The sequence below is a fragment of the Natator depressus genome, chromosome 20 (assembly GCF_965152275.1).
Source record: "Natator depressus isolate rNatDep1 chromosome 20, rNatDep2.hap1, whole genome shotgun sequence".
Classification (NCBI taxonomy): Eukaryota; Metazoa; Chordata; order Testudines; family Cheloniidae; genus Natator; species Natator depressus.
In genome coordinates this window covers 23,646,511-23,770,322 of record NC_134253.1, presented here as the reverse complement: position 1 = coordinate 23,770,322, position 123,812 = coordinate 23,646,511, and the positions used below count along the sequence as shown (strand labels likewise).

Below are 123,812 nucleotides of genomic sequence, written 5' to 3'. Positions count from 1 at the left end.
TCCTCCATTGCATGAAGGGAATGCAGAGGCTAACCCGCCCCCATGCCGCCTACAGCTGCCCCATGGAGGAGAGAATACCTGGGAAATTCCCTGACCCCCAGCACTGCTCAGAGGGATCTACAGCCCTACAGAGGCTAAGCAACTCCCCTCTCTCTCCCTACAGCAGGTCCAAGCTGGCAGGGGAAGCTCCTAGCCACAGACTGGACTGGCCCTAGTGGGACCCCCAACTCGGAGGGAAATGGAAGCTCCTTGTCCATGGCTTCTTGGCCTGAGCATGCTTGCAAGTGCAGCAGAGTGGCCTTGGGCCTAAGGCACTGGGCCAGGATGCCTGGGTCCCATTCCCAACTTTGCCACAGACTGCCTAGGTGACCGTGGGCAAGTCACTTCCTCTCTCTGGGTCTCCGTTTCCCCATCTGTACAATGAGGCTCATGATCCCTGCTGTGTCTCCTTTGAGTGTGAGCTCCTTGGAGCTGTGCGCAGCACCTGGCTTAGGGGGGCCCTGATCTCAGCCTGGGGGCAGGGACTGTCTCTCATTGTGTGTCTGTGCAACGCTCGGCGAAACGGGGCCCTGATCTCAGCAGGGGCAGGAACTGGCACAACGGGGCCTTGATCTCAGCTGGGGCCTCTAATATAAAAATACGAATTAGCAAGACGCTAGTTTGGATCTCGGAACGCATCACAAAAGGGAAGCGTGAGAAGCAATAAACCCCCCCCGAGAGGGTAAAGCCCCAGCCAGGAGTCAGTAGAGCAGAAAATGCCCCAGTGAAGCAGCTGTAACATCTCAAATGTCAAAAATATACCCAGGATCGTTTCGGGAGGCAGATTCCGGTCAATAACTCCTGGGGGGTGATGGGAGGAGAGTCATCGCAGGACACGGGACGGAAATGGAGGACTGGGGAGATGAGCGATGGCTATCAAATAACCAGGGACTAGCCAAGAGGATTGCAAGGCAGCATGGCGAAATCTGTCCGCAGCTGGGGCTGGGAATGGGTCACACACTGGGGTGGAAGCCGTCCAGCACCACTGGGAAATACAGAGACCTCTCGTTCCGGGAGCCGGGCAGGCTTTGAACACGGATGGGGTCGTTGCACTTGGAAGCAATTGGGCCCTCAGGCGAGCCAGTTCCTGGGAAGCTGCGCCCGGTTCTGGGGTGCGGGCTTCCAAAAAGGCCACTGAGCCGGCTCCAGACAGGAGCTACGAGAACGAGTCGCCCCCTTAGAGGGACTCAAGAAACGGAGCTAAGAGAAGATTAATCGGTGACTCAATCCCGGCTCCAGGGAGCTGCATGGGGAGGAGATTTCTGAGCCTTAGGGGCCCTGGGATCCAGCAGAAAAGGGTCCAGCGAGATCCAGCAGCTGGGAGCCAGAGCGAGACACATTCAGACTACAAATAAGATGCCTGGTTTTAGAGAGGGTGGGGAAGGAACCATCGGAGCAACTGACCCAGGGTGGTGGTGGATTCTCACAACTCGGAGTCTTTACCTCTAGATCAGCTGAACTTTCTAAAAGACACTTCAACTCGGAGCTGGCTCCAGGAACCGGTGGGCACAATTCTCCGGCCTGGGATCCACAGGGCAGGGCAGGGGTGCAGGTGAGAGGGGCTGGAATGGGCATGGTAGGAACCCCCAGGACCCTCCTTCCCAGCCTGGAGCTGGCTTGACCCCCACCCCCACGTCTCACCGCCTCCCCTCACTCCCCCTCCTATCCTCCCAGCCCTGTATTTGCAGGGTGTCCGTTCCCCCACCCAGGAGGTCAGACAAGATCTGATGGACCCGTCTCGCCTTCAGCTCTGTTAATTCACTGCAGAAGGGCATCCCCGTCCGTGAAGGTGCCCAGTACCAGCTGCTGTAGGAGAAGGTGCAAGAAACCTCGCTGTCAGTGCTGGTCCCATTGCCCCAGGGTGGCACTAGGGGGCGCTGTGTTGCAGGGAGTGGGGTGGAGGCCCAGTAGGGGGCACTGTACCCTCACAGTCAGTGCTGGCCCCTAGTGGCTACCAGGAGACCCCGCAGGGCTGGGAGAGGCATCGGATGCAGTGGCTTTCACACCCTCCTTTCTCCCAGCGCGGCTCCAACCCTCACATCTGAATCCTTTGGTCAGGAAACGGCAGCTGCTGAGAGCCACAAACTCTCCACACCCAGTTCATGGCGCTGGATGCTCCTTCCGGACGGGGGTGGCGTGGGGGGAGGGGTTTCTTCACACAGAGCAAACTGCTCGGCCAGGATGCCTCTCTGGGTTCTCTCCCATGGGTTCTCTCCCTGGCTCTGGCAGGGGTCTAGTAGTTAGAGCAGGGCCCTGAGAGCCAGGACACCTGGGCTCTCTCCCTGGCTCCAGCAGGGAAGTGGGGTCTGGTGATTAGAGCAGGAAGGCCTGGGAACAACGACTCCTGTGTTCCCAGCTCCCTGAGAGGAGTGGAGTCTAGTGGTTAGAGCAGGCGGGGCTGGGAGCCAGGACCCTGGGTTCTGCCCCCAGGGCTGCTAGAGAACCGGAGGGCATTCCACCTCCACAGGGCATCACACAGGGAGGTCATGAATGGTCCACGCTAGGGACAGGGGATCCATTTTCTGGCCAGGCAACCCTCCCCGCTGGGTTGGGCCCCTGAGTTCCTCCGATCTGGCCTTAAGGAGCCTGGCCCCACGGAAGGCCCCCAGGCCCAGTCACTCCTAAGCAGCTGTTTAATTCGGTCTCATCCATAGGCCAGGCCGCTGGCAGGTCCCTGGCACTCTCTGCTTTCAGCCTGGGGGACAGAGAGGAGGGCAAATTAGCACGCTGGCCCTTTAACTGTCAGGGCACAACTGTCCCTCAGCTGCAGAGACCCAGGGGAGGGGGCATCAGCCTTGGAAGGGGCTGGCCGGACGCCTGGGTTCTCAGCTTTCCCCCACAGCGGGGGAGGGTCTGCAGAGATTGGGATTGGGTGGCCGGACGCCTGGGTTCTCAGCCATGGTGTGCTGCCCAGGGCCTCATCCCATGGGGGGTTTCAGGCACAAGTCCCCAAGTAGGCGCGTTTCCGGGAGGGGTTTGCCCCGGCTGGCCCAGCAGAGCCCAGGACCTGCAGCAGGGCCAGGGAGGGTGGGGGGGGAGGGGTCTTACCGGCACGGCCCCCTGAGGGGCAGGGGCCCTCGCAGGAGCTGTGGTCTGAACTGCTTTCCTCCTGGCAGAGGCACAGGGCTGGCTCTGCGGCAGGGGCCGGCGGGCTGGCCGAGATGGCCACGCGGTGCCGACGGGTCCGACGGCCTGGCAGGGCAAGAGGGGCAAGGGCTGCTCAGTCGGGGGTGGGGGGGGCACTCTGCCCAAGGGAGCTTTAACACAGAGGGGCCAGATCCCCAGCTGCTGAGAACTGACCCCACTCGACTCCAGTGGAGCCATGCGGATTTGCCCCAGCCCCCCCCACATCCACCCCCTGAAGCCCCCTACTGACACCCACAGCCCCCCACAGCTCACACCCAGCCCCCCACCCATCCCCCATTTCACCCATGCCCTCAAACCCAGCCCCTTCCACCTCCCTGCCCCTGATCCCACACCCAGCCCCCCTGGCTCCCACCTCACACCCAGCCCTGTTCTCAGCCCTCCCGCCCCGCTTACCTGTGACCCTCACCGCTGCCTGGCCGTCGCCCTGGAGGCTGCAGCTGGCCATGGAGTTCCGCAGGGTGTTGACGGCCGACCTGCACGGAGAGACCCCATTAACAGATCCCCCCACTAGGCAGGGGGTGCTGAGGTGATGGTGCAGACCAACTGCAGGGCTGGGGATACCCCAGTTACGCAGGGACCCCTGAGCCAAGACGATCCTGGGTTTCTCTTCAGCTCCTTCTTGTGACTGATGTGTGTAAGAACATAACAACCTACTACTGCTGCCCGCTCACAGAGTTGCTCCTTTAGCTCTGGCCTATAGCCCTGCAGGGCCCAGGGCTCAAATCTGGACACAGGCAGGGTGGTGGCACATTCGCTCCCAAGCACGTGTCACTGAGGAGCGTGGTTTGCTGCCCTTGCACTGGGGGAAGGCGTTAATGGGAGAGTCGGAAGCAACTGGCAGAAGGGGGTCAGCCCTGGACAAAGGGAGGTGATGCAGAGAGCACTAGGGGGTGCTGTGGGGCAGGGGCTCAGTAGGGGGCGCTCTCCCCTTGCACTCAGTGCTGACCGCAGAGCCCCAGCGTGGCACTAGGGGGAGCTGTGCTGCAGGAAGCGGGGCAGGAGCTCAGTAGGGGGCACTCTCCCGTGGCAATTAGTGCTGCCCCCTAGTGGCTGCAATGACAGCCCAGAGAGGTGGGGTGGGGGGCCCACAGGACAGATGGGGGGCTCCAGTACAGCTCAGCATGGAGAGGGGCTGGGGGACGGGAGCTGGGCGGCCCCTTCCCCAGCAGCAAGCTCCAGCCTGGTCATCCTACCATATATCATTCAGCTCCTCTTTGACCGGCCTGCTATCTCTGCCTCTGCCCACGGACTCCAGGGCCGCCTCTGCGCCCGGCCCTTTGCCCTTCAGCTGCGACAGGATCTGGGGAGAGAGGGGGGCTGTTCTAGCAAACTGGGGGTCCACCCGACGAGCTGTTGGGGTGCAGAGATCTGCTATTCGGCATGGGGGGCTCAGCAGTAGGCGCTCTCCCCTCACAGTTAGTGCTGACCCCAATGCCCCAGTGCGGCGCTAGGGGGCGCTGTCCTGCAGGGAGTGCGGCAGGGGCTCAGTAGGGGGCGCTGTCCCCTGGCAGCCAGTGCTAGCCTTAGTGCGGCGCTAGGGGGCGCTGTCCTGCAGGGAGTGCGGCAGGGGCTCAGTAGGGGGCGCTGTCCCCTGGCAGCCAGTGCTAGCCTTAGTGCGGCGCTAGGGGGCGCTGTTCTGCAGGGAGTGCGGCAGGGGCTCAGTAGGGGGCGCCGTCCCCTGGCAACAGTGTGTGCCTGGGTGGAGAGAAGGATGTGATGCAAAGTGCCTGATTTGTGAATGGACTGCAAAGGGGGAGGAGCATCATGTAGCCCCACCCCCTTTCCTCTTCCTCTCCTCCCCCACATCTCACCTTCCTGCATTTCACTTGATTCTCGTGCATTTTCTTTATGCTGACGAGGTTCTTGCTTATATCATCCTCCTGATCCTCTGCGGAAGAGAAAAACCAGAGCCCCCAGTTCAGGGTTCCCCGCACCCCACCCAGACCCTCCCAGAACGGGCTCCACAGCCAACCAAATGCCCCTAGTGGCACATCTGGCCCTGCCACCTGGAATCGCTGGCTGGAGCCCAGCGCTGCTCCTGCCCCTCGACTTGCAGTGGGGCCCTCAGTAGAGCGCTTGGTGCCTCTAGGCCTCAGTTTTCCCACTTGGAAAATGGGGCTGATGATGCAGACCTGCCTCCCAGCAGGGCTGCAAGGCAGAGAGGACAGGTGACCCCGTGGGTGAGGCATTGGGCCTGAGAGGCAGAGGTCTGGGTTTTGATTCCTTGGGAGAGTGTGGTGTAATAGTTAGATTAAGGGCGTGGGGGGTTGGACAAGAAGCCAGGACTCCTGGGTTCTATCCCCAGCTCTGTCACAGGCTCATGGCCTGAACTTTGTGCAGTCCCGTCCCTGCTCTCCATGCCTCAGTTTCCCCACCGGACAAAAAGGCCAACACTGACCCAGCTGGGAGATCCAGGGCTGGAGGGTGCTATCGAGGGTGTATTGTGCCATGCACCCACCGGGGGGATTTTTACCCATAGACACCTGAGGGCTGGGGGCAAAGAAAGGGATATTCTGCTGGGTACCTACTCAATTTCTGATGGATCCTCCTCATCTCACCTTGCACTGACTCCAGCTCCTCCCAGAGGAATTTCTTGCTAAAGGAAGAGGAAAGTCGACTGAAAGCCACAGACTCCCGGCACCATTGCCCCAGCTCGGGCTGGGGAAACCTGCAGAGCGGGGGGCTCCCACCAGCACGGGGGCTTGGAGAAGCTGCATGGTCTGGGTACCTCGTTGGGTGATATCCTGGGCCCAGGGCAGTCAACCCGGGGGAGGAGCTACTGAGGAGGGAGGGGCTACCTGGGGGAGGAGCTATTGAAGAAGGGGGGGCTACCGTTGAAAATGGTCTTGGGGGAGATTTTTAAAGGCCACACAGGAATTAGGTGCCTCGTGGGGCCCAGATTTCACCCCTTTCTGCTCTGAAACCACCACCACTGTTTGCGGCTGGAAGCTCCGTGACGCTCAAGGTGGTAACATCACAGGGGGCAAGCGGGCTCCAGCGACTTGGGACCCAGCCTGAGACTCTGGATACCTGGGTTCTATTCCCAGCCTTGCAGCTGGGACCCCTCTGTGCCTCACTTTCCCCTCCCAGCTTTTGTCTAGTTAGTTTTGGGGCAATGACTGTCTCTCACCAGGTGTCTGTGCCACACCTGGCCCAACAGGGGCTATTACCGTGCGAGCAGCACTCCTGTCCCATGCACAGGCGATGGGTCCACGGGGCTGCTGGGGGAGGGGGCGGGTGCTGGCAGTTCAGGCCCTGGACTAGGACTCGGGGGATCCAGGTTCAACTCCCAGCTCTGCCACTGACTCCCTGTGTGACCTGGGGCGAGTCGCTGTCCCACCCCATGCCTCAGTTTCCCCATCTCTCCAATGGGGATAACGATCTTTCCTTTGTCTGTCTAGAGGGTAAAATCTTCAGCGCAGGGCCTGTCTCTTGCTCTATGACTGTGCAGGGCCCTGATCCAGCCAGGGAGGGGTATGGGGCTAGTGGGATCCTGGGGGAAGCAGATCTGGGAGCCCCCCTTGCTGTGGAATCAGCCCCCCATGCCGGGTCTAACCTCTCCAGGATCTCCAAGGACAGGTTCTCCAGCGAGTCCCCCCTCTGGATCATGCGGTGGTCGGGGCGCTCCAGCAGAGACTCCTGCAGCCCTTCCACCTCCTTGGCCATGGCAGCCCAGACCTCCAGGATCTTCCCATCCACCAGTCGCTCGAACATCTCCCCCTGGGCCGGGCCGCAGGCTCGGCTCAACTCCTCTGTGCAGAGCAGGGGGCAGGCAGAGGGGGGCGCTTTACACCCACTCAAACATTGCCATGTAGATTAGAGGGGAGGACCTACTGATGGGGGAGGAGCTATTGAGGAAGGAGGGCTCTTCTTGGGGGAGGGGCTATTTGGGGGAGGGGCTACAGAGAAGGGAGGGGCCATTTGAGCAGGCGCTAAAGAGGGGGAGAGGCTACTGGGGAGGCGCTGGAGAGGAGGGAGGAGCTAGAGGGGCTACTTGGAGAGGAGCTAAAGAGGAGGGAGGGGCTACTGGGGAGGAGCTACTGAAAATGTTCTAGTTGGAAGTTTTAAAGGGGAATCAGGAGCCCAGCGGCCCTTGGTGCCTTTGACAATCCCAGCCCTTTGGGGGAAGTGATGGAGGCTGGGCTGGTGGTTCAGGCCCCAGGCTGGGACTCAGGAGATCCAGGTTCAACTCCCAGCTCTGCCACTGACTCCCTGGGTGACCTTGGGTGAGTCACTGGCCCTCCCTGTGCCTCAGTTTCCCCATTTCTACTATGGGGATAACGATCTTTCCTTTCTCTCTGTCGATGGTGAAATGTTCAGGGCAGGACCTGTCGCTTGCTCTATGATTGGGCAGGGCTCTCTTCTCGGCCGGAGAGATGGGGGGGCAGGGAATTGTGTAGCACCAGGCACAACAGAGGCCCCGATCTCGATCCGGGGGGGGTGTCTATGCAGCGCCCAGCACAACGGGGGTGCCATAATCCAATTACTGGAGATAATCCCCTGGTCTGCAGAGCCCTCTGCTGGGAGAGCCGGCCCCGACGGGGACTGAACGGCATCTCACCTTCCAGCTGCTGGATCTTTCGCTGCTGCAGGCTGCTCTCCTGCTCCAGCAGGGAGACCGAGTGGCTCAGGGCTTCGAAGGCCTGTCACAGAGACACGCAACACAGGGGGTTCATGGACCGAGCCCTGACACCCAGCCCTGCTGCCTCTGGTTATTTCCCAGGGCCTCTGAGTGTACAGGGAAAAGGAGAGTGGGGTTTAGCACATGGGGCAGCAGGCTGGGTGACAGGACACCACGGTTCTAGTCCCAGCTCTGGACTGAACTTTCTGGGTGGCCTTGGGCAAATCACTTTGCTGCTACGTGCCTCAGTTTCCCTTCCCACCTTTTGTGTGTTTACATTGTAAGCTGGATCAGGGACTGGCTCTCATTAGGGGTCTGCGCAGCACTCGGCCCAATGGCGCCCTGATCCTGGTTGGGGTCTGTGCAGTGCTTAGCCCAATGGGGAACCCTAGGCACTGCCGTAATGTACATAACAAATCCCCTCTCCCTGCTGTGGTTACCTTTGCCTGGGCATGGAGTTGGCTTTTGATGATCTCCAGCTCATTTGTCAGGATCTTCTGGGAATCTGGGAGCATCGCCTGGATCATCCCTGCTACAGAGGAAAGGCGGCTGGGGGTGAGTGGGGAGCCGGAGCCGGCATGGGGATGGAACCCGAGGAAGGACTTAAAAACATGCTGAGCCTGCTTCTCTGTGCCACCCTGGCTCTGCACTGGCATAGGGGGCAGATTGGGCCGTGGCTGGGGTACACTGCACAGTAGTTGTTCTCTGCTCCCCAGGGGCCCATGGATGGGGCCAAGCATGAGTTAGAGCAGCCCCAAGGCTGTTCTCCCTAACACCAGTGTCTTGACAAGGTCCCCCCTCAATCCCACAGCATGCCCTCCTCCCCACCCGGCTTTGGACACTGCCCCTCAGCCTGACCCCAGGCGGGGACCAACCCAAAGCCAGCTCATCTGCCCCCTAATGGGGTCCACCCTGGCTCCTCCCACCCCCCCACTCCCCAGTCAGGGCCAGGGAGCCAGACTCCCTCCCCAGAGGGCATCCCACCCCACTGCCTGCTGAGGAGGGTGTGTGTCTTGGCTGGCCACGCCCACTCGCTACCCTCCAGGTCTAGTGACCCCTGTCCCCACAAAGGATCAGGCAGGTCTGCCCCCCCGCCCCCATCACGGAAATGGGATGGTCTCTCACCATTTGTCTCGAAGGCCTCCGTCTCCAGCTGGGTCTGCAGGGAGGGGATCAGAGGGGGCCGTCAGCCTGTACCCACAGCACCGCTCTCCCTGTTAGCCCCTGTAAGCTCTGGGGGCGGGGATGATTGTCTAGGGGTCTGAGTGATGGACTCAGCCCATGGGGAGGAGGCTGGGAGTGGGGAGGGTGAATCTTGTGCCCTTTGTGGGGGGACAGGAACCCCATTGTTATTGATGCCCAAGCCCCCTTATAGCGACTCTGGGAACACAAAGGGAGTGGGAAGAGCCCCCCCCCGGACTATCTCTCTGGGCAAGGGGCCTCCCGGATGGTGTGAAAGCAGAATAAGGGGGGCAGGATTGGGGGCACGCCCAGAGCTTGGCCATTTCCCTGCTTCCTGGGCAGGGCATGAATTAGAGCAGCCTCGAGGCTGCTCTCGATGTCACTGGAGACAGGAAGAAGAGCAGCGCAAAGAGGGTTTAGAGCCATCACCCCCTGTCTGAGCCCCAAACAAGGGAGTGGGGTGATGGGGAGCCAGGCAGACTCAGAGCCCCAGCACGATGGGGGCTTTCCAGCAGCAAGGACCAGGATTCTCTTTCCATCCCCAGCAGTGTGGAGTCACTTACCAGCCCTGCATTGCTGCTGGCCCTGGATAAGTAGCCACTAGGTGCATTACCCCTGTTCTTGTCCTCCTTGGAGACTGTGATCAAAGTGGTCTCCTGGAAACAAAGGGGGAGAATTCAGCTACCCACATACCCCCGTCTGTCCCTCCCCCGGGAAAGGGGGGCTATCGGCTCAGTTTGGCAGCGGAAAGGGGATGCTGCATTGCAAAATCGACACACCATTATATACAAGGAAGCTCAATTCACCTGCAAAGGTCCTAGACTGGAATAGCAGGGGGCTGTGGGTCAGGAATGAGGGGTCCCGGCAGAGCTGGTGGGCAGAATACCAAGGTCGATGTGCCCCTCGTGGGCAGGATACCAGGGTCGATGGGCCACCAATGGGTGGGATACCAGGGTCGATGCGCCCCGGTGGGTGGGATACCAGGGTCGACGGGCCACCGGTAGGTGGAATACCAGCGTCAATGGGTCCCTGGTCTGACCTGGGATTAGGAGGCGGGATACCAGGGTCGATGGGCCCCCAGGGAGTGGGATATCAGGGTCAATGGGCCCCTGGTGGGGAGGATACCAGGATCGATGAGCCCCTGCTCCGCACCAGTGCAGTGATCCCTGTTCCCCCGGATCTGGGCAGGGGTGGGACACCCAGGGCGCCCGAACCCCGGGTCTGTGCGAGGGCAGGCGGTGCCCGCCTGGGGCCGGGGTGATGAGCTGGGCCAGGGCTCAGCCCAGCTGCCCTGGTACCTTGGTGGTCAGGACCTGCCCCTTGAGCGCATCCATCGCCCCCGGGTCTCTGCCCCGCTGCCAGGGGCCCACGTGGACCCCAAAACGCGGGGGGGAGGGGAACAAGGGGGGGCGGGGTTTCACCCATCCAGGCCGCTACACACCCCATGTAACAAAAAGAATCACAAAGGCGGAGGGGCGTGGCTTTCTAGCCCCACCCCCCTGCATGATCTCATGGTGCCCCTCAGTCCCTATTGGCCCGGAGCTCCCCTTGCGAGCTGATTGGGCAGGACCCAGGAACGGGGGGTGGAGCCTTGAGGGCCAGGGGGCGTGACCAGAGCGACCCTCCAGCTGAGCCCGGGCCGCAGCAGCCTGCGGGAGGGGCAGGTAGGGACCCGACTCCTCCGCCCCGATCTGTGCACGGGCCGCGGTGGGGCCTGGAGGGCGTGTGGGGCCCGGAGCGTGGGGGCAGGAGCACGTGTGGGGCCGGGGGAGCAGCCACGCAGAGGGGGCTCCCGTAGGTCCCCGCGTTGGTTCTTGTGTTTTCTGGGGCCCTGAGGCTGGGCAGGGACTTTGGGCCCCCCTCCCCGGCGATCATGGGCAAGGCTGGGGACCTCCCGGTGCTCAACCCCACGCTCCCGGGCGCTGCTCCCAGCCCTGGACGGGGGCCAGGACTCCTGGGTTCCCCGCCCAGCTGTGTGACCTTCGCCCTGGAGTCAGTGGCAGAGGCAGGAAGAGAACCCAGGCGTCCTGAGGGCCCCCCCCCCCCCGACGGGTCTCCCTAGATTTGTCTGTCCTGCTTCCCCCACCCACCCCCCGACGATTCTAAGAGGCAGGGCGGGGCAGCGTTTCTCTGTCTGGGCCGTTGGCTGTGGGAGCCCTGATCCTACCCCATGCTTCTGCCCATCCCCCTACAGCCCTCCCCGCCCCCCTTATCTCCTCTTGCCACTTGCCAGCCCCGGTGCTCTCCTGTACCAGTGCTGACTGAGCCCGGCCTCCCTGCTGTTCTAGCCCCCGGCTGCTCGGCCATCTTCACCACGTCTCGGGTTGGTTTTGTAAGTTGCTTAATTGCTCTGTGCCTCAGTTTCCCCACCTTTAAATTGGGTGTGATGACCTTGCTGGGAGGGGAGTGTGGTCTAGCAGCGAGTGCCTGCCACTGGGACTCGGAGGACCTGGGTTCTGTTCTCCCAGCAGACCAGTGGCAGAGCTGGGAACTTGGTGAGTCGCTTCCCTGCTCTGTGCCTCGGTTTCTCCATGTGGGATATGGGGATAATAATGACCTCCTTCATAAAGTGCTTTGAGATCTCTGACTGGGAAGAACTCAGGATTGTTTTATTATTTGTCTATTTAGACTGAGCTCTCAGGGGCAGGGACCATCTCTCGCTGTGTCTGTGCAGCGTCTGGCACAACGGGGCCCTGATCTCAGCCAGGATCAGCCCCTGGGGCCTTGATCTCGGCCTGGGGCCTGCCCAGGGTACCTCACCGATACATGGTCTCGTTACTCCGCAGTGACCCAGCGAGCACTGGGAGCGGACGTCCCTGCTCCCCAGAACTCACCATGGGTTCTCTCCCACCTCTCTGCCTCCAGGTCTGTAAACGCAGCCGAGATGCCGATGGAAGGGGAGCCCAGCAGCCTGGCCAAAGTCGCCCAGCTCTTCATCCTGTCTCTGGCCTGGGGGATGCAGATATGGGTCACCTTCATCTCAGGTGGGGTGCGCTGCCTGGGTCTCTGGGAAGGGATCCCCTTGGCTCTCAGAGCTGGGAATAGAACCCAGGAGTCTGACCCCCAGCCCCTCCCCTCCCGTAACCATTAGACCATACTCCCTTCTTAGAACCAGGAGTTCTGGCTCCCCGCTCTAACCGCTAGACCCCACTCCCCTCCCAGAGCCGGGGTAGAACCCAGGAGTCCTGGCTCCCAGCCCCATGGCCTTAATGCTGTCTGCGTGCCTTGATTTCCTCCTCTCTCCTTGGCTCAGGGTTTGTGCTTATCCGGAGCGTGAGCCGACACACCTTTGGCCTGGTCCAGAGCAAGCTCTTCCCCTTCTACTTCTATGCCCTGGTGGCCTGCGCCTTCCTCAACCTCTCCATCTTTGCCTACTACCACCCCCGAGAGCTGCTGAGCACCGTGGAGACCCTGCAGGTACCATCGAGGGGCCAGGCACAGCCTCGGCCCCTCGCGAGCCGGCCACCCCGGGGCGGGTGGGTCACGCCCCTTCACGTCAGCTCTCTGCCATTGGTGACTTCCTGAGAATGGGGAAAGCGGTTAAAGTGCAGGACGCCTGGGTTCTAGGAGGGGACTAGGGTCTAGTAGGATACAGTAGAATGTCTGGATTCCGTTCCCCCCTCTGGGAGGGGAGTGGGGTCTAGTGGGTTGGTGTGGGAGGGTGTTGGGAGCCAGGACTCTTTGCATCTATCCCCATTTGGAGGGGAGTGGGGTCTAGTGGCTAGAGCAACAGGGGTTGGTGTCAGGATGCCTGGGTTCTAACCAGGTGTAACCAGCTTTGCCCGTTACTTTGGGGTATGCTCATTTATTAGGGTTACTCTTCGCGGGGGCGGGGTGTGTGTTCTGCACTTCTGACTGCTTGTGTGACTTGTGTTCTCATACGGAGCTCTGCTTCTCCCTGCTGCAAGTCCCCTCCCAGTGGAGCTATCCTGCAGGACCTCGGTTACCCTGGGCTGGGTTCCTCCAGCCCCAGAATCTCTCTCTCTCACACACACACACAGTTAATCAGCACTCCCAAGCTGCCACCCTCATATGCCCCGGGTTCAGCGCGTCCCTATCCCCACGTTCCCGTTATAATTGTTCTGGTCGTAACCCACTTGATGAGCAAACCCCACAGGATTGTTGGGCGCTGCAGGGATCTCTATCTTCGGTACGAGGAGCATTGCTGCAGAGCGAATGAGGAAACCCAAAAACACCCATGGGGGGGGAGAGAGAGAGAGAGAGAAGCAACCAGCTTAATCATGAAAGTTGGTTATTGCCCGTTAACCATAGGGAAGCCAAACGAACAAAGCAGTGATAATATTAAATCTAACTTAAATGTGACTGTAAAAGTCACAAACTAGAACTGATCACACAAGCCAGGGTCAGAAGGCTACACCTAGAGCCAGAGAGAGAGCTGGATTCTCACCACTCCATGAAGCTTGAATTGATCGGGGGCCCCAGGTGGTGGTGGTAGCTGAGGGTCCGGAGTGCTGGAGACAGGCAGAGCCCCCAGCACGATCAGTCAGGAGAAGATGAAGTCCTAGTGGAACTGATGCAGATTTTGGATCCAGGCATCAGAACACGGAGGCATCCAGAGCATGGGTCGGGGTTTTTGTAGAGAAACAGCAATGGTCCACGGGAGAACACTGGTATTCCCCCTTATTTACGCATGAATAAATCTAAAGTAGTTTTCTTCAGGCTAGACTATGGGAGCTGATTATGCCTGGCTTTGCGCCGTGTTCCTTGGAGGGAGCTCACAATGCAATTAGGGAGCTTCACTATTTTGGATACCAATCAAGGATTTATCACTAGAATTGGTCTGATCACTACTGAGCTGGGGGTGTGCAGGGGTGGGTTCATTAACATCTGGAGCAGAGATCCCCCATCATGCCGTGCTTCCCTGCTTTTCTGGTCCCAGAGTTCGCTGCGGTTCTTGCCTTGGAAGCTCCGTTCTCCATTCTGGATGCTCATGGAGATGCCTCCTTGTCCCATCCTCGATGCAAGTGAGGCCAAGGGAGTTTCCTTAATCCCAACCCCTTATCCCAGGGATTTAGGGGTGTCTCCCATGGCCTTGTCATTGCTTTTTGTAAGTCTTTCTTCTGATTGGTTTTGGCTCAAGCAGAGGCTCGGGGGGGGGGGGAGGTCTTTCATGAGTCAGACAGGCTGAGTCCTGCACCCTAGTTCCCCAAGAACACAGAGCTGCTAGGTAACACTGGCTCTGGGAGAGGAGTGGGGTCTAGTGGTTAGAGCAGTGGGGGCTGGGTGTCAGGACGCCTGGGTTCTATCTCCAGCTTCATCCGTTCAGTCCACCGGAGCCTCTTCTCCTCCCAGAGCTGGGGACAGGACCCAGGCGTCCTGACACCACCCAGTGTCCCATGCCACCATCCCAACCATCTCTCTCTTTCCCTGCCCCAGGGCTCTCTCTACTTCGTCTGCCTCCTCCTGGCCAGCGTTAACGCCCTGGGCTTGTCCCCGGCCACCACGGCGGCCATGTTCCGGTTGCAGGCCATCGAGCGGGAACACGGCCTGGGCGGGGAGGTGGGGCTGGCGGCCCGGCGCGAGACGTACCAGCAGCTGCGGGAGAGGGACCCCAAGTACCAGGCCGCGCGGCAGACGTTCTTCAAGCGCCACGGGCTGTCGTCCCTCTGCAACCTCGCCTGCCTCGCCTGCAACGGAGTCAACCTGCTGTGCATGGCGCTGCACCTCAGCAGCTTGTAGGCGGGGGCCCCGTGCGCGGGGAGGGGGCGGCAGCATTGTCCTTGGGGGGTCCAATCCACTGGGTGGGGCTTGATTGAGCGAGGGGCTTGGAAGTCCATGCCCCTACTGGGGTCTGACTGGTGACTCTTTCTAAGTCTGTATCCCACGCCTGGCACCAGCTGGAAGTTCATGTGTTGGGCGGGGGGCAGGGAACGCAACCGACTTGGTGACTCAGCAGTGTTTCTCCCTGGGTTCTATCCCCTGCTCTGGGAGGGGAGTGGGGTCTAGTGGTTAGAGTGGGGGGAGGGGGTGCTAGGGAGCAGGACTCCTGGGCTTTCTCCCCAGCTGTGGGATGGGAGTGGGGTCTACTGGGTTAAAGCAGGGGGGCAGAAAGTCAGGACTGCTTGTGTTTTCTCCCCAGCTGTGGGAGTGGGGTGGGGCCTAGTACCCCAGAGCAGGGGGATCAACTAGATCTCTTTATTTTTTGTAAATTAAAATCAAAATCTAAGAGCCAGCTAACAAGCTGCCTCGGCTAACATGTGATACCGAACTAGCTGGGGCTGAAATTTGCCCTGTGCAATGCGATCCCCAGGCCTCATTCACGGAGGGCCCTTTCAAAGGGCCCTGTGGGAGACGGATGCCCGTTTCCCTTTGGAAACGGCCCCGCTGCCTCTTAGAGATCATTGTTATTAGCTCTATGGTGGCGACGGCAGCAGCTGAGTTGGGGCCCTGTGGCAGTGCACCTAGGCAAGAGCTTAGCTGAAACAGGCAAAATATGGGAGGGGAAACTGAGGCACAGAGAGGCCGTGTGACATGCCCAAGGTCACCCAGCTGGCAGTGGCAGAGCCGGGAATAGAACCCAGGTTTTCTGAGTCACGGTCGACTAGGCAACACTGCCTCTTACCAGAACCTCTGTGGGATTTACTGGCAATGCTTAGGCTGGCTCTGTGGAGTGCTCAACTCTGGGGTCTTCTTGTCCATTTCGTGCTGCCCTCCGTGTCCTTGCTGAGCTTCGGCTGGCAGAGAGTGAGAAGCACGTTCCACAGGCTCTTTGCCCTGCTTTTTATTCCAGTTTGTACTGATCAAAGGGGAAAAACTCCAAATGAAAGTCATCTTCCAGTGGGGTTCTTCGCGGGGAAATAAATTGCTCTTTTGTGTCTGCACAGCGGCAAACAGGTTATCGTCTGACTGCAGCTCCCAGATGCTCGTGCAATAGAAATAAAGAATCCTATTCTCTGAGCTGCTTTTCTGTTCTAAAGTTTTCCGTTAATAAAGGGCGTATTTACAAACTCACAGAAAGACGTAGCGTCAAGATTTCTGTTTTGTGAGCTGGGCTAGAACTTTTCCACCGCTGCTCTGGGAATTTGGCTTTTCCCCCTTTCAGAGGAAGGGGAGGAATTAAACCGGAGAAATAATTTATTTGTCATTGGATTTTTCTACAATTTTTTTCCATTGGTGAAAAACTAATTGTTTTTTAAAAGGTTGGGTTTTTTTTTTTTTTTTTTTTACCAAAAGTCTTCCCCCCAAAGCACTGGCAGTTGGTGGAGTTGGTTTCAACAAACTGCCTGCAAAATTTTGCTGGGAATGAACATTTGTGTGTTGACAAAACTAGCCATTTTTTGTCCGGGGAATGGGGGAAGAAAGCTATGAACAAAATCCTCAGCCAGTCCTACATTGCACTCCGTCCAAGTCCACTTAGATTACTAGCTCTGTGGGGGAGGGACCATCTCTTTTTACGGGGTATGCGCGCTGCCCGGCACAATGGGGGCCCTGGGCCAAGAGTGCAGTGCCGTAATACAAATGTTAAAAATCCAGGCCTGGACGGTGGATCCTGAACCCTTCGAACCAGAGTTCTTTGAACCTCCCAGCTTCCTGAGAGCAGCCTTGCAAGCTGTCAATGTGCCTTCCCTGAACTGCAGCTGCCTCTGGGGGGCAGCCTGTCACGGCGGCACACGGCAACGCGACAGAACCTTGGTGGGTGGGATTGAGGGAGGTAAGGTGGAACTTGAACTAGAATTTGGGGTGGACATCATAGTTAAAATGTTCTGGGGTCTTTAATGATACCCCCCCCCAATTGGTGTGGCAAACTTTCTGGTGGGAAGAATGTCTCCTATTCCCCACCACTTCTGCAGGCTAGACAATGGGCCACCTTGGCACCTGTTAAGGGCAAGGGCTGTGCTCATTTGGCCACAAGGTGGCGAGGGTTGTCTGAGCATTACCCAGCCTGCTGGGGATATTCAAGAATTGAGCATCTGAAGGCGTGGGGCACTTGCATTCCACGCTGCGTTAAGAGCAGGGTCCCACTGCTTGTTCTCCCCTGCCCCAACACCTCAACGTGCAGCGCCCCCTGGTGCCTCTGAGAATGGTTTTGGTTGCGGCAGCCTGGAGAAACGTGGGCTCCGATTCGATCGCTTACGGGGGCAAAAGCGAGGCCTGGCTGATCACCGTGGTTCCTTCCGGCCTTATATGTGATCATCTAGGGTTGGTCAATGCTTAAAAGTTTATACAGGTCACGGGTGTGGGGGCGGAAAATCCACCATAATTTCTGGCTGAGTTCAGGCATGTCATTTACAAAGAAGCATCCAGTCCCTGAAATATAAATGATGGTATTTAATATTAATCCGCAGTCCCTAGAGATGCTTGGAAAAGGGGCGTGAGAGAAATCGCTGAGTGGAAAGGTGGGAAGTTGCATTGTCCCGGCCGGTTCCCCAAAGGAAGGATTTTTCATGAAGGTGTTTTTCGTAGGGTTTGGTTTCTTCCCTTTTGTTGTTTAAAAACACGGGTGGTCTGATAATGGGGGAGAGACTTGGTTTCATTTTTTTTATCATCCAGTTTTGTGAAGGGGGGGGAATGGGACAATTTCAATGGTGAGAAAGAATTTGCAGCGGGGGAGAAAATTCCCCCCCTTTGATCTCCATTGTGGAAGGGAGTGGTGCTAGCCCATCGGTTTGCCGGGGCACCAATCCTGCAATTGGTTCAGGGTTAGTCACGACCATTCGGTGTGTGCCATGCCCACATTGTGGTGCTCTGTCCCCCTCTAGTGGGGGCTGGGGGTTGAGTGGCTAGCAGCAGGCTGTTTTAGCTCAGGCCCTTTTAAGATGTGGTGTTCCCTGGTTCGATTCCCAAGGCCGCCAAACCCCTCTGGATGCAGCGTTCCCTCGGATCCCTGGCGGGATCCTGCTGCACGGCTGGACTTTCAACAAGCTGTCTACTGGGGCGTTGCAGGTGGTTGGAGCCGGCTAGGGCTGATGGACCTGTGGGGTTTCCTTGCTGGAGCCCAGGAGATAGCCGACAGGACTCATGTGAAGGGGGGAGCGTTCTGGGGTGCACCCTGGGTTTGCAGCGAGACACCTGCCCTGATCGCTGCAGGACCCTCGCTATTGCTGGAGAATCCAGCCTGGGTCTTGGCTACGCTCGGGCCCCTTTGCGCTACCCAAAGGAGTCTTAACCAGGATGGGACTGGGCCCCTAGACCCTCCCTCTCATGCATGGGGGGCTTAGCCAGCTGGTGTGGCTGGCCTAAAGGCCCTGCACTCCCCTTGGTCCCAGCCTCTGTCTGGGGGCAGATCAGGGGCATGGTTGGCGCTGTGGCTATGCCCTGTCCCCCAGGGCCCATAGGGAAGGCAAAGAGCTGCGCTTAAACACCCTGTAGCTGGCTTGCCCGTGGCAGTAACCCTCTGCTGCCCAGGCCGCTGCCTTCCTGCACTGCCCCCTGCTGGAGGATTTCTTCGTGAGGCACTAAGCAGGACCTACCCGCGGGAGCCTGGGTTACTACCACCAGGGACGGAGGCGTCGAAGAGCCCAGCAAGAGCGGAGACGCCCTGGGCGGTGCTTTGCCCGGGGAGCAGGGCTGTGGGTTTCCCAGAAGCACTGGGGCTGACGCGCGTCATGCGGCCCCACCCCAGTGGTAGCTGAACACAGCGGGACCTAGCTGAAGGAGGCGAATTCTCCAGCCCAGCTCAGCATCAGGCACCCCCCCCAGTGGGGGGGTGGAGGGGTGGGGTGGCTGGTCGCCCAGGGTTGCCAACTTTCTGACCGAACAAAACCGAATACCCCTGCCCGGCCCCTTCTCTGAGGCCCCGCCCTGGTTACTCCATTCCCCCCCGCCCCCCATGTTCACTGGGCCGGGGAGGGTCCCTTTTCGACTGGGTGTTTGGTTGAAAACTGGACACCTGGCAACTCTACGCCCGGTGGGGCCAAGCTGCTTGCGTTCCAATGGAGCGATGCCTGTTTCCACCAGCCCGGGGGCCTGGCTCCGAGGATAGGGATTTCATCCTGCCTCTGCGGCCTTGATTTGTCCAGCACCCCACCCAGAGGCAGCATGAGGAGAGCCGTGCCCGGGTTGGCAAGGCTGCAGGAGTGGCTGCACTGCAGGGCTGGCGCAGAGAGACGGCTCAGCAATCGCTCCTCCTCCCTGGCTGGCTGCTCGCACCGGAGAAGAGAAACTGAACCTGCCGTAAGCAGCGCTGGCAGCCTCGGTGGAGGGGCTGCGTGCTTGGAAAGCGGGGGCCTGATCCCCAGAGGTGCAAAGGGGGTTGCGCTGTGGGGGTCACTGGGGCCAGATCCTGGTGTAAATGGGCACTGCTCCCTTAGGATCCCCAGCTGGCGTAACTCAGCATTGCTGAGGGTGGTTATCCCCATTGTACAAATGGGGAAACTGAGGCATGGAGCAGTGAAGTGACTTGCCCAAGGTCACGCAAGTGATGAGGGGAGGAGCAGGGACTTGGACCCACTTCTCCCAAGTCCTAAGTGAGTGCTCTCACCACTGGGCAATCCTTCCTTTCTGAAGCAGCCTCTCTGAGTCGCCTTGGCAAGTCGCTTACTACTTACCAATGGAGAACAGGGTGCTGCACAGACCCCAACTGAGATCAGGGCCCCCACTGCAACACACAGAATGAGGGACAGTCCCAGCCCAAGGGGACAAATAGACAAAGCAGGTATCATCCCTGTTTCACAAATGGGGAAACTGAGGCCCAGCCCAATAACGTGACTCGCCCAAGCCATCAGGGGCATGAACCTGTGGCTCCTTTCCAATTCACTGGGAACCTCTGCAGAAACAGGATGCTGCAGCTGACCCTGGGGAAGGCAGTTACAGAGGAGGAACTCACTCGTTCATAGCCTCTTCCCCTCCTTCCCTGCCATGGTGATGGGGGAGGGCCCATCAGCTGGCACATGTACACAAGTGTGTGAGCCTTGTGTTGGTGAAACGTGCCAGGCAAACAGTCCTAGAGACAGCAGTACTGCCGACAGGCGGCGTGGAGCAGTGACACATCAGTCAGATCTCCTGGGTTCTATCTGGGAGGAGAGGGGGGGTCTGGTGGTTAGCGCAGGGCTCGTGGGTGCCGGGACTCCTGGGTTCTCACCCCAGCTCTGGGAGGGAAGTGGAAGCCAGCGGCTATAGAAGGGGGGTTGGGCTGGGAGTCCTAATTCTCCCCTAACCCCTCCCCATGTTTGGGACATGCCCAGAAGTGGTTGGAGGCAGCTGTAGCTTTGAGCCACCTTGCTGTTCTCCGAATGCTGGGTCTTGTCTGATCCCCATTCTCAGCAAGAGCAGCCTTGGGGCTGCTCTAACTCATGCTCTCCACTCCCATAACCTCCAGGAGCTGACAACAGCTGTTGCTCAGTGTGCTTTGGTCACACCAGGAGCCAGTTCCACACTAACTGGGGAGGGCCCCTGCACAGGCTGCAGAAGGGGTGGGGCGTGAGAAAGGGGCCAAAATCATTTGGTGTTGGTCCCAGAGATGTCCCTACCAGTCAGTCGGAGCAGAGGAGCTGGGCTGGAAAGAGATTTCCTGTCTTGGAAACACTTTCATGATAGCGGATAATTTCCCCGTCCCAAATCAGGACAAAAAGTTTAAATCTCCAAAAGTTTCACGGAAGCTGGAAAGGAAAATTGCTTCGGGCCCATCCACCAGTTTCACATTGATCCTTTCAGAGCACTTTGACGTTAACTGTCTTCATTTCTTTGTACTCTGCTGTGCTTCAATTTCAAATCCAGCCATCGTTCTGAGCCACGAAACCAGAATTCTTGGTGGGAAAATGCCCAAAGAGGATGTTTTCCCAATTTCAAAGCGTCATGTTCCTCCAAAATTTGCCAAATCCAAAAAATGCATGAGTTTCCTGCAAGAAGTTTCAATTGCCTTGAATTTGGCGCTTTCCAAGGGGCGGGGGTGGGGACAAACTTTTGCAGCTGTTCCCCACCCTCCGGGACTTAGACACTCCATGCAATGCATGAGCATCTGGGGACCCCTGGACTGGATCCATTAGCGCCTTCTGCCTCTGGGGTGAGAATTTCTCCTACCAGGACCCAGCTGAGCTGACAAGTGGGCAGGAAGCTGGCTAGCCCTTTAGAAAGGAGGTTAGGAGGAGTAGGGTGGGTCATGGGCAGGGGTTTGCAAGGACTGGGAGCTGGGAAGATCCAGGAGAGTGAGGGCAGCTTGCAAATGACATGGCCAATAAGGCCCCTGCGTTCTAGCTTTGTGCTCGTGCCTTTGCATTGTGCAAGGTCGGTTCTGATGCAAGGATTTGTAATTCCTCATTGCTTGTTCTGAGAGCAAGCCTCTCTCCCCCCTTCATCTCACGTTGTTGACACAAGAGGTCCTTTTGCTGAGGCTAATAACCGCAGTGTATTGAAACAGGTTTCAAATGGTAAGCTAGCACTTTAAATTTGGGGGTGGGGGGGCTTCCTGGTCCTGCTGGCAGACTGGGGCTCTGTAGGGAAGTGTGAAGTCTGGGTCCCAGCTGTCAGTGTGCAGAGAGCCAGTTTAGAGTAAGGGGTAAGCTGGGCAGCAGGGAGCAGCCTGTTTTGTCTCTTTCTGTTTTTTTGGTTCTTGTGTGTTGTCATTCTGAATGCTAAGAAATAAAGCCATGTTCCTTTGCAACAGCCCCGTGAGAGGATTTTACGTTTTTGTCTAACTTCTCTATCTGTACGCCATGAACCTAACAATAACGATCAGAGCCAGTGGAAATAAGTTGGTTCAAAACTTTTAAAAAGTTTATTTAGAGGGGAAATGCCTTTTTTCCCCAAAGCGGATCATAACTCAGCATCTTCGGCTGTAAATCCAAGTGTTTTGAAATTTCCAGCTGTCTTGAGTGGGAATGAGATTTAACCAAACCTAACTGAGCGAAAACTGTCCCTCTCGGTGTCCGGGCACGAAGGGAGCCTCCAGCTCTGACAAGTGTTTAGTGTAACAATGTAGTGTAACAATGGGCTAGATCCTCAGGTGGAGTAAATAGGCCTCACTCCAATGGAATGATGCTGATTTACATCAGCAGGGGATCTGGCCCCATTGACTCCAATGGAGCGATGCTGATTTACACCAGCTGTGGATCTGGCCCCACTGACTCCAATGGAGTGATTCTGATTTACACCCGGTGGGGATACGGCTCCATTGACTCCAATGGAGCGATGCTGATTTACACCAGCGGGGGATCGGGCCCGCTACGCAGTATTCTCCCGCCCTGGTCCGTCTTTCCCGAGATCCAGCCCCGTGCACCGGATCAGGCCCTCTGCAGAGCTGGGCCGGGCGCCCGGGCCGCCCGCAGGTGGGGCCGGTGAATTCCTGTTTGCAAACCCGCCCCCACTCCGCTCGTCACGCCGGATCGCGCGGGGGGGGGGACCTGCGCCAGGCTTGCCCCGGTGCAGCCACATCAGCCCAAGGAGATTGGCCGCTCAGATGCGGGAAGTCGATTGCTGAGGTCTGGGGCGAGACGCACCTTCCTCCCTCCGGCCCCAGCGCCGCAGATCCGGCTGCAGCAGAGAAGGGGGGCAGAGGGGGAACCAGCCCCACAGCGGCCCGCGAGTGGGAGATCCGCGCGCCCATTCCAAGGTAACTTGGCAAGAGCCGGGTTTGGAGCGGCGCTGGGGGGTGGGGGGACTTCCCCGGGGCTCTGGGCTTTCGCAGGGGAGTGATTAGCCGGGCGGGGGCTGCTGAATGTCCACCCCCCGCGGCTGGTCTCATTGAACAGGTGATAGAAGCTTTTCCTTATTGTGGGAGTGGCCGGGAGCCTGGTCAGGGACCAGCAACCCCCTGCTCAGCACCATGGGGCCTGAGTAAGGTCCGGGGAGCGACGGGGGCCCGGGTCCCGGTTGGGGTCTGGGCAGCGCCCGGCGCGGCGCGACGGGGGCCGCCCGGGGTCCCGGTTGGGGTCTGGGCAGCGCCCGGCGCGGCGCGACGGGGGCCGCCCGGGGTCCCGGTTGGGGTCCGGGCAGCGCCCGGCTCGCCGCGATGGGGGCCGCCCGGGTCTCCGTTGAGACTTCCAGGTGCTACCGTCAGAGAAATGATAACGGGCTAGATCCTCAGTCGGCGTAAACTGGGATCACGCGTCTGTTCCTGGGGGCCATTCCACCCACAGCTGAGCCCTTTGGGAAACTCCTGGCCCTTAGCGGGTGCTGCGGGGGCACTGAACCGCATTCTGATTCGGAAGATGCCTGGTTCGATCGCAGGGACTTTCCCAAGTCCGTTTTGACCGATAAGACTGCAGGAAGGTAGTAATAAAACAGCCCGGGTGACAGCTCGGGGGCTGGCAGGAAGCAGTCGCCTGGTTTCCAGCCAGGGATCAGCTGCGGGGGAACCAGAAGGGAACGGCTGCTCTCCTAACACTTGATTCAGGAGGTTTCCCGAGCCAGGGGCACCCTCGGTTCCTGGGTACACCTCAGGGGCGGCTGTGTGTCTCCAGGGCATTTCACATCGGGTCTGAGGCTCTCAGGGTGACCAGCCTGGATCTGTGGGCCTGGCTGGGTTCTCCTTCACCCAAGGCCTGTGTGGCAAGTGGAAAGCAACGGGGTCTGGTTCTACACTCAGATTTCTTTAAGGTTCCCCTCAAGATTCCCCCTCACCCCACCCCCATTGCAGGAGGGGTCTCTCTGACCCCTAAGGATCCTGCATCGGTCCTGCTCCCGGTGTAGGGGGCCGATGGGGGGCATGGCCAACACACCCTATGCTGTTGTCCGCTTCCCAGGGGCGGAGCAGCAATTAGAGCAGCCCTGAGGCTGCTCTCACTGACACCAGGGCAGGGCCCAGAATACTGGCAAAGGAAGCTTACAACCCCGGTCAGGCAGAGCTTGCACCGCACTGGTGCCTGCCCCAGGGATCGCACGGTCCACGTGCACCATTCACTCGTAGGGGAGGGGGCGGGGATTCCATGTCACGAAACAGGAGCCATTTGGAGAAGGGAAGGGGCGGGGACAGGATGTTGATAATGGCCAGGGCATCAGCCTGGAAGGGCAGCTCCAATCTCTTGCAGAACTGAGGCCTCCCCTAGCCGGGGATTTCTCCCTGCGGGGTAGCTGCCCGCCCCTCATGGTGACAGGGCACCGATCATGCCGCACTCACCGCTGGGTGCTGTCCGCACCTGCAGCTGGATTCCCACTTCCACCAGTGTCAGACTGGGGGGAGGGCCCCATCCGTGCCCCGCCCACAAACTAAGTTCCGCCTACCTGAGCCGCCGCCCACAGTGGATGGCGCTGTGGTTCCGGGTTTGATCCTGTTGCCCGCTGGGTCTCTGGGGCCAGGATCCCTCGCGGGGAGCGGGCCGGGAGGGGATCAGAGCAGCGTGGCTCATGGGCTCGGTTCTTTGATTTGTGGGGAAAGAATTAAGGGGTGGCCCCTCCCAAACTCCGCCCCCGTGCGGCACCAACATGAACTGTGACTTGTGCAGGCCCCCAACACTGTGGTATCTGGGTGCCTCCCAATCTTTAGTGTATGTATCCTCCCAGCCCCCTCTGTGAGGCAGGGCAGTACTATTGTCCTCACGTTCCAGTTGGGGGAAACTGAGGCACGGAGCAGTGACTTGCCCAAGGTCACTCCTGGCCCTCTGTGACCGAGCGGGGAAATGACCTCGGCTTTCCCAAGACAGGCTAGTGCACTAACTACTGGGCCGTCCTGCCTCCGTGCACCTCCCAGCCCCCGTTCTCACAGGAGGGACGTTACCTATGGCGGCCTTCAACCAGCCATCGTGCAGGCCTCCGAGCCAGCGGTGCCCTTCGCACCCCTGCACGCGATCCTCCCAGACTCGCCCCTGCGAGGGATTCCCCTTTCTGAGGTTTCCCCACTCAGCGCAGCTGGCGAGGGGCTTGTTCCTATCAGTGAAAGCCGAGATCCTGGGGAACGAGCCAGCAGCCCCAGAGAGGCACCAGGGGCAGGTAGTCACAGGGGCAGTTAGCCGCTGCTTCCCGGGCGCAAATCATGCCTACGCTCTGGGTAGCATCGTGGGTAGCTATGCAGGGAGCTGAGATCCTGAGATGCTGCAAGGTGTGTAAGCCTGAGGCCTTCTCTCGCTGGTGCTGTGTGTCTGGCTAGAAAACGGGCCACGTATTTCCTTGCAGGCAGCAGCATAAGAGATGCTAAAGAGGATCTGAGTCGGAGGCCAAACGCCCCAGGACTCCCCTAAGCTCTTGTAGGTTTTGTGGCCCAGGGCCGGTTCTAGCCTATGGTGTGTCTCCGCAGAGATGCGAGCTGAGCTGATGAGGGATAATCAGGCCCCGGATGCAGCGGGCATTGGTCGGTGTATTGGTCTGGCCTGATGCGCAAATGTCGGGTGCCTAGCAAGTGCCTCCTTCCCAGAGTGCGGGGCCCCTGAAGCCACCTGAAAATCTATGGGGGAGGAATTTGAAGGGGATGGGGGATGAGAATCCATCAGGGCCTGGACAGACCCCCCCAGAGTTAAAACGTGTCCTTCCCTGAACACTCTGCCTTGTGTCCCTCCAGCCTTCCCCTCCGGTCAGGCTCACCTCTCAGCAGCTAGGAGCTGCGGTCTTCCCCCCGCCCCGTGAACTCCAGCTTCTGGTGCCCCCTTAAAATGCCCCCCCATGTGCACACAGCGCTTCGATTGGATACGGTATCCTCGCTTCTTGTGTGGTGTCGCTGTGCATCGTGAAACGGCCGCCACGCCCCACCCTGGAGGCAGCTGCATCGCAGTGCGGGGTGAGGCATCCCTGTGTAAACAGCCACGGTGCCCTACCCCAAGGCTGCTGCACTGTGGCTCTAGGTGAGGGATTCCTGTATAAACAGCTGCCACACCTCACCCCAGAGGTGGCTGCATTTCAGTACCAGGTGAGATCCTTGTCTATCATCAGCAGGGCATGGTTAAGCTCTCGGCAGTACATGGTGCCTTCCAATCACACCCTCTTACGACCACCTGTAATGACAACCAGGCAGGTGGCTAATTCGAGCTGTGGTAGCCCCCAGCCCCTTCCTGTCTGGGTTGTGTCTCGGTGCTCGCTGCCCCCAGGGGGTCTGTGTGGAAGAGATGACACAGCAGCATTTGCAGGGGAGCAGTAGCCTGCAGGTTCTTGCCAAGAATAACAGATCTCTCCAGGTTTGGGTGCCGGGTTGGGTGCTTGGTTTTTTTGGGGTTTTCAGCTTGGCTAGCCTAGGTTTCATTTCCCAGCTGCTGGGCCCACCACGGCGCTGCCCTGCCATGTTCTGTTGCCCCCCAGCATCCCGGGCCCTGCCACTTTAACTCCTTCAAGCTGCTGTCTCCTATTCTCAGTCGTGCTCTGGCCCCTCTAGGCTGTGCAGAGGGGGAGGGAAAAGCCCCTCCTAGAATCACCCCTTTGGGCAGGGGCTCGGGGTGAAGGATTCCTGTAGGAGCAGCCCCTGTGCCTCACCCCAGAAGGGGCTGCATCTCGCTGCCATGTGAGGGATCCCTGTATAAACATCTGCTATGCCCCTCCACCACTTCTGCCGTGGCAGAGGGGTCCCTCCCCTGGTGCGGAGATGCAGCCACCTCTGGGGTGGTGCATTGGGGCTGTTCATGCAGGGATTCCTCGCCCTGTGCAGAGTTGCATCAGTCCACTCCCAGCTCCACCCTGCCCTGCCCCCTCCCAGGGACTGCCTCTCCCTGAGTCCTTACCCATGGGGCCCTCAATCTCTGGGGGTGGGCAGGGTGCCTCAAGCTGTTACCGTAATACACCTAATAGTGCGAGGTGAGCGTGAAGCAGGATCATGGGGCGGCCTTGCAGAGCACCTGTGCCATGCATAAGGGGCGGCACAATGGTGCCTTGGACCGAGGCCGGCCAGCGCAGCCGGGACGCGGTGGGTGACTCGCTCATGCATCGGGGGTGGGACCTTGGGCAAGGATCAGCCATGCAGGGCCTTAAAGGGGCATCGGCCCCTTCCCCTGGAGTTCACCGGCTGATGCCAGATTATGCCAGCGGGGCAGCTGGCCCCAGCAGTTTGTCTTCGCTCTGCCTGGGCTCCCTCTGGTTGTAAATTGCAGGGAGCGGCCCCTATTACAGCTGTAAATAAACAAGCCCTTCGCCTTGCAAAATCAACATTTATAAAGGGCCAGATCCTGGCTGGTGTAAACGGGCCCAGTGGCGCAACGCTGATCTACACCAGCTGGGGGTCTGGCCTAGAGGCTTCACGGCCTGATGTGAGACCGGAGCGGGATACACTCCGTGGTGGAGAGAGGGACTCTGCAGCCCTCCTGGGGATGACTGTGTCCCCGACCCCCCCCCAATCCCTTCCCTGTTAGTTCTTGCCCCAGAGTCTCCACCTAGCAGGGCAGAGAGCCCAGGCTGTGAGTCAGGGCCCTGCACCAGGGCCACTGCAGTCGGATCCAGCCGTAGTTAGTCATTCTCCTTCGATTTGCTCCGGTCATCGGCACAAGATTCCTGGCTTGCGTCTGCCCTGGCTGTGCTCATGCCTTGGCGCGGGATGGCTGCGTGCCAGCTCCCGGCAGGGCCATCCCTCCCTTTCACTGCTGCGTGCCAGGGCCCATCCAGCACATACCCCTCCGTGGGCTGCTCCATGCCAGTGCCCATCTGCCCTGCCCATCCATCCGATACCCCTCTACTCCCTCCTGCCTTTCATTCCCCCTTGCAGGCCAGCTCCCACCCCTGACCCAAGAACCCCCAGGAGAGCACTACTCCGGGAGAGTTCATCGCTCCAGATGGAACGAGCTCGGTGATGAGTCCCAGGGCTCCCCCTGCCTCAGTTTCCCCCAGCAGCATTGCCTCCATGCACAGCAGGATGGAGACAACCGTGCCATGACGCCCAACTAGCGTGAAGCCAGGGTCTTTAAACAGCAGTGATTGGACAAGCAGTCTACCAATGAGAACTCTTGCCGCCAATCTCCCTCCAACCCATGACACTGTGGCATGCAAATTAGCGGTGGAAGATGGGCGGGGATTGGTTAAGCTACCTCTGATGTCATAACGGCCCTGCTGAGCCTGTTATAATGAGCGTTCTTACATGCAACAATTAACAATTTTGCTTAATTGCAACCTAATTGCTTCAGGTACAGCCTGGGCGCAAGCTCCCAGGATGGGATATTCGAGGGGGTCTGCATTACCCAGGGGTTAAGATCGCCGAGGACCCAGTTTTAGATTAATTCTAGCTCCTAAATTAGTTAACAAATTTCCTTGCGAATTAGGCAGTTCGCTCTGTCCCCGGAGAGTGGGGGCTGTACGTGTGGGGAGGATACTCTGGATTTTTGTCAGATGAAATGAAGAGAGTCGGATCCCAGCTTCAAGGGCAACATGCAACTCGGTTTTAACCCTGGCATCATGACTGATAGGTGTATGAAGGTAGCACATAGAATCCTGACTGAGATCAGGGCCCTTACTGTCCTGGGCACTATACAGACCCTGAGCAAAATCAGCAGCCCGACGGAGATTGAGGGGGACCCCCCCCCCCATGCTGGGCGGTGCATAGACACTTAGCCAGACAGTCCTTGTCCCAAAGAGTTCACTGTCTGAACAAAGAAAGGACAAGAGGAGAAACTGAGGCATAAAAAGGGGACGTGTCTCGCCCCAGGTCCCTGGCAGAGCTGGGAATAGAGTCCAGCTGCCCTGGGCCTCAGCCTGGTGTCCTCTCCCTGGCACCATGCGGCAGCTCTCGGAGGGCAGAGCCCAGTGGCTGTCAGGACAAGCCGGTTACTTGGCTTGACTGGCCCGGAGCCACAGGGATCCGAACTGGTCGGGCTGGTTGGGTTGGAGGCCCTGGCGAAGAGGCAGCTGTTCTAGCCTGCTGGCGCGGGGGCGGGGAGCGTGACTCACTGAGCCCTGGCGAGAGCGGTTACAAAGCCAGTCTTGCTGGCTCCCGCCTGGCAGCGTTTAACCCTGTCTGCGAGCTGTGGGAGGCATGGGGCATTTCGGTTCCATCTGTGTGTCGCGTGAGGCCACCACCAGAGCGCTGGATCCGAAGCAGGGACGGGCATTACGGTAGCACCCAGAGACCCTAACTGAGAGTGGGCGCTGCACGGACCCCCACCAGGATCGGGCCCCCAGCATGCACCGGGGGCTGTGCAGGCCACCTCCGGGATCAGGCCCCCGCAGCACATGCCGGGGGGTGTACACACGTGTGCTGTGGGAGCCGTGAGCTTAACTCCATTGCCTGGTTGTCGGAGGATTACAACTCCCAAGAAGCAGCCACATAACCCTATTAGTGAGCGGAGGTGCTGCATCATGGGAGTGCCCGACCCTGGTGCATCATGGGCGACGTAGTCCAAGTGATGACCCAGGCCCTGGAATAGAACCAGGGCAGGAGTCGCCGCACTACAGCTCCCCTGAGGCACTGCGATGGTGCTTGCCAACAGAAGTCTCTTGGGCTCGGGGCGTTCTGGTTTGTGGTGGAAAAATCCAGTTTTTCTGCAGGAAGCAGATGCTTTTCCGGACAAATTTCATTCAGTCGAAAAACTCCAGTTTCCCCTCAGAAAACAGCTTGGGTGGATAATATTCAACCGGCCCCACTCAGCCCCCACCTTGGCACTTGTGCCTGCTCTGAAAAATGCCAGCAACTCGCCCCTGGTCTCACCCAGTGGCAGAAGCAGGATTCAAACCCAGATCTCCTGCAGCCTAGTACCTTCACCCCACGCCTGCCATTCTTCTCTCGGAGCCCACCTGCCCTGCCTCCGGGAGTGGATGTCTTCCCTTCTCCCTCTAGGTAAACAGGTTTTGGTTTTGGTTTGGTTTGAAGTAGGGGTGAGAAGCAAAAGCCACAGTTCCTGTCACTTCCCAGTTAGCAAACAGCTGTGTTTGAGCTTAGACAGCCTCCTACGCCCACCCCGCCCTGGTCAGGTGTGACACATCCCAGCCCGAGGGGCAGGTCAATCCCGCCTGGCATAGAAGGATTGTCTCTGCCGAAGGAGAAGGGCCACGCAGGGAGCACCAGGAAACGGGCACCTGAGCAAATCCCTGAGCAGCTGAGTGAAATTCTCCGGCCTGGGCTGTGCCAGAGCTCGGACAAGGGCACTGCAATGGGGAGGCAGGATGGCTCAGTGGTTAGGGCGCTAGCTTGGGAGAGCTGCATTCACGGTAGGGCTTAGAAGCCGCCAAGAAGGTCAGGATCCAGTTGTGCTGGTTGCTGCATGAATACAATCCCTGAGCAAATTAATTAGCCTGTTATGTCTTTGTGCAGGACCTGAGACACTGGGACTCTTGGGTGCTACTGTAATACACATAATAAACAATGTACAGCGCCTGGCACAATGGGGTCCTGGACCATGGTTGGGGTTCTTGTGTGCTAGTGTAATATACCTAATAAATAACGTACAGCACCTGGCACAGTGGGTGTCCTGGGCCATGGCTGGGGCTCTTATTTGCATCACGAGAGCACCCGACATATGAGACAGCGGGTGTGAGGGAAAACTGAGGCACAGAGCAGGGAAGTGACTTGCCCGAGGTCACTCAGCAGGTCTGAGCTGGGAGTAGAACCTCGGAGTCATTATTTATTAAATGTATTATGGTAGCGCCTAGGAGCCCCGGTCACAGGCCCATTCTGCTCAGTGCTGTACAAATCCAGAACAGAGAGACTGGCCCTGCCCCCAAGGGCTTGACAATCTACTCCTCCAAAGATCCAGTGACGATCTGTGTGTTATTGGTGGTAAATGACTCTTCTGGGCTGGGATCTCTGCTGATCGCCGGCGATTGGCTGCTCCCAGAAAGGGCTCTCCAAAGGAGGAGGAACTGGGATCCCCCCTTTTTTTTTCCTCCCCTCAAACACCCGTAATCAGGGTCACATTCTCTCTTTTGGAAACTTCACAAACGCGCATGTCCTAGCCGGCCTGGGAGAGGAATGATCGCAGGGCTTTTCTTAGCCTTGTGGCTGGCTGGGGTTTTCTGTAGGAGGCTGGAAAGCAAGGCAGAATGGCTTGTTCAAAGGCACAGAGTAAAGTCCTTGGCGAAGCTGGGAATGAGACCCAGGAGTCCTGGCTCCCAGCCCCCCAACTCTGACCACTAGACCCCACTCCCCTTCCGAACTGGGAATGAGACCCAGAAGTCCTGGCTCCCAGCTCCCCAGCTCTAACCACTAGACTCCACTCCCCTCCCAGAGCCAGGAGAGAACCCAGGAGTCCTGGCTCCCTGCCCGCCCCTGCTCTAACCACTAGACCCCCACCCGAAGCTGGGAGTAGAACCCCCCTGCCCTGCTGATGCCCCCTCTCTGCCCCCCAGATGGCGTCCGCCAACGACACCCGGCAGGCCCAGAAAGATGCCGCCGACCAGAACTTTGACTACATGTTCAAGCTGCTGATCATCGGGAACAGCAGCGTGGGGAAGACGTCCTTCCTGTTCCGCTACGCCGACGACTCCTTCACCTCGGCCTTCGTCAGCACCGTGGGCATCGACTTCAAGGTGAAGACGGTCTATAGGAACGAGAAGAGGGTCAAGCTGCAGATCTGGGTGAGCGCCAGGAAGGGGAGGGAAGTGGGGACCTTGGAGGGGAGTGAGGGAGGCCCGGGGGAGCCCAGCGGGCCAGTTTGTCTCTTGGGGGCGGGACTGTCTCTTTGTGCTGTGTTTTGTACAGCACCTAGCATATGGCATCCTGGGCCACGCCTGGGACTCCCAATGTTACCATAGTACTGATGGTAGCTAAGGAGGATAAGCCGCGGCCCCGTGCTTATCGATCAGGGGCCTCAGGCCAGAAGAGATCCAGCATCCTGTATATTCCACCGTCGGCGCCAGACACTGGGGAGAGACAGAGGCGTCCGACCCACCCGGCTGCCCCTAGCTGGGCAATACTATACCTCGGGTGAATTCCTCCTGACCCCGAGCCAGGGATTGGCCTGTGTCCTGAAGCATGAGGGTTGACAGCCCTTTTCCTTTCAATCCTCGCCCGGTGCCGACCCTTCAGTACCAGAATCCTGGGACTTCTGGCCCCATGCGGGGCATACTCCTTCCCCCCAGCACCCTATTCTGTACAGCCCCCCCCAAGCCAGACCCCAGCCCTGAGTCCCCACTGCCCAGGGGGCGACGGCTTGGAGGCCTGGCAGTTGGAGAGGCTCTGCCCTGCGTGGTGGGGTATTGGGCCAGCTCCCCCCACAGGGAGTGGATCAGAACTTGGTGGCTCCCAGCATTTGTGTATAGCAAATGGGCGTGAAATAGGCACACTTCCCACGCACCGGGGGTGTGTGTGTGGGGGGGTGTTGCCGTAATCACTGGAGTACTGCAATGCTTCCTTTTTAAAACTTCATTCTCTCTTCTGTTGGGGGAAGCCGTTCCGTGCAGCAAACTGCGGCCCTACAGAGAAAAGACCCCACCTCCCCACCCTGAGCCAGCCATTCCCCTGCCCTGGGCCTGGATCGGAGCTGGCGCCCCCTGGAGGGGAAAGGCCCTGTGCCCCATTCCACACACCTCTGAGCCAGCCAGTCCCCCCCATCCCCCGGGGCCAGATCAGAGCTGGCGCCCCCTGGAGGGGAAAGACCCAATGCCCCATTCCCAGCCCCCCTGAGGCAGCCAGTCCCCTGCCCTGGGGCCAGATCAGAGCTGGCGCCCCCTGGAGGGGAAAGGCCCCGTGACTCATTCTGTGGAGAGCGACGCTTTTTAAGACTTTTTATTTCTTGGATGCCACGTGACACAGGCCCGGCCCCCAGCTGGTGTGACTCAGCCTCGCTCTGTTGGGGTCCGGGGAACTAGGTCACTTTACACCTGCTGGAGATCTGGCCCGTTGACTCCACTGGCTCTGTGGCCGAGTGGGGATCGGGCCCACGTCATGCCGAGGCCCCAGGGGCCGCTCGGTCCCAGCTGGCGGGACCGGATCAGCTCGTTCTTTCCCTGTTCTCTCCATGGCCGGCAGCTGTGGCGAAGTCACTAAGTGCAGCCGGATCCCCCGGTGCTGCGGGTAAACATCCCTCCCCACGCGGCAGCTGCAGCTGTCACTGGCTTTCGCGGGGAGGGAGGGGGGTCGGAGTCTCTTTGCTCCCGAAGGCCTCTGGCAGTCACCATGGTAATGGCACCAGCCTGCGTGTGCTTTGGCTCGGGCAGCAGCTGGCGTTACCTTGACTCCGGTAAATGCCACTGGGCACCATCATGCAAACTCTCCACCCAAAACAGATTATTTCCCTCCCACCGCCAAATCCTCTGGGGTCTCCCGCACCAGTCTGGGGACTGAGAGACCCAATCTGTCCCCCTTTTTTTTAGTCTGTGGAACTCATTCCCACTGATTTTTCCATGGTGGGAACTTCACCGGCCTCCTAATGCCACCCCTGAACTATGTATGCCTCCTCATTTACCTTCTGTCAATGCAGTTAGCCTGTGGAACTCACTGCCACAAGATACCACTTTTGGAGAAAGGCTGCCTGGCCAGATGGAGTCCTGCTCCGGTGATTTCTAAGGCTGAGCTGTCTCTGCACACGCTTCAGAGTAACAGCCGTGTTAGTCTGTATTCGTAAAAAGAAAAAAGAAAAGGAGTACTTGTGGCACCTTAGAGACTAACCAGTTTATTTGAGCATGAGCTTTCGTGAGCTACAGCTCACTTCATCGGATGCATAGAAAGGAACATATAGTAAGAAGATAGATATGTACAGAGAAGGTGGCAATTGCCCTACAAACTGTCAGAGGCTAATTAATTAAGATGAGCTATTATCAGCAGGAGAAAAAAACTTGTGTAGTGATCATCGGGACGACCCATTCAGACAGCTGGCAAGAAGGTGTGAGGATACTTAACGTGGGGAGATAGATTCAATATGTGGAATGACCCAGCCACTCCCAGTCTCTATTCAAACCCAAGTTAAAAGTATCTAGTCTGCATATTTCCACCTTCTCGGTATGTGTATGTATCTATCTTCTTACTATATGTTCCATTCGATGCATCCAATGAAGTGGACTGTAGCCCAGGAAAGCTTATGCTCTAATAAATTTGTTCGTCTCTAAGGTGCCACAAGTCCTCCTGTTCTTTTTGTGGATACACACTAACCCGTCTGCTACTCTGAAACCGTACATTATTAGGTGTATTATGGTAGTGCCTAGGAGTCCCAGCCATGGCCCAAGACCCCATAGGACCGAGCACTGTACATTATATATTAGGTGTATTATGGTACCACCAAGGAGCCCCAGCCATGGACCGGAACCCAATTACGGTAGGTGCTGTACATTATTTGTCAGGTGTATTACGGTAGAACCTAGGAGTCCCAGTCGCGTGGCCCAGAACCCCATTGCACTGGGTGCTGTACATTATTAGGTGTATTACGGTAGCACCTAGTAGCCCCAGCCATGGCCCAGAACCCCATGGCGCTGGGTGTTGCACGAACACAGAACAAAAAGACGGTCCCTGCCCCAGGGAGCTGATCCTCTAAATTCGATTAATTTAACTGCGATTAGTTTAAGACCTAGCGTTGATCCCATCACCCAGCAATGAGTTCCACAGGCTAAAACCTGCTATGTCCTCCCATCAGTTCGAAGGCCAGCTCTCCGTTCCAGGCGTCCGCCGCAGAGCTCTGCTAGTCAGTGCCCGGTAGACGGGTGATGTCTGGCCGACCCAGCAGAAACCCGCGTGGAGACGCGGTTATACCATCCGAACGTTGCTTTTGCTGGGCTCGTTGATTTCGGTCGGGTGGGCTGGAATGCGCGATCCTGGTGGAGCACCCAACTTTACTGGGATAAGCGGTGTCCCCGCAAGGAGCCCTTTGTGTCTGGGGGTAGCTACGCTGGCAAAGCACTCTTCAGAGAGATCGGGCCTCAGTCCACTTCCTTTCATCCCCATCCAGCCTTATGCAGCGGGCGGGCTAGAATCCCACCCTGTCTCTTCTCTGTGCCGTCTGCTCTCCCTCACCCCTCCACGCGTCCCCTCCTTGAGCACCCCGCCCAGGCAAGCCCCCGCTCTTCGCTCGCTCTCCATACGGCAGATATGGGACCATCCGGCTCGCCGGTGTGTCATTGTTATCAGCAGCCCATTCAAATTTCCAGTGGGCCCCTTTTTATTAATCTATTTTTTTTTTCTAATTACATGCAAACAATGCATCTTACGTGCGTCTGAGCTGTCATGGAAACTGGCCCCAGTTCCTGGTACCAGCCTGACGCTTCCAGGCCTTTTCATGAAAAGATCCTTCTGTCACGGCCCTCTGTGCGCTCTCTGGTCTCCACAGTAACAGGCCCATTTCTGGTCTCCGCGCTCCGGAGACTCAATAAGAGCTGTACAAGGCCAAGCAGATAGGGACTAGCTGACATTTGTCACCCTCCCACAATGCACCGCTTCACCCGATTCACAGCCCCTAACTGGAGCAGCCCTGCGGACACCTGGGGAGAGATGGGCCCTGCCCCAGGGAGCGTGCAGCCCAAAGAAAGGGTTATCCCTTGTTTTACAGATGGGGAAACTGAGGCACAGGAGGGCGGGAGTCTGTGGCAGGAAGTGAGGGGGAGCATTAACTCCAAGCCTCCCACAGCGCTACCTCCGAATTGAAATCTTCTCCTGTGCAGCTGGGGATCTTGCAAAGCAGTAGCTCTTATTTGTGTGTGTTGGGGGGTCGGGATTGTTTAAAGGACACCGCAGGGCAGGAGAGATACCGGACAATCACGACGGCTTATTACCGAGGAGCCATGGGCTTCCTGTTGATGTACGACATCGCCAACCAGGATTCCTTCAACGCCGTGCAGGACTGGTAAGAGACCCCATGTTCCCTTGCGTTGTACCATGAGAGCCAGTCGTGTCCAGGGCTGACTGAAAATACAGGCACTAGGGGGCCCCTCTTTAGGGTCCCTGGCTCCCTGGGGGTCAGAGAGATTGAGGTCAAGTTCTCCGTGGGGGAAAATTAGCTCTCTGACTGGTGCTGGTGGTGAAGAAAAGCTTGAGCCGAGCAAAACCGACGTCTGCCTGAGTCTGCCGAGAGCCTGAGTTGACAGCTCAAAGAGGGTGGAGTTGCCTGAGTGTAACAGATGCAGCCAAGCTGCCTGCGTCTGCAGAAAGCAAACTGTGTGTGAGTGGGGGAGGGGATATGGCCCCCCTCGATCCCCCCGCCCCGGGGAGGGCCCTGCCTCCATTGGAAATTCCTGATGAGGTTGCAGCGTTCATGTTCCTTAAAGACATGGCACGATGTGGAGGGGGCCATCTGTAAAGGCTCATTGGATTTTTAAAATCTTTTATGGGGAGCAGGGCGGTGTCGGGGAGGGAAGAGGCAGGTCACTGCACTGAACAATGGGGAAACCCCGGGGGGGGGGGTCTAGTGGTTACAGCTGGGGAGGTTGGGAGTCGAGGGTCCTGGGTTCTGTTCTGGGAGGGGAGCCCTCGGATGGCTGCTTTCACTCGCACAAAGCCCACTGGGTGCCATTTCTTCCTGGGACTGAATTTAATACCACGGAGCACTGATGGACGCACTTTCCCTCCAAAGAGCTCAGAGTGCTTTACAAACGGGGGTCGGTATTTAGTAGTAGTATGATTCCTGTTTCACAGAAGGGGAAACTGAGACACAAGGTAGCAGAGACAGCCAAAGTAGTCATCTTTTCCACCCCCTCCTCTCTAACCACTAATCCCTCTCCCCTCCTAAACCTGGGGACAGGTAGAACCTCGGAGTCCTCACTCCCAGCCCCCCAGCTCGAACCACTAGACCCCAAAGCCCTCCCAGGGCTGGGGATAGAACCCAGAAGTCCTGACTTCAAAAGGATAGTAAACAATGTGAGTTGGGAGGGTAGGGAGGAGTGAGGGAAGGATGTGTTCAATCCCTGCCATGGAAGAGCCTATATGTAGTGCAAATTCATGGTGTGGGGCTCATGTTCCTTTAAGACAGGGGTAGTGCGGGGTCCACAGCAATAAAAAAACACATTGGATTTGTAACCGTTATCTTTTACAAGGGAGGAAGGAGTCCTCGTGGGGTGGGGTGCAGGTGATTGACAGCGGGGTGGGTGTGGCTTGTAAGCAAGGCCCGAGTTCAATTCCCACCCCCCCTCCGTAGGGCGACTCAAATCAAGACCTACTCTTGGGATAACGCCCAGGTGATCCTAGTGGGGAACAAGTGTGACCTGGAGGATGACCGAGTGGTGGCCACGGAGGATGGCAAGCGGCTGGCTGATGAGCTAGGTAGGTGCCCCACAGTGGGCAGGGTGTCGGCTGGAGAACCTGGAACGGATTTTCCGGTTTGTCAACAATTCTAAAGACACCGGAATTAACTTTCGTTGGGGGGGGTCAACGGTTTTCAAAATGTTCAGCAAGCTGAAACCGACTTAGCTTCGACTTGAGGCAGAAGGTTTGAATTGGAGCATTTTTAACCTCTTTTGAGTCATTTTAAAGAATATGATTGAAGGACATTTTGAGATGAAAAACTAAAACCTTTTTGATTTTTTTTCTCCCCCCAAAATTTTTCTTTTGTTTTTGGGGGGTGGTTTGGTTTGGGTTTTCTTCCTCCCTCCAACTGCAACAATTTGGCAAAACCAAATTCCCATTAAAATCAGCGTTCGATAGGCACCTAAATAAGGTCTATCTAGCCCAGTGTCCTGTGTTCTGACAGTGGCCAGTGCCAGGTGCCCCAGAGGGAATGAACAGAACAGGGAATCATCAAGTGGTTCATCCCCTGTTGCCCATGTCCCTAGCCTCTGTTTGCCAGAAGCTGGGAACCATTCCTGCCCATCCTGGCTAATAGCCATTGATGGATCTATCCTCCATGAACTTATCTAGTTCTTTTTTGAACCCCGTTATAGTCTTGGCCTTCACAACATCCTCTGGCAAGGAGTTCCACAGGTTGACTCTGCGTTGTGTGTACTTTCAGTCACCAACACATGATTTTTCTCCTCCTTCTGTTCCTTCTCATTCCCTCCTTCCCTCCCAGGGTTTGAATTCTTCGAAGCCAGCGCCAAGGACAACATCAACGTCAAGCAGGTCTTTGAGCGCCTGGTGGACATTATCTGCGAGAAGATGAACGAAAGCCTGGACACCAACCCCACCCTCGTCAGCAACAGCAAGAATGGGGCCCTGACCGAGACTCCGCCCCCGCAGTCCAGCAGCTGCTCTTGCTAGATAACAGACTCGCCCACCTATGGCGCCTCTCTCCCCCCACCCCCGCAGCAGTCACATTGATGTCATAGATAAATAGGATGGGACGTTATGGGGAGAGGCACATCTCTTGGGCTGCTGCCCCAATGTTTTTCTATTTGCCTATGACAACAATGCAGTGGAGCCTCCCTCCCTTTCCTTATCCCCAATCCAGGGTTCGTCCGTCCCGGCAATCACGGCCAGCTGAGGGATGAGGAACATGAGCCCATCCACCAGACCTCAGAGGTGGTGGGGCAGGCCCAGGCCCCCCACAGCTGATGCAAATTGGCCTGACTTCCTTTGACTGTGATGGCGCTGACGTGGGTGCTACGGATCCAACGGGGGTTCGATGCCTCAACAGATCCTCACTGTCTTTGGAGCACGTCTGATATTAACCAAGCCCTAGGTGCAGCTTTGCAAAAGGCTGGGGCATCGAACCCCCACGTAGATCTGTGACAACCGCTCTGTGTTTGTAAGGGGACGGAGAGGGGTGCCTGGGGGGAGGGGGGGAAGATGTGGGGTGGTTTGCTGCACGTTGGTGTGAGGGACATTAATCCTCATGCTGGAAAACAGGTGGTGGGAGAGGGGGGAGATCCATTTTCATCTCCACTGAAAATTTCAGGTTTTTCCCAGGGAAAATTTGTGTCCTGAACATCTTTGACCAAAAGCCGGAGCAACTTTGATTCTGAAATGCCTCCTGGGTGTTGTAGTCTGGGTGCCTCGTGCTCCCGCTCTCTTCTGTAGACTGGACTTCTTGGTCGGACTACATCTCCCATGATGCACCACACTCTGGCCGTGGTGCAGCATGGAAGACGTAGTCCAACTAAGGAACCTGGCTCATATTGGAGAATGGAAGCTCGAGGCCAATGAACTACAACTCCCATGAGGCACCACTGCAGCATTTCCAAAGCAACTCAACCCCAAATGACAGCTTCCCATAGAGTCACACACTCTGTAAATGGCCAGGGGTCCCTAGTGCACTCCCCTACCTGGTGCATTTGTTTGCATTAGTGTCAAATGCTCCCATGGGGGGGTTGCAGTGAAAATGACAACACAAGGCACTGGAGAGTCGGGCCCTCTGTTTGTTTGTTTTCTTTCCTCAAAGCATCTCCTGCTTTTGGGGTCTGCGGTTGGGGGACTTGCCTTGAGGGAGCCGCCTTAAAGGTGGGGGGTGCCTGGCACTTCCTGAAAATTGGGTCCCTTTAAGCAGCCTCCGGTTGAGCACCCCAACCCTGGAGGCACCAAAAATCATTAGTCATTTGTGTGGGGGGAGAGGGGTAAACCCTGAGAGGCTCAGCTCACACTGACCCTCAGCTGGTGTAAATGGGTGTCTGGCCCTTCTCACGCAAATGGAGCAATACTGGTTTACACCAGCTGGGGATCTGGCCCTTCTCACCCCAATGCAACAACACCAATTTACACCAGCTGGGGGTCTGGCCCTTCTCGTGCCAATGCAACAACACTGGGTTTCACCAGTTGAGGATCTGGGCCTTAATGTAGAAAGGGGCCAGGGGAGAGACAAGACCACGGACTGGGAAAAATGTAGAATACCTTCAATGTATCGGATCAGTTTGAACCAACACCTGCAGGCCTAGGAGTCTTGTAAAACCAAAGGTCCTGGGCCTGATTTCCCGTTGCACTGAGCCTTGTACAGTGATTTATTTACACAAGGATGTGAGGGGTTAAAATCAATCCAAGCTGGTTTGCATGAGTGGTGCATGGGGGGAGGGGTTGCAGTGGGGTTGCAGTGCAGGGCACTGGGGAATTGGACCAGTTTGGCTGCAAGGGCCAAGGGATAGAGAGACTTTCCCCAATCTTGGGGTGTTGGTTCCACGCTGGAGCCTGGCTTGGCAGTGACTGAGACCCTAATCTCATGCAGACAGCGCGAGAGCTTGCCCCAGGCTTGAGGCCTCGGGATCCGTCGCTATTTGATCCGGCGTCCTACCCTGGGAGGGGCTGGTGCGCTGTGGGGAAGTTGAGGCAGAGCTGCCCTAGAACCGAGCCTCGCAGGGCAGCATTGAGGAGCAATGCCAGGCTGGGGTGGGGAGCGCCCGGGCTGTCTGAATTGGCTTCAGGTTGGGATTTCGGGGTGCCTGGGGCCCAGATCCCCTTGCAGTTCCCTGGGATTTGAGGACATCTGACTCCCCTTATGATGCCCTCTGCTCCCAGCTTGCATTAATTATCCCCATCAGCCCCAAAGACTTCAGTGTTGTTATTTTTGGGAGGTGCCACGCAGGCACCCAATGGGGCACCTTCCAGAAAGCTTTAGCTGGTAGATGAGCCTCGGATAACCCCCCGAGGGAGGAAAATCACTGGATTCCCCACCGGGGATGGCTATGCTTGGACCTGGACCAGGGCATGACTCTTGGTTACTTCCCTACTTCTGGGGTCATGCCTAGTCCCTGTGTCAGCTAGAGCAGCCACGGGGCTGCTCTATTTCATGCTCTGTTTCCCAAGAGCCCCCGCTGAAGCATGGAGTACCCACAATGCATTGTGTTCCAGCCACCCCCCCACACACACACTTGGTTCAGTGCCCTGATGCCAGCTTCCCATTGGCTGGAGTAGGCCCTACCCCTGCACAGAGTGTGTGTGTGTGTGTGTGTGTTGGGGGGGGAGGCAGCATTCTCAGGTGGGGCTGTCTCCGCCCACTTTATTCAACCTTAAAGGGGCCTTAATGAGAATCAGCCTCTGGAATCTGGACTCAGTTGCCCCATACTGCATTCCAGGGTGACATGAGCACTCCTTGATGTCCCGGCCGCGCTGGGACACGGCGAGTCTTGGCTGGAAAAGGTACAACAGTCCACTTCCGTCCCACGCTGCATGGATCATTTCAACCCCTCCGCGGCTATCGATTAGCTTCTCGCTGGAACAAACTTTGGTTCAACAACTCGGCTCTCCTGGAGTCCGATCTCACAGCTTTCTGTGCAGCCAGCGCTCAGGGCTCGGCTGCAGGGACTGGTGCGCTGGGGTGACCAGGCAGCAAGGGTGAAAAATCGGGATGGGGGGGTAATAGACACCTATATAAGACAAAGCCCCAAATATCAGGACTGTCCCTATAAAATCGGGACATCTGGTCACCCTACGGTGTGCCGTCCCTCCGCTCACAATGCAATGCTTATACGCTTCGCACCCCAGCCTTGCAGAGTGTTTTGGCCGTGGGGTGTGTGTGTGTGTTAAAGGAAAGTGTCGAGTTGCTCAGATTTCCAGGGGATGTGCAATCTTTAAAAACGGAGGAGAGGCCAGTTTCTTACTTTGAAAACAAAAGTGCCTTTAGCAAAAGCCAAACCATTGATCGGTCACGTGTAAATATCCACACTCCCAGCTAAGCTGTAGCCTAGCGGTAAATGCCTTGTTTAACCTTGTGCCCTTTTCTTCTTGGCCAGATCCCATCTATGCCTTTCTCCCTCCTCCCCCTTTTCGAGAATTATTTAAGAGAGAGAGATGCACAGAGTTCAAGGCCAGAAGGGATCATTCACTCATCCTGCCTGACCTGCTGTGGATCAGAGGCCGTGAAATTTCATCCAGTTACCCCTGACTTGAGCCAAAGATAAATACGCTCGCATTGATATTTAAAATCCCTGCGGTCAGATCTCTGTAAGGGGGTGGGAGTTTATAACTGATGTAGCATGTGAACATTGGAAGGAGGGATCCACCCCAAAAAATAAGCCTAAATAAATTTAAACCTGACCAAAGTGGGATTTAGGTATGACGGGGGCAGGGATGGTCTTTTTGTTCTGTGTTTGTACAGGGCCTGGCACAATGGGCCATGACCGGGCTTCTGAGCGCTACCATAATATGCCTAATAAAGAATAATAATGCCTTTGAAAATCACAACCAAACGGTCTGATGACTGATTTGTACGCGTGCGGGTCTTGGGCCCCCTCAAGTGGCTAGATGATATATTTATGTGGTGGTGTAGGCGTGTCTGTCTCAGGATACGAGAGACAAGTTGGGAGGTAATAACTTGTATTGGCCCAAGCTCTGTTGGTGACGGAGACAAGCGTTTGAGTGCCAGGCAGCTCCTCTGTGGGACCTGAAGGAACCCCAAGTTTAGTTTTGGCAGAATTCGATTTTGATTTCGATTCGATTTCGATGGATATGAGCGATGTTTATTTTAAGCATATTTTTGATTTTTTGGAACCAATTTACATGTTCACCATTGCACAAAATGGGTTACAAAGCATTGTTTGTTATGTATTTAAATTTTCACAGTTGTGGGGAAATATGCGGGGGATCAGGCCCGGGGAGGGGATCGGACAATGACACTCGACTTTGGGATTCAACAAGGTAAAGTCGAGAGCCACCAACACACGCGCTGTCAGCATTTTACCCTTCACTCAAATGCTAATAAACTCTCCAGCGGCATGTTTCTTACTTTGCCCGGCTGGCCATGTCAATGATCGATGGAAACAGTTTTGCCTCGGTTTGGGGGTGTCTGGTGAAATCAACGTTTATCGACCCTTCCCGATGAAAAGCGAACCCAGCCTAGCTAATATGTATGTGATGCTCAGTCTATCGGTGGGTGCTTTCGCCTGCTAGCAAGGAATGATCATGAGTTAATAGCTGTTCCTAGCGCCATAAAATCACGGCCTTTTCTACAAATGGCCTTTTTTTTTTTGGTTAAAAATCTGGCAAAAGTCCCCCTTTATTTAGGTCCGATGAAGTGAGCTGTAACTCATGAAAGCTGATGCTCAAATAAATTGGTTAGTCTCTAAGGTGCCACAAGTCCTCCTGTTCTTTTTGCGAATACAGACTAACACGGCTGCTACTCTGAAACCTTTATTTAGGGTGACCAGATAGCAAGTGTGAAAAATCGGGACGAGGGTGGGGGGGTAATAGGTGCTGAAAAGCCCCCCAAATCAGGACTGTCCCTATAAAATCGGGACAGCTGGTCACCCAACCTTTATTTAAAAAAACATCTCAGAATTCTAGAAAACAACCACCGGGGTCTTCAGCAGCTTTGTAGAGAGGGTCTGGCCCAATTTGTGGCCCTGGCACGGTGTGATGCTGTGCAAACGATGTGGACAGACGCACTGCAGCTGGACAAACTGTGTTTGAAATGAGAAGGTTTGTCCTGAATCATTCAGGCCGGTGGCGACCGCCGCAGTTGCATTCCGCACAAATAGCGCCGGTGTTAATTTTCCCAGCTGTCTTTATCCCCCCCCGCCCTTCAAAAACAGGAGAATTTAGGGAGGGAAAATACAGGCCCTAACGCCTTTTAATTCCCTCTTTCCGCTCGCTTGTCAGTTTCACCCAACCAACTGCTCCCAAATCTTCTTTTGGCGGGGGCGCTCAGAGGATGTTGATGGCGCCAGGGGAAATGGCTGCTGTCTGCCATGTGCCTGGCTAATGATTTCTTTGCACTTATTAAGGGACGGGGGTGGGGGTTAAACTAACGAGGCGATCTGTCATTACGGGAAGGCTAATTAAAGATGGGCACCCTTCCAATGGCTGCCGGCTTTCTGTGCTTCTTGCTAATGGCAACTGGCTGAGGGAAGCAAAGGATGCGGTTGAAAAAAGCAAAGCCGAACCTTTCCTTTAGCAAGCGTTGGGGACATGAAGCCCGGAAGGAGGGGTGGGCTCGTGATGAACGGCCTGGCCTGAGACCTGGATTCAATTCCCGCCGCTCTGTGCCTCAGTTTCCCCCTCTGCAAACCAAGGCGTATAACCCTGCCTTTTGTCTTGTCTATTTTGGCTGGAAACGAGAGCTGGGCTGATAATGGTGTTTCTGGTTCGCTGACAATTTTGAAACATCAAACCCCTCACAAGTACAGGTCAAGGAACCTTTTCGAAATTCTCAGCAAAGGGAAAACTTGGGGCAGGGGGGATTGTTCCAGCTCAAGCCGAACGCTTTGCTTAGTTTACGAGTGGGGGTTTTATTTTTACATTAAACGAAAATAAAATGGAAGGAAATAATGCAACAAAAAGTTGGACCATTGTGACAGTTTCGGACTTATTTTTCCTAGGCAAACAGCCATCGAGAACCAGCATGTTGGAGAAAGGTTTCGGTGTCACTGACTCTGCATCTTTTCCTGAAAAAACATTTCAGCCCAAACATTTCAATCAGCTCGATTGCAGACGCTTTGTGGCAGGAACTGTCCTCTACAAGGTAACGAGGCAGAGCCCGGCACAACGGGGCCCTGATCTCGGTCAGGGTCTGGGCAGCACCCGGCACAATGGGGGCCCTGATCTCAGTCAAGGTCTGTGCAGCGCCTGGCACAATGGGGCCCTGATCTCGGTCAGGGTCTGTGCAGCACCCGGCACAAGGGGGCCCTGATCTCAGTCAAGGTCTGTGCAGCGTCTGGCACAAGGGGGCCCTGATCTTGCTCGGGGTCTGTGCAGCGCCCGGCACAATGGGGGCCCTGATCTCAGTCAAGGTCTGTGCAGCGCCTGGCACAATGGAGCCCTGATCTCGGTCAGGGTCTGTGCAGCACCCGGCACAAGGGGGCCCTGATCTCGCTCAGGGTCTGTGCAGCGCCCAGCACAATGGGGCCCTGATCTCGGTCGAAGACTATGCATTGTCCAGCCTCCTGCAAGCTGGGGGGGGCTTCATCTCAACAGAACACACTTCCCCACGTACCAGCCTGCCCCTCACATCCCCGGCTTTGTGCAAACGGTGCCGTCACTAAGCAAAGCTTGAGGGTCAGCTAATAATTTACGGTGAATCGACCTCTCCACCTTCCTAGCTGGGGGGGGAACCCATTGGGCCAAGCGCTTGTTGGTATAATTTCCTGGGGAATGAACCTGGCCGCGGCGGTAATACGAATTCAGTCGCGTTCTTGGGAGCTGTGCTCCCCCTCGGTTGGCCACGGGGCGCCGTGAAGGGGGAGGAAGGGGCATGAAATATTTACAAGCCAGCGTGGTGCATAATTGGCATCATTCTGCACCTGGCACCCAGCCGTCAACGGCGCCGCAGCGAGCCCTCCGGACAAATCGCTCGGCCAGGGCCGCTCGGCCAACGCCAGGGTGAGGTTCGCCGCGGCCCGGGGTCAGCCGACGCGCGGGGCCAGATCGCTGTAGTGGAGCGAGGCTGCTTTACACCGAGCGGGGATCTGGCCCGTGGTGACGCTGCCTCGGCAGGGAGACTTCATTTCCGGAGCTGGCTGGCGCTTGGCGCCCTGTCAGCAGCCGACGCAGGGGGTGCTTGCGGGGCCTGGCTCCTGCTGTCGATCAGCTTGTCAAATGCAGCTGTGGTGCGGCAGCCCAGATGTGACCCGCTCATTGCACAGCTGGTGGCAGAAGCACGTTGCACATTGAAAGCCTGGGGCAGGAAAGGAAATCTGGACGAAGGTTATTATTTAGATTGCCATAGCATCTAAAGGCCGTGGCCAAGAGCAGGCCCCCACCACCCCGGGCCGGGCACTGCACAGACCCTGCCCAAGAGCAGGGCCCCCCCATTATGTGGGGTGCTGCACAGACATGGACCAAGATCAGGGCCCCTGTCATGCCAGGTGTTGCCCAGACCCCAACCAAGCTCAGGGCCTCCCCCCCATTGTGCTGGGTGCTGCCCAGACTCTGAGCAAGATCAGGGCCCCCATTGTGCCAGGCACTGCCCAGACCCCAACTGAGATCAGGGCCCCCAGTTGTCCCGGGTGCTGCACAGACCCCGACCGAGAGTGGAAGGGGAAGCAGGCACAGAGTGGGACAGGGGCTTGCGCAGGGTGACCTGCAAGTTGAGTGGCTGAACCAGCACCTAGACCCTTGCTCCCCAATGACTAACCACTAGCCCACAGCGTGACGGACAGAGCCTTGTGCTGGGATTACCCCACCATGTTATTAATCAATCCCCCGCTTTATGCCACGCACAGACCCTGAGCCAGCCCACCAGTTCGCCCACAGCGACCCACACCGCTGGGAAGGCCTATTTCGGGCGCAGGCCCCCAGACCCTTCCCTTGCTGTCTTTCCCAGGGGGTGTTAAACGTCCAGCTCTGAGCACAGCCGAGAGAGCTGAGTCCTTAAAAAACTCCCAGTGGCCCCCAAAGCTAGTGAGGAGAGCAAAGGACCTGTCTTTGCTACGTCCCCAATTGATTCCCGCTGCCCGTCACAACAGCAAAACAGAGGGGGGGAGAGGATCAGCGCCTGCCCTTAACCGGGCGGCGTGCTCCCTTTTAGGGCCAGGGGTTGGGGCGGCTACCACCAGGGCCGTCCTTAGGCATATGCAGAATACGCAGCTGTGAAGGGCACCACGAATTTTGGGGCACCAAATTTCCCCAAATTTCATGGTGCCCTAAGCAGCTGCACACTTCATATGCGGTAGCGCCAGCAGCCAGCCCCATCCCCCCGCTGGCCCCCCTGTGCGTTCCTGCGGGGGGGGGGGTGCGGGGCCTGGGACAACTCTGTCCACCCCTGCCTTGCCTCTTCCCAGCCCCATTTCCCACCCCTTCTCCCAAGCCCCCGCCCCCGAGCGACACGGCTGGGGCCAGGTCATTCCCTTGCCTGCTGCCAGCACCAGGCCCCCCCTGCTAATCCTCCAGGCCACTCTGGGCCTGAGCGGCCCCCCACAGCTCCCCGCAGGCCCTGAGTGCAGCCCAGACCTGCCGGGGGCCAGGGGAGCAGGTGCTCAGGCTGTGTAGGGCACCATAATTGGTAGTGACGGCCCTGGCTATCCCCCAGGCTAGTTCTGAGATGTGGCCCCTTTAAGAACATCAGACCCAGCTGGAAATGGGCAGGGCCAGGAGACTGAGTCATGTGACTGCCCGCTGGGGAGTATAAAAGGCTCCCAGCTGGGGCAGGGGAAGGTTAGTGCAGGAGAGGGCTCTAGGGAGGAAGGAGTGGAGTGATGTCTAGGGGGTGAGGAGGTGGGTTGGGTGACCTAGAGACTGGGGAAACCCACAGCTGGTCTTGGGGGAAAAGGGTCTGATGTAATTTGAACTGGCTTGAATTCAGGAAATGAGAGACCCTGAGACTGGAATGCTGCCACTGGGGGGGTATTTGCCATATTGGGGGGGGGGCCCACTGGCTTTGTCTCCATTACCTTGACCCTTAGCTGTATCCACAGTTGTGCCAGTTTCACTTTAAGCTTCCAGGGACAGAGACTCTCCTGTTGTGCTGGGTGCTGTACAGACCCAGCTCAGCAGGTTCCTAGCCTGTATCTAGGGCTCCAGGGTGTGAGTGCGATAGAAATTAATAACTTGGCCAAACACCTTTCCAACCCTCCATCGTCCTGGGAGCACCCTCCACCCCGAAAACCCCCTTTTGCTGCGGGCCGGGAAGGCCACCAAAGCCGGGCGGTTTGGAATCAGTCGTGATAATCCCTTGCGCTTCTCTAGGGCTTTTCATAGCTTTACATCAGCGGCTCTCAAAGTGCTTTAACAGGAAAAAAAATCAGTGTTGTTAACGCCATCTGTAAAATAGGGAAACTGAGGCACACAGCAGGGTGGTCACTTGCCCAAAGTCATCCAGCCAGCCAATGGCAGAGGTGGGAATAGTACATCCGCAGCAACAGCAGCCTGAAAACAGAATGATTTCTTATTTGGAAATGTTGCTCTCTCGCGTCAGGGGAGCTGTAGGCTGGCTGCGGATGCCAGCCCCAACTGGGGAATATGAGGGCTGCGAGGAAACTGAACTACGACTCCCAGGAGGCACTGCAATCAGGCTCCGCCATCTCCCACTAGAAGGGGAGGTCACGGTGCATCATGGGAGATGTAGTCTGACAAGGGAGCCTGGCCTGTAGAGGAGAATTCTGCCACCAGTAAAAAAAAAACCAACCCTTTTTTCTTCCATGTGGAAAAATTTCACCTAAAATTCTCTCATGTTCACTGAATCTTTTCCTCAAAAGTCTTTATCCCAAACACCCCTCCCCCTTCCTTTTCTTTCTTTTAAAGGTTCCCGTAACCAAATTTCCCCCTGAAAACCCAGTTTGGGGGCACCACCCCCCCCCGGCCTCCCCCATTTTGACAGGGGCGGATCCCATGTTCTGTTTTAAAATAAACCAAACCAAACCAAACCCCACCCAATCTTTTAGTCTTCTGTGATAGCCTGGGACTGAGCACGAGGTGGCATTAGGCCGTTTGTAGTTGCAAGCTCACGGGCAGGTGGCAAGCTCTCAGCCAGCGTGGGCTGGATTGTGCCAATCTGGGCCCGTTGTTTGACCCATGAGCCAGTGCCCCTCGTGCTGTGGCTCCGCTCCGGCCCTTCCAGGTATCGCCGCTAAATCCGGCCCCTGCTCAGCCTGGGAGCCCTGCAAACGGGTCCCTCTGCCGCCCGCATTGTCTCCCCATGGGGCGTCGGTGCCGCCAGGGTAAGGGCTTTGCTGTGAGCCAGCCGTGGGGGCTTCGGTGGCCACTTGGCGTCACAGCAGGGCCCAAGATGCCATGGGGGAGGGTTGCCCCATTGCATAGATCCGGCGGGGTGCCCCCTGCTGGTCACCCATGGGATTGCTGGGAAGGGATGCTAAACTTGGTGGTGGAGTTATGGCACCGTGCCCCTGCTAGTTGAACTCTCTCTGGCCTCTTCCCGACCCTTGAGTCTCCAGAGACATGTGCGTAAGGGGGATGTCTGACCTTGGGGGGGGTCACACCCTCCCCCGGGGTCTGCTTTGCACCAATAGATACACCAGTGCCACCTTCACCAGGGTGAGGGGGGGTGTCACTCTGGCACAGGGGAGCTGCCATGGTGGGCTGGGCAGCAGGCTCACTGGGGCTTGGGGAGCTTGGCGTGCCAAGGGTGAGGCTTTGAGTGCCCACGCTGGGTCATAGACCCCATTCAACCAATAGAGATTCCCCCCTCCGAAGCCATAGGGGTTTGTGCTGTCAGACCTGAGTTGTAGCCTGGTTGTTGTGGTGAAGTGATGACCTGGACCACGGTGTGTCATAGTCCCTACAGAGCTAACAGCTGAGGGAGAGTCCCTGATAGCTCAAGCAATAAGGGCCTGTGCTTTAGGAGGGTGATGGTCTGGATTCCAGCCATGCTGCTACAGAGCTTTAGTTACCAAGCGATTTGCCCCAGTGCTGCAGGGGAACTGCTCAGCCTTCACCTTGAGCCCATGTGACGGAGAGGCGGGAGCTGATCGCTTGCCCACAGGCCCTGGGTCCTGCAGGCCCTGGAGCTCCAGGCTGGCCCTTATGTGGCACCCCATCCTGGCAGTGCCTCAGAATGAACCTACCCCAAGACAGCTCAGGGTTAGTCTTCACTATTTTGCAGACTGGGGGAAACTGAGGCACAGAGAGATTAAAGCACTGCAACCCAAGGCGTCTGTGGCAGAGGCAGGAATTGAACCCTCACCGTGCATCCTTCTAAGTCTTAGACAGGAGCATGGATTATCAAGGTGGGCGTTACCCTGGTCAAATCTTTGTGCCCTACAGGCTTCAGCATGATCTTGGGGGCGAGTGCAAGCGGGGGTGGGGATCTCTAGTTCCCGTGGTTATCTGAACTCTGCTACCCGTGACACGGAGTCTAGACCCCCAGAGACACAGCCCCTGCATGGAAGAGCTACCCAGCTAAACAAGGTGAGCCAAAGGAGGGGTTGCTCTGAGGAAACTGAGGCCCAGATAGCCTGACTAATTCAAGGGCTGGTAGCGGAATATGGGGGCAGAGCCGGGAGTCACACCTAGGCCTCTGAGGCTACTGGAGCGGGTTGTTCCACGGCCATGCGGCTGCAATGCTCTGTCCTCCTAGCCATGGCAGCTGGGAGAGGCCCACCCACTCAGGTGCCCTGGTGGCTGTGGTTCATGCATCTGGCCGAGGGGGTGGCGCCTGCCCCTGTGGGGGAGCCTGGCTGATGTGGTGCACGGAGCTATCCCAGCCCCTCACTCCCATTAAAATCCCCCCAGCTCCCTCCAGCGACAGAACAAGGAGGAAAGTTTAGAAAACTTTATTAGCTCTTTTTTCCCTTTGAAGTGGCAGCCCCCCGGCCGCAGAGTCGGGCCTACCAGCCAGCCCTGCAGCCAGCACATCGGCAGGCAGGCGCGGGGCAGCGCCAGGCCCCGCTGAGATGGGGCGAGCGTCGTGCTCTTCCCACCGGTTACTGGCCACCACGCAAGGCACCACGGAGCAAAGCTGCTGGCTCCGGATGGGGTCAGGCGTCCTCAGCTCCAAGGGGAAATGCTAGGATGGCGAAACTCAAACTCTGCCCCGCCCCAGGTGCTCACAGCGCCTCCCACTGGAGAGGGACCAATTGCCCCTTGGGAAGCCTGTTTGCCCCACACTGGGGGAGGGCTGTTATTCTTCTGCCCCACACTGGGAGGGGCTGTTTCTGGCCCCCTCCAAGAACCTGCCTCTGCCCCCTACTATCTCCTTAACCCTTTGTGCCTCTCATCACGCGAACCTCGAGCGGGGAAGGGGGGAATTAAATAAGATTAAAGCAATAATAATAAGCTTCAAACAGTGCCAGGAGTTTGCAGTGTCTCGCTCCCCCCCCCCACCCCAAATGGGCTCCTTCCCCACCCGTGTCACAACTTCCCCAGTCCTCAGCTGCTCATCACCTGCTCTTACATTCTGGGAGCAGGCCCCTCCCCACAGCCTGCCCATACACAGCCCCACACTCTCAGAGGAAGGAGGGGGACTCCTTCCTGACGCCCAGACCCCCAGTCGCTGCACCCCCCCAGGCTCTGCAAATATTGCTTGGGGGTGCCCCCAGGCGAACAGTCTCTCTGTTGCTCTCTAGTGGTCAGATTTGGTATGGCTGCTCAGGAGTCAGCTACTGCGAGTGAGCAAAACAGTCCTTTGGCTTAATTAGCAGAGGAGCCTGCATCAGTCGCGGGTTTGGTCCCAGCCAATGACCCAGCTCGGGGGGACGGAGGGGGGGGGGGTGTTCCACCCAGACTTCTGCTCTGGTTTTACTGGGGGAGCTCACCCCACTGATGCCCCCCCCCAAACACAAATCAATCCCACACTCCGCTCAGTCCTGGCTGCCAGAAGCAGAGACTGGACAACCGGCAGTGCTCCATTTGTGCCAGGGCTCGGCCGTTCAGAGCCCCGGCCCCCCTGGGCTTGCTGCGTTAGTTATGAAAGTAAAAACAAAATTTTTGCTTGAGCACCGGCACCTCTTTCATTGCAAATTAAGCACTGAGGCCAGGAGCTGGATCACTCGCTAATCACTCAGTTCTGTTCGTTCCCTCTGAAGCACTTGGCACTGGCCACTGTCAGAAGACAGGACATCGGGGTAGATGGGCCATAGGGCTGACCCAGTATGGCCGCTCTTATGGTCTTCTCTAGGGGCCCCCTTCCACCAGGGAGTCTAGGACACCCTCACAGGACTAAAGGGTTCTGTAACTCCCCCCCACCCTCCCGGGGCCTTGGCTCGGAGCTGGCGTCAGCAGGACGGGAGAGGGGCAGGCTGGCCAAGGACTGATGCGGAAAAATGTCTGCATCCAAGGTCTGGGGGGGGAGGGATCTGCTAGAGGGTCGAGATGGTGACTGCTGGATCCAAGCGGATCCCAGTGGAGCCATTGCAAAGAAACGGCCGGGGAGCCCGCAGGCGGGCGCTCTACCGAAAACCCCGATGCAAAATCATAACACAAGAATATTCTGTCTGTGGGATCCACCCTCCCCGGCGTGGGGGGGGGGCACAATCTCCTGCCTCGGTACCTGAGGGGTGGGGCCTCCACATGGGCCACAGAAAACCAGGCAGAGTCCGTAATGGGCCAGAGTTAAAACCCTCCCTGTGCAAAAGAGGCCGATGCTTTCCGTGGTGTGTGCCCCGGGGCTCCCCCTAGGGGAGCTGAAGAGAGGGGCGGGGGTGCTGCCCCCTTAGTGGATGGAATTTCACATGTGCTCAAGTATGTGTACGTGGGGGCAGTGCGCATGCAGCTGGGTGAAGCTGCCCCCTGCAGGTTAGAATGGCACCTCTGCCCAAGGTTGGGGCGGGGGGGGGGTAGAGCAGCGTGTGTGTAAAACGCTGCCCCCTGCTGGACGGCCTGTCACTCCTACGTGCTGCGAGTGGCAGGGGACCCACTGGGGTTGAAGAACGCTGCCCTCTGCTGGATGGGATATGTCAGAGCGGCTCGTGTGCGTGTTTGTGTGGAGAGAGGGGTGGGTGTAGGAGGGCAGCTGTGTGCATGCCATGCTGCCCCCTGCTGGATAGGATATGTCACAGCGGCTGGTCTGCACATGCCCAGCACTGCCCCTTGCTTGGGTGGAATTTCACCCCCATCTGCCCTGGCAACATTGCCCTGGGGTAACCCACGGGCTGGGCTTGGCTACACTGGGGCCACAAGCCCTCACTGCATCCCACCCCACCCTGGCTAGGGGACGCTGTGTGGCTCACTCTGTGTCCCGCCTCGCAGTGGGGCCGTGCCCACACCACTCGGCTTTTAGCCTGTCCATTGTGCCAGGGCCGCGCCCTGCCTCAACCACTGCCCCGTGGCCCCAGGTGCCAGGAGGCCAGTGGGTCTCCCCTGGTGCTCAGAGGGAGATCTGCTTGGTGTGTGGAGGGGAGACCTCTGAGGCTGCCAGGCTTCCCCCAGGTAGGGGAAGAGGCTACCAGTGACAGGTCTCCCCTGCCTAGGCGGGGGCAGAGAGAGACAATGGGTGGCCATGGAGGAAGAGCTGGAGCTAGCCCTGATTTCAAGGTAGCCCCCCAGGCAAGTCACATGTGGCCTCCCCCTATTGCAAGGTCCATGCACACGCACGTGTGTTTTAGGCTGCAGCCCCTTGGGGGATCCGGTGCAGTGCCTGGGCTGGGGGGAGTTGCAGGGGGGTCCAGCTGCGCTCTGGTAACGCTACTTGGGGGGTGACCCTCTCTACAGGAGGGGACCCCCAGTGGGATCCAGTGGGATCACTATGTCGGCGAGTCCTTCTAGAAGGATTCCCCTAGAGTCCTGTATCATTGGGGGGGGGAGTGGCTAGTGGAGGACTCTCCATTGGGATCCAGTGTTGGTGCTGATTGGAGGGATTCTCCCGTGGGATCCAGTGTCAGTACTGAGTCAGGGGATGCTGATTGGAGGAGTCTCCCCTGGAATCCAGTGTCAGTGCTGATTGGACGAGTCTCCCCTGGAATCCAGTGTCAGTGCTGATTGGAAGAGTCTCCCCTGGGATCCCCTGACTGTGCTGTCTCAGCGAGTGCTTGGGGGGCAGGAGGGGGGCAGCAAAGCCCCCAGTGCAGGAAACATGCCATGCCCCAGGCCGTAGCATGCAGGGAACGGGGTTGTGCATGTGTCACGTGCTTCCAGGAGCGATGCCCCCTTAAGCAGAGCTGGGGGCTGGAGTGGGGGGGGGGAGCTTGTCAAGTCTCAAACTAAAATTAGCCAAAACCTGAGCCTTGTATTAATCCCCTCCTCACCGCCCCCAATGCCCCGGGTCTGCTCCTAGCCCCCACACCCCCGGCAAAGGGTGCCCCCAGCAGCCATGCTCTGAGTGGCAGAGGTGGGGCGAGGGGTTCCCCTTTCCGGGCACGCTCAGAGGCAACGCCCCCGGGTTGCTCCTGGATTTGGTCCTCTGGACCGGCTCAGCCCTGCTGCATCGGAGGAGGGGTGTGTGTGGGGGCGGGGTGTAGCTGAGACCTCTCAGCGTCCCTCTTAACGCTCCTGGATCCGGAGCCCCCACCGGCCCAGATCCTGCTCCGTCAGCCTCCAAAGTGCAGCGAGGGGGCAGGGGGCAAGCCCTAGGGCAGGGGCATCCGTGCCCCGCCAGGCCGGCGGGTTCATCTGGACGTCACGCCCAGCACCTGCTTCATGTTCTCGTAGACCACGTAGCTGATGCTGACGGCCGGGATCACTTTCATGAAGTTGGGGGCGATGCCCCGGTACAGGCCCAGCACCCCCTCCCGCGACAGGATGTGCTTGAAGAGGCCCAGCATGGTGGGCTGCGGGGCGCCCTCGATGGAGGCTGGGGGGAGAAGGGGTCCCGGTCACTTCCTGCCACTCACTGTCACCCCCACGAGCACGGCCTGAGGCTCAGTTACACTCAGGCTATGGGGGAATGGGGGGGGCGGAATCTCAAAAATCTCCCTGTAATAGGGGACTTTCCCCCCCAGCTTTTAGGGGGCTTTGCCCCAGCCCTGCTCCCAGGCTCCCACGCAGCAGGTGGCTTGGGAGCATTGCCAGAGCATGCCGTGCTACTGCAATTCTCTGCTCCGCAGGGCCCACGGGGCGAAGCATGAGTTAGAGCAGCCCCAAGGCTGCTCTTGTTGACACAGAGAGCCAGGCAGAGGGCCCCAGCAGCTGGGTACGCAGCAATATGCCCCAGGGATGGCTTGCCCAGCATGGAAATGCAGCTGCCTCTGGGGTGAGGCACAACAGCTGGGCACAGCAACGCTGCACAGGGACGGCTCGTTCTGGTGCTGCAGCTGACCTGCACTGAACTCCCACTCGCTCCTTGCCCCACGGATCTGCCCCCAGGCGCTGGTCCAGGGGAAGTGCTGTGGGGAGGGGCGGGGAGGGCTGAGCACGGGAAGACCCCGTCTCTCCACTAGTCAAGGCCCCAGACCGGGAAGCAGGGAGCCCAGAACAGGGGCTGCTGCTGGTCCCCCAACCACCCTGGCTGCCTGGTCTGCTGGCCCATGGGGATTGGACCACTGGTTCTCCTAGCCCATAATGCACCTGGGTCAGCTGCGCAGCTCATGGGTCCTGCCCTGGGATGCAGAAATCTCCTCTGCTTTCGGAGTCCTTAGGCCACGCCCATCCCCGGGGTTTCTGGGCCACTGCCCCAGCCCCCCCAAGGGCATCCCTCACTCAGTGCATGTCCCCCAGTCTCACCTTGGGCTTGCATCCGGGTCCTCACCAAGGCCAGGGGGTAGCTGGCTATCTGCCCACAGGTGCTGGACATCGTCCCGCAGGCCAGGAGCACCAGGATGCCGGGGTCCGCTGTGTTCTTGCTGTACTTCTGAAGCCACATGTTCTTCAGCGTCTACAGGAGGGAGGAGAGGAGACCTGACGAGGGGGTGGATGGATGCCGGGAGGGGCTACAGCAGAGGGATGGGAGTTGCAAGGGATGGGGGGCTGCAGCGGGATTGGCAGTGAGGACTCCTGGGTTCCTCTGCTGGCTCTGGGAAGGGAATGGGGTCTAGTGATTAGAGCACGGGAGGACTGGGAGTCAGGACTCCTGGGTTCCACCCCCAGCTCTGGGAGGGGAATGGGGTCTAGTGATTACAGCAGGAGGGCTGGGAGTCAGGACTCCTGGGTTCCACGACCAGCTCTGGGAGGGGAGTGGGGTCTAGAGGTTAGAGCAGGAGTGGGGCCTGGAAGTCAGGACTCCAGCGTGTGACAGATGTGCCCACGCTAAGCTCTCAGACCCTGACACCCAACGGTGGGGGAGGAGCCTATTGGCAAACAGACTCCACCTCCTCCACATCATTTGCAGGCCTGTGGCCCCGCGGGCCCTGACCTCGTAGATAGCCAGGTCGATGCCAGCGTAGGGGATGATGCCTAGCACATTGGGCAGGTAGCCCTTGTAAAAGGCCCGGATTCCCTCCTTCTGCAGGATCTTCTTAGCACAGTCGGCCATCCCCGAGTATTGACCCGTCTTCCGCAGGGTCAGCCGGGTCTTCAGCACCTGGGAGACCGGATTCGTTCAGGATAGCGAAAACGGCAAGGGGCCCTTGCCCGCCACTCAAATGCAGCTGCCTCTGGGGTGGGGCACAGCCACGGGCTAGCCGCATAGCAATGGCTCAGCCGGTACTGAAATGTAGCTACCTCTGGGGTGGGGCAGGAAACCTTTTTGACAGAGTAGCTTAGGACTGGAATAAGGAATCACCGGAAGGACTGAGGGAGGGAGAACGGCATTTCTCGAGCTGGGATCTGGCTTGGGCACTGGTGCTAATGTCCCGATAGCCATTCCTATAAGGAGCTTCAAGGGCTCTTTAACCATCATGGGCTCGCAAGCCTGAGATCGTACAGCTCACGTGAAAGGCACTTTCCCCCGGGGCCTCATGCTGGGCATTGGGGCCAGCACCGATTGCAAGGGGAGAGCTCCCCCTTGTGAGCCTCCCCCCGACCCTGCAGCACAGCACCCCCTAGTGCTGCACTGACTGTGAGGAGAGAGCGCCCCCTACGGAGCGCCCTCCCACAGCACAGCACCGCCTAGTGCCACAGCTGGATCAGCACTGGCTCTGGGCACCTGCTCCCCCGGAGTACAGCACTCTCCAGTGCCTAGTCTGAGAGAGAGTGCCCCCTACCGAGTCCCTCACAGCCAGCGGACGCCCCCCTCCTGGATCATGCCTTGCAGCCCCCCCAAACACGAGTCTGTACTTATCCCGTTACCGCAGTCTCTGGCCTTTCCCAATCTTCAGGGTCTTCAGGCAGGGTGCTGCTCACGCTGCTATTACCCCATTGTACAGCTAGAGAAACTGAGGCAGGGAGGCTGGGGGACGTGCCCAAGGTCACACGGCCAGTCAGTAGCAGAGCTGGGACCTGAATTCGGGTCTCTTGAATGGCAGGCCCGGGCCTTAACCATTCCTCTGATAACACCCCAAAGTCCCTGCTTTCATACAGGACAGGGGAGCTTTCAAGGAGGCCAGGCTGTAGCTACCGCACTGGATGCAAACCCTGGATTGGTGCCCCCTAGAGGTGGCTCGGCGTCCACGGGGGGGCCTTACCTCCATGGGATAGATGATTGTCTGAGCAGTGGCACCGGCCAGCGAGCCGGCCACAAATCTTTCTTGCACCCGCAGCGTCTCCTGCTGCCCACGAATCGCCCGCTTGATCTGGGATGAGAAACAGCAGATCAATCGCCTGTGCCCTGAAGGCATTTTCCAGTTTGTGATCCACACCCCACCTTTTAGTGGGCAAAGGCAGGTGCTGGGTCGTACCATGGGGTCCCAGGCTGTAGTCCCACGGGAAAGATATTCTGGGGGTGGGGGGAAGTTGTCTGCATTTGGATGAGCTTGGAGACCGTGAGCCAGGATTCCTGGGTTCTGTCCCCAGCTCTGAGAGGGGAGTGGGGTCTAGTGGGTTAGGCTAGGGGGGCTGGGACTCAGGACTCCTGGGTTCTCTCCTTAGCTCGAGGAGGGGAGTGTAGATGCCCTGACATCCCTGTATCTGTACTCCTCCCCGCGGGGCTCCAGGCCCCCGGCACCCACCTGCTCATAGGCCATGAACTTGATGGCAGACTCAGGAGCGATCTTCAGCACATTGATCCCGTTGCCGCGCCAGAGCGAGCGGACGCCCCCCTCCTGGATCATGCCTTTCAGCCCCCCAAACACGTTCATGTTGTTGGTCTTGGAGGCGTGAACCTGCGCCAGAAGTGCCGCAGCATCAGTGCCCGGGGAGGGTGCCCCGCCTTGGAGGGGCTGGATGCCCAGCCTCGTTAGGAACCCTGGCCTCATGGAATGCGGCCACCTCTGGGGTGGGGCACGGCAGCTGCTTAACACCTGCACAGCAATGTATCCCGAGCCTGCACGTTCAGTGCTGAAATGCAGCCACCTCCGGGGTGAGGCCCCCCGATCGGTCTCACTGCCCATCTCCAAACCCCCTCTCCTTCTGCCATGTCCTTTTGGAGATGGGGTGCCCCAGAACTTCATGCAGAATTATGGGGTGCATTTGTGGCACCCCCTGGGGGGGGCAGCCCCGCTGTACCAATGCCCAGCTGCTGCTACATTCCACCCCACGCACATGCCCATGGGCGTCACTGCAGGGTCAGACTATTCGGGTGCATAATGCCCACTTCCCTATAGCCACGGCCCGAGCAATGAGTTGGGAGCCTTTTATTACTTACCTGCATGAAAACTTTAAGCCGGTCCAGCGGGGCGGTTCCGGTTCTGGAGACGGCCCCAGCCATGGCGCCCGCGAGCAGCTGCTTCCACCACATCCCCGTCTTCTTCTCCTTCTCGGAGAATTCGTCAGGGACGGTAAGGCACTCGCCGATGTCCAGGACCTGCCGGGAGAGGCGAGCGGATCAGAACCAGAACCCCACGGACAGTGCAAAGCTCTGGAAGGAAACCCCCAAAGAACAGCACCCCCTGGCTGTTATCAGCTGACCTCAAAGTGCTTCACAAGGGAAATCAGTAACATTTACCCCCCTTTTACAGGTGGGGAAACTGAGGCACAGAGGGTGCGGGGGGAGGCAGAAGTGATTTGCCCTAGGTCACCCAACAGGCCAGCGATAGAGCCAGGAACGGAACCTGCACCCGGCCCCTAGTGGGAAATTCTCCCCCTACCCCCGACACCATCCGGGCTGCATCACCTAACCTGACCTCACGCTGGCCTTGCAGCTTGTCCAGGGTTGGGTTTCATTAACTTGGCCATTCATTGTGTCTCACAGCCCCAAGGGAGGCGAGCGAGTGGGGCTCCTCCTGCCAGGACCCCATGGGGCAGCTGGTGGGGCCAGGGTGGCAGGGAAATCCGTGGCCGGACTGCAGCTCCGGCATGAGTTACAGGGGCTTGGCACCGCTGAGCAGCAGGAAATGGGTCTGCCGTGGCCATTGGCTTCCTCCCCCATGCTGCTGGACCCCAAAGCCAGGCACTGACTAGTGGCCTATATGAGGCGCAAGCCTACTCCTCTCTTGGGGGAGCCAGGCTGAGGATTTAAGCCATCTCTATCGCCGCGTGCCAGGAGTCTCCTCTGGGCACCACCCGTTGGGCTCACATGTCGAGGGAGCCCATGAACGCCGAGAGCCATGCAGCACCAGGCTCGGAGCCCCTCTCTGGTAGGATTAAAAATTCAGGTGTGCAAAGCCCCTGAGACAGCCCTGTGGCTGCCTGGAGCCCTAAGAATGCTGCTTCCTATTGACGGAGTCCCGTGCCAAGGAGGATTGCCAAGCGCCTCGCAATGGTAGGGTGTCACCGCCGTTATACAGATGGGGAAACTGAGGCACAGACCTGGCCAGCGTCACACATGGAGACAGTGGCAGAGCTGGGAATAGAACCCTGAATTCTAACCTCTCCCTGCTCTAATCCCCTAGACCCCACTCCCTTCCCAGAGCTGGCGATAGAACTGAGGAGTCCTGGCTCTCAGCCCCCTGCTCTAACCACTAGAGACCACTCCCCTCCCAGAGCTGGGAACCCAGGAGTCCTGGCTCTCAGCCCCCTGCTCTAACCACTAGAGACCACACCCCTCCCAGAGCCAGGGATAGAACCCAGGAGTCCTGGCTCTCAGCCCCCTGCTCTAACCACCAGACACCACTCCCCTCCCAGAGCTGGGGACCCAGGAGTCCTGCCTCCCTGCACGCAGGTGTTGTTTAATGAGTCCAGCTGGCAGGAAGTGGGGGATGGACTGAGTTGCGGATGACTAGCCACATGTCCTACCCGTTGGGGATCACCCAGGATAGACTCCAAGCCCTGGGGGCGTCTCTGCTCAGCCTCCCACAGCCCGGCCAGCTCCTGGAGCCTCGGGAGCCCCCCGAGAGCGGCCCTGTGGAGCACGGTGGGGCACGCTCCAGCCGGATCCCCTGCAGCTGATGAAGGTTCCTCCATGGCAGGGCGAGCGGAGGAAGGTGAGAGTGAGTGTGGAGGGCAGGGCAGGCAATAAAGCCTCCTAGAAATCCCTCTAATGAGATTAGGGGGCTCTGCGGTGGAGGAGGGACTTGGACAGAGCTTTGCCCTCTACCTCATCCTGCCGTTTGTCTTTACGGGGAGGGGGAAACTGAGGCACAGGGAGGGGCAGGGACTTGCCCGAGGTCAAGAAGAAAGCCCAGGAGTCCCGACTTCCAGCCCCCCCACTATAACCACTGGACTCCACTCCTCAGCTCCCAAATCCAAGGAATAGAACCCAGGAGTCCTGACTCCCAGCCCCCCCGCTGTAACCACTGGACTCCACTCCTCTCCTGAAGCTGAAGACAGAACCGAGGACTCCTGAGTCCCAGCCTTCAGCGCCAACGCTGGAGCTATCCACTCCCCTCCACCGCCCGTAAATCAGGGTTAAATATATCGCAGCCTGTTTGCTGATTGCCAGCTGAGATTAGCCCAGGAAGAGAAACAGCCCTTCCAACTCCCAGCACTGGCCTCCTCCCAGCTGCCCTGGCCTCCGGTCACCTGCTAAGAAGGGGGCTGTTGCCCCCTTGGATCAGGGATGGGACAAAGGGACGGGTTAGGTCACGGCTCCCTGGGGGAGAAGGTGGGGGCAGGGGGGGCTGCTCAGTCTTAGTCATTGAGCTCTTCGGCGGACTGGGATGCGTTGGGCTTGTCCCCTCTGCCGCCGCTCAGCACCTTGGTGGCAGGAATAGAACCCAGGAGTCCTGACTGCCACCGGCCCCTCCACCCCACCTTGCCCTAACTCACTAGACCCCAGTTCCCTCCCAGAGCTGGGGAGAGAACCCAGGAGTCCTGCTCCCAGCCCCCTGCTCTAACTACTAGACTCCCCTCTCAGAGCTGGGGAGAGAACCCAGGAGTCCTGCTCCCAGCCCCCTGCTCTAACTACTAGACTCCCCTCCCAGAGCTGGGGAGAGAACCCAGGAGTCCTGCTCCCAGCCCCCTGCTGTAACCACTAGACTCTCCTCCCACAGCCAGGAATAAAACCCAGCAATCTGGATTCCTAACCCCTCTCCTGTCCCTCCAATGGCTGGTCCTATTCCAGCCCAGCCAGGCACCCTCAGGTTGGGGACACGAGCCGGTGGGTCTCGGCCTAGTTCCCGATGGAGATACGAACCGGCGCATTGATGGAGTGCGTTGGCTGGGCAGTGAGGGGTACCTGGGGGTCTCCAGGGACCGGCCGGGAGCTCCCAGCTGGGAAGCAGAGTCTGGGCTCCCGGCCGAGGACCGGCCCTAGCCCCACCTCACCATGGAGTGCTTCCAGTAGTGGACGACCTCCTCCATGTTCTCCAGCGGGTTGAGGATGAAGTGGTCTCTCCACTCGTGCCAGTCGATGGTCATGGTGCCGTCTTTGTCCATGCTGCCAGGCAGACCACAGCCGCGCCCAAGGTGAGGGTCGGTTCACATGCCCTGTCCCTCGTCCCCCGCCCCCCTCGCTGGCCCGTACCAGCCCCCACCAGCCCAGGGACGCAGGTGGCTGTGCAGACGCTCAGCCACCGAGACCCCCACCGAGTGGGGGACGGGGGAAGCAGGTTTTATTATCCCCAAGTCACAGGCAGGGGCAGCTGAAGTACAGAGCTACTCCCCCCTGTGAATCAATGGCAGAGCTGGGAATAGAACCCAGGAGTCTGGGAACCCAGCCCCCTGCTCTATCCACTAGACCCCACTCCCCTCCTAGAGCTGAGAGTAGAAGCCAGGAGTCCTGGCACCCTGCGCCCCCCTACTCTACCCACTGAACCCTGCTCACCTCCCAGAGCTGGGGAGAGAACACAGGAGTCCTGGCACCCTGCGCCCCCCTACTCTACCCACTGAACCCTGCTCACCTCCCAGAGCTGGGGAGAGAACACAGGAGTCCGGGAACCCAGCCCCCATACTCTACCCACTGAACCCTGCTCACCTTCCAGGGCTGGGGAGAGAACCCAGGAGTCCGGGAACCCAGCCCCCATACTCTACCCACTGAACCCTGCTCACCTCCCAGGGCTGGGGAGTTCTGGCTCCCAGATACCCCCCTGCTCTACCCCACTAGACTGCAGCAGTAACGAATGCAGCTTGTTTGGCAGAGCTGAGGCTGATCTCACTGGAGTTGCGAGCAGACAGCGGGGCAGGGTTTGGGGGCGTACAGCGGGGGGGGGGAATTGGGGGCCCCTGGTCTCACCTTTGAAGGATTTTCTCTGCCTGCTGCAGAGAGATGTAAACTCCGAGGCTGTGGAATGTCTGCTGGATCTCGGACACGTCGATGTGGCCTGGGGCACAAGCACAGGGACCATGCAGGTCAGCAGGGACAGTGGGGCGGGGGGTGGATTCAGGTGGGGCTGGGAGGGGGGTCCTACTGGGCTATAGAGCTGCACACAGAGGGCATCAACAGAATAGCAGGTGGGGGGGCCGACAAGGTGTGGGGAGCTGTTTCTACATCCCATCCCCCCCACGCTGCATGCCCAGAGAGATCAGCGAGCAGAGCTGGGGCCAGGATGGCTGGGGGGGGGCGGGATGGGTTTGGGGATGCATGCCGTAATAGCGAGTGGGGAGAGGAATCTGCCTACCCAACACTTAGGTTCCTGCAACGAGCTCCCCAGAAGGGGGTGCTGGCATCCCACCTGGAAGAGAGGGGTGGGGTGGGGAGCTGGGTGGGGGGACAGCCGGGGAGGGGCCAATCCAGGCTGCAGCCAGTGAACTTGCGAGGGGCTGGGAGCTCCTAAAAGCACCAGGTCTGCCCAGAGGGGGAGGAACGGGGCTGGGGCACTCACCCAGCCCTGCCTCAGCCCCCAGAGCCCCAGCCCCAGTCTGCCCTGGGCTCAGCAGCTGGCGTCTTTAGGGGGTCCTGAGCGGGTGGGAGGCAGGATGGGGGCAGGGAGGGAGGGGCAGCTGGGCTCCCGGTGTGAGGTCTGGATCTGCGGGCGGGCGCGTGCGTGGGGCCATGCATGCATGTGGGCATGGGTGTGTGTGGGCCCAAGGCGTGTGAACACGCGGGTGTCTCTGGCCCTGCACGGTGAGACATCCGAGCAGACCCTCGTGTCTGTGCACGCATGTGCGTCTGTGCAAGCGTGTGCCCCCTCTCTCCATGTGCACCCCCAGCTGCGTCCTGCCCGGCGGGCCCCACTCTGTGCGGGGTGGAAGAGCGATCCAAGGTGGAGGGTGAGCCCAGAGGGGAGGCCAAAGAGGGAATGGGACTGAGGGGAGGGCAAATCAAAGTAAATCCTATCTGGAAGAAAGAGTGAGAGAAAAAGAAAATGAAAGAGTGCGGGGGGAGCGGGGGGGATGGAGAATCACTGAGAAAACACCTTCCCTAGGGAAAGACGGAGGAGGGGTACAGGAAAACGGAGGAAGAGAAGGAAAAAGGGAACAGAGGGGAAAGTGGAGAGAAATGCTGCACTGAAGAGAAATTTATCTGGGTGCAGCTCTTCACTGGCCACCCTGGTGCAGAGATTAAAGCCACCCTGATCGATCGGCTGGTGCCTCCCCAAGCCGCCACATGGGCAACCACCTGCTGCTGTCCCAGCTGAGCACAGCCCAGGGCCCAGCACTTGCAGCTGCCAGCTCTGCCAACACGGTGCTCTGCCAGAAGAGGCAGAGGGGCAGCTGATAGGTCTCGCATGTTTACACGCACTCCCCCCCCCTCCAGTGCTAACAGGAGCCAGCCACCCTGTGCACATGCTCGGCGGGGCCCAGGGAGGCTTCGGTTCAGGGCCCCTCACCCCCACCTGGGCAGGGATCCCCAAGATCAAACAGCCGCAGGCCTCCGTGAGCCACCTCCACGTGCTGGCCAGGAGGGGCCTCCTACATAAGGGGCTCAGTTCAGTTCGGAGAACTAAGGTCCTTAGCATTAATCCCCAGCTGATTTCCTTGCCAGGCCCTTAGCTAGAGGCTGGGGACATGGCCTCTCAGCCGCTGAGTCCAGCTGGCAGCATGGAGCCCAGCGTGGGAAGGGCTGAGATCCCAGGGGCATGGAGCAGCCGGCGCAGAGCGCAGGGAGGGGATGGTGCAGGATCCGGCCCTAGGAAGTTCTCGGTCTGCGTGGCATGGGGCACAGAGAGAGGGCTCGGAGCTGTCTGCTTTGCCGTGGTATCGTCTACCCACCCTCTGCCGGCCCCATCCACCCATCCTGTGCCAGCCCCATCCTTCCATCCACCCACCCTCTGCCACTCCCATCCCAAGATCATTCATCCATCCAATACTATCCCAGTAACCCCTGAACCAGAGAGACGAGAGCTAACCTATCCCCATCCATCCCGCACCCCCCTACATAGGCGGGAAGGGTGGCCCAGGGGTTAGAGCACTAGCCTGGGATCTGGCAGAGCTGAGTTCAATTCACTGCTCTGCTACAGACTCCTGTAGTGCTGTGTGCCTCAGTTTCCCCCATCAGGACGATGGGGCTTGTGAGGCGCGCAGACGCCATGGTAACAAGACCAATAATTAGTACCTACGTGAGACCTCGGTCTCTCATCAGTTCTAATATCCCTGTTCCCATAGTCGCTAAACGTGAGAGAAAATCTTAAAGTGACTTTCAACTTCAAGTGCTTCCGCACATGGGAGACGCAGGGATCGCTTCCAGCCGGCTCTGGCGACGCGGCCACCTCTGGGGTGGGACGTGGCGGCCGCCTGCCAGCACACGGCAGCGCTGCACTGCAGCCCAGGGCGGGCTGCAGAGGATAATCCTGAGCCAAGAAGAAACTGCAAGGGGGAGCTGAGGTCAGTGGAATTTAATCAGGGAATGGGGCCAATAATATCCATGTCACTCGCAAAAGTGATACAGAATCTGCAGTCGCTGCCCAGACCTTAGCTGTAACAGAGCACCTCCTCCTGGGGCTTTGGGGCCAGCCCCCACTGGGAGGGGAGAGCTGCCCCTACCCTGCAGCACAGCGCCCCCTAGGACCACGCTGGGGTTCGCACTGAGTGCCAGGGGAGAGCGCCCCCTAGCGAAGCCCCACCCTGCAGCACAGCGCCCCCAGTGCCACGCTGGGGTTAGCATTGAGTGCCAGGGGAGAGCGCCCCCTCGCGAACCCCCACCCTGCAGCACAGCTCCCCCTAGGGCCACGCTGGGGTTCGCATTGAGTGCCAGGGGAGAGCGCCCCCTCGCGAACCCCCACCCTGCAGCACAGCTCCCCCTAGGGCCACGCTGGGGTTCGCATTGAGTGCCAGGGGAGAGCGCCCCCTAGCGAAGCCCCACCCTGCAGCACAGTGCCCCCTAGGGCCACGCTGGGGCAAGCACTGACTACTGGGGAGAGCGCCCTCCCGAGGGACTGGCTGATTCCTGACCCAGGAGGAAAAGCAGCCCTTAGGGGCACCCAGCACCACCGCCTGCTACTTGGAGGTCTCCCAGCCAAGCAGTGACCCTGCGTAGCCCTGTCTAGCCCCGGTGGGCACGGCAGGCACTGGCTGGGTGGCCGGGTTACCCCCTGGTAGGTGTCTCTCCGAGCTGACAGCGCCAGTGGAGGGAGAACTGAAAAGCCACCCACCCTCCAGGCTAAAAATTGCCAGGGCGTGACGCCAGCTGTGCCTGCTTCTCATCTCCCCGCTGCCCACACATGGCACGGCATCCCTGCCCCCTTTGCCATCCCGGGCTGGCGCCCACCCCAGGGGACCGATCCAAAGGGCCAGAATGGGGAGCGAGGGCTCCAGCTTCATCCTTGATAGGGGCTGCGGGGAGGGGGCAAACTCCCACCCCCAAGCTCCTGGCTGGGAAGGGGAGGGGTTAAAAAGAGCCAGGTGGGGGTGGGGATCAAGTGGCTGGGAGTCCTTTAATTCCCTGGCACCAGCCCAGATCCATCCCTGTCTCAGGCTGGAAGCTGCTTCCAATCTAACGCCCTGCACCCCCCTCGCCATGTGAACCGAGTTGGTTGGGTCTCAGTCCGGCTCCTGACCCCAGGGCCCCATTGAAGGGACCCATGGGCTGGCAGTCCCAGCAAGGAGGCCCTGGACGAGAGGGGGATGAAGAGATCGCATAAGCCAGGGGCACGGTGTGTGTTGTTATGGTAATGCCCAGAAGCCTTCAACTGAGATTGGGGGCCCATGGTGCCGGAAACAGGAGCCCTGGCTCCCAGAGAAACCCAGAAGTCCTGGTTCCCAGAGTCGAGAACCTCCCTGCTCTAACCACTAGACCCCACTCCCCTCCCAGAGCCAGGGATAGAAGCCAGGAGTCCTGACTCCCAGCCCCGCCCCCCCACTCTAACCACTAGACTTACTGGGACATATTCCCTTCTCACTACCACCAGTGTAAACGCAGAGTCGCTCCACTGATTTCAAGAGGACTCCGTCGGGTTTACACCCAAAGGTAACCAAGCCCCCCATATTTATATCTCACTCATCATGAGGCCTCAGGCCTTAGACCCAACTGGACTTGACCCTCAACCCTGTCTCTCTAGGGGGGCCAGATCTCATCCATAACCATCGACGCAGGGCTCCGCACCCATCCCCCAGCACCCCCTGGTTCACCCAGGCGACAGGGAGCTTTGGACACCTGCCACCCCCTGAGCAGCCAGACGCAACAGGAAACCGGTCTGAAACCGAGAGGGGAAGAAGCTCCTAGAGAGACAGAGACCGACCGACCCTCTCCTGAGCTGGGGATAAAACCCAGGAGCCCTGGCTCCCAGCTCCCCCCTGCTCTAACCACTAGACTCCCCCTCCTTTCCCAGAGCAAGGGACGCTCCCATTGGAGACACAATGAGCAAAGATCGGGACGCTGCCATCAGGGGCTCATCACCTGTTAGCAGGTGAACAGGGACGTGAGCAGCCCCGGGCGGTGCTGAGCCTGGCACCGGGCCCCGTCCCATTCAGGATCGTCCCTTCAAACACAATGGGGCTCCTTGAGGGAGCAACCCAGGGGCCTGGGTGGGGCTCGTGGGAGTCAGATTCGGCTGGTGACAGCCTGAGGGAACCAGGGAAGGAAGCTGGAACGGACCAAGACAGGCCCAATCCTCTGTCCCTCGGGCCCCTCCAGCAGTGCAAAGGGGACCCCGAAGAGTCCCCCCTGCTCAACGGGGGGGGGGTCCACCCGGCTGCTGCGGAGCTGGCACATGGACCCTGCTCCCAGGCCCCTGGCACGGGTGGCGGATCTGAGCCCCATGCCCAGGGGACAGACGGGGGCAGCATCAGGGACTGGGTGGGGACATGACTAGGTGGCCCTGGGGCGCATGAGGGGAGTGGGGCCCGGTGGCCCTGGGGAGCGGGGGTGCTGGATTCCTCTGTGCCCTGGCGATTCTCTGCCCCGCAGGGGCCACGGAGAGCAGATGCAAGGAGCCCAAGCCCAGATCCCCAGGCTTCGAGCCATCTTGGCCCCCACCACTGAGTGTAGGGCCTGGAACAACCAGGGCCAGAGAGAGAGAGAGAAAGTGGGGGGGGGGAAGAGAAGCCGGAGGAGGACCAGAGGAGGGCAGGGCTTGGGGGGAGAAAGAAAGAGAGGGGAAAAAGGGAGGGAGGGACTAAAGGGGGAGAGGGAGCGTTGGGGTGGGGGATGGAGGGAGGTATGGAAGTGGGGGAGGGACTGTTGGGGGAGCAGTGGGGAGGGGGATGGGGAAAGGGGAGGGAGGGGCCGTTGGGGGAGCAGTGGAATGGGGGATGGAGGGAGGGAGAAGGGAGGTAGCGGAGGCAATGGGGGAGGGAGGGGAGGTTGGGGCAGCAGTGGGGAGGGCAACGCAGGGAAGGGAGGCGGCGGAGGGCAGGGGGAGGGAATGTAGGGAAGGAAGGGGGCAAGGGGAGCGGGGGGCAGGGGAGGGGAGGCAGGGAAGGCTGTGGGGGCAGGGGGAGGGCGACACAGGGAAGGGAGGCGTCAAGGGGAGCGGGGGGCAGGGGGAGGGAACGCAGGGAAGGGAGGCTGTGGGGGGCGGGGGAAGGGACGCAGGGAAGGGAGGTGGCGGAGGGCAGGGGGAAGGAACGCACGGAAGGGAGGCTGGGGGGGCGGGGGGAGGGGACGCGGGGAAGGGAGGCGGCGGGGGGCAGGGGGCAGGGGAGGGAAAGCAGGGAAGGGAGGCTGTGGGGGGAAGGGGGAGGGCGACGCAGGGAAGGGAGGTGGTGGGGGGAGTGGGGGGGGGCAGGGAGGGGACGCAGGGAAGAGAGGCTGTGGGGGCCGGGGGGAAGGGACGCAGGGAAGGGAGGGGGCGGGGGGCAGGGGGAGGGAACGCAGGGAAGGGAGGCTGTGGGGGACGGGGGGAGGGGACGCGGGGAAGGGAGGCGGCGGGGGGGCAGGGGACAGGGGAGGGAAAGCAGGGAAGGGAGGCTGTGGGTGGCGGGGGGTGGGGGCAGGGATGCAGGGAAGGGAGGCGGTGGGGGGCAGGGGGAGGGAAAGCAGGGAAGGGAGGTGGTGGGGGGCAGGGGGAGGGAAAGCAGGGAAGGGAGGTGGTGGGGGGAGTGGGGGGGCAGGGAGGGGACGCAGGGAAGAGAAGCTGTGGGGGCCGGGGGGAAGGGACGCAGGGAAGGGAGGCTGTGGGGGGAGGGAACGCAGGGAAGAGAGGCTGTGGGGGCCGGCGGGAAGGGACGCAGGGAAGGGAGGGGGTGGGGGGCAGGGGGCAGGGGAGGGGACGCAGGGAAGGGAGGCGGCGGGCGGCGGGGGGCATGGGGAGGGGACGCAGGGAAGGGAGGCGGTGGGGGGCGGGGGGGGCATGGGGAGGGGACGCAGGGAAGGGAGGCGGTGGGGGGCGGGGGGGGCATGGGGAGGGGACACAGGGAAGGGAGGCGGCATGGGGGCGGGGGGCATGGGGAGGGGACACAGGGAAGGGAGGCGGCATGGGGGCGGGGGGCATGGGGAGGGGACACAGGGAAGGGAGGCAGCGGGGGGCGGGGGGGGCACGCGTACCATCGTTGTTGCGGTCCAGGCTGTGGAACATGAGCCGCAGCTTGCGCTCTCGCTCCTGCAGGTAACACACGAACTCCTCAAAGTCCAGCTCGCCGTCCTGGTCCGTGTCGCCCTCGCGCAGGATCTCCTGGGGGGACAGCGGGTGTGAGGACAGGCCGGCCCCCCCCATGCCTTGGACCTGCTGCCCGACATCCCACCTCGACTGCTGAGAGCCAGGACTCCTGGGTTCTAAGCCTGGCTCTGGGAGGGGAGTGGGGTCTAGTGGTTAGAGGGGGAAGGGGGCATCCTCTGTGTGTGACACTTGGATTGTGGGAGAAGGTGTGTTTGTGGCAGAACACACGCACCGGCGGGGTGGTGGTGGTGAGAGGGTGTGTATCCCCCGAGGAAATATCAGATTGGTTGCATGTGTTACTGTGTGTGAATGCAGGGAGGCGGGAGGGTGAGTGTGCAAGGTTGTGTGTGAGCTGAGTGTGCAAGGGTGCTCGGACGAGCCTCCATAGAATTGAGAGAGTTTGCAGGGCAGATTCCCATGCACCAGGATGCCAACTGCAGGGAATTGCCCCCGCCCCCGCATCCCGCTGGGTGGCGTTACCCACCCGTAGGGAGCACCAGGCAGGGGCAGGAGGGTGGACTGGGGCCCGTGCTGGAAAAGCCAAGGCCGAGTGCTCCTGGGAATGTCTCCCCCTGACAATGACAGAGTTGTTATTGTACCTGAGCTGAGGCCGCCTCTTACACACCTGGCTCCTGGCCAACCCAAATATTCCCAGCGTCACAGGGGAGGTCTCCACCCCCGCGCAAAACCCAGCTCTACAAAGTGCCAGGATCCCCATTTCCACCAGGGGAAACTGAGGCACAAAGTGGGGAGGGGACTTGGCCAGGAAGAGAACCCAGGAGTCCTGCCTCCCAGACACCCCTCCTCTAGCCAATGGTCCTGAGACAGTCCGCTGACCCATGCTGCCCCTTGCCCAGGACTCCAGAACTGGGCTTGGTTTGGATCTGGATTCCACCGGGCCTCAAGCACCAGTGTCCAAAGTGGGGTTTGGATAAGAGCCCTCTGTGCTCTCCCCGCACCCCATCGGGACCTTGTGGTGGGGCAGGGGTCCATGGCCCAGGTAACCGGAACCAACAGCCCCACGCTGGCCTCTCTGGCTTTGCCACAAGTCCCTCGTTATTCAGGCCTGGATCGGGCCCACCTATTTTCGGCTTGTTCTGTTTACATTCCACATGCCGGTCCGGCTCGCTTGCACGTCCCAGCCGCTCTGTGAGAGGGGGAGAAGGAGACGGGTGGCGGGCGGAGGCGGACGTGAGGGCACGTTTTGGGCACTTGTTCCGTGAGGCATTTCCAGGCACGTGCAATCAAGACAGGCTGGAAATTAGGTAATCCAGGGCTTGGAGTAAGGGGATGAGGAGTCAGGACTCCTGGGTTCTATTCCCAGCTTTGGGAGGGGAGTAGGAGCTAGTGGTTAGAGCCAGGGGCTGGGAGTCAGGACTCCTGGGTTCTGTCACAAGCCCAGGGAGAGAAGTGGGAAGGATTGGGAGTCAGGACTCCTGGGTTCTATTCCTATCATTGCCACCAACTCCCTGTGTGAGTTTGGCAGAATGCTCTTTGAGCCTTTAGTGAGAGAACTCAGGGTTTGGGGACGGGTGCTAGATTGGGGCACGGGGAATCCAGTAGATCCCCATCCTCTGTGGTTCTGTGATAGTAAAGAGGCCACGAGCAATGGGCTAAAAATAAGGCCGGAGACATGGCCTATTTATACCTCCCCATGTTTGTCTGTATGTTTCATTCGGAACCCCCCCAGCTCCGTTTCCCCGACACTGGGCTTCCTAAGCAGAGGGGTCCACGGCTACTCCCGCCGAACCGATTGGCTGGAGCCTGGGGGGGCAGAACTGGGGGTGCAGAATGGACTCAGCTGGCCAGAGGGTCAACCCAGGCTGGAAAAGCCCTGCCCAGTCGTGCTCACCACCCCCAGCTGCTGCAGGCTGGGCCTGGCAGATTGTGCCGTCTAGCGGCACAGAAGCGTATGCACGGGGGCACGTGAGCGCACGCGCACTTGGTTATGAACACGCAGACACATTCACGGGGTGCACGCACACAAGACTGCACGGGGGCACGTGACCATGCACACACTTGCCTGAGGACACATGGGCACACGCATGCATGAGGGCACCACCAGGCAGGGCCATAAAGCACGTGTTCAAGAGGACACAGCAGCACACGCATGTCGAGGCCCACTCATGGAAACGGCCGCACCCCTGCAGAGGGGTGCACACACAGGCATGCACATATGCACCTGGGCACATGCATGCACAGACACGGGCTTGCACATGGAGAAACAGGCAGACACACCTATGGGGTGCAGCCATGCATGAGGAAGCTCACGCAGGAACAGCTATGTACACATGGACATTTGCACACCCTCCTGTGGTTTGTGGGATAGTAGAATGCCCCCCTCCCCCATGGGTAAAGCTAGGAGGACCCCAAGCAAAGACCGAAGTACCCTGAATTACCCAAAATACCCGGTTTTGTTCAATATCTTCATTAATGATCTGGGGGATGGTGTGGATTGCACCCTCAGCAAGTTTGCAGATGACACTAAACTGGGAGGAGAGGTAGATACGCTGGAGGGTAGGGATAGGATACAGAGGGACCTAGGCAAATTAGAGGATTGGGCCAAAAGAAATCTGATGAGGTTCAACAAGGACAAGTGCAGAGTTCTGCACTTAGGATGGAAGAATCCCATGCACCGCTACAGACTAGGGACCGAATGGCTAGGCAGCAGTTCTGCAGAAAAGGACCTAGGGGTTACAGTGGACGAGAAGCTGGATATGAGTCAACAGTGTGCCCTTGTTGCCAAGAAGGCTAACGGTATTTGGGGCTGTATAAGTAGGGGCATTGCCAGAAGATCGAGGGACGTGATCGTTCCCCTCTATTCGACATTGGTGAGGCCTCATCTGGAGTCCTGTGTCCAGTGTTGGGCCCCCCACTACAAGAAGGATGTGGAAAAATTGGAAAGAGTCCAGCAGAGGGCAACAAAAATGATTAGGGGACTGGAACACACGATTTATGAGGAGCGGCTGAGGGAACTGGGATTGTTTAGTCTGCGGAAGAGAAGAATGAGGGGGGATTTGATAGCTGCTTTCAACTATCTGAAAGGGGGTTCCAAAGAAGATGGATCTAGACTGTTCTCAGTGGTGGCAGATGACAGAACGAGGAGCAATGGTCTCAAGTTGCTGTCGGGGAGGTTTAGGTTGGATATTAGGAAAGCCTTTTTCACGAGGAGGGTGGTGAAGCACTGGAATGTGTTACCTAGGGAGGTGGTGGAATCTCCTTCCTTGGAGGTTTTCAAGGTCAGGCCTGACAAAGCCCTGGCTGGGATGATTTAGTTGGGGTTGGTCCTGCTTGGAGCAGGGGGTTGGACTAGACCCTCCTGAGGTCCCTTCCAACCCCGATATTTTATGATTCTATGATTCAGGGAGCACTTTCTGGACAAATGTCTAGCAAGGGGAATGGGAGGCCTTCAGGACTCTTGGGTTCCACACCCACCTCTGGGAGCAGAGGAGGACTCCTCGCTGTGCGTGTCCATATACAAGTGGGTGTGGGCTCACCTCCCCCGCCATGAAAACACCCGTGCATGTGCGTGTCCCTCATACACGGGAGCCCCGGTTCACATACAGCTTGTGTGCGTGCTCACACGCCCCACGTGTGTTTGCGGGCATACAGCTGTGTCGGTGCACGCCATCACACGTGTGGTCACGTGTACGTGTTTGCGCTCGTGCCTGCCACGCAGGCTGAAGTGTGTGTATGCCTCTGTGCATGTGCCCTCAGTCAATCATTTCCCTGCTTGCATGCAAGATCTTCCCACTCACTGAGCCCCAGGTGTCCCTCCCCAGAGGCGGGCGCTGTCCCACCAGGGGAGGGGACTCTGATAGCTCCCTCTTCCTTGGAACAGGGCACAAATGGGGTCGAAGTCTTAGGGGCTAGGGGAGAGAGGGTCCCCGCTTTGCACCCCATGACCCCAATGCCCATCCTCTCCTGGATGCATTGACACGGAGAGGTCAAAACAACATCTCCCAGCTGGAAAGCCCAGCCCTTTAGCTGAGCAGTCCCCACTGCTGAGAGATACTGGGCCCCCTGAACATCAGTGGGACAGAGGAGGCGGGGTTCCTGCCTCGCCCCATCTCAGGAAGGGAGCTGGAGGAGAGGGAAGTAGCTCCCAATGTCACTGTCCCTCTCCAGCTCTGCCTGTTGCTCCTGCTGCCCTGGCAGAGCATCTGGCTCAGGAGGTACTCAAAATGGGAAGCAGCGGGGTATAGTGGTTAGAGCAAGAGGGAGCTAGGAGTCAGAACTCCTGGGTTCTATTCTCAGTTTGGGGTGGGGGGCTGTAGCACTTAGAGCAGGAGGAAGCTGAGAGCCAGAACTCCTGGGTTCTATTCTGTTTGGAGAGGGAGCGTCTGGTGGGTTAGAGCAATGGGGGCTGGGAGCCAGAACTCCTGGGTTCTATTCTGTTTGGAGGGGGAACAGTCTGGTGGGTTAGAGCAATGGGGGCTGGGAGCCAGAACTCCTGGGTTTTATTCTGTTTGGAGGGGGAACAGTCTGGTGGGTTAGAGCAATGGGGGCTGGGAGCCAGAACTCCTGGGTTCTATTCTGTTTGGAGAGGGAGCATCTGGTGGATTAGAGCAATGGGGGCGGGAAGCCACAACCCCTGGGTTTTATTCCCAGCCCTGCCACTGATTCACTGCATGACCCTGGGCATGTCCCTCCCCCCCACCTTACTCCATGCCTCAGTTTCCCCACTGTACAGTGAAGCTGTGACAGTCCCTGCCAGCCAGAAGGCACCCTCAGCCCCCTGGCTCCCCCAGTGGCAGGGGCCCGTCCCGCCCTTACCTGTTCAGCTTGGGAGCTGGCATTCATGCCCATCCGTGCCAGGCCCTCCCGCAGCTCGTTGATGTCCACCCGCCCGTCCTTGTTGGTGTCCAGCTGGTCGAAGAGCTCGGCCCAGTGCTTCTGGCGCTCGGGGTCCCGGCTGTCCTGGCACAGCGCCCGCCACGGCGCCGGCCCCCCATCCCGGGCACCCCGCATGGCGGCGCCCCCCGCTAAGCCCCAGGGCTGGGGGGACCCCGCATGCCAGACCGGCGGGCTGGGCTCCTAGCGACTCCGAGCCCGTCCCCAGGGGCTGGGGCTGGGCTGCACGGCCCGGCGCTGCATGGCCTGGAAGCGCGGGGGCCCCGGGGCTCCGCTCACGCCCGGGACAGCAGGATCCCTGCCAGGCTCCGGGGAAAGCAGCGCCGCCAGCGCCAGGGCATGGCACAATGCGCTGGTTGCAGTCGCCTCCCACGGAGATTGTTTCCTCCTCCCCCAAAACCTTCCCTCCGCCCGCCCCCCGGCGCTTCTCCTCTCTTTGGAGAGAGTCCAGCGAAGGGCAACAAAAATGATTAGGGGTCTAGAGCACATGACTTATGAGGAGAGGCTGAGGGAACTGGGATTGTTTAGTCTGCAGAAGAGAAGAATGAGGGGGGATTTGATAGCTGCTTTCAACTACCTGAAAGGGGGTTCCAAAGAGGATGGCTCTAGACTGTTCTCAATGGTAGCAGATGACAGAACGAGGAGTAATGGTCTCAAGTTGCAATGGGGGAGGTTTAGATTGGATATTAGGAAAAACTTTTTCACTAAGAGGGTGGTGAAACACTGGAATGCGTTACCTAGGGAGGTGGTAGAATCTCCTTCCTTAGAGGTTTTTAAGGTCAGGCTTGACAAAGCCCTGGCTGGGATGATTTAACTGGGAATTGGTCCTGCTTCGAGCAGGGGGTTGGACTAGATGACCTTCTGGGGTCCCTTCCAACCCTGATATTCTATGATTCTATGATTCTATGATTCTTCGGGGGAAGGGCATGTGGAACCCAGGAGTCCTGGGCCCCTCTGCGAGGCTGCGGCCTTTCCCATTGTGCTAGGAGCTCTCCGCTGCCCGGGAAAGTGAACGAAGGAACGGGAGCCAGGACTCCTGGGTCCTATCCCCAGCCCTGGGAGGGGGGTGGGGGCTAGTGGTTAGAGCAGGGGGGCTGGGAGTCAGAACTCCTGGGTTCTTTTCCTGGTTTGTGGAGAGGAGGTGACTCTAGCGAGTTAGAATTGGGTGGGGCCGGGAGTCCGGACTCCTGGGTTCTCCTGTCTTGTGGAGGAGAGTGGAGCCTGCTGTGGGGGGGGGGAGCTGTGAGTCAGGATTCCTGCGTCCTATCTCCAGCTCTGGGAGCGGAGTGGGGTCTAGTGGTTAGAGCGGGGGAGGGGCTGGGGAGCCAGGACTCCTGGGTTCTATTCCCAGCTCTGCCACTGTCTCCCGATGTGACCAGGACACATGGCCTTTGGACAAAGAGCATGTTGTGGAGACTTTCACCGCCTGGCTGCTAGTTGGGGATACGGGATTGTTCCCAGCCCACGGCTGCTTGGCAGCCTGCATGTGAAACAAACCTGGGGGGGTCTCAGCCCAGCTTGCCCGCAGCATGCAAGTCAACCCCCTGTGATCGGTGCTAGCTGGCCCCTGCACTGGCAGCCACAGTGGAGAGGCCATGGCCCTGATGGGTCAGGGACACCAGAGGCCCGGCTTGCCCAGAGAAAGGGTCTCCTATGGGCAGGAGTGTGGAGGCCCATCAGGGATGGGTGCATGGGGTTTGGCCGATTACTGCCCGTGGGGTCATCCCTGCTCAGCTAACTCCTTTTGCGCCCCAGGGTGCATGGAGCTTGAGATGCTGGGCTTCACTGAGAAGAGAGCCACACCCATTTACACCAGTGGGGGATCTGGCCCTATTGACACCAATGACACAATGCCTATTTACACCAGCTGGGGATCTGGCCACATTGACGCCAATGGTGTGATGCCCATTTACACCAGCTAGTCCCCAATTATTTTTGCATTTCAGGCTGGGAAAATGGAGCAAGAATCTCCCAAAACTGGGAGCTCCTTAAACCACCTGCTCTTGCCACCATGGGGCAACAAAGAGCTGTATGGGTCAGATCCACACTGCATGGGTAAACCCCTAAAGTCCTGGGGCCAGCAGGTTCTGGGGTCAGGACAATTTCCGGAACAGGAAGGACTTCTTTGTTGGTTGTTCTGAAATCTCAATCCGGAACAGCCCAGCTGTCACAGCTAGCAGGGTGGGCCGCAGTCCTGATTTCGATCTCTCTTGAAGTGCAACTTCGTGCCAAGTTCCTTGCACACTTCCCATCCCAAAACACTTTGCACAAGCAAAATGAGTCACAGAGAGCATCACACTCGCCCCAGCATTGCAGCCACCTCTGGGGTAGGACACAGCTGCGGTTTGACAGCTGCATAGCAGAACTACATAGAGATGACTTGCCAAAGCTGAAATACATGCCTCTTGTGGGGTGAGGCATGGTGACAGGATGGGGGTCACTTGCTCAGTGCTGAAATGCAGCCACTTCACGGGTGGGACATGGCAGCTGCTTAACAGTTAAGCCGTGACACTGCTCAGAGATGGCTTGCTTAGCGCCGAAATGCAGCCACCTCTGGGGTGGGGCATGGCAGCTATTTAACAGATTCACAGCAATGCTGACAAGAGAGCACTCGCTCACTGTTGAGATACAAAAAGAACAGGAGTACTTGTGGCACCTTAGAGACTAACCAATTTATTTGAGCATGAGCTTTCATGAGGTACAGCTCACATGATGCATCCGATGAAGTGAGCTGTAGCTCACGAAAGCTCATGCTCAAATAAATTGGTTAGTCTCTAAGGTGCCACAAGTCCTCCTTTTCTTTTTGCGAATACAGACTAACACGGCTGTTACTCTGAAACCTGTTGAGATACAGCCACCTCTGGGTGGGGGGCAAACGGGAGAAAGTGCAGCAGCTGTTTGAGAGCCACAAAGCAACACTACCCAGCGAACACTCACTCAGTCCCCAAGTGCTGCCACCTCTGGGGCAGGGCAGGGCAGCTATTTAACAGCCACACAGCGACACTGCACAGAGATCACTCACTCAGCAGCGAAATGCAGCCACCTCTGGGGTCAGGCACAACAACTGTGCTGAAATGCAAGGCTAAAGCTTTCATCACTGCATGGCTCCACCTGCCCTCACACAGACTCAGCTCACCCCACCCTTGGGAACACACCCAGGCCTCACTTGCCAAGGCCCAAACTCCCACAGAAGCCACGAGGCAGGTAGGACCCCTGTCACCCACCTGACGCCTGCGAATGAGCCAGCCTGCATGCTGCTCTTGGTGGCAGCCAAAGCTGCCCACCTTCTTGCACCCCGGTTGCTGACACCCAAGCTAATCTCTGTGTAGTGCATTAGCCAGTCACAGGGGCTTTAATGTTTCATGCCTGCTGCGGGTGCCATGATTTCATAAACGGCTCTAATCCCTGCTGTCGCAAGTCGCCTGGCAAGGCCCTGAATGAGCTGTTTTGTTCCCCCTGTGGGGCGGTTTGGCAAGACCCATGGACTGGAAGAGGAAATCAGACAGATCCCACTAGAATAATGTATGTACACCCTCCCGCCTCAATTCGGACGCAGAAGGTAGACGTGAAACCAAATATCCTCCCAGGCTGCTTCCTCCCAGCTCCCGATTGGTGGAGTCGCTTCCTGCCCCCCTCCCAGCTGTTCGCAGCCGTAAAGAGCCAGGCGGCCGGCGAACCGCTGTTAACCCTTCGGCCGCCAGGCGGGGATAACAGCCAGGGCCAGAATGACGCATACTGGGGTCTTAAAGCGGTAGGGGCACTCATTTAGGTCTCCCCCTCTCCTCCAGAAATCTGGGGGCCTTGCAGCCCCCTAGCACCACGATCCCAAGCGCATGGCAAACCTTGCTGGAGCAGCTTGACTGTCTTCGTTCTACAGGTGGGGAAACTGAGGTGCAGAGGGGAGGGGAGGGGCGTGCCTAGGGTCATGCATAGAGGCTTTGGCAGAGTTGCAGCTAGGAGTCAGGAGTCCTGGCGACCATCCCTGCAGCCTGCTCTAACCACTAGACCTTATTCCCATCCTTGAGCAGGGAAAGGAACCAAGGGGTTCTGACTCCCAGCCCCCCTCCCCATTTTAACCACTAGATCCCGCTCCCCTGAACTGGGAATAGAACCCAGGAGTCCTGATGCCCACCCCCTTGCTCTGAGACCCCACTCCACACCCAGAGCTGGAAGCAAAACCCAGGAGTCCTGACTTTTAACCACACTACCCTCCTGTTTTACACAATGCCTTCTGCTGGCTCCAGCTTTGTGCATCAGCTGAGGGAAGTCAGGAAGTGCTGGCTGCTGGTCTGAAAATTACCTGACCCTCAAATTACCTTCCTTTGCAAATGGTTTTACCCTGTAGCCAATGTTCCCTATTAGCTCCACTTCCTCAGCAGCTCTTAGCTGAGAGCAATCCCCAGGGGCACGGATTACCTTGGCCTCTTGGCTTTTCCAGGCAGAAAGCGTGGGCTTAGAGCCTCAGTTCCCTGATTTTCCCATAGCGCGCACCACGTCTTATTACATTGATTATTTTCTGGCCATCTCCTTTGCCCGTCTCCAGTCAGCCCGTGATGCCAGCCTCCGTCACCCACTGGCGACAGCTTTCAACCTGCCCCTGTGGCCCAGATCCTCACAGGGATTTAGGCACCGAATGCCCAGGGCAGTTAAATATTTTCAAGGATCTCGGCCTTCGTCCTGGCTCCCCTGCTCCCCCTCGCGCTTGGGAGCTGCTTCCCATAAACATCTGCCAAGCCACCACATTGTCCGAGTTCAAGCGCCTCCTTAAAACTCCCCTGACCTGGGATGCCTCCAGAAATCTGGACAAAGGTCAGGCCGCTGGCCTGCTGAGACCACCTCGTGTCCGCTGACCGGTACTGAATTGTTTCCTTGTGCTCCCACTATCTGTCTGTCTGTCTCCATGTGTTAACTTTTGTTTATAGAGAGATTGGCAGCTCTGGGGGGCAGGGACTGTCTTTGAGTTCTGTGTTTGTACAGCGCCTGGCACAATGGAGTGCTGGGCCATGCCTGGGGCTCCCAGGAGCTACCGTAATACACCTAATAAATAATGTACAGTGCCTGGCACCATGGGGTCCTGGGCCACGACTGGGACTCCTATGGTAATACAGATTAATACCGATTATGGTGGCAGTTCCTTATGGCTTAGAAACATAACAGTGGGCAGGTATTTCCTTGAATGTTGTTAATTACATGCACTAAACTGCACCTCGAGAGCCCAGCTGAGATCAGGGCCCCACGGTGCAGGGGGCTGCACATTCACTTAGGCCTTGTCTTCACTTGGAAGAAAGGTGTATTCTTGGAGAGGCAGTGTGGCTTAGTGGCTGGTGTACGAGACTAGGACTTCTGAGATTTGGGTTCTGGCCCTGCGGGGTGCCCTGGAACATTTCTGTTCTGTGCCTCAGTTTCCCCACCTGTAAAATGAGGATAATGGTCCTGTTTTCCTTTGTAAAGCACCTTGAGTTCTACTGACAAGGAGAGCTAAGGATTACTTTTGGCTAACACACGGCAAAGCTAGGGCAGACAAGGCAGTTTGAAGTTTTCACCTGAGTTAACAGGGCAAGGTAAACTCTAGGAAACCTGCATAGTCTCTAACTCATGAAAATTACAAACTGCCATGGATTTGACCTCCTGTTTGCTGACACTACCCTTATGCCAAGTGAAAATGCACCTACAGGGAGACAGTCAGTGTCCCTTCCCCCAAGAACTGATCATCTATGAGACCAAGGAAGGATTATGGGGAAACTGAGGCATGGCACAATGACATGACTCACCCAAAGAGTCTGCAGCAGAGCTGGGAATGGAAACCAGCTCTCTTGAGGGCTAGCCTCACAACTTATCCTCCAAACCAGGCTTCCGCTTCCTCTTCCTCCTCCTCCCCGAGCTCTCTCTTCCTGCAAGTGGAAATCAAGAAGTGAGGCAGCCAGCTCTCTGCAGATCGCAGCACCTGGGGACCTCAAGAGAAGTGAATTAGGAGTAGTTCAGGGTGACTGGGGCTGCTGGGAAGGAGGGACAGAGCCTTTCATGGCTTGTTTGATCCATCCCTGGCTAGCAGCCAGCATGGTGTAACGGGCTGTTAGCCTGGTCACAGACCACAATGTTGCTAGGTGCACAACTGGCTTCCATTCATAGCAATTGCACCAGGAGGGTAAAGAGGAAAGGCCTAATGCTGGACTCATTGACACTGGTGTAAATCTGGAGTAACCTCACTGAAGTAAATGGATTTACTCTGGATTTGTGCTCAGATCAGAACTGGGTCCAGAGAGTGATTGGTCCCTTAGCCTGGACTTCCTGGGTCCCAGGAGAGAAACATTGACAGGGCAAACAGGGGGCATGATCAGATTCCACTCTTATAGTGTCCCGCTTCCTCCATGGAACTCAAAGTGTTTTGCAAAGGAGGGTCGCCAGCATTGGTGTACAGAGGGGGAAACTGAGGCACAGACAGGGAAAGTCACTTGCACAGAGGAAATCAGTAGCAGAGCTGGGACCAGAACCCAGGTGCCCTGACTCATACTCTCCCCTGCTTTAGCCACTAGACCCATGCTCCCCCCTGGATTAAAACCCAGGTGTCCTGACTCCCCATGCCTTCCCGTTACTCTAACCTACTAGATCACACTCCACTCCTAGAGCTGGGAATAGAACCCAGGTGTCCTGGCTCCCAGCTTTAACCACTAGACCCCACTCTCCTCCTAGATCCAGGAATAGAATCCAGGAGTCCTGGCTCCTGATCCCCACCGCCCCTGCTTTAACTAGATCACACTCCCCTCCCAGAGCTGCTCTCTGTCTAATGTGCTCATATGACACCCCTTCCCCCACCAGTATCTGGCAGTCTCAGAGAAGTGCTATTATATGACACACACACAGGGAAACTGAGGCACAGAGCAACCTGCCCAAGCAAGGAATTGACTCTTGGTTTCCTGCATCCCAAGCTAGTGCAATAATCACTGCTCCATCATGTCTGTGCTGCCATATAGTGATAAAAATACCTGACTGAAGGGCTGGGAAATTGATCTAGCCGCAGCAGATCGAGTTCCCCATAAACAAGAGCCCTAATCCGGGGGCCGCGAGGGGCAGTTGATCTGGGTTTTTACTATTGGAGACGAGAGCAGGATCTGGCCCCCTGCACGCCAGGAAGTGCCAAAGCATAGCCCCAAGGGAGAGAGCCGATCTAGGCCCAGCCCCGTCCTCAGGTGGGTTCAAGAGGCTTATAACTCTAGCTTATTTAAATTCCATTCTGGCCATGACAGCAGCAGCTTTCTCGCCCAGGAATGTAGCGGGGGGAGCAGCTGGGGGCTTCTTGGCAAAGCGGCTGCCCCTGAGTGCCACGTCGGTTTCCAGGGGCCCTTTGCCCGCTGCCTGGCACCGATGGCTCCCCTCTGGCCTGGCTGCTGGGGTTTATGGGGTCTCCCCCAGCAGGGGGTGTGCTTCCATTAGGCATCCCAGCGCCAGCTCGGAGTCAGACACTGGGGGGCAGCAGGTGTCTAGGGGAAGGCAGGTTAGTGAGGGAAAGCAAGAGGTAGAGAAAGTCAGGGCTCCTGGGTTCTACTCCCAGATCTGGGAGTGGGGTCTAGTGGTTAGAGCAGGGGGCTGGGAATCAGGATGCCTGGGTTCTATCTCCAGTTCTAGGACAGAGCGTGGGTGAGTGGTTAGCACTGCAGGGACAGTGAATTAGTAGAACTTGTGGGTTCTATCCCAGGATCGAGGAGGAGGGGTGGTGGGGGGATTAGCTCTCAGGACACCTGGGTTCTATTCTCATCTGTGCTGCTGATTTACCTTGGGCAAGTCACTTCCTTGTTCTGCGCCTCAGTTTCCCCCTCTATAAAATGGGGATACCAGTGCTCTCCACTCAGAGGTGGGGGTCGAGGCTCTACCCTTTAGGGCTGGCACAGCGCTTTGAGCTGGAAGGAGCCATGTAAGGACAGGGTAATTATCATTGGTGTTTTACAGAGCTTACACGTGAAGTTCCGCCCCTGTGGAGAGAGGTGGCCTGTGACACAGGGAACCTGAGGTCTAGATCCCAGAGGTCCCTCCTGGACTTAGAATTGATGAAGCCGAGTAGCCGACAATTCCTGGGTTTCTCAGTGGAGAGGCTGTGTTACAAGAGGGAAACGGAAACATGCCCACCTAAATGGACGGAGATACACACACACACACACACACACACACACAGAGGCATTAGCCAGCTCTCCAGGCTATGGCCTCAACCACAAAACCAGACTTTCTGGCTAACTGCTGCATCTGTGACCTGCTTTACTCAGGTGAGTAACCTTCATGGAAGCCAATGGGCTACATACGTGAGCAAAGCTGCACATGGGATCGAGTGGAATCAGGCAGGAGGCTAGGCGTCAGGAGAGCTTAATTTGACTCCCAGCTCCGCCATTGACCTTGGGCAACTGACGTCCCTGCTCCGTGCCTCAGTTTCCCCTCCCACCTTTTGTATATTTAGCATCTGAGCTCTTCGTGGTAGGGATTTTCTCTCACTCTATGTGTGTGTAGCCCCTGGCACACTGGGGGCCCTGATCTCAGTCGGGGTCTGTGCACCTTATGGCTGCAGGTGCATGTGGAAACGCGAGGGTCCAGCCTCTCCAGGTGGGAGGCAGGTGTGGGGGTGGCTGCCTGCGAGCCGAGCTCAGGTGGGCTTGGCAGATCTCCCCTTACCTTGGGCCGGGTCTTTGGGGGCAGGATGCCCTAGGCTACAGATAGGCCCAGGTGATCCCCAGCTCTCTGGGGCATCCTGGGCCCGTTCCCCTGCGTCAGGAGGGTCAGAGAGAGCCCCTTGATGCAGCTGGGGCTCTGGGAGCGCCGCTCGGGTGAGCCCCGCCCAGGTGAGCGGGGGGGCGGGACCTGCCTGGCTCAGGTGCGGGAGGAGGGAGGCACCTGCCTGTCCCTGGGTCACATGAGCGAGAGGGAAGGCGGAGCTGGCCAGATCGCAGCCCTGGGAGGGAGCGGACAGAGGGACCGGGCTGGTGAGTGCGGGAAAGGGGCTTGGGGCTCTATGGGGCGGCCCCCACCCAGGGAGCAGACAGGGCCGAAGAACCCTCCCCCCGCCTCTTTAAGAGAGCCTGGACTCCCCCCCCCCTTCCACTTAAAGCCAGGGGACTCCCCGGGGAGGAGGGGGAGCTGCTACCCAGGGAAGTGGGCATCTGCCCCCCCTCCCCTTGGGATTTGGCTGCTGGAGGCTGGTCCCCTCCCCACACACACCTGTGCCTTGGGTCTGGCTTCTCTGATGCCACAGATCCGGGGGGCGGGGGGGCAGATACCCCCTGTCATGGCTTATGTTTCGGGTTACCTACACCCCGGCCTAGGCCCGCCGTGGCCGGGGAGCGGAGATCCAGGCCAGTCCCTGCCCTAGCCCAGGGCAAAGGCGGCGAGAAGCCTGAGGCCCCGGGCGATCGGGTGCCTGGAGTTGATTCATGCTGGAGACAGGGCTTCCTGATCTCTCCGGGTGCTTCCTCCTTCGGGGGAGCCCCCCAACACCGCGATCCTGGGAGAAGCCCGGGCTGGAGGGGGCTGGGGAGGGGGTCGCTCTGGGCAGAAGCAGGGTTAATGAGCTCTGGGTGACTTTCACTGGGTTAGCGCTTAATCAGCTGGGTTAAAAATTGACCAGCGAGGCCCGGCTGGGCTGGGACCCACAGAGGGAGTCTATATAGGGGGGGACCCAGGGGCACCCCTGTTTCTTTAAAACCACCTCTCTGCCCTGAGATGGACCCGGCAGGGCCTTGCATGGGGGGGAGCTGGAGTGGGCTAGGGTGGGGGGCCATCACTAGCCCCAGGTGGCTCGCCACCTGGCTGTGGGGTTTCGGGGGGTGGGTGGGGTGGAGATTTGCCCGCGGGGGGGGTGTGTGTGTGTGGTGGTGGTGGCTTCTGCTGCTGTTGGCCAGAAATAAGGTCTGTGGTCTGTGACCTGGGCTCGTGCTTAGGGGGGCAGGAGTCTGGCTGGGGCCTGAATGACTGGGGGGGCAGGGGGCCATGTGTAAGTCCTGGGCTGAGCTCATGGCACATTCCAGGTGTGGCTTATGCCCCCCCACCCCCAGCTCTCTTTGTGCGCCCTCCCAGCTCTTTCTATTTCAGACTCTCCTTGCTGTCTCCCCCCCGCCTTCATGCCAGGGGCTCTGTGTGCCCCTCAGGCCATCCCCCAGCCCCCCCCCCCATGGCAAGGTCCCCTTCTCCCTGTGTGGGTGGCTCTTTGCTCCCTTCCCCAGTGGCAGTCTCTCCCATGCCTGTGACTCTGTGTCTCCCCACCCTCACTTTTCCCCATCCCTTGGTCCCCTATTCTCCCTCCCCCATACCAGGCTCCCCTCTTCCCAAGGGGGTGCTGTGGGCCCCCTATTTCGCTTTCCCCCATGCCCGGGGTTCTGTGTACCCCCATTGCCCCACTGCATACCAAGGTCCCCAACAGGCCCTTCCTCCCTCTCTGCACATGTCCTGGACTCTCAATAGAAAGGTGGGCCGTGACGTGCCCCAAATGAGTGGCCACACCAGAGAAATTTGGTGCGGTAGCCCCCTCGTGGCCCGCTACCACAGGGCTGGGACATGTACCCCATGTTCACCTGCACAGCTGCCCACAGCTTTTCATCCCCTGGCTGGGAGGAGGTGGCTGCTCGCACCGGGCTGGGCTCCTCCCTGGGAGTTCTGTGCCTGCTGGATTTTACCTTATTATCTGGGTTCCTCTAGCGCCCCCCCAAGGCAAGCAGGGCCCTGGTGTGTTGGGTGTGGCAGAGACACGGTCTCTTGTAAGCTCTGTGGGGCAGGGAATTGAAATAGACAAGGAAAACAAAGGATTTTCACAGAGCAGCGGGGGAAACTGAGGCACAGAGTGGGAGAGTGACTGGCTCAGGAAGTTGGGCAGAACTGGGAGTGGATCCCGAGTCTGACTCACGGGCCTGTGTCTTAGCCACTAAACCATGTTCCCTAAGCAAGGGTGTGCGGCTTCTAACCCAGCCCCCTTGATAAATAGCCCCTGGCAAGAGGCAGCCCCCCGGCCCCAAAGAGCTTGCAGTCTAAATAGGTGGGAGGGGAAACTGAGGCACAGTGAGTTGACCAAGGTTCGTGACCATGCTGGAAAGGGAACTCGGCTCTCCTGGGTCCCAGGCCGGAGCCCTAGCCACTAGGGCACGCTGCCTGTCAGGTTCTCTGTAGACTTCGGGACTGGTTGAGCTGACATGGCTGTTGTGGGTGTATGGAGAGGCCTGTAGCTTATTGAAATACCGGAGAGCAGCATTTCTGGTGGCAGCTGGAAGAAATATGGGTTTGGTTCGTTGGGCCATTCATTAACATATGAGTGATTGGATGATGAGGTGGGGGTGGGGAAATGGGCTAGGTTTTTCCTGGGATGGGAACCACAAGGAGTATGGAGCAGTGGGTAGAGCAGGGAGGGCTGGGACAGGAGCCAGGATTCCTGGTTCCCAGGCCTGGGAATAGTGTCTTCTCCGGCTTAGAGCTGACAGCCAGGACTCCTGGGTTCAATTCCCAGTTCTGCCAGTGACTCGCTGTGTGGACTTCTGGTTTCTGTGCCTGGCTGTGCACTGGCCCAGCACTCTGCCTCCCTCTCACTTGGGCAAGTCCTTTCCCTGCTTGGTGCCTCAGTTTCCCCATCTGTAACACTTGCCTTCCTCCCGGGGCGCTGTGAGGTTGGATTCGGCCAAGGTCTGCGCGGTGCTTTGGTACCCTGGTTGCTTGCATGCAGCAGCAGCTCAAATGTGAGCTAGGATGGGGATCTGCTGAGAGCAGCAGGGATGGGGAAAGGGTCTGTTCTGTGGAGAAGGCTCCCTGAGCAGGGGCCATGGCAGGTTTGCTACCCTCCACCCTGCCCCTTCGAGCTTTGCCCTGCCTAATCTGGGGAGCCCTGGGTGACAGGAACTGCCTAGGGCCCGAAATCCTCCTTCTGATGAAGACATTTGCATCTCCAAAGGGCTGGATCACTAGAATTGAATGGATCCAACTGCTGGGAAACTTCATTCCACACACCAAGGAGGCTCCTACTACCCTCCCTCCCTCCCTCCCCATTCACTGTGTGCCTCCCTCCTCCCCCCTGCCAGGGGCTCTGTGTGCCCCATTTCAGGGTCCCGCATTCCTCCCAGCCCCCTATCCCCACCCTCTGCCAGGGGCTCTGTGTGCCCCGTTCCTCCTTCCCCTCCATTATCTCTTGCACTTTCTTTTTGTGCCTTCAGCTGGTTCTTTGATCTGGAGCCGATTCAGCCCTGATCTAAGCTCAGGGATCTACCCACCAGATGTTGGGGATTCCATGTGTCCCTTGTTCCTCACCCCCCCCTTCAGTTTTTCTGATCATCCCCCAAATCAACAGGGAGCTGCCCTGAAATATCCCTGGAAATTTGGAAGTGATCGGACAGGGCATTGCAAAGTCATTGCCTTGTGGACAATGCAGAAGTGCCACCAAGTAGATCCTTTGGACTCCTGAGCTTGGCCACGAATGGGTGGGATGTGCGGCTTTCTAGATACTTTGCACGCCCCCCCGTCTCGCTACGGTCCAGGGTCTTCACAAGCTTTCGTAGATTTAGCCTCCTGATTTCCCCCCCCCCCCCCGTATTGGTCGATCAATGCAAAACCTGGCGCGCCACTCGCTGTCCGTGCGTGTGACGTGATCGCTCTGGAGAGCCACAGCTGCCCCGTTCCAGAATTTCTGGGAATGTTCTAAGCACCCCAATTGATTGTGGGGGGGAAACTGGAAAAGGCAGATCCTGTCAGTGGGAGAGAGGGGAACGTCCGGCCTGCCGAGTGCCCAGCTGCTGCCGCAGATGGAGGAATCGGGTAGCTGGTCCTTGACAGCAGCTGTGTGCGCTCTCGTTGGGTTGGCAGCTCAGCCTGGGTCTGCAGGCCTCTACTTTATCTCGGCGGGGTCTGACCGAGAATGAGGCGGGATCCCCAGCGGGTGAGGTGCTGGACGAAGACAGGATAAGAGACAGTCCCCTCCCCCGAAGCGCTTGTCTAAACAGACTCTCCCCACCCCTGCTGGGAGACAGGGCGGTCTCGTTTTCTCTTATTGAACAGATGGGGAAACTGAGGCACAGAGCGGGGCAGTGATTTGCCCAAGGTCACCCAGAGGGTCAGAACTGGGAATAGAGCCCAGGGCTCTGTCTGTGAGGCTGACACGGTGAGGTCTCTGCTTCCAGCTGCGTTGGGGCTGGATTCTATCCCGGAGGCAGGCCCACGAGGAGCAGCGTCACGCTTGCCTAGCACGGTGCTGAGGGCTGCTTCAGCTGAGGCCTAGGCTTGCTAGAGGAGGCAGTGTGGCCTAGCAGACAGAGCCTTGGGTTGGGACTCAGAACACCTGGGTTCTAGGCCCAGCTCTGCCTGCTGGGTGACTCTGGGCAAGTCACTTCCCTGCTCTGCTGTGCCTCAGTTTCCCCATCTGTAGCATGGGGGGAATGATTGTGACCTCCCGTGTAAAGCGCTTTGGGACTGGCTGGATAAGAGCCTAGAATTATTTCTGCACGTGCCCGGTTCTGTTCTGACTCCAGCTCCTGGCGCTCTGTCCCAACTTAACCCTTTAATGACTTGAGTACAACCCTGCCCCCTGCCAAAGGGGCCGTGGGCACCAGGAACTGGCTGAGAGAAACCCTGAGCAACAGAGCTCGGTCTGGGGAGGATCCCAGCCACCCTGGGAGCCCCAGGTGCGTGCGGAAACAAACCAACCAACCTCCACAAGAGGTTGTAAATGCCGGGGGGGGAAGCTCCAGAATCCCTTGCTCAAACGACCCCAAATTTGGACCACAGACCCCACCCCGCTCCCCCATGAGGGGCAGCAAATTTCATGCCAATCCAAGGAAGTGGTTGGATCGTAGAGCGCCCGGAAGATCCGACCTGATGGAGGGGTAGGCTGGGTGATCTGGGGGTCTAATGGATGCAGAGCTGGGGGAGGGTGTCACTGAGGGGGCAGGGGGTTTACTAGTGACTCTGACCCCTTTCTCTCTGTCCCTTTCCCAGATGGTGAAACCCTGGGGGCTGCCGGTTCCTTGTCATCCCCATCTCCAAGGGCCCCCCAATGGGCTGAGGACCCTGGGAAGCAGGAGACTGTGGACCATTGCACCATCAGGATTGTGATCCCTCCAGGGAGAGAGGGAGTGACCCCCCCATGTCCTCCCCTCCCCCCCAGACACCTGGGGGAGCGATGGCGGGCTACAGTCACCCCTTGCTCCTGGCCGTGGCCCTGCAGTCCCTGTTACAGCTGGCCCTGGGACAAGGTAGGTGTTGGGTTGTTAAGTACATCTGCTTCCACACCGGGGAGGGGGGCTGGGAGCCAGGACTCTTGGGTTCTATCTGCAGCTTTGGGTGGGGAGTGGGGTCTAGTGGTTAAACAGCCTGGAGTTCTCTTAACTCCACCACTGATTCAGCAAGTGATTTTCCCCCCCACCCCCCACCATGCTCACCCCTTCCCCTTTGTGGTGGCAGGGACCGTGATCTTATCTTGCTGCTCCAATGGCCCACGACCAGAAGGAGAATCCCCTCTCCCTATCTGCAGTATAGGCCCTATGATACACATCCAAGCAGTTCTGATTCCATGCAGCAGAGGGCAGCGGTGCCCCCAAACACTGCAAGAAAGTGGATAATGGAAGGAGGCTGCAGCTTAGCTTGACTAAAGTTGCTGCTGTTGTTAGTCTGGGCAGCCAGAGGGGGGGACTTCGTGGCTTTAGATTCTGGTCACCAGGGCTGCGGATGCAGCGCCCGGGTCAACCCAGCATTGCCCGGGTCGGAACAAAACACAGGGCATTGACCCTCGTGTGTGTTTCCCAGCACGTGGGTGATGGGCACAGTTAATCGGCTGCCATGCCCCACCCCAGAGGTGGCTGCATTTCAGCATTGGCTGAGCGATCCCTGCGCACCGCTGCTGCGTGGCTATTAGCCAGCTGCCCTGTTCTACCCCAGAGGTGGCTGCATTTCTGTGGTAGGAAGAACGATCCCTGCATGGAATCGTAGGGAGGCTGGGAGAGGGGGTGTCACCCTTTGACATGCAAGGCCCGGATTGGCAGGTTTGATTGTTTTTTATTTTTGTTCCCCCCTTCTTGCTTCCATAACATCTTCCACTGGAGTTATTACATGGAAGAAGGAACATACAGTACCCCGGTGGGTGGGGTCCTGCTCCAGGACCGGGGTGCTGAGGTGCTACCGTAATACACCTAATAAATAACGTACGACACCCACCATACCGTAATCCATATAATGGAGTTGATGCCTGAAGCAGGGGACTAGATTTTTAATGTGGCCAGCATACACCCTCTTTCCCCCCCCCCCGCTTCCCAGGGCAGATCCTGTGGCTCTCAGTCCCCAGACCCCCCCCGACAGGGGGCCGTTGCTGCTGCCCCGCTCCAGGGCAAACCACAGGTGTGTTTGTGGAAGGCCCCTTCTCCGTTATGGCTTGATCCCGGGCCCCGCGCCAGCCCTGGCAGAGAGCCCGGGGAGCGGGCGAGGTGGGGCAATGTGGTTTCAGTTGTCCGGGCGCTGGGTTTCGGAGCCTGACACGGGTTGATCCACACCCTGGAGGGGGTGGGGGGAGGGAGGGGCTGGAACAGGGTGGGTGAGTCACCTCTGTTGGGGGAATGTCCCTGGGACTGGCTGATCTCTGAGCACCCTGCCCGCCCCGTGTGTATGTCTGTTTACAGGTGGAGTCACCTACAAGAGTTTTAAGACCCCAAACAAACAGTTTCACACCCCCCCCAAAAAAAACAAAAAAACAAAAACCCCCAAACCACCACCACCAACAACCATGTAATTTACTGCTCTGGGCAAAGTGGGGGAGGGTCCAAGTTCCTTATCAAGCAAGGACTCAGGCTGCACAGTAAGGGCTAGTGGTTAGAGCGGGGTGGGGGCAGGGACTGGGAGCCAGGACTCCTGGGTTCCATTCCTAACTCTGGTAGGATCTAGGGCTTGGGGTGGTGGTGGTGGTGGTTAGGAGTAGGGGCTGCTGGATTCTCAGCCCTGGGCGGGGAGTGGTTAGAGCAAGAAGGGATTGGGAGCCAGGACTCCTGGGTTCTATCCCCAGCTCTGGGAGGGGAGTGGGATTTAGAAGCGGGGTGCTGGGAGCCAGGACTCCTGGGTTCTATCCCCAGCTCTGGGAGGGGAGTGGGATTTAGAAGTGGAGTGCTGGCAGCCAGGACTCCTGGGTTCTATCTGCAGCTCCGCCATTGGCTAGCAAAGGGGTGGGGGGGTGGGGGTTACTTGGGACCAGCCTTGTGCGGGGCCAGTCCTGTGCGTACCAGGGCCCCTCCTCCTGCTGGATCCCAGAGCTCTGAGTCGCACCCTGATCCTGGGAAGGGCTCCAGCCCCTCCCAGCTGCCGGTTCCGGCCTGACCTGCTCTCTAGGTTGCAATGCACAAGGGCGCTGGAGCTGGGAGCGTGGGCTGAAGGCCAGGCTGGGGACTGGGCAGGGCAGACAGGGGCACCCTGGGAGTTGTAGTTCCCTTCCTGCGTAATGACGGGGGAGGAAGACTAGCGGGTTGCTTACAGGCTGGAGGCAGAGTCCCGGGCCCTGGGAGGCTGGATGGCGCATGGGGGAAGCGGAGCTGGGATTGCGGGAATGAGCCCAGGGGTGCGGTCGAGTTGTGTCCTCTACGTTGGGCTGGGAGTAGGTCTAGTGGTTAGAGCTGAGACTCGGGGCTTCTGGGTTCTGTCCCCTGGGGATGGGTGGTTAGGGCAGGGTGGGCTGGGAGTCAGGACACCGGGGTTCTGTCCCCAGCTCTGGGAGGGGTGCGTGTGTGTGGGGGGCTGGGTTGGATGAATATAGGGGCTGGCTTGTGTGCACTGCTGCCCCCTGCTGGGCGGGGAATACCATCCCGGGTCCCCAGGTGGCTGAGTGGGCGGGTGGTTGATGGGTTTCTCCTGCTGACCTGAGCTCTTGGGGGACAGCGTTGGGCCAGGCTGCTGTCGGGCTGGCGGAGACCTTCGGGCAAACCCGGGTCTCTGCTGGAAGTGATACTCTCTGCTTGGTGAAGGGCCCGCAGAATCAGAAGCCCCCCGGGGCGGTGCTGGGGGGGTGCTGTGCTGCAGGGAGTGGGCTAGGGGGTGCTGTCAGTGCTGACCCCAATGTCCCACTGTGGCACTAGGAGGCGCTGTGTTACAGGGGGCAGGGACTGGGCTCAGTAGGGGGCGCTGTCCCATTGAGGTCATTATAGGTCACTCCATATGGCACTTTCCTAAGAATTGGGGTGGTGGTAATTTAGGGGGGAACGTGACAGCTCACTTGGATGACCCCAGGCTGCTGCTTCCTTAAATAACCCTCCCCCTGCCCTGGTGCACTTGAAACTGGGAATCTCCTTCACTTCCTGTCCTAAGCTGTTGCCTTGCTCTGCAGTGGCTCACCAGCTGCCACCCCAGAGGTGGCTGCATGTTGGTGCTGGTGCCTGCGTAGCATCAGTGCCATGGTTGAGCTTTCCGAGCGCTGGGGGGGTGGGCTCCAGCAGACGCCTCCTATCATCAAAGCCTCCTATTGCACCCCCTTGCCGTACCCCTCCACCTGCTAAGCTCCGTTCTCTTTATCCCTCTTTTAAATCAAGTCACGAATGGGAGCACCGCGACACCCACACCCGCATCGGGGCTCACGGTAAGTAGGCGTGGGGGGGCGGATCAGCTGTGTGTGTGTGTGTGGTGGGGGGGTGCTTATCCCAGCATGCACTGGGGAGAGAGACTTGATTGAAACTGGGCTGGAAGCTTGGAGATACTCTACAGTGTGTGTGTGTGTGTGTGGGGGGGTCCAATTTGGGAAGGGGGGGATCTGGAGCCAGGAGGCCTAGCTCCCCACCTCTGCTTACCACATCCTCTGGGGAACCCCCATCTTTACCTCCCACACTCCTGGTTTGCTCCTGGTGTCAACCCCCCCATCCCCCATCTTCAGCTCCAACCCTGCCCCTGGTCGAATGCCCAGCTCCATTGTGCATGCAGCGATCTCCCCTCTGTGCAAGAGTGTTCTCCTCTGCATCAGCCTCCCACTCCCATTGCTAACACAGGCCCCCCTCCCTCCCCGGCACCTCTCTGCGCCCCCCCCCCCCCCCCGGGGAGCTGGGCAGGGCATGATTCTGGTTCTTTGTCTCACTCTCCCCCCTCCCTCCTGGCAGGAGTCAGAGCGGCTGGCAGCCATCATTGTCCCCTCTCTGGTCGGGGGTCTCCTGCTTATTGGACTTGTGATCTTCGGGGCGCTCAAGGTGCGGGAGAGGCGGCAGACGGAGGGCACCTACCGGCCCAGCAACGAGGAGCAGGTGGGTGCTCGGGTGGTGACGAACACTAACCTCCAACTGCCCCCCGAGGAGCGGCTGATCTGACCCTGGGGGAGGGGGGGGTCACACACACACCCCCTCCCCGGACTGGCAGACTCTGTCCTGACTGGATATTGCGGTTCCAGAGCCGGCCACACACCTGGGGGCGGCTCCTTGCTCTCTGCTGGCCGGAAGGAGCCGACGTCTTCGTCGCTGGATGCAGGATTTCCACCTGCGCCCCCCTGCTGCGGGCGGGGGGGTGCCGCCCAGCCAGGGCGGACACGGGGCAGCTCGCCCGCGAGCCTGCTGGCCATGCTGCCGCTCCGCAACATCGCCTCCTGGTGGCAGAAGCGGTGGGAGCCTCTGCTGCTGGGCTGGAATATTGGCGGAGCGCTCAACCTTGTGCCTGTTTCCACCTGGCTGGATTACTGGATCCTCCCCCCGTCTGTGTCTCTCACTTGTCTTGTGACCTCCCCTACCTCTGTCTGTTCTGGGGCAGGCTGTGTTTAAGCTGCCCAGCTCACCAAGCCAGCCTCAGCTTGCAGATGGGGAGTGACTCTGCGTTGGCACCCGGGCTGGTGAAAGCAAGGCTGGCCCGGCAGCGAAGGAAGGGGAAGCTGTAAACCCCTGCTCTAGCCTCCGGGGAAGGTTTTGGCCTGAACCGTCATGCCTCCGTTTCCCCATCTATCACCCCCACACCATCCCCCCACTCACCCTGGTGCTCTTATGGTTACAAAACCTGCAGCCTTGTTGGATGCATGTGGAAGGTGCCACAGCACTCCGTAGTGGCTGGTGAATGCACAGGATAATAGCCTCCTGCCGCTGCCAGCTGATGGAGTTGCTCCTTGGGCTGGGGGGCTGAAGGTACTGGACTCAAATCTGGGCCACTGATGGGGTCATTTCTCGTGGTGGGGGGGGAGGCGTGAAATAATTAAAAAAGCAACTCAGTAGCCTCCTTTGCTGTCCTGTCTAGGGGGATGGGACCAAACTGCACCCACTTTACCGGGGCAGTCTCTTTGTCCTCTGGGACAGCCGTGTTTCGTCCCTCCTTTAAACCAAGACTTGCTGGGAGACTTTTCCCCATGTGCAGCACCGCCCCCCCATGCCCGAGCAAGTTCAGTGGCTTTTCTCCCAAGTCGCAGTGTCCCACAGCACAACCCCGCCCCATTGCTGCTCCCCCAGCCAGCACCTGGGCCAAGGTCATTTCCCTGCATGGGCACAGCACCCAGGTGCCCCCTCCTCGGCAAGGCTGGAGCAGGAGCAACCATCCCCCTGCCTGAGGCTTCCATACCCAGCTGCAGTAGAAGCAGCGTGTGGGCTGATTTCCTTGCCCCATTAGTCACGTGTACCAGCCATGGTTCCTGAGCCTCTGGCGTGGCCTGTGGGTTGGTGGATCTTTAACTCCAAGAGTTTTTCTCCCACCAGTGCCTTGGCCATTTGAGTTATGCAGAACACACACAATTCATAGGTTTTAAATAGGCCGGCCCATGGCGCTGGCTTTGTCTTTATGCCACCTGGGGGTTGTCCTATGAACATCTCAGCTTCTCTTGACTCTAACGAACTTTGATAAAGTGGCAGCAAGTTCCCCAGGCTTCCAAGGGAGGAAGATGCGGGGGAGCTGTTTGCCCAGCAGATCATCCAGCATCAGGGGTTGCTGGGAACCCAGTTCCCCAGCCAACTACTTGGATCATCTTTACAGCCCCTGGTCGGTGCTTCCTCGCTGTAGCCCGTGTCTTGGCTCTGTCCCCGGCGCCTCCGGGGCACGCTAACCTTGCTCAGTGGCCGGCTGAAAGCTTCCCTGCTCCCACAGCTGTCACCTGATGCTGCACGTTCTCCGCTCAGTCACCTCTTCTCTCCTTTCAGTCCTCCCGGGAAGACCCGAAATTAACCGAGCTGTGAGAGCCAGGAGCAAAGGTCACCAGAGCTTGGCCCTTGCCCTTTGAAAGTGCCGGAGTTGGAAGCTCCCTGCCTCATGCCCGCCCACCGGTCAGTTCCTAGTCGTCCCCTCCCTGCAGGGTCACGCTGCCCAGTTTTGCATGGGCCAGTGGCCGCTTCTTACTACAACCTCCCTGTTCACCCAGCACGAGGGGGGGGCTGGTCGCTGACTGGGGTTCCTGGGCCCTGTGATGATACAAATAACTGCAGCAGGGCTGGGACCCTGACACAGGACCAGCTGCTCACAGCTCAGGGAGGGGTCCCCCCCCCACCCCAGTGCAGCTCCGCTCACAGCTCAGGGAGGGGTCCCCCCCCCCCACTCCAGTGCAGCTCTGCTCACAGCTCAGGGAGGGGTTCCCCCCCCCCCACTCCAGTGCAGCTCTGCTCACAGCTCAGGGTGGGCCCCCTGGTGCAGCTCTTTTCCCACCGCCAGCCCTCAAACCTCTTCTTCAGCTGACACACCTCCAGCAGGGCTGGGAGCCATGTAGGATTTAGGCACCTCCAGCCCTTTGAGGTGCTGGGCCTTGGACCCAGGGGGTTTAGGTGCCCCAAGTTGCTAATCTTACCCCTTCTCTGCACCCAAATATGCAGCAATTTAATTGACCCCCCCCCCAGCTCGAAAGGGAGGCTGGTCATGCCAGGACAGCTCTGCCTCAGACCTGCTGGGTGATCTTGGACAAGTCACGTCACCTCTTGTGCCTCAGTTTCCCTAGCTGTGGGAAGCCAGTCCTACAGAGCCCCGGAGGACCGGGAGGCAGGGTTACCTGCCCCACGGGGTGCTGCGGTGGCAGCTGTTTAAGCTGGGTTTATACCACAGGGTGTTTTCCCTCCTCTGTGCAAATACAACTTTTATTTTTTTTGTAAAATAAACTAATTTGGGGATCCATTAAAAAAATGGGGACCATGCCTCTCTCCCCCCACCCCCCTTGCTGAGTGACTCATTTTTTTGCAGGGGGCGGGATCCGGTCCGCCAAAGGAGGGTGGCAGCAGCTGCTCTTGACCGCGGCGCCCCAGGGCGGGGAACGGGGAGGCAGCCTGAGGCTGGCTAGGGGGAGCGTTCAGCCCTGCCCCATTGAACAGCAACCACTGGGCGGTTCCTCCAGAAGCATTTATTGAGAGCCCCCCCTGCCGGCTTTGGGCAGGGCCGCGTCTCCCCCTTGTCCTCAGCCACGCAGGGCTGAGTGGGGCAGTGCAGCTTTTGGGCCTCCTGGTTGCAGCTCTGCCCGTAGCTCAGGCTGGGGGGGCTCCTGGTGCAGCTCTCCGGCCCCTGGGGAGCCCTGGTGCAGCTCAGCATGGGGCCCCTGGTGCAGCTCTCCGGCCCCTGGGGAGCCCTGGTGCAGCTCAGCATGGGGCCCCTGGTGCAGCTCTCCGGCCCCTGGGGAGCCCTGGTGCAGCTCAGCATGGGGCCCCTGGTGCAGCTCTCCGGCCCCTGGGGAGCCCTGGTGCAGCTCAGCATGGGGCCCCTGGTGCAGCAACGGCCGCAGCTCGGCATAGGCCCCCCTGGTGCAGCTCTTTCTATGCCGCCAGCCTGCTAGGACTCAAACCTCTTCTTCAGCTCCGATACCTTGGGCAGGGCCGGGGCCTGGGAGGCTTGTTCCAGCTCCGGCCAGGCTGAGCTGGGCAGGGTGGCCCTTGGCCCCAGCGGGGGGACCCCTCCCCTGAAGTCAGTTTGCCTGCAGGCCTTGGCCTGGAACAGAGCCACAGCTGACTGGACGGTGGGGGAGGAGGGGCTATCTGGTGGGAGGTGGGGCTCTGCCTCAGGGGAGGAGGGGCTATCTGGTAGGAGGTGGGGCTGTGCCTCAGGGGCGGGGCTATCCTGTTTGGGGTGGGGCTCTGTCCCGCACGCCCCCTGCCCGGGCTCTGTCCCTGTAGTGGCTGCTTCAGGGGGGCCTCCTGTCCCTGCTTCTTCAGGGGACCCCAGCGAGCTAGGGGCTGGTGTCAGCTCTGTCCCAGCCCCTCCCTGTCCCCCAGGTGCCCTGTCCCCCAGCTCCTCCTCCCCCAGCTGGAAGGGCTTGTGCCAGGACACCCTGGGCGCCGCTACCCTCTCAGCTGGCTGGGGAGGGCCCTCCTCATCCTCATTGATCCCGCGGTCCCACATCCCGCTCGCCGGGCGCGTGGCCTTGGCAGGGAGCAGCAAAGCCTGCTGGGAGTCCCCAGCCTCCTCCTCGGCCAGGGAGGCCTCCTCCGAAGACGGGGGGGCGAACTCCAGGGACGAGTCGTCCTCCTCGGCCAGCAGCCAGCACTCGTGGTCCCGGGCCTGGTGCCCGCTCAAGTTCTCCTCGCTGGGGTTCGTGTGCCTCAGCTGGAAGGGACAAGGAGCCAGGGTTGGTGCAGCAGGGGGCAGGGAGAGAGACCTGGGCTGGAGAAGAATGGTGGGAGGGAGGGGCTAGAGAAGAGGGGTGGAGTTAGGGGAGGGGCTAGGAGAGGAAAAGTTGGGGAGGGGGCGGAATCCGGCGGTAGGGTCAGAGAGGGATGGGGGAGAGAGGGGCCAAGAGAAAGACTTGATGGGAGAGAGGTGGGGTGGCACAGGGAGGTGTCGCTGGGGTAGGGGCAGCACAGGGAGGTGTGGGGGGGCAGAAGGAGGTACCCGTAGGGGAGGGGCAGCACAGGGAGGTGCGGGGGGGGGCAGAGGGAGGTACCCATGGGGGAGGGGCAGCACAGAGAGATGCACAGGGAGGTGCCCGCAGGGGAGGGGCAGCACACGGGGGGCACAGAGAGGTGCCCACGGGGGAGGGGCACTGCAGGGGGGGCAGAGGGAGGTACCCGTGGGGGAGGGGCAGCACAGGGAGGTGCGGGGGGGGCAGAGGGAGGTACCCTTGGGGAGGGGCAGCACAGAGAGAGGGAGGTGCCCGCAGGGGAGGGGCAGCACATGGGGGGCACAGGGAGGTGCCCACAGGGGAGGGGCACTGCAGGGGGGGCAGAGGGAGGTACCCGTGGGGGAGGGGCAGCACAGAGAGATGCATGGTGGGGCACGGGGAGGTGCCCGCGGGAGGGGGGAGCTCACCCTGGTGTAGCAGCTGCCCTCCTCCAGGTTGCAGAAGTCCAGGCTGCGGGTCCCGTAGAGCAGCCCCTGTCCACTGGGCGCCGCCAGGCTCAGCGTCTCGAAGATCTCGCCCAGCAGGTCGATGTCGCCCGTCTCCAGGAAGCTCTTGTCCAGCTCCCCCGCATCAGGGATGGCATCGGGGCCTGGGGGAGCCTCGGGGCCTTCTGCCGGGCCAGCCCTGAGAGACACGGGGGAAGGGAGGGCTGGGCATTCATGTTACAGCCATGTGTGTAAACGGACATACAGAAAACATGGCAACAAGCTCGTGCACGAAAGTGACATCACATGTGTCAACACGCATGACAACCGACACGGGAACACAGCGTCACATCTCACACTCCGTCTGTGCCAGTACGCACGGAAACGAACACGTGGCATAGGCAGGTCAACCGTCACGCATGGCCCAAGTGCCAACACGCAGGTCAACCGTCATGCATGGCCCAAGTGCCAACACGCAGGCCAACCAACACGTGCTCATGTATTAAAGCTGGCCGCCCATGCTGCCGTCTGCGTCAGAAGGGGCAGGCATGAAGCTGACCGCACATGACAGCACACATGTAAACACACATGACATAGGCCCACAAACATCACAGGATCACGCCTGAACGCAAACGCACGCGCGCGAGCCGACAGACACACACAGGGCACGCAGCCTCCCCCCACGCTGGGAGCACGGGTGTCGAAGCTGACATGCACAGGCCAGGCCAGCGCGCACAGTGACGCACGAGAGCTTCCCATACCCCAGTGCACGTGAAGGATGAGGCAGGTGACACAGAGAGTGAGCCCCTCAGGGGCAGGGTATGAGGTGGGGGGAACCCCCTCCCATGTCCTGCAGACCACACCCCAGGCCATCTCTGCTCTCCCCCCAGTATCTGTGCTCCTCCCCCACCAGTTACCTCTGGGCCTCCAGCTCTGTCCCGCTGCAGCGTTTATTGGGTCGCAGGGGCCGGGACTGCAAGGAAACACGGGTCAAAGTGGCCGATCCCCATGCTCACCCCTGGGCAGTGCAATACCAAGCCCCTCCAGCATGAGGGGGTTGCTGAGGCCAGGACCTCCCTGCCCCCAAGGCCTTTCCATGCCCACCGCTCCCCGATCTGTGCCAGCCTCCCCCCACGCTGGGCTAGGGTCGTTATCCAGGGCCACGAGCGACAGAGGTGGGGTGGGAAAGGGAGGAAAGGCCCACAGCCGGGCAGAGTTTGCCTTGCGGCCCCCTCCCCCCCCAAATGCTACTCAATGAGTAAGGGCTATCTGGGCAGGGGGGAGCGATTCACTTCCCAAACGATCTGCTACAGGTTCCAGATGTTTCACATCTGCATGAGGATTACCTGCATGCCGCCATTATTCCCACCAGATGTTGCACATCTGCACCGGGAATTACCCACACCCCGCCGTTATTTCCTTCCAGATGTTCCACATCTGGGGGAGGACTATCTGTGCATTCCCACCCCCTACAGAGGTTTAGCAGTCTCTGACCTTCCCGAAGTGCTGGGTGATGGGCAGCCGGCTCTGTAGGCACTCGGACTGGGTGCTCCGGGGCAGGATGGGACCCGAGAGCTGGTGGCTCCTCAGGGAACCGCCTCGCTGCAGGGATGAAGCCTGGCTCAAGTCCTGGAGGGGAGAACGAGGGCCGGGCAGGAAGACGGTGAGCAGACTCCAGGCAAGGCGTCCGAAGAGCGACAGAGAAGAGCCAGGGCTAGCTTCCCCCATCCGCTCCTAGAGGATCTCGGTCTCAGTGGCCGACAAAGGGGGGGCTGGTCTGGGGGTGACATGGAGGCCCAGCCCACTGGCAACTGGGTGGCAGCAAATGCCCCCACCTGGCGAAGCTCTCTTGGCCATGGCTGAAGTGGGAGTAGGGGCGGAATTCGAACCTGTGGCTTTGGAGCTCCAAATCCCAGTGCTCTTAATAGGGGCTTCATGACATTTCAAACAGCCAGCTAGCCCGGCAGGTGAGGGCAAAGGTCACTGGGGCATATCTGGAGCTCAATGCACCTTGGGGGGGACCTTCAGCCCGATCTTCTCCAGAGCCTCAGCCCAAGGGAGTCCCGCTGCCAGGAGTTGCCAAGAATTGCTGGTTCTAGCCCCCTCGGACCAAGAGGTCGTCTTCTGCAGACCCTCAAGGGGGCTCTCCAAGCAGAGCGTCATGGGGACTCCCGGCAGAATCTGCCCTGGGAGAAGACTAGAAAGTTTCCTTAGCCAGCTTAGGATCTATTACCCCAGACCCAAACCCTTAGCCCCCCTGTTGTCTCCTAATCCTTTCTCATCTACTACCTCTGACCCGAACCCCATTCACAATCTACTACCCTTAACCCTCCTTATGACCTGCTACTCCTAGCTCCTGCCCCACCCAATCCCCCAGGAAGTAGCTGATCAGAGGGGGGGTGGGGGAATTTCCTCAGCAAGGGGGAATCCTTGGCTCGGAGTTGGAGGTTGGGTGGCGGGGGGAGTCTGGGCGGGATCCCCCAGCCCAAAGAGGATTGCTGCAGTAGGAATCTTACCCTGTACCTCAAGCGACTTCGCATCTCCTTCAGCCTGTCTCGGGCATGGCTCTTGGCCTAGAGGAGAGGAGAGAGAGGGGTGACCAGGCAGGAAGCCATTCCTGGTTCTCTATGGTCTGATACAACTGTCCACTCTGAGATCCTGGCACGGAGACACGACTGCATCCCCCTGCAATACCCCAGCCCCCGGGAATCCCCCACACACAGACGCGACAGCATCCCCCTGGGATACCCCAGCCCCCAGGAGCTCCCCCCCCACTGATAAGATCCCCTTGCTAACAGAGCCCAATGAACGGGGAAGACTGTGTAGCCAGCTGGTGACCTTACATATTTGTACATGTTCCTGACGGCTGGGTTCGTCTTGCTCTTCATAGTGTTGATCAGGGCCCCTCCGCCTTTCTGGCAAGACAAAGCACAGAGATGTTGCTTTGGACCGACCCCTATAGGTGCCTGGTGTCTCCTGCAGTTCTTAGCTTTGTCTTTCCCTCTGACACAAGTAGCCTAACCTTCCTGCCATTAGAGGGAGCCTGTGGGTGAATACAGTTGCGGCAGGAGTCACCAGGTGGCGCTGTCGCAGACAATCTTTCTCTTAGCAGCGTTCTTGGGCGCATTGTTGCCAGTTTTGCAATGACATTTTCTCTGGTGGGAGCTGTTGCAAGCAGTGGGGGGTTGCTCTTTGCCATGGTCCTTCTAACTCGAATCAGCTGGAGGCCGGTACTGTGACATGTGGTCTCCAAGTTTGTTTTTTTTCCTCAGCAGGCGAGCGAACGGTCAGCCATGGGAAGACACACGCTGCGTATGGCAGTTAATCTGGGGGCCGTGCTGAGGCCCGGGGAGCGGGAGCTGGGACAGCAGCTGGACAGCTTGCTCCATCTTGGTCTCCGATTCTTGAGGCAGTGTTGCACCCTGGGCAGGGAGTTTTGCAATGGGCTGGGATCCCTGAATGAGGGGACTGGCCTGCGTGCAGCTGGTGACACCTCTGTTCCAAGACTGGTGTATAGAGTGTAAATAAACAAGTTGCAAATATGCCCAGACTCCATATCACTGATTTCTCCTCCACTTGGAAGCTGGCATGCCCGGTGTTGGGCATCTGCTACCTCTCAAGAGAGAGGCAAGAGTAGAACATAATATTGTCAATGCGTCTAAGCCACTAATGGCCCCTAAGGAGAAACAAAAACTTAGGGCTTGAGCTTCTCAATCCACTATGGGTACTCCAGTGACTTCTGTGGAGCCGCTCCTGTTTTAACTCGAAGGGGATCAGAATCAAGCTACTAATTTGGAAGTGGTGTGTTCGGGAGCATGTGTAAATTACATGCCCCAGGGGAGTTAATTTACACAGCGAGCAGTACATTAAAGTAGGGCAGCAGCTACTTTTGTTCACCTCTTCCGTGACTTATTCACCTGCTCTTTCCCAGCCCACAGGATCGCGGGGGTTAGATCTTGGCCCCTCTGTTGTCAGTGGGACTAAGCTGATTTACACCAATCAAGGATCCATCCTCTCATGGTGTAAAAATGCACCAGTTGAACCTCAAATCTGATTCCCCCCGACATCAGTTGCAAAATTTGCCTCAATTTCCAGGGGGTCTGGATTTGGGCCCAGTTTGATCCATTTACTAACACAGGGAACTTAACATGTTGCCTCAGAATGATTTGGCCCTTTGCCGCTAGCCGGTGAACTAGAAGCTGCAGGTAATACTTAATGCAGATAGGTCGACGTCATCACCATTTTACAGAAGGGGTAAACTGAGGCATAGAGAGGTGCAGTGACTCCCCCCCACTCCCCAGGTTACATTGCAAGTTAGTGGCAGGGTTGAACAGAACCCAGGCATCCGGAGTGCTGAATCCCAGCCCCTGTGCTCTAACCACTGCACCCCACACCCCTCCCAGAGCTGGGGCTAGAACCCAGGAGTCCTGGCTCCCAGTCCTGCACTCACACCACTTCACAACCCCCTCCAGTGGACCCCACAAGCTGCTATCAAGCCTCACTACCCCATACATGGATCAAGCAGGCAGCTGCATACCTTGAGGCTCTCCACCCACAGCTGGTACGACCTCAGGTTACCTGCATGGGGACAGGAATGGGAGAGATGTAAATTCCCAGGCCATTAGTGACTAAGAACCCTAGGTGGGGACCTCACCCTCCCCACCCCCCCACTCCTTTCCCCCTCACCCCCGAGCCTGACCCACGCCCTGGTGAAGAGGTGGATATTGCCAGGCCGGCCCTACCATCACTGCCAACCCCCGGTGCATTGTGGGGGAACCCTGGGTGGCACCACTGTTAAAAGGTCACATCTGGGGGGGCTGGGGAAGACGTTGCAGTGATGGATGCACCTGAGGGGGACAGATGGACAGAATGGAGAGACCGAGCCATAGGGGGAGGCGGGCGGGGATCAGCAGGGCCAAGCAAATCCTTTGCCACGGCTCCCTGGGGATGCGGGTCGCTGTATATGCACAGGGGCTCACACTGGGGGCACCGCGCTTGTATTGCCCCCTGGGGAAGGTGGGGTCAGTGGCTGCACCCTCCTTACCCGCCGCCATCCCGCTGTTGGTGATTTCCTGCTCAAACACATCCGAAAAGCCCACGCCGGTGTTCAGCTTCTCCAGGCGCTCGTCAATGAACTGCAAAGGGGGTGGCGCGGGTGCAAGGGGAGTTGGGGAGAGCGCAGAGAGCACATGGAGAAGGGGAACCGTGAGAGGGGAGCACGGGGGCAGATAGAGAAGGGGGAACCATTAGAGGGGAGCACACAGCAGGGCAGATGGAGGGGGGAACCATTAGAGGGGAGCATGGGGGGCAGATGGAGGGGGAAACCATTAGAGGGGAGCATGGGGGGGCAGATGGAGGGGGAACCATTAGAGGGGAGTATGGGGGGGCAGATGGAGTGGGGGAACCATTAGAGGGGGCCATTACAGGGAGAGCACATGATACAGTGGGGGCATAAATTATTATGGGGGACATGGGGGCAGGGCAGTGGGGGACATGGTGGGAGAGCGCGGCCATTCGTTAATAACTTTTGTGATGACATGACACCTCAAAGCCCTAGGAAATATGACCCGGGATGGGGTGGCCCAACCAACCCCCTCCCCCCATCCCAGGTCCCCTCCGCCCCCCCAAACACTCCTAGATGCACCCCTCACCCCTCCAGCAGAGAAGGTCACACACACATGGCGGGGACTGGGCACATCATTTCCTCTGGACAGGGGCTGCCAATGTACCTGGGGGTCTCAGAACCGAGCCTCAGAATTCCCGCCCCCCCCCAGCCCTAGGCTCCCCCCTTTACCTGTTTGAACAGCTGCAGGTGCACTGCGTTCTGCAGGAACTCCCGCATGGTGCTAGACTTGTGGTTGAGGAAGGACTCTTGGCAGAAAGAGATGGGCTGGCCCTGGGGGCGGAGGGCACAAAGAGGGTGAATGCCGGGGGGGGCTCCCTTCTAGGAGGTTGGGCCCCAGGTCAGAGACACTGGCTCTGTGCCCCGCTCTGGGGGAGGGAGGTCTGGAGCGGGGCCCCAGACTGGGGAAGCCAGGTTGCTCTGGGCACCGGGGATTGGCAGCTAGCCCAAAGCCCCTGAGGGCACTGACCACGGAGTAGTTACTGGGCCAGCCGGGCACTCCAGCTGCCCTGGATGGTTCCTCAGCATTTCTGGAGAACTCAACCCCCGCCCCCCGCCACCCCCAGGGCTTAACCCTGGCAGCTGCTTTGCAACATAAAATCCTTGAGGGTCACTCAGGGCTAACGCCTCCCCCTGCACAGAGAAACCCACAGGGGCCACTGGATTTCCAGGAAGTCCTCCCTGGGAGGGGGTCATTAGAGGGACACAGAGTGGGGAGGGTTTGGGGTTTCCCCTCCCGATCCTGGGGTTCCCTGAGGAATGAAACCCCACAGCGGGGAGAAGACAGACACTTAGAGGGCTGATTGCTCTATGCTACTCTGCCGGCCTCCCTGCCCATGGCAGCATAGCTGCTCAGAGGCGTGCAGACACTCGTATGGCCGGGCCTGGAAGAAAGGGGGAACGCATAGGCTGCCATGGGGGGAACTCTTGGAGGGAACACATGGGGCATGTGGGAAGGGGGGGCGTGGACCAGCTCCTTGTTCTGGGTCTGTACAGCGCCTGGCACAATGGGTTCCTGCCCTCAACTCAAATTCCCGGGTGAAATATACAGCACCTAACACAACAGGGTCCTGGACCAGGATTGAGGGTCCCAGATACCAATAATGAATGTCTAGCCCCAAGGGGGAGACACTGAGCCCCTGACTCTGTCCTATCTCACACTGCATGTGCCCCCTCCCTGTGAGCTGCTCTCAGTGGGCGGGGAGGGAAGCCAGCCTCACCGGGGTGCAAAGCAGCGCGTCACGGTAGCCGCCGAAGAGCAGCGCCTGGGCTCGGAGGAAGGCTCGGGCCACCCCATCCCCAGTGGTGGCCGACTGCTTCTTCAGCTGGAGCTTCAGCAGAGACACCTGGGAGAGGAGGGACCCACATGAGCGAGTCAGGGTCAGCTCCTGGGCTGGGGGAGCTGGGGAGGGGCAGCAGTGTGGTCCGGGCCCTAGATCCCAGGGGGCTTTGGGGTACACTCAGGCTGAGACGGATCCCTGGATTAGACGGGAAAGTCCATGAGAGCGGGGAGGGAGGGAGATCCCACAGGGTCCCTGCAGATCACGCTCCTCCCATCTCCTGGGGTCCCTCTGGAAAGGGACGGAAGGATCTGTCCGTGGGATCTCCAGAGATCACGTTGCCACTAGAGAAGGAAGCTGAGTTCCAGCTCTGGCTGGGGAACCTCCTTCCTCATGCAACCAAAGGGCAGCGTCTGCACTGGGGATGAGATCTCCGGGCTGCAAAGCCATGAGATGCCAGGGGGAGCTCAGAGCCCACGCCCCATACCTGGGGTGTTAGGAGGGGGCATAGAACAGGAGAGAAGGGGGCTTTGGGGAGATCCAGGCTAAGGTTTGGATGCAGCCCAGCGTGGGGCTTGCCAAGGATCATGGAGGTTGAATGTGGGGGTCCCCTCCAGGGCTGGTGGGGGGGGGAGGGTTTCACCCATCTGCTTGTGCTGGAGACAGGGGACGGCAGCAGGGGACGGGCAGGGACTTACCACGTCGCTCGGGAGGTTCTCCAGGTCCTGGAAGGGCGACTCCAGCGTGTTGGTGTCGATGTTGAGGATCACCACGTCCTCCAGGGCCTTGTCCCGCACCCTCTGCCAGGAGAGGACACATCCAGAGGGGAAAGGGCTGGAGCTAGAGCCGGCCTCGGCGCTCTGCACCTCCCCACCAGGCAGCCGGGCTTGCCGTCCACCGGTGACCACAGGCCACCAGGATGGCTCTTCCCTGAGGGAAACCCACTCCAGCAGGCAACCCACAAGGGGCCAGAGCCTGTAGCTTGGCACCCGGCTTTGCTCCAGCTCCGGGACCCGCAGCAGCTCCTTGCTGATGGCAGCTTTGACTTGAGATCCAAATTAAACGTCCAGGGGATCGGACCCACCCCCTGTGCAAAGGCTGAGTAAATCCCCCCCATGAAGCTGTGGGACCCCTTTCTCCATACAAGCCCGCCCCCCTCCCCCAGTCCCAGATCTCTTCCTGGGAACGGCAGGAGCTCCCTCCTGCATCCTGGGGGATCCCCCACATTCAGGCTTCCTGCAGCCCCAGCTTGCGCTGGGATTCACCCCCCTTCCCAGCCTGCAGTGCAGGTTGCAGTCCCCAGGGGGCGCCGGGGAGGGGCAGGACTCACCTCCATGAGGCTGGAATGGACACCGATGAGGTAGGGCATAGGGGCACTGCGGGAAGGGAGGGAGGGAGAGAGAGGATGATGAGACGCAGACAAATAAAGCATAAACTGCCCAGGCCTGGTAGCGCCCGTGCCTCAAAGCAGAGACTAGAGGGATCAGTGCACTAGATTATCCCCCTAAAACTTGCTCCTAATAGCACAGTCCCCCCCAAGCGCCACGCTGGGACACTGGGGCTGGCACGGACCGTGAGGGGAGAGTTCACCCTGCCTAGCCCTCGCCCCGCTCCCTGTGGCACAGCACCCCATGGTGCCAGGCAGGGGCTAGCACGGGCTGAAAGGGCACAGCACCCCCTACAGAGCCCCCACCCTGCTCCCTGCCGCACAGCGCCCCCTAGTGCCAGTCTAGGGCACTGGGGCCAGCCCTGACTGCCGGGGGAGAGCGCCTCCTACAGAGCCCCCACCCTGCTCCCTGCCGCACAGCGCCCCCTAGTGCCAGTCTAGGGCACTGGGGCCAGCCCTGACCGCCGGGGGAGAGCGCCTCCTACAGAGCCCCCACCCTGCTCCCTGCCGCACAGCGCCCCCTAGCGCCAGTCTAGGGCACTGGGGCCAGCCCTGACCGCCAGGGGAGAGCGCCCCCTCCCACCTCCCTGAAGGATGCCGGCAGTCCCCCCTCCAAGAACCGACCTGGCCCGCCCCTGCTTAGCCTGCCAGAGGCTGCCCGTGCCCTTACCAGCAGTAGTCGAGCAGGTGCGGGGGCAGCGTGGGGATGTAGATGTGTTGCCAGTACATGGGGTAGAGCATGGCGGAGGAGGCCTGGATGCAGGCCGTGAGCTGGGGACAGACACAGACACGGCCTTAGACTCTGCTCCGAAGTGGGGGGGTTGGGTGGGGGGCTCCGAGGACGGAGAGATCTGGGGGAGGCAGGGGCCTCAAGAAATGTCCTGCGTTGGAGGCTACGGGGGTCATAAGTCCCGGGCTGGGGCCGTAGCGGGTTGTGCGCGTGGGCCGGGGCACGTCCCTCTGAGCAACACCCCCCAGTGCCCATGCCAAGGCATGTCCCCGCGCCCACTGCAGGCATGTGCCAGGGCACATCCCTGCGACCCGCCCCCAGCGGGCCTGTGCCAGGGCGTGTGCCCCTCACCGTGCTGAGCTTGCTGGAGGTGAGCAGGATGCGCCGCTCGTACAGCATGCTCCCGTACAGCTGCAGCATGTTGGGCACGTCCACGGCCACCACGAACTCCGTCAAGTTCCTCTGCGGGCAGAGGCCGGGGCAGAAGTTAGAGACGCCCGACTCCCCGCTCTTCCCCTTCACCCCGTCTGCCCCTCTGTCCTTCCCGCTGCAGTGCGCTCCCCCCGCCCCGTTCAACAAAATGCATGCCCCTCCCCCTCCTGCAGGGCAATGTGAGCTCCCCTCCCCCACTCGGCAGTGTGCTGCGCTTTCCCCCTCCCCCCTCTGCAGTGCAGTGCGCACCCGCTCCCCCCTCCTGCAGTGTGGTGTGCTCTGCCACTTCCCCCATTCTGCAGTGAAGTGTGCTCTCCCCCTCCTGCAGTGCGCTCTCCCCCTCCTGCACTGCAGTGTGCTTCCCCCTCTGCAGTGCAGTGCACACCCGCTCCCCCTCCTGAAGTGCAGTGCACTCTCTTGCTCCTGCAGTGCAGTGTGCTCTGCCACTTCCCCCATTCTGCAGTGAAGTGTGCTGTCCTCCTCCTGCAGTGCACTGTGCTTTCCCCCTCCCCCCTCTGCAGTGCAGTGAGCACCGGCTCCCCCCTCCTGCAGTGCAGTGCACTCTCCCCCTCCTGCAGTTTGGTGCGCTCTGCCACTTCCCCCATTCTGCAGTGAAGTGTGCTCTCCCCCTCCTGCAGTGTACTGCGCTTTCCCCCTCCCCCCTCCTGCAGTGCAGTGCACTCTCCCCCTCCTGCAGTGTGGTGCACTCTGCCACTTCCCCCATTCTGCAGTGAAGTGTGCTCTCCCCCTCCTGCAGTGCACTCTCCCCTTCCTGCAGTGCACTCTCCCCCTCCTGCAGTGCAGTGCACTTTCTTGCTCCTGCAGTGCAGTGTGCTCTACCACTGCACCCATTCTGCAGTAAAGTGTGCTCTCGCCCTCCTGCAGTGTACTGCGCTTTCCCCTCCCCCTCTGCAGTGAAGTGCAAACCTGCTCCCCCTCCTGCAGTGAAGTGCACTCTCCCCTCCCCCCACTCTGCAGCGCACCCCCCTCCCCCTCCTGCAGCACAGTGCGCTCTCCTCTCCCCTAATCTGCAGCACACTGTACTCTCCCTCTCGGCCCCCTGCCTATCCCACCCTGCCGCACAGTGTAATGCACCCCCTCCTCTCCCTGCACTGCTCACATTCAGTCTCCCTGCAGTGCTCTCCCCCCACCCCACTCACGACCAGGGCACCTCCCCCATTCCACTGCCTCTGCTCTTTGCACCCCTGAATCAGCCCCCAAACCCGCCCATCCCAGGAGGGGGCGCAGGGACTTACGTTCTCTGGGATGGTGGGCAGGCTGCCGAGGTCCGGGGCAATGAAGTAGGAGGGCTGTAATGGAGAAGGGGGTGGCGTTAGCACGGCCCCTGCCACCAGGGGGCGCCGCGCTGCGGAGTTAGTGCTGTTCACCCAAGCCACACAGGGTTAATCATCGTTAAGCTGGTAATTAGTTGGCGGCTGAGTTTGCTCCCCTGGTTAGGGAGGGGAGAAGATTTGGGGGTCCTCTTCTTCCAGTTGCACAGTTTGCCCGTCCTCCCCAGCTGCCCCTTAGTGCCACCAGATAGGGGTGATCATACCACCTGGCTGGGGGGGGGACGGGGACCATGCACTGTCGGGGATCGCTCGGTTAGTCGGCACACTCCGGCTGGTTAACATCGGGCGGAGTTTTCCGACTCACCGACTCGGTCCCGCCCGCCGGATCCCGGCTCCGGTCTCTGTGGCGGCCATTCAGAAAGTTGCCGGTGCTTATTCTCAGTTTGTTCAACTTCTGGTCCTTGCGGGACAGCGAGGGGATAAAAGCATAGAGACGTGCATGTGCACCAACAGCAGGACAGCCCTGCACCCTCGCGGGATCAGCGGGCTTGGTTGGGGCAGTCCGGAGGATTAAGAGATCTTAATGCCAAAATGCCATAAAACTTCCCCCAAATAATTCCTAGATCAGACCTTTTAGAAAAACAACCAATAAGAACGTAAGAGCCAAGGTCCATCTAGCCCAGTATCCTGTCTCCGACAGTGGCCAGAGATGCACGGGGAGTGGACAAAACAGGGCAATTTTGGAGAAATACACCCCTGTTGTCCCCTCCTGATTTCTGGGAGTCAGATTTAGGGTTGCCCCAAGCATGGGGTTACATCCCTGACCTTGGTTGATAGCCATTGATGGACCTATCCTCCGTGAACTGGCCGTCACAACATCCCAAGGCAGTGAGTTCCACAGGTTAATTGTGCGTGGCCTGGAAAAAATACTTCCTCTATCTTGTACTAAATCTGCTGCCTGTGCATTTCATCGCGTGACCCCTGGTTTTTGTGTTGTGGGAAAGGCTAAATATCAGTTCTCCATTCCCTTGTTTCCACACACGTACGCCTTATTTCCAGTGTGAACCTGGCTAGCCTCAACTCCCGGGCACTGGATCTTGTTAGCCCTTTTGCCCCTAGATTGAAGAGCCATGATTTTTCAGTGGAAAATTGGGTTTTCCACTAAATGGGTTCCCCCCCGCCCCCCGAAAGCATCTGCTTCCCCTGGGAAGTGTCGCTATCTTGTCAAAATATCCCAGACTGAAATATTTTGGCCCCAAACCAAACTATGTCAATTCAAAACGGCACCTCGGTGTCTCGTGGGAGTTGTAGTGTGGGTGTCTCGTGCTGCTGTTCTCCACTGTTGGAAGGACGCTGTGGTTTGACTACATCTCCCATAGAATCATAGAATCATAGAATATCAGGGTTGGAAGGGACCTCAGGAGGTCATCTAGTCCAACCCCCTGCTCCAAGCAGGACTGATCCCCGACTAAATCATCCCAGCCAGGGCTTTGTCAAGCCTGACCTTAAAAACTTCTAGGGAAGGAGATTCCACCACCTCCCTAGGTAACGCATTCCAGGGTTTCACAACCCTCATAGTGAAAAAGTTTTTCCTAATATCCAACCTAAATCTCCCCTGCTGCAACTTGAGACCATTACTCCTTGTTCTGTCATCTGCTACCACTGAGAACAGTCTAGAGCCATCCTCTTTGGAACCCCCTTTCAGGTAGTTGAAAGCAGCTATCAAATCCCCCCTCATTCTTCTCTTCTGAAGACTAAACATCCCCAGTTCCCTCAGCCTCTCCTTATAAGTCATGTGTTCCTGTCCCCTAATCATTTTTGTTGCCCTTCGCTGGACTCTCTCCAATTCATCCACATCCTTCTTGTAGTGTGGGGCCAAAACTGGACACAGGACTCCAGATGAGGCCTCACCAGTGCCGAATAGAGGGGAACGATCACGTCCCTCGATCTGCTGGCCATGCCCCTACTTATACAGCCCCAAATGCCGTTAGCCTTCTTGGCAACAAGGGCACCCTGTTGACTCATATCCAGCTTCTTGTCCACTGTCACCCCTAGGTCCTTTTCTGCAGAACTGCTGCCGACCCATGATGCACCACAGCCAAGGACTCCTCGGTCACACCCCTGCCCTTCACTGAGAGGGGAGAAGGTGGTGCATCCTGGGAGATGTAGTCCAACCAGGGAGCTGGCCCATAGAGAATGGGTGCATGAGGCACTTGAACTACAACTCCCACGAGGCCCCTCAGCACTAGTTTGAATTGAAATATTTTGGGTTTTGGCCACTTTTGGGAGGGGGAAGGGCTGGCCTACAGGTGGGCGACCACCCAGGGCACCGTGGTTGGGGATGGAGGGGCACTGTAGTTGTCGTCCCCTCCCCCCACACACACAGCCAGCCCAAGGCCCCTTTAACCCGTGAGCATTGGCCTGGAGCCAGGGAGGGCCAGAGTTGGGGGTGCCCCGGCTGGGGGCTCCTCCTGGGCACTAGGCTCCAGTTGTTAGTCCTGGCCGGGCTGGGGAAGGACCAGACTTCCTCTTCCCCTGCACGGACCACTCCTGGGGCCAGGTCAGACCCACCTACAGGAAACACTCCCCCCGCCCCCGACTGTAGGAAGCTCCACGGCTGCTGGCCACCCCCAGCAGGAGTGCAGAAGTAAGGGTGGCAATCCCGTGTTGCCTGACAATAGCCTTGTGACCCCCCACAACCCACTTTTGGGTCGGGACCCCCACGATTTCAACACCACGAAATTTCAGATGTACGTGTTGGAAACTGTGACATTTACGATTTTTTTTATCCTATGACTGTGAAATTGGATCCAAAATGGATCGAGAATTTGGTAGCGCCCTGTACAGATGGATCATGGACCGGGGGCGGGGGGGGGGGGGGCAGCACCCCCTAGTGAGAGAGACTGAGCTGATACTTACAAATTCTAGGTTGACGGGGCTGTTCAGCTGGGGCACCGGGTGGCAATAGAGGGCAGAGAGGAACTCGGCCAGTTCATTGAGCTGATGGGGAGAGAGAAAGGATGAAACGGATCGGTCCAAAAGGAGCTGGGGTTGAGGGAGTGACAAGATGATCGAGATGTAGCGAGACTAGGGGTGGGGGTAGCCACCGAAAAGGACCCAGGAGTCCTGGGCTCACCTGCTCCTTGGCTAAGTGGTCAGCAATGTTGTTGAGGATCTTGTAGAAAACTTCAAACCAGGGCAGGTAACTGAGAAAAGGAGAAGCGGGGGCAGTTTATTGTCTGTGTTATGGTAGCCCCTAGGGGACCCATCCTGCCGGGTGCTGAACGGACCCCGCGTGAGAGAGAATCTGTGCCCCAAAGAGCTCAGGGTCTGAACAGACAAAGGAAGGGCCGTTCCCCCTGAGGTACAGAGAGATGAAGTGACTGAGATGCGGCTGCCTCTGGGGTGGGACAAGGGAGCTGTTTATACAGGGATCCCTCGCTCAGCGCTGAGATGCGGCTGCCTCTGGGGTGGGGCGCAGGGGCTGTTTATACAGGGATCCTTCATCCAGTGCTGAGTGAAGAAGAACTCGAAATCCAGGGACACAAGGGAACCACCGGAATAGAAGCAATTGATGGAGGACGAATTTGGCAGAACGTGGGGGTGGATACATTGGCCGGGATCGTAGTTTTAGATCTGCTCTGAAACACGGTGGCTGCAGCAGCCTGGCGTCCCCTAGTGCCACACTGCGGCATCGGGCTCAGCGCTAACAAGGTGGGGAGAGCGCCCCCTGGCGGAGCCCCCAGCCCACTCCCAGCCGGTACCTGAGGATGCAGAGGCAGGTCCGGAAGCCCCCGGCCAGGCGGCAGAACCCAAAGCGCTGGTTCCCCTCCAGATCGGTCAGGACGAAGGTGAAGTTCTGCACCACGGAGTTCTCCTTTACCCTGCGGGGGCGGGGGGGGGGCACCCAGTGAGACCGATGGGAGAGGAGGAAGCTAATGGCCGACCGAATCGGGCATTGGTGACAGGACAACACCCAGAGCAGGGGGCTGGAAGCCAGGACTCCTGGTTTCTACCCCCAGCTCTGGGAAGGGAGTGGGGTCTAGTGGTTTGAATACCACTGCTGGTCCCAATCGTGGTGCACTGGGCTCGATCCTGCCAGGTGCTCAGCACCTCCCTCTCCCTTTGGCACTAGTGGGACCAGAGGCCTTTCATCCTCCTCCTGAGGGATGGGGAGGGGATGGCCCTCAGCCCTCACTGCTTCCTGCATTAGACACCGCACAGGGACGCCTATGGCTTGACCCCTGGCTACTGTCCCCCGAGAGCCATGAGCCACTGACCGCAGGGGAGCTCGTAAACTGGAGAGATTTATTGGGTGGAGGAGACCCCAGGACAGATCCTCCCACCTGTGCACATGCACAGACCGACGTGCACCCGCGGAGCTGTGTACCTCTCTATGTCGAAGGGGAAGCAGAATTTGGGCAGCATCTGGATGGATTCCTGGAGAAGGCAAGGTGAAAATTACACCCCCATGACTTCAGAGATCACGGAGACCCAGCACACCAGGGTGGGGGCGAAGGCCAGATCGTCTTTATTTCCTGTCTGCTCTTTGCCCCCAACCGGAGGGAAAGTCCCCTAGGGCCAAAAAGCCCCATCAAACACCCCGGCCCTTGCTACAGACGAGAAGCCAGGACTGAGCTGAGAGGAATTTAAGGGGGATTCTTTGGTTCTCTCTGGTTTAATCCGCACTAGGCGAGACAGGCCCACGGGGCTGATCTGGGACGGCAGGGCTTCATGGGCCCATGGGTCTGATCAAGGGGGCAGGGAAGGGGAGATAGGCTCGCTGGGCCCATGGGTGTGATCTCTGGGCAGGGGGGATAGTGGGTTAGATGGACATTAGGCAGATTAAGCCCAGATCCATGGCTCCAGGCCCACACACCAGCCTGCCCCCAACGCACTGTGGGGTGAGCGGCTCATGCTCAGCTGGCTGTCCCTTCCCCCGCTCTGGCGTTACAGCATGGCGCTTGGCAGAGGGGCGCAGAAGCGAGGCACAGACCTGGTCATCGAACTCCTCCGGAAACTGCCTCAGCACCTGGGGGTCTGTGGGGAAAGCAGAGATAGAACCGCGATGACAGCCCTGCCCCACAGGCCCCTGCCAATGCTCCCTGAGCCCCACAACCTCCCTCACCAGTGGGGAGCAGGGAAAGGAAGTGACGTGTCCAAAGACAGCCAGGGAGAAAGTGGCAGAGCCAGAAATAGAACCCAGGAGTCCTGGCTCTCCTGCTCTAACCACTAGACCTCACTCCCCACCCAGAGCTACGAATAGAACCCAGGAGTCCTGGCTCCCAGCCCCCAACCATTTCATAAAGGCCACCAATCAGCACCACTGGATGGTAATGACTTTAGGATACTACTAGAATGGTCTGGATTTGAACTCGTAACCCAGGGCGGAAATGCCCTGTTATCCCATTCCCTGACCTCTAAGAGCCAGCCAGTCCCCCTGCCCAGGGATCAGACCAGAGCTGGCACTCCCTAGAGGAGAGCATCCCTCCCCTCTCCACCCCCCGAGCCAACCAGTCCCACCAACCAAGAGCTGGATCAGAGCCTCAGAGAGGGGAAAAGTCCAGTATGTCATTCCCCAACACCTGGAGCCAGCCAGGCCCCCAGAACCAGCACCCTGGAGGAGAAAGGCCCTGTATCTAGTGCAGCAGGGGGGAGGGATACCAGGCTGGATGGGCCCATGGGTCTGATCTGGGGTAACAGTGGGCAGGAATACCAGGCTGGGTGGGCCCATGGGTCTGACTGGGGGACCAAGGGGGAGGGATACCAGGCTGGGTGGGCCCATGGGTCTGATCTGGGGTAACAGTGGGGAGGGATACCAGGGTGGATGGGCCCACGGGTCTGACTGGGGTAACAGGGAGGCAGGATACCAGGCTGGATGGGCCCACGGGTCTGACTGGGGTAACAGGGAGGCAGGATACCAGGCTGGATGGGCCCATGGGTCTGACTGGGGGACCAGGCTCGGTGGGCTCACTGCTCAGAGCTGCTTGGGCCATGGCGGTAGCACACGGGATGGGACTCAGGTGGGGAGAGGCCGCCCCAGAAGCTGGGGACTGTTTGGTCCTGAAGGTCCAAGGAGGCGAGCGATACACACAGATCCCTGGGGGAGCTGTGGGCTCGGGAGAGGTCGGTCTCTGCACCCAGATTCTTTACTGGACCATCCCCCACCCCGAGAGCAGCCTCCCACTGGGACAGCTCCCCCCGCTAGCACTCACTACCCCCCCCATGCAGGGCAGGATGCCCGCCCGCCCCCCCCCCCCGCGTGATGCACCAGACACACTCACGGCCTCCACCTCCCGCCTCGCCACTTCCTGTGGCTGCTGAGAGCAGCCCAGATGGAAGGGCCCTTCGGCTCTGCGTGGGGGTGGGGGGCACACCTCTGAACCCAGGCCCGGCCTTGCCCATGGAGCCGACTCCCCCTGCCCCCCACCAGGAGGCTGGGGAAGGGGTTTCTGATTCCCCAGGACCTCACAGTCACCCCCACTGTGAGCTGGGCTATAATGCTTGACAGGCTGTTTATACAGCAATTCTTCACCCAGTGCCAAGAGTGCCGTGTGGCAGCTGTTTACCTACAGATCCCTTGCCTGGCGCTGAGATGCAGCCACCTCTGGGGTGGGGCGCTGGGGCTGTTTATACAGGGATCCCTGCCCGGCCCTGACATGCAGCCCTTCGGGGATGGGACACAGGGGGCTGTTTATACAAGGATTCCTCGCCCAGCGCTGAGATGCAGCTGCCTCTGGGGTGGGACACAGGGGGTTGTTTACACAGGAATCCCTCCCTGGCGCTGAGATGCAGCCATCTCTGGGGTGGGACGCAGGGGGCTGTTTACACAGGGATCCTTCGCCCGGCGCTGAGGGGCAGCCATTTCTGGGGTAGGCCGCAAGGGCTGTTGAACAGCCAGATACAGCAGTTTAGGACAGAAAGTGAATAACATTTTCCAGGACAAGAAACCTGCAGGAGGATTTAGGGAGGCAGAACAGAATGATCTACAGACAGGATGTGGGATAAACACCTCAGCTCTTGCACACACAACACACACACACAGTGCTAGGGAAACCGTCAGATCTATCCCCACGCTGGGGCAGCGGGGCCAACACGGACTGCAAGGGGAGGGCACCCCCTACTGAGCCCCCCACCCCAATTCCTGCAGCACCCCACCCCCTAGCACCATGCTGGGGTATTGGGGTCATACTGACGCCAAGGGATGTACGCCCCCCCCCTCACTGTTCCCCTGCCACCCCACAGCACCCTCATCCTATCACTGGCTTTGCTGGACCCTGCTTGGCTCAGGGGCCCTGAGGAAATCCCAACCCGAGGTCAGACAGCTGGAGGTGTTTCACGTCTCCCCTGAACTGCAGATCCCCCAAACCCTTCCCAAATGCTGTCCTTCGTGAAGATAACCCCCCATAAATGCCATGGGACGGCCCTAATTTCCATGGGTCTTTAGGCTCACAGAACAATGGAAGAGACACTCAGCAGCAACTGCTCTAACCACTAGACCCCACTCCCAGGAAAGAACCCGGGAGTCCTGACTCTCAGTCTCCCCCCCTTCCCCCATTTAGACAACTACACTCCAGGACCCTCTCGGAGCTAGGAATAGAACCCTGGCATCCTGACTCCCATGGCCACCCCCTGCTCTAACCATTAGACATCACTCCCCTCCTGGAGTTGGCAATAGAACCCAGGAGTCCTGGCTCTTAGCACCACCCCCTTCAATTCCCCTCCCAGAGCTGGGGATAGAACCCAGGAATTTTGACTCCCAGCCCCCCACTCTAACCATGAGCCCCCGGGAATAGAACCCAGGAGTCCTGACTTCCACAGCAGATATCCACTTTTAGCCCCAGGGAAGGTAGGCTGGATTTGAACCAACAGCCTGAAATTAAGACTCCAGTGTTCATTTGCCCCAGACCTTCCCCTTGCATCCCACCCCCTCTAAGAACACAGATAAACCCCACACATCCCGCCCGCCCCGGCGCCGGCCTCTGGGCTCAGGGACTTACCGTCATCTGCAGATGTGGGGCAGGCTGCCTCGAAGAACAAATCAAATGTCTTCTGGGGATTTTCCCTGGTTGGGGGAGAAGAGAGGAACCTATAACCACTGGCCTGGCTTATGGCTGAGAACGGACAAGCTCAGTGCACAAGCAGCCGTCACAGGGTTGTGCAGATTTGCTCAGCAATCTTAGGCCTGCATGCACTGAGGTGCTGGGGGAAAACCCTTTCAGGAAGGGCCCGATTTAGGTTGCTCAGACTTCTTGTCTCCTGGGGGTGGGGGGCAGGGGAGACACGACTTTTAATGCACAAGCCAGGCACAGCTGGGGGTTGGGCACCCCTTAGGGGGACCTGGCTAAGGACCCCAGCGACGGATCCAGACTCCACATGGAATGGGAACCCCTCACATGGAGATAAGACACACTATGGAGAGCTGGGACCCCTGGCTTCTAGCCCCAGCTCTGGGAGGGAAGTTGGATCCGCGGGTGGGTGAGGGGGGGCTGCAATTCTGGACTCCTGCATTCTGATTCACTCCTGCTCTGCCCTGACTGCCTGAGTGACTTGGGAAAGTCACTCCCTTTCTTTGTGCCTCAGTTTCCCCCCCATAAGAGGAGGACATTAATGCTGACCAGCCTCTCTGGGGTGAGGCTGAATTCATCCATAAGCAGGATGAATCTTTGGCTAGAAGATGCCAAAGGACAGCAACAGGATTAGCTGACATAGCTCCATAGGTGAGCTAAAACCCCCCTGATGCACCCCATAATCCTGCCTGCCCCTAGAGGATGGAGGAGAACTCCCCTCCCAACTGCGGACGACCCCCACCCCTGGCTCCTGTAGTCCTGCCCAGGAGTACCCTGGGCTACTCACCTGCCTGGCTAGCTCAAACCTGGGCGCAGTTGCCTGGATGGTGAACCGCGCTGGAAAGAGATGGACCCCAAAACTGGCACGGCCCAGACAGCAGCAGGGCCAGCACCCTGCCAAGCTAGGGATCCCTGACCCTGCCACTCTTTTGCAGTGTCCAATTCTCCATGGCGTCCCCTTGCCCGAGCTTCCAACCCACCGAAGGGAGAAATCTTCCATCCCCCTCAGTGTCACTCCCTTCGTGGGGGCCTGAGGCATTGAAACCAGCAAAGACGGGGTGTCTTAAAGGGGCCTGTCTGCCCCCCGTGGTGTCTGCCTGGGATCAAAGGTCAATTTCACTTTCTCCACTGATCAGGTAAAGAGCCAGCAGGTGGGAGGCTGGGGGGCGCCTCTGAGGGGCTGAAAATCCCTTCTGCTAAAGCCGAGGCCCTGCATGGGATCGGCACCCAGAGAAAATCAAAGGGGTCTTACTTTATCCGCGAGCCCATGGTTCTCACTGCTCATCCCCCGTCACGGTCTCATCCCAGGCTGGCTGCCTCCAAGGGGGGTGGTGCCCGCGGCACCTCTGGAGGGTAGATTTCAAGGCTGGGTTGGGTATTAAAAAAAACAAACAAAAAACCCTCTCTCTCTTTTTTTTTTTACGGTGTATCTACAAAAATATGAAAAAATTGCTCCCTTCTTGCTTCAGAGCTTCCTGTGTGGCTTTTCGTTAGAGGAAGTCTGAGCGCCGTGACACCCAATGGGGGCCCGGCAGGCTGGGGGGAGGGTGCATTGTGCCGCCTGATGGGGAGGCAGGGAGGTCCGGTTTTGCCCTCATTGTAGGGGGCTTCTCCGACACGTCGCCCTGCTCTTCGGAGCCCCGGCCGCAGATCGCACGTGCTGAGCAGGCTGGGGCCGGCTCAGAGCTTGGATGGCAGATGTCGAGGCGTTGCAGGGAGCAGGGTAGGGGGGCTCAGCAGGGGGCACGCGCCACTCTCGTCCGTGCTGGCCCTAGGGGGCGCTGTGCTCCTGGCAGTGTGGTGGGGAACTCCGTGGAGGGTGGTCTCCTCTGGCCGTTGGTGCTGAGCCCTGTGCTCCAGTGAAGCACTAGGGGGCGCTGTGCCACATGGAGAGGGATGGGGTCTCAAGAGGGGGCTGTGGCAGTCAGTGCAGACCCCAATGCCCCAGGGTGGCGCCAGGGGGCGCTGTGCTGCAGGGTGGGGGTGGGTCAGTAGGGGCTTCTTTCCCCCCTAGTACTGACTCCCATGTCCCAGCACTAGGGAGCGCTGTGCTGCAGGAAACCGTGTGTGGGGCTCAGTAGGAGGCGCTCTCCCCTCTCAATCAGTGCTGACGGCAGTGCCCCAGGGTGGCACCAGGGGTCGCTGTGCTGCAGGGAATGGAGTGGGGGGGCTCTGTAGGGAGCGGCTCTCCCCTCTGAGCAATGCTGACCCCAGTGACCCCTCATGGAGCTGTGCCAGGCTCTCTCACCGTCAAATCCTCATGGAGAGAAGGCAGCAGGTAATTTTTACCTCCATGTAGCTGCAGGGCCAGCCCTATACCCCACCCTCCTCCGATGCTGACTGCGCCCCACTACATCAAGGTGAAAATTAGTGGGTCTCCTCTGGGGCTGCACGGTGAATCCGCCCCCAGGTGGGGTTGGAAGGGGCGCCGGGGATTCTGTCGCTTGTCATGCCGGTGAATAACACCACCAAGCTCTTTCCCTTCCGTAGCTTTCAAAGAACATCAGGTCAGTATCATCATCCCTGTCTGACAGGTGGGGAAACTGAGGCACAGGGCGGTGACGTGCCCGTGGTCGTCCAGCGGGCCAGTGGCAGAGTCAGAAACCCAACTCAGGCCTCCTGAGTCCCCTTCGGATGCTCTAGCCACTAGGCCGTATGGCCTCGAAACACATTGAAAGAGGCACTGACTCGAGGACTGAGCTGTGCCATTCTCTCCACCAGGAGGTGTGCGTACCCCTCCCTTCCCCATCTGCAGGTCAGCAGGGGGCTGGTATGAAATTAGGGTGACCAGATGGCAACTGTGAAAAAACGTGATGGGGGATGGGGGGTAATAGGCGCCTATATAAGAAAAAATCCCCAAAAACGGGACTGTCCCTATAAAAACGGGACATCTGGTCACCCTATAGGAACTGCTGTTCTGGACGGACAGCTGGGGCGAGCTGACTGTACAGTGCATGGGAGCCTGATCCTGCTCAGTGCATGTGGGAACAGAGGACTTTCCCCCAATCATAGCTTAGCCCCCCACGGCTCAGTTCCTAGGCCCCTGGTAGGGCCCCCACAAACAATCCTGCAGGCAACTCGGAGTTCATTTAAAGGGATGTTACCTTTTGCACCTACTTCTGCTTGGGACACCAGCCCGGGCAGTTTCACTTTCTGTGCCTAGACAGCAAATTCATTTCCTGGGATTATGTGTCGCCTAGTGGTGTTAAAGCAGGGAGAATGGAAATCAGGACTCCTGTGTTTTATTCCAGCTTTGGAAGGAGAGTGGGGTCTAGTGGTTAGAGCGTGCGCGCGGGGGAGGGGGGGAGGGGAAAGGGGTGCGGGGGCCGGAAGTCAGGACTCCAGGGTTCTCTCCCCAGCTAGAGTCGTCTAGTGGTGAGGTATGAGAGTCAGGACTCCAGGGTTCGATCCATTTACAGGGCAATATAGAGGCCCCAGTCCACACAGGCCCTATTGACTTAAATGGGACCCCAGCCTGTGTTGAGTTCATTGGGGCCTGAGGTCTGGTGCACCTTGGGCTTGATCCAAAGCTGTAGCTGGACTGTTACAGTCCCCTCATGCGGACACAGTTTACGATGGCCTATCGCAGTTTGCGCTGACGCAGCTTAGCCGGGAGCCCTTGTGCCGAGACTGGAACCCAGGAGTCCTGTGCATCAAATCAGGTGAGCTGCAATGGGGCAAGTCAGGCTGTCGTGGTGTATAGGGGTTGGCACAAGTGGCTACACTCCCAGTGCTGACAAGACAGCGGACGATGGATTCTCAACCTTTACCATAGCAGGACCCCTCTCTGAAGGACACCCTCGCCCCTTTTAGCTGGGATCTAGTGGGGATCCCCTCCCCTTTAATAACAAGGGCAGGGAGGGGTTGCAAAATCTGGGATAAGAACCCCCACATTAGATCATCTGGCACATGCAGAAATGGGATTTCTCCAGTGCTGCGAACTCTTGCAATATCTGCTGTTTTTCCTTAAAGCCCCAGCTCCCGGAGTCATGGGAGTATAGGGGAAAGTACATTTCTAGCCCTCTCTGCTAGAGAAAAGTTTTCAAATGTGACCTGAGTGTGACCTAAATAAAACAAAAGGCAGCCAGAAAGAACCCCAAACATACTATGTTCAAATATATATATATATATATCTCATGATGTTTTGCACCAATCTTGCGATTTTGGGTGGACCTGACTAGAGCTGAAGAAACAGATGTATTGCTTTGATTCACTGGTAGTTGCAAATAAAACCTAATAATTTGTTTCAGATCAACACAAAACCAATTTTCTTCAGAATTTTCAGCAAATTGAAAAGTTGAAAAAGTGTTTTGGGTCAAACTCAATGTTTTTCTTTCAATTTCTAGCATTTCAAAAAAATGAAGGAAATTTCTAAACACAGTGTCTTTCCCCCCTGAAAAATCAAATTGTTTAGACCTTTTTAGATGGGGGGAGGGGGTGGTTTTGGACCAAAACAATTTGCCAAAATCAAGACAAATTCATTAAATTTTTTGGTTGACTGGAATCTGCTGTTTCCACAACCCCCCCTCAAAAGTTTTAGACAACGCACTGTCCCCAGTTCTAGTCCTGACAATGATTTTTGCACACTTTAGGATCACAATGTTATTTTTCTCCCCAAAGCAAAACCCCCATTAAGTGATTTTCCCCACCCCCCCAAGCATGAAAGTTAATCAGTGCAAAATATTTGTAGGGATCCATATCTCACGCAGCCCCCCAGTTAACAACCCCTCCTCCAGAAATGGGCATAGTTCATAATCTAACCCATCCACCCAGAGCTGTGTCAGTTTTTACCTGCAGGAGTTGGGTTCAGAGAAAGAATCCAAACTGGAAGCTGAGGTTTATGTAGAGTAAGCTCCGCCCACTGTGGGTGGGGTCAGGCCAGTACGGGGGCGGAGCTAAGGCTCTGTGGATATATACAGCTGTGGGAGTAAAGGACGGAGCATTGGCAGAGGATCAGTGTGAATAGTTGTGTGGCTCTGTGTGTTAATTCCCTTTTATATTATGTTTGTTGTTTGGTTCATTTACTGGTACTTGCTAATCCCGTGTAGGAATCAGCTCACATGTCAGTATGTGCCCTCCCGCCCCCAAATTTTGTACACAGCCTATTTATCACTCACTGTTATGGGGGAGTCTAGTGGTTAAAGGAGCAAGAATGGGACTCAGGACTCCTGGGTTCTATTCTCAGCTCTGGCAGGGGCGTGGGGGCTTAGTGGTGCTAACCCATTACACCCCACTCCTCTCTCAGAGCTGGGAATAGAACCCAGGAGTCCTGACTCCCTGCTCTAACCTGGTGCCCCCACTCCCCTCCTGGCACCAGGAATAGAACCCAGGAGTCCTGACCACCCACTAACCACTAAACCCAACTCCCCTCCCAAAGCCGGGACTAGAACCCTGAGTCCCAGCCCACCCTGCTCTAACCCACTACCCCCCACTCCTCTCTCCGAGCTGAGAACTGAACCCAGGAGTCCTGATTCTCACCCCCACCAAACCCCCAGCTATGGGCCGTCCCCCAGCTGCATAGAACCAGTCATTCCACTACCACCCTCTTCCTGGTTATCCTGAAACAACCCCTGAGGATCAGCCCACCCGTGCCTGGGCCCCTTTGCACTGAATCACATAGCAGCGGGGGCTGGGGGAGGGGGGGGGATCTGTGCTGCAGGTGGGTCACGTGCCCCCCCCCTCCCTGAGTGCATGGCGGGGCTGGGGGGGGGGGGCTTTGCAATCAGCCAGATCCCGTGCGCATGGCTGATTGCATGGAGACCCCGCATGGAGACAAATGCCACTTTGTTCTGCTGCTGGGCGAGGCCTGGCGCTGACCTCATTCACAGCGGCTGGCATGGGGGGGGTGGGGGGGGAAGAGCTGGCTCCCTGCAGCATTCCCCTCCCCCCTTGATATGACACTGACCTAGATTGCCATCTACCAGCGCCATTTACCCCATCCCCCCCCGCCCCTTCCATGCCCGAGCCAGCTGCCTGCAGAGAGATGGACCTGTGCGTGATGCACCTGGCCTGGTGTCTGTGTGAGATGTGCGCCCATGTCTGTACATGGCACCCGGGCGCTGTGTGTGTGCGAGACGTGTGTTTTGCGCCCGAGCGGTGTGTCTGGTGCATACGCGTTGGTATCACGTGTGTGGCGTGTCAGTGGGAGACGGGCGGAGGGGGATGTGGGGCATGGCTCTTGCGCCCGTGTGTGGGATCGGAGCGTGGGCTTTCTCTGTGCGTGTGGCGGGAGTGTTTGTGCGTCGCACGTGTGTGTGATGGGCACTGTGTGTCCAGGTGGTACCTGTGTGCGGTGTGTGTTTTGTACCAGGGCCTGAGGGGTGTTTTGTGTCGACGCGCTGTTTCGGCGATGGGTATAGATAGGGTGTGAGTGTGTGTCTGTGGTGTATATGTGTGACTCTTTCGGTGTGTGTGTGTATGTTGGTGGGGTGTGTGCGTCCCCCTTTCTCTAATCACTAGACACCACTTCCCTTCCAGAGCTGGGACTAGAACACAGCCGTCCAGGATTCCCAATCCCTCCCACCAACTGCCAGACCCCTTTCGTGTCCCTCAGCTGGGTTAGAACCCAGGAGACCTGACGCCCAGCCCCACTGCTCTAACCACTAGACTGCCAGAGTTGGGAACACTCCCCTGCCAGAGTTGGGAACAGAACCCAGGAGTCCTGACTCCCAGCCCCCTCCCACCCGCTCTAACCACTAGACCCCACTCCCCTGCCAGAGTTGGGAACAGAACCCAGGAGTCCTGACTCCCAGCCCCCTCCCACCCGCTCTAACCACTAGACCCCACTCCCCTGCCAGAGTTGGGAACAGAACCCAGGAGTCCTGACTCCCAGCCCCCTCCCACCCGCTCTAACCACTAGACCCCACTCCCCTGCCAGAGTTGGGAACAGAACCCAGGAGTCCTGACTCCCAGTCTGCTGCTTTAACCACTACACGGCACTACGCAGCTAACTTTCCAGAGACGGCCTGTAAAGACAGTCAGGAGCTACAAAGTTTTGACGGGGCTGGGGGCGCGTATTCGGCAGGCCAGCCGCTCGTCCCTCTGACAAGCTGCATGGAGGGCCGTGGACACTAGTTAATGCCCTGCCACAGCCCAAAGCCTCTCAACTCTGTGCCTGTGTGTGTGTGCGCGGGTGTGAGCTCCAAAGGGGAGTGCAGGGCACGGGAACATTGGCTGAACATCAGGACCTCGGAGAGTTTGTGGCTGGCTGCACAATCCCAGCCGGAGTAGCGACGTGTCGGGTGTAAACAGAGTCATGCCAACATGCCCCAAGCTGGGCATGTCTTGCTCACGTGCGCCTAGGAACAAAGGCCCTCATCCCCAAAGCTATCTAAGTTTCACTGGGAGTTAGGCACCTAAATACATTTGAGGATCTGAGCCAAAATCTCCTCTCTTTGCTTCTATAATTACGATCGTTATTTATTCGTACTGTGGTCGCGCCTGGGGGCCTCAGACAAAGATTAAGGTGCCCGTCGCATGAGGTGCTGGACCAACACAGAGCAAAAGTGTGCTAGAAAGGAGAGAAATCTGGGTGAAGGGCATGTGGCCTGGTGTTTCTGGGCTAAGACCCAGCCTTGTTTGGTGAATTACAATAGCGCTCAAAGGTCCCGTTGGAGCTGGGGGAAACTCAGGGTTTTCTGCTGGGTGAGAAATTCCAGCAGCTTTCCTCCCGAATGGGCTGTTTCCTGCCAAATTTCCTTTGGGAATGGACAATTCCTAGATGCGAAACACAGGCCCCAATTCGTTCCTGAGTGAACCAGAGCAGAGCTTTTAGAAAAACGTCCAGTCTTGATTCAAAAATTGCCAGGGATGGAGATTCTGCCCCGGCCCTATTAGGTTGTTTCCATGGTTCATTCCCTCCCTCTTAAAAATATAGGCCTTATTTCCAGTCGGGATTTGTCTGAGATTGTCACCCCTTAACCTTCTCCGTGTTAAACTGAATAGATCCTGCTCCTGTCTGTTTTCCAATCCTTTCACGATTCTTGTGACTCTTCTCTTCGTCAGAAAACTTTCAACCAGTGTGAGGCCCCAGCTGAGCTCAGGGCCCGGTTGTGCCAGGCGCTGCACAGACACAGTGAGAGACAGTCCCTGCCCCAGCTGAGATCAGGGCCCCGTTGTGTCAGGCGCTGCACAGACACAGCAAGAGAGTCTGTTTGTGTTCGTTAAACACACACACACACACACACACAGGAGGCCTAGATACTTACAGCCCGCTGCTCTGGGTGGCTTTTGATGACTTAGGAAGCTGTGAGCCTTGTTCTAGGGCTCACCAACTATTTAAAGGGATGCCGCCCTGTTCTTTTTTGCTACACTGTCCCTGTCGCAAAAATTTACAGCCTAACTAGAGTCAGGCGGCCAGGGGAAACTGAATGACAGAGGAGGGTGCTGTGCCCCAGGTCACGAGGCAGGTCCAGAACCCAGGTGTCCTGACTCTTAGCGCAGGGCCCTGTTCAGGCTGCTAGCTCACCCCTAGAAACGGTCACCCTTCTCCTTATGCTGCAGTGGGCAGCTGGGCTGGAAGACAACAAGGGCCAGTGGGTAGGGAGTCGAACTGTGTTAAGTTCACCTGGGTTCTAGTCCCACTGACCAGATGGGTGACCTGAGGTGAGTTACTTCACCCTTCTGGGCATCAGTTTCCCCTGGCACCCAGAGTTTGATTAGACTGTAAGCTCTTCAGGACAGGCACTGTTTGTCTGTCACACTTTGTCTGTGCAGCGCCAGGCACAATGGGGCCCTGATGCTAGTCGGGCTCCGTGCAGCGCCTGGCACAACAGGGCCCTGATCTCAGCAGGGTCCACCTTGTTCTTTTCCCCAGTCCAGGCTGCGTCACTGACCCCATAGCTCAGCCCCTTGGGGACAGAACCTGCTGCAGACGCCAGTGCTAGGGGGAATGGGGGTGGGC

General features: G+C 58.7%; 6 protein-coding genes across 11 annotated transcripts; 3 read left to right on the top strand and 3 right to left on the bottom strand.

Annotated features, from left to right (window-relative positions):
• Positions 1–2,602: 2,602 nt before the first annotated feature.
• On the bottom strand, positions 2,603–10,323 carry CCDC159 (coiled-coil domain containing 159). The gene is made up of 12 exons (XM_074935319.1): positions 10,288–10,323; positions 9,553–9,645; positions 8,933–8,966; positions 8,248–8,339; positions 7,748–7,829; positions 6,743–6,938; positions 5,715–5,782; positions 4,998–5,074; positions 4,380–4,486; positions 3,580–3,659; positions 3,088–3,231; positions 2,603–2,734 (listed from the first exon to the last, which is right to left on the bottom strand). Exons 1-12 carry the CDS (start codon positions 10,321–10,323, stop codon positions 2,730–2,732), a joined length of 1,014 nt encoding a protein of 337 aa, XP_074791420.1. The 3' UTR covers positions 2,603–2,729.
• Positions 10,324–10,574: 251 nt separating this feature from the next.
• Positions 10,575–14,896, top strand: TMEM205 (transmembrane protein 205). Of its 3 annotated transcripts, none has more exons than XM_074935028.1 (4): positions 10,575–10,653; positions 11,855–11,973; positions 12,243–12,406; positions 14,387–14,892. In XM_074935028.1, exons 2-4 carry the CDS (start codon positions 11,874–11,876, stop codon positions 14,687–14,689), a joined length of 567 nt encoding a protein of 188 aa, XP_074791129.1. In that variant the 5' UTR covers positions 10,575–10,653; positions 11,855–11,873; the 3' UTR covers positions 14,690–14,892. The 3 variants fall into 3 exon arrangements, with proteins under 3 accessions (XP_074791129.1, XP_074791130.1, XP_074791131.1); XM_074935029.1 differs by lacking the exon at positions 10,575–10,653 and adding an exon at positions 11,230–11,321 and having other exon boundaries at positions 14,387–14,896; XM_074935030.1 differs by lacking the exon at positions 10,575–10,653 and adding an exon at positions 11,262–11,312 and having other exon boundaries at positions 14,387–14,896.
• Positions 14,897–22,175: 7,279 nt separating this feature from the next.
• On the top strand, positions 22,176–38,323 carry RAB3D (RAB3D, member RAS oncogene family). The gene is made up of 5 exons (XM_074934746.1): positions 22,176–22,496; positions 31,067–31,294; positions 35,369–35,487; positions 36,775–36,899; positions 37,645–38,323. Exons 2-5 carry the CDS (start codon positions 31,067–31,069, stop codon positions 37,830–37,832), a joined length of 660 nt encoding a protein of 219 aa, XP_074790847.1. The 5' UTR covers positions 22,176–22,496; the 3' UTR covers positions 37,833–38,323.
• A 7,964-nt stretch (positions 38,324–46,287) lies between these two features.
• SLC25A23 (solute carrier family 25 member 23) lies at positions 46,288–73,186 on the bottom strand. 3 transcript variants are annotated; one of them, XM_074935461.1, is made up of 10 exons: positions 72,863–73,185; positions 67,975–68,101; positions 61,345–61,432; positions 60,438–60,549; positions 57,439–57,597; positions 56,804–56,956; positions 56,321–56,428; positions 55,111–55,278; positions 54,483–54,633; positions 46,288–47,297 (listed from the first exon to the last, which is right to left on the bottom strand). In XM_074935461.1, exons 1-10 carry the CDS (start codon positions 73,055–73,057, stop codon positions 47,182–47,184), a joined length of 1,377 nt encoding a protein of 458 aa, XP_074791562.1. In that variant the 5' UTR covers positions 73,058–73,185; the 3' UTR covers positions 46,288–47,181. The 3 variants fall into 3 exon arrangements, with proteins under 3 accessions (XP_074791562.1, XP_074791564.1, XP_074791561.1); XM_074935460.1 differs by lacking the exon at positions 46,288–47,297 and adding an exon at positions 53,074–53,613 and having other exon boundaries at positions 72,863–73,184; XM_074935463.1 differs by lacking the exons at positions 46,288–47,297; positions 55,111–55,278 and adding an exon at positions 53,072–53,613 and having other exon boundaries at positions 72,863–73,186.
• An 8,610-nt stretch (positions 73,187–81,796) lies between these two features.
• CRB3 (crumbs cell polarity complex component 3) lies at positions 81,797–93,346 on the top strand. Of its 2 annotated transcripts, XM_074935465.1 has the most exons (5): positions 81,797–81,903; positions 86,882–87,138; positions 90,445–90,491; positions 91,003–91,143; positions 93,004–93,346. In XM_074935465.1, exons 2-5 carry the CDS (start codon positions 87,030–87,032, stop codon positions 93,037–93,039), a joined length of 333 nt encoding a protein of 110 aa, XP_074791566.1. In that variant the 5' UTR covers positions 81,797–81,903; positions 86,882–87,029; the 3' UTR covers positions 93,040–93,346. The 2 variants fall into 2 exon arrangements, with proteins under 2 accessions (XP_074791566.1, XP_074791565.1); XM_074935464.1 differs by having other exon boundaries at positions 91,003–93,346.
• Positions 93,347–94,449: 1,103 nt separating this feature from the next.
• On the bottom strand, positions 94,450–116,198 carry DENND1C (DENN domain containing 1C). Its single transcript, XM_074935459.1, has 23 exons — positions 116,163–116,198; positions 114,842–114,906; positions 111,838–111,881; positions 111,232–111,281; positions 110,606–110,725; positions 109,978–110,047; positions 109,761–109,841; positions 107,206–107,301; positions 106,806–106,859; positions 105,469–105,579; positions 105,058–105,158; positions 104,331–104,376; positions 103,699–103,800; positions 102,941–103,066; positions 101,892–101,993; positions 101,142–101,232; positions 100,635–100,675; positions 98,941–99,012; positions 98,614–98,670; positions 97,592–97,726; positions 97,015–97,070; positions 96,080–96,296; positions 94,450–95,377 (listed from the first exon to the last, which is right to left on the bottom strand). Exons 1-23 carry the CDS (start codon positions 116,177–116,179, stop codon positions 94,607–94,609), a joined length of 2,625 nt encoding a protein of 874 aa, XP_074791560.1. The 5' UTR covers positions 116,180–116,198; the 3' UTR covers positions 94,450–94,606.
• Positions 116,199–123,812: the final 7,614 nt, after the last annotated feature.

What these genes read in the sequence shown, in the direction of transcription:
- CCDC159 (XM_074935319.1), bottom strand. Translation starts at nt 10,323, where the DNA reads ATGGATGCGCTCAAGGGGCAGGTCCTGACCACCAAG. An exon ending in GGCAGGTCCTGACCACCAAG is followed by an intron (nt 9,646 to 10,287) that starts GTACCAGGGCAG and finishes CTTTGTTTCCAG; the next exon opens with GAGACCACTTTGATCACAGT. An exon ending in GAGGATCCATCAGAAATTGA is followed by an intron (nt 5,075 to 5,714) that starts GTAGGTACCCAG and finishes TCTCTTCCGCAG; the next exon opens with AGGATCAGGAGGATGATATA.
- TMEM205 (XM_074935029.1), top strand. Translation starts at nt 11,874, where the DNA reads ATGCCGATGGAAGGGGAGCCCAGCAGCCTGGCCAAAGTCGCCCAGCTC. An exon ending in ATGGGTCACCTTCATCTCAG is followed by an intron (nt 11,974 to 12,242) that starts GTGGGGTGCGCT and finishes TCCTTGGCTCAG; the next exon opens with GGTTTGTGCTTATCCGGAGC. An exon ending in GCACCGTGGAGACCCTGCAG is followed by an intron (nt 12,407 to 14,386) that starts GTACCATCGAGG and finishes TCCCTGCCCCAG; the next exon opens with GGCTCTCTCTACTTCGTCTG.
- RAB3D (XM_074934746.1), top strand. Translation starts at nt 31,067, where the DNA reads ATGGCGTCCGCCAACGACACCCGGCAGGCCCAGAAAGATGCCGCCGAC. An exon ending in GGGTCAAGCTGCAGATCTGG is followed by an intron (nt 31,295 to 35,368) that starts GTGAGCGCCAGG and finishes GATTGTTTAAAG; the next exon opens with GACACCGCAGGGCAGGAGAG. An exon ending in TTCAACGCCGTGCAGGACTG is followed by an intron (nt 35,488 to 36,774) that starts GTAAGAGACCCC and finishes CCCCCTCCGTAG; the next exon opens with GGCGACTCAAATCAAGACCT.
- SLC25A23 (XM_074935460.1), bottom strand. Translation starts at nt 73,057, where the DNA reads ATGCGGGGTGCCCGGGATGGGGGGCCGGCGCCGTGGCGGGCGCTGTGC. An exon ending in CCAGCTCCCAAGCTGAACAG is followed by an intron (nt 68,102 to 72,862) that starts GTAAGGGCGGGA and finishes CTGTCCCCCCAG; the next exon opens with GAGATCCTGCGCGAGGGCGA. An exon ending in TCGACCTGGCTATCTACGAG is followed by an intron (nt 54,634 to 55,110) that starts GTCAGGGCCCGC and finishes TCCCTCCTGTAG; the next exon opens with ACGCTGAAGAACATGTGGCT.
- CRB3 (XM_074935464.1), top strand. Translation starts at nt 87,030, where the DNA reads ATGTCCTCCCCTCCCCCCCAGACACCTGGGGGAGCGATGGCGGGCTAC. An exon ending in ACAGCTGGCCCTGGGACAAG is followed by an intron (nt 87,139 to 90,444) that starts GTAGGTGTTGGG and finishes TTTTAAATCAAG; the next exon opens with TCACGAATGGGAGCACCGCG. An exon ending in CACCCGCATCGGGGCTCACG is followed by an intron (nt 90,492 to 91,002) that starts GTAAGTAGGCGT and finishes CCCTCCTGGCAG; the next exon opens with GAGTCAGAGCGGCTGGCAGC.
- DENND1C (XM_074935459.1), bottom strand. An exon ending in TGCCCACCATCCCAGAGAAC is followed by an intron (nt 105,580 to 106,805) that starts GTAAGTCCCTGC and finishes CTCTGCCCGCAG; the next exon opens with AGGAACTTGACGGAGTTCGT. An exon ending in ACAGAGCTGGAGGCCCAGAG is followed by an intron (nt 96,297 to 97,014) that starts GTAACTGGTGGG and finishes CGTGTCTCTCAG; the next exon opens with GGCTGGCCCGGCAGAAGGCC.